The 144,179-nt window shown below is 43.1% G+C and overlaps 1 protein-coding gene across 2 annotated transcripts; it reads right to left on the bottom strand.

Moving 5' to 3' along the window:
* Window positions 1-28,897: 28,897 nt before the first annotated feature.
* Window positions 28,898-143,718, bottom strand: ZNF516 (zinc finger protein 516). 2 transcript variants are annotated; one of them, XM_068396326.1, is made up of 6 exons: window positions 143,668-143,718; window positions 96,339-98,369; window positions 45,848-47,326; window positions 38,516-38,620; window positions 37,541-37,608; window positions 28,898-30,964 (listed from the first exon to the last, which is right to left on the bottom strand). In XM_068396326.1, exons 2-6 carry the CDS (start codon window positions 98,242-98,244, stop codon window positions 30,905-30,907), a joined length of 3,618 nt encoding a protein of 1,205 aa, XP_068252427.1. In that variant the 5' UTR covers window positions 98,245-98,369; window positions 143,668-143,718; the 3' UTR covers window positions 28,898-30,904. The 2 variants fall into 2 exon arrangements, 1 of the variants encoding a protein (XP_068252427.1); XR_011047815.1 differs by lacking the exon at window positions 28,898-30,964 and adding an exon at window positions 37,895-38,132 and having other exon boundaries at window positions 37,540-37,608.
* Between the last annotated feature and the right edge of the window lie 461 nt (window positions 143,719-144,179).

The raw sequence follows: 144,179 nt of genomic DNA, 5'->3' as shown, positions 1-144,179 counted from the left end.
GGGTGCCAGTCCCAGGAGGGCACATCCGCACCCTGCGCCTCAAACAGCCTGCGCCTCGGTGCGCTGCCTCAGGGGTCTCAGACGTGACCCGAGTTTTTGTGGTTATGTCCCGCACAGCTGGTTTCCTCGGCCATGACGGTGTCCCCACACAACCCCTCTGCCAGCGTTGTGGTAAGGGGACCTGCACGGCTCAGCTCCCAGCTGCGCAGAGAAGCCAACGTGCTCCTGCCTGCCTGTCTCTCCGCATCCTGGTCTGCCCTTACCCACTGAAACTGGGAAGAGAAGGGGACAGGGAAAGAAAGGGAACCCTGCAAAGCAATAAAAGACACACTGCAAGTGATTTACATGAAGGGTGGGTAAGGCAAAGCAACATATGTGACTGGGAACAATCCTGAGCTGGTATGAGCACAGACAGGACAGTCCACTCATAACTGCTCTATTCCCCCTTCCAGGATCTCCAGCAAGATGTGAAAAGTTTCACTGATTGATTGATCATTCAAAGGAAATCAATTTCTTTTTTTTTAGCATTTAAGAAAAAAATCTCAGAGCTGTTTTCCTGCAAAAAGTCTGAGTGTAAATACCATGCAGTAGGAGAGACTCCCTGCCATTAAAAACATCCTTGTTTTGTTCATACCACCGAAGACACAGTGTTCTGCCTAACTAAAGGTCAGAAAACAGCAGAAATTTGAATGCTGCTATCAGCAATCCAAGAGATTTCATATAAAGCCTGTAACCCAGCCAGTAAACATATATACCCGCATACATACATACAGACATTTATATACACACACACATACATATAATGAAGGAAGAAATGTTTCCTTTAATAACATGACCTTGTTGTGTGGCAGCACTGTTTAAGAAAGTGGTTATTAATGAAGTCAGCAGAAGTGCAGCAGTGTTTGTTATGGCAGCGAAAACACCCTTTCCTCCTTTTTCAGCCGAACTGAAACCCTCACACACCATCCACACTCTTGCAGTGTTTAGGTGTAAATAACACCCGGTGTGTACAAAGCTCCCCCTTTCATATTCATTACTGTCATAGCTTTGAAAGGAAAAAAGCAGAGGTCATTTATTAGAGGTTACTTTTCATGCAAAACACCCCGTGGTTGCTGTCATTCAGAACTACTTAGTCTACGCCCTCAGTCATCTATTAGCAGGGCTTCAGGTCATAACCTTTAGTGGCATTTGGAATCCCAGAACCTCTGATTAGTGCAGGATTTACATATCCTTCAAAAAATGCTCCACTATAGAAATGCATGAAGTGTTGTAAATTTGTTTGGCCTTTTGTCTGGAATACATATGAACTCTGCATTCAAAGTAGGGTGCATTAGACTATATTTGTCTGGCATGTTATAGCTCCTCTATTAATGTGGCATCAGTTAACCCATTCAAGACGAACTGCCCTTTCAAAATGGACTCATAATTGAGCACAAAGAGGAGGTGGACGCTGGTGCAATTAATAGGTTCAGATTACATAAGCAACCGCTAGTGCTTCTTTAGGCTTGTTCTATTTTTCTCAGAGAAGTAGCCATGCCTGTACCAAGTTTGATTTAATGGTCTCTGCTGGGATCCGTATCATGAAATTTTACTGGAAGGTGCGAGAATACTACCAAGTCGTTGCCTCGGCAGATGTAGCAAGGTATAACCACTCATGCACTTTTTGAGTTTCAGTAGCGCAGAAACACTGTTCATTTGCAATACAGGATCAATACATGGGGTTTTTTTGTTGCTGGAATTTGGCAATAAAGCCAAATTACACTGTTCTTCTAACAGAAATGTCATTAACAAGCATTAGCATGACTAATTCGTTGACTCTGCTCACCAGGGAGGATTTGTCAAACAATACTAAACTGGTTTCCCAGATATTCAAGTACTTGAGGTGCTCTTCTACATTCTTATGAATTTCAAGGAAAACATTTTTAAAGGGTATAACATTCACGGTGCATGAGTAGAATCAGTCATATGTGCATTTGAGAGGACCTCAACTGCACTAAAGTCCTCTAAGTAAATCATACACAGTGAGAGACCATCTATGTTTTATTCATGTTGGTTATGACTCTCTTACTTGTATGTGAATTCTAATAGTGATAGCAAAAGTGGTAGTCTGGTGCAGTGGGTGCTCTTGTATACCATCACAGAGCTTCACCAGGATGTCCCAACCTTTGAGTCAAATGAAATTCCATCTGGAAGATGATTTAGCCTGTGGTCTTCCTGCTGAGGGAGTTAATTCAGATGTCAGTGAGTGTCAGTGAGTACACAGCAACCAGAATACTTGACAGGGGTATTTTCCACACACACATTTTGACTTTGGGTGGTTATATGTCCCCTCTAGCTAAAGCTTGAGACATTTTTGCCCTATATTTTCCAGAATAAATATTTAGGGTCTACCTCCTTACACTAAATTAATACATGAGCATGAACATCAGCTGGTGGACATCTTTGGCCCCCAGTTCCTTTCAATTTACAATCCAACTGAGAGGTGACATGCTGAGCTAATTAGAAACAGTGAAGGGAGATGAGAAGTGAAGAGACAGGCAAGCCAGACACGTAACAAACAGTGGTTAATGGTTCTAAGCATTTTTTGCACCTAAGAACTCAATCTCAAAATCCTTTGTTCAAAGAGCCACCTCCCTGACAAATCCAGCATTATTTCTGGATGTCTCAGTGTTTCATAAGCTCCAATGTGAGAAGAACTCCTTGATGTCCTGCAACTATCAATAATAGACACAGTCTGGAGTGATGCTCCCTGCATGGATGGAGCTTTGGCAGACTGATCTGTGGTCAACAAAGAGGACTTCACCTCTGCAGGTCTATGACATGTCTTAACGTACAAACGATTGTCCAGTTCTGTAGGTACTCTCTGACCTGCCTGCAACAAGTTGAGCATGTCTGAATGGCCTGGCCTTCTCTCAGTATAAAACTTGACTTCTGATGTCACGGCTGTGCATTGTTTCATCTGGAGCCTGCAATTGTGGAGGAAAGAGGTCAAGCATTTAAATATATCTATCTATCTCCTGGTTTAAATTAAACTCAGTCATAAAGGGCAGAGAGACTCCACATTTGGGTGATTTGCTGCAATGACTTAGAACCAACCCACCCTCCGGGGGAGTAGAAGGACACAATCTCACCTTTAAATTGGAAGTGATGGGGAAAGATCGCCAACACATGAACTGTATCTCAAGTGATAGTAAACTTAACTTTTTAAATTCAACAGAGTATTTCAAGGTATTAGGGGCTGAAATTGAGAGCACAGATCTAGTCACACTCCAAGAAGAAAACGTGACCCTTTGACTCTATCTTTCTTACCACAGAGGAGCAATACCTTTTCAATCATAAGAGACATCAAAAAGCCTATCTGTGGCAGTCAGAAGGCTGAAATACCTCATTAGGAAATGTCATTGTCCTGCAACATCAGGACTGGCATGGGTACCTTCATTGATCAGGCTTCATAAGCCCCCAGATTTACCAAACTCAGCTGGGTGGAAGTGCACGTGCTCCGTCTTATTTTATGTTTCACATACCCAAGTGCACAGCAGAACCAGAGGAAAGGCAGATAGCAATTTTCCATTCTGCAGGAACAGAAAAGGGTATGACACAGCGCCAACAATCACATGAGCTCAGGAGCAAAGCCGAGGACGTTTCCTATGGGAATGAGGTGGCGAATGATCAACCACAGGACATACTGAAAATAGCATCAAGGGTCTAGCCATGTCTCCCATTCATGTTTTGAAAGCCTGAAATGCTACCAATTCTCCAACATGGTACTCAGAAGTTGTAAGAGGCAGGACACTGCCAGATGAACATGATATCTGGTACACCTGACCCACACAGAGAGAGCCTCAAATGCACAAGGAAGGATCTCTGCCACTCTCATCCAGATGTGGCACTGCCCCAGTGCACATTAATACCTAGAGTAAACAATACATAAAAAGTGCATTGGTAGGTGTTAAGGTTGCTCTACAGGGACACAGATGAGAGCTGGTTTTCTGAGCTTTCATGGGATTTCAGAAAAAACTCATCAGTCATCCCGATGAGAAAAGAAGCTTCATGCATGGGACAGTACTCACCACCCGCAGAATAAGAGCCCTGGGGGACATATCAAGGGTAAGAAAGGATTAATAATGGGAAGCAATGAAAAGTAATAGAGAATAGAATGTAAGAAGCAGTAAAAGACATGGAGGAATGGGATCAAAGCAGTAAAACCACTTTGAAAGCAAACTTTCTCACATGGTTGATTGAAAAGAACAGATGGCATACGGACACCCCTTGACTTACATAGCTGTTTGTCAGCGCAAGAAGGCTAGCCTACGGCTACCTCTGAGCTTGATGACTTCTGGCAGCCTGTGGCATGCACATTTATTCAAAGTTCAAATGGACAAAGGCAGTAGCACTCCAAAACAGAGATTTTTTTTTTTTTTGGTAATATGAAGAAAGAGAACTGGACTGACACTACGAAGTTTGTTCTATATAGGCCAGTGATGGAAAAGATGACTAGCTCCAACAATTTGTAAGGAAGTTTGCTTTCTTCTACTAGTTCAGCAGTTATTGCTCATTCACTAAAGCTTTTACACCACTTTAGACCATTGGACAGCAACAGGTCTCTAGCCCACCTTTAGTTAATGTTTTACTAAAATGAGACCCAGGGAAACCACCTGTTCACACAGAAGTCAGGGAATGCTTTGTCACCATCTTCAGCAAGAGAAGACTGAATCCCATGTAGCACAGTTACAAATTGTATTAAAAAATTAATTTAATTTAGAAATCATTCTATTAAGATAAATACCATATTTGTTATCTCTTCCTCAAGTAAATCCTCTACCTTTTAACTATTTTCCTCAAAATCTAGTTATATAAAACTGCAATATTCAGGAGAATATTTTATATATTGTTCATTATTAAACTGAAGATGATAAATAAATTCAAGCGCTGATCGGTCCCTGCTACTGAATGGGAGGGGCCACTGTTGTGGTCATAGAATCATAGCATCGTTTTGGTTGGAAAAGACCTTTAAGATCACCAAGTCCAACCGTTAACCTGGCACTGCCAAGTCCACCACTAAACCATATCCCTAAGCACCACATCTACACATCTTTTAAATACCCCCAGGAATGGTGACCCCACCACTTCCCTGGGCAGCCTGTTGCAATGCTTGACAAACCTTCCGGTGAAGAAATTTTTCCTGATATCCAACATAAACCACCCCTGGCACAACTTGAGGCCATTTCCTCTTGTCCTATTTCTTGTTAGCTGGGAAAAGAGACCAACCCCGACGCTGCTACAACCTCCTTTCAGGTAGTTGTAGAGAGCAAAGGTCTCCCCTCAGCCTCCTTTTCTCCAGACTAAACAACCCCAGTTCCCTCAGCCGCTCCTCATAAGACTTGTTCTCCAGACCCTTCACCAGCTTCATTGCCCTTCTTTGGACTTGCTCCAGCACCCTAATGTCTTTCTCGTAGTGAGGGGCCCAAAACTGAACACAGGTCAGAACTGAGAAGAGTTGCCACCAGATCCCTACCATGTCCCAGCAGTTATTCACACAGTTTTGATGTACTAGATTTAGTGATTTAGTCAGGCGAGATGTTTTTAGCTTCTGTTAGAACTTGAATGGGAATCACATATTCTCAACTAAATAAGGAAATAAAATTTTGGTCAACTTTGTACCATAAGTGAAAATTTTGTGTTTGTATATACAGACTCATAGATCTCTATAGATGTATATAGTTTTTAGTGGATTATTCTGTTTGTCTGCCTTACAGCTGCAGCACATTCACTGTGTTTGAGAACACTGTGACCTTCCCCTGTATAGGAGACTGTGACTGCAAGAGCAGAAGACACATCCATATGTTCTCCCCTGTGCTTTCCCTCCTCTGCTTCAGTACTCCCCCACATCCTGACACTTGCTCAGACAAGAAGGTCTGATATTTTTCCCACTTCACAGGTTAACTCGGTTTATTACAGCACCATTCTTCAAAATTCACCACCCCTGTCCATGTTTGCAGTGCCTGTGCACTACAGTGCCTTCAAATAGAACTCTATTCTGTCTTAAGTGCTTGTGCATTGACCTTATCAACTTCCCTTGGAATGATAATTATAAACAGCAGTTTAAACACCAGATTTATTTAAAAATGAAGTGATCGAGTTAGCACAGCACAAACAGGGCTCAGGGAACATGTTTTTTATCCCTGACTCTCCCACTGCCTGGCTATTAAGACTTCAGGCAAGTTACTGAGTTTCTCTGGGCTTATGTTCAGCGCTCAGACATGTCTCCCTTTAAACTTCACAGTCTCAGAGACAAGGACTGTCTTTTACTCCAGATTTGCAAAATGAGTGGCACAGTAAGGCTTTGTTAGTAGCTGGGATCTGTAGCTATTACGGCAATACCACAAATGCTGTTAACATTTTATAATCCAATACTGTACTGCAAATGTATTTAGCGCCCGACAGTCAAATAACGTAATAGGTCCCTGCCACATAATCAAGGTTAGATTTCACTTAAAACAATAATGCTAAAGAAGGCATTCGAGTGTGGAAACCGGAGCAGACTTGAGATACAGCCTCCGTGATATTTTCCTGCCTTACACAAGGATTTTCTGCCTTCCATCTGAGTTGCCGCGGCTTGACTTGCTCGCCCTCCCAACAGACCAGCATGCATGTGGGTTTATCAGTGCCGCACAAAGCAGTGGCTAACCTGCCTGCGGGGACGATGAGCTCAGGCTCCTGGTAGCCACAGGACATTTGGTCAGCCCAGCGCGTGGGCAGTGTGGGTGCTTGTGTCTGAAAAAGATGTTGTGTAGAAATATCCTTACTGAGCAGATGGCTGAGAGTGAAGCTGCTCAACAGGGCAGGCTCTAGCATAGGTGAACAAATGGAGACAGGGGAGAGGAAATCACCATCTCCCAAACTGCCTGCAGTACTGCATCCAGCTAGGACTCTGCTGTCCCCTCCTGCAAAGAGGAGGTTGCAGTAGCTACACAAACATCTACTGACCTCCCTACAAGACAGAAATGTGTGGCAGTATGAAAGTAGGTGAAAAACACCAAAGGCATGATTCATCAGATAGATAGATGTATTTATAATTTGTAGGTATACACATATATTGTAGTGCAGAACTGGGACCTAAACAATTCGTGTGCATTGATTTTTGCACTTGACTCAAGCTGTTCAGCTCACCTCTGACATATCTTAGCAGAAATTTTTTAAAACTATCATGTGACATGAAGTGAAGAATCCCTGCTGAGCTGTCTCTATCAATCATGAGTGTCTCCACCTCTCTGAACCTTCCCAGTAAAGCATCCATGAGAAACACAATAATGCCACTTTTGGTCATTGTCTCATTTTCCAGCTGTTGGTAATGGACACACTGTGCCTTAGCGTGTAATGATAAAACTGAGACCATGCTCTCTGTGTTTATAGGTCTCTGCTCTTTCCAAGTGGTGACATCTATGCCAAAGTAGGTATTTTCGGCTACAGCTGGAAAAAATACACCAATAAGACACTTAGCTGAAATGTATTTTATCTCAAAGAGGTGAGAAGGATTATTTTAAAAATCCCCAAAACAGAATCAAGTCTTTTTATGATTTTTAAATACTAAGGAAGCATTTGATTTATAAAGAAAAGCAAAAAACCAATTCTATACTGTGTTTGATCTTCTGTATCATAGAGTGAAAATTCCTTAAATCTATTTTAGCTGTAGGTGCTGCTCCGTGAAATATCTTGAAAAGTGGTGGGTTTGGTTTTTTTTTTTTGGGGGGGGGGGGAAAGGGGGATGAACCCAGCAAATGAACCAGCCAGAACAATGTATTTACATACTGTGTATGAGAAAACCAGTGCTGCTGGGACTGAGACTGCCTGATGAAGACTAAGGAAAATGCCATATCCTGCAGCAGGGAGGGTCCCTCTCTCTGTTCCTGCAAGTCTCACACATTCCCATAAATGACCATCTGAAGGCTTTTCCAGAGGACAATCCTTGATTAATAGAGTTGAGAGAGCTAGTGGCATTTCAAAACCAAAAGACAGCATGGTCCCAGCTTGATGGACTCCAGCAACACATGGCTGGCTGATGGCAGAACCCCCCAGGTTACCGGGTTGCACGTGTGACTGCCCTAAATTATACCAGTAATGAACTCTCTCTCTCAGTGAGCCAAGATTTTCAAGAGCTCAAAAGATATAATAAAGTTGTTTCTGTTGTGTCCCTGCCCTGCCCCAGGCTGCATGTCGAATGGTCCTTGGCTGGAAGCCCCCTATCCACCAGAATAATTTTGAAGGTGTGTTACCCACCAGAGCTACCCCCCATAAACACTGTGCTATGTTTATGCCTCCTTGTTTCACTACCCACAAGATCAAGTGCAAAATACGCAAAGAAAAACTTCCAACTCCTATTCAAAAGCAAATAATGATAATACCCAGGAATTACCCCCTTTTGTTTTCCCATTACTATACCCATCACAATCTGGATGACTGGGAGGTGGCAAAGGGGGAAGAGAGAGCAGCAGATGTTTCCACAGCTCCCAGCCAAGCTGTCTGGAAGATGTTTCACATCTGGGAGGGAAACCGTTCATGTATGAACTGCAGTAGCTACTTAATCCCTGTACCCACAGAAAATTGGAGAAGAGCGTAAAGGCTGAGGCAGTTCTGTTTGTTCCTATTGAAAGCCCCCGTTTTGGCAACTGAGCAGTGAGCCTCGGCTGAGATGTACTGTTTCCTTCTTACCTTGCCCCTCTCTCCACTCCCTCACTCCCAATTTAAACTGGAAACCAGTCAAATGTTTTTCTTAGGCCTGCAAGTCTAATTCTTTGTAGGTTTGGGTTGTTGCATTTTTTTTCAAAGGAAAATGCCTCGTTATGTGTAACATATGGATTTTATAAAGATAGCTATGTATTAAAGGTAAAACAGAAAAAGAAAGAATGAAGTTTATTATTTTACACAGTGGAGTGGATGCCCTGTATGGCTAATTCTTGAGTTAAATGAGTTTTCCAAGAAAATGTTTAGTCTTCTGTTGAACAATTATTTTAAATACTTTGCCACCAAGAAAGTAAGGCGGTGTAAGTTTTATGAACATATATTTTTTTCCTTTCACAGAAACATTTGCTTGACTGATCCCTTATAGTTCCATAAACAAATGCGAGTGCATTTGCTTAAAATAACAAAACCACACACAATACTTAACTCATTAGGATGATTTAGCTGTGGTTCAGTATTTCTTTTGGCTGAGTGCTCTGGATGAAATCCCATGTCCACAGTCTTGTATTTTACACCAATACTTTTACTTCAGGTTATACAGTAATCTCTGTCAGATGCTGTGCCCCACGTATGGTATAAAAAGATATCCGCTTGTGGAATGTCTCTGTCAAAAGGGCACATGCAAAATAGATTTTAAAAATTAAACTTGTTTAATGCATTACACTTTGTGGGTGTTAGAGTGGAGAATTAACTGAGACAGTAAACCCATACTCCCCAATGCTTAAAAGATAAACACAGTCACTGAGCAAAGAATATATTCGCAACTATGAGGAAAAAATTGGCCTCAATTCTAGAAAAACTGTCTCAGACTGTCCTCCTTCCTCTTCATGCATAACACATGTAGAAATAAAATCTGTTAAACTGTAAATTTAATTATAAGAAACCTCATAAAATATATTAGCACAATCTCTGTGAGTACTCCTCTGCACCAAACTTTTATTGGCTTCCCTTTTTACGTGCCAGAATAATCCTTTGTGAAATTTATCCTTAAATATCTTTAATTTATATCTACCTGGCTGGTGACACTCACAGTTAACATCCCTGCAGTACGGAGGCAGTTAACTGTAGCCTAAGCCTTGTGTACTGAGTGTTGAGGCACAAGGTTTTCCAGCTGAAACTCACCAAATGCCATACTGTGACCCCACCCAACTGCCTGCTGCTCGTGACCATTTAGGTACCAAAATGTTGTTTGCCCAAGGAAGGGTGACAGAATCCTGCCCTAAAGAGAGGCAAGCATTTACAGGTCCCATTCTGCCATCCTTCTGCAGATATGTTTCCTACTGGCTTAATTAGAGCTGCAGGGGAGCTTCTAATTTTTCTGGTCACACTTTATTATCCTATGATTACTAGCCATTAGTCTTCATCTTTCTCTAGGTTTGGTGTTTGGTTGTGTGGGGTTTTTTGCTATTTTAAAAAATAAAATTTAAATAATGGCCAGGAATGAGATATATGTTGAAAATCAATTTATCCTTTTGTCAAAGTAATTGCTAGTTGAGAATGATAATTTCTTTGTTCGAAGCAGATACAGAACTATTTCCTTGGCCTTCTAAATTGGTACGCCATACCCCATGCTGTCTGCAAATATCAGTATGGAGCCATGCACACTAGATGCTGAATACACTATATAACGGAGGTGTCCCTGTCTAACAAAAACTAACTTCCTTTTTTTTTTTTAATGGAAGAGAAATAATGAGACAACCGCATAGCATTTTAGTCCACGTTTCTCTATTTCCTTCCCATAAAAGGTCTCAAAGAAATGCAAAGCACCATTGAAGGTTCAAAGACATACCTCAGAATGTGACTGCACGTTCAAGGCACACTGACATATTCAGTGGATAGCTCTATTGGAGGGGGAAAAAAAAAAAGAAAGAGAGAGAGAGAGAAAAGAAAGAAAAAGGCTCAGCATACAAAATACAATACACAATATCTAGTGCTACTGTGTGAAACTCACTGCATTCATTTTGCTCACTGAGCAAAGTAGGTCCCAGAGTACAACACATACAATAAATCTAGCCATTTTTTTCCATAGGAGCTGATTTCTAGAGAAGCTAAAAATTACTTGGTGTAAATGATGCAGAGCCTGATGCAGCTGAATTTATAAATTGGGTTGAAAAGTTTGACATGCTGAATTAGATTATACCGTATAATGCATCACTAAGTAATTGATATGTACATTACATGCAAAGAAAGCCCTGCTAACTCAAGTGTAACTTTTTTTTTTTTGCATTATTGTGCAACTTGGCCATCAGCTCATTGTCAGTTAAACAAATTTTCAAAAGGAGATTTAGTCCCTTATGGGCTGAATAAAAATACAATTTTGCTACATCCTTCTATTCTAAAAATAAAATTCAATATAAAGATATTTTACAAGGAGAGAAGAAGTAAAAATGCATCAGGGCATTTAAAGCCCTTTTGGGGGGCTTTTTTCATTTTTAGGGAAGTTTTCCCTACATTTGTTCAAGAAATGTAAAGTCCAGATGAAAGATGTACAACACCAGCACCAACTGGAGAGGTGATGGGGAGGAGAAATGGAAGGGAATGGGGAATATACCATTTCCTCAGTTAAAAGCACACAGTGTAATACAGAGTTCACAGGGAGGCTCTGGGAGGACAATAGAAATTTTTAAAAAACTACCAAAAAGAAATCTCAGTTTTATACTAGCTGTTCAGTGTATTTCCAGCCTTCCACTGATGATCTGCATTTATTTCAAGGAGATGAGAGCATTTCCCTCTGCAATTACTAGCATATCTGCCCTGATCCAATGCTGATTACAGCACAGGGTCTTAAATCTCTGTAATCTGTCTGAAATGTTATTAAATATTAGATTTCAGTGTGATTTGTTTTCTTATCACTTTACTTGTAACTTTACTGCCATTCACCGCCAAGAGACCTTGAACTGGAGGCTGCGGCTTTAATCTCAATTTGTTATACTAAAATGCAAAATTAAAGAAAAATGAAGAAAGTTGAATATTACCAAGGAATGTGATTGATAACATTGTGTCACTTCTGAGTTTTAATATTATAAACTGAATTTTATTATACTCTACCCTAATAGTGACATATTTAACATTTTAAGACTGGATATAACAATTTTATGGGACAAAATGGGTATTGTTAGAACATTATACAGTAGTACTTTGTCAAATCCTTGTATATTAAATACCAAAACACAATGATAAAATAATGGTTAGAGTCTCACTTCTCAGAGAAGAAAATCCGTCCTTACGTCTCATCTCTGGTTCAAGAGCTCCTGGAGGTCTCTGGTCAGTGAGAACGGCAGTTTGCCACACGTGCCACCTCATCTCTGTGCATGGAGGTAATGGACAGCTAGCATTTACAACGTACTGGCAGTTTTAGTTTGAAAATGTGAAATAGGGGCATTTTTATTTCCTGACAACTTCTTCTTTGATTCCAGGCAATTGCAGTTTGGTAGATGCCCAAAGAACATATATCAAAGGGAACAGGCACGAGCATGCTTTCAAACAACACCAGAGCAGCCAGGAACACATTACTTTTAGTTTTTCCTCCTGTGTTTGACCACCTCCCAAAAAAGAGATCCTCTCTTCCACATCACCAGCCAGGCTCAGACTTCCTTACATCCAAGGCTCTCTAAAGTGTTTCTGGCACCCTGCTGATGCTGATGCTTGTTGATTTGCATCACATTTTCCTTCCAGTGTTCTCTTTCCCTGGCTTCCATCTACCTCTCAGCCGATCCTTAAACTGTGGAGAACTTGGGATACAAAGGAACAAAAAACATGTAGAAATACAAATCCATGTTCAGAGCGAGCTACCTCGCTGGAGTGTGGTAGGACGTCACCAATGATTATAACGTTGGTACCCGTCTGTTGTGGGAAAAGATGGTGACCTTCTGGACTGAGAAGAGGGAATCATTCCCTGCTGTCAGGAGTCTGAAACTCAGACAATCATAGAGTCAGAATCATAGAATGGTTTGGGTTGGAAGGGACCTTAAAGATCATCTAGGTCCAACCCCCCTGCCACAGGCAGGGACACCTTTCCACTAGACCAGGTTGCTCAAAGCCTCATCCAACCTGGCCTTGAACACTTGCCCACAACTTCTCTGGGCAACCTGTTCCAGTGTCTCACCACCCTCACAGGAAACAATTTCTTCCTAATATCTAATCTAAATCCACCCTCTTTCAGTTTAAAACCGTTACCCCTCGTCCTATCACTACTTGCCCTTGTAAAAAGTCCCTCTCCCGCTTTCTTGTAGGCCTCCTTCAGGGACTGGAAGGCTGCTAGAAGATCTCCCCAGAGCCTTCTCTTCTCCAGGCTGAATAGCCCCAACTCTCTCAGCCTGTCTTCATAGGAGAGGTGCTCCAGCCCTCTGATCATCTTCGTGGCCTTCCTCTGGACTTGTTCCAACAGGTCCATGTCCTTATGTTGGGGGCCCCAGAGCTGGACACAGTACTTCAGGTGGGGTCTCATGAGAGCGGAGTAAAGGGGCAGAATTCCCTCCCTCGACCTGCTGGCCACGCTTCTTTTGATGCAGCCCAGGACACGATTGGCCTTCTGGGCTGCAAGCGCACATTGCCAGCTCATGTTGAGCTTCTTGTCAACCATCACCCCCAAGTCCTTCTCTCAGGGCTGCTGATGTCCAAACAATGTCAATGTACAATGTCCAAACCCAAATAAAACCAAAGAAAAAGAATGTACTGATAGCAATATTAGATGTTACGACTGCAGTATGCGATATACAAATGGCAGTAACTCTGGAGATGAGATAGAATCGCATGTGCAGGGTACAGATGTACAAAGAGGGAGGACAGCACAGGACTTGCAGCCATGGAAATCTGCAGATCGGGATACGAACTGCGCAATTCCGTTGTGCTTTGCCTGAATTATTCACCATCGTCCAAGCAATGTTCCTCCTTAACAGTCTGTCCTTAAAGTGCGTATAATAAAATGAGGCTACTGAGACTTGTACATGGCTGGCTCTCTCCACTGATTTTAATTCACTAAGTAGAAATGCTGCACAAGGTCAGTTTATGCGGAAAAATCCATATCAGCAGAAGCACATGTTGACCCTCCTTTCAGGAGGAAATTATATGATTTCAAATTGAGTTTTCTCTATAGATCAGTAGGGTCCCACAACGAGAAAGGTATCTATAGAAAAGAATGGCGACTGAGATTTTTATACATACATATATAATGGCTTTGAATAGCGATGCCATGTTTTTATTATTTATATAGGTCTCTTTGGGGATCTATAAAGATTGTGGATTCACAAAAATTAAACATTTCAGAGCTGTCAAATGAGAGGTGTCAAATAAATGAGGTCTGGTGAAGTTTTCAAGTCCATTCTAACTTGGGAGAAAAGAAAGGAAAAAAAAAAGAAAAAAAAAGGCTTATACTTTGGATATCCCTAAATACGAAAAGACAATCTAACTACATTTGATGTTGATGACAGGGTTAATGTAACAGCTGACTGCTCTAGAAAGTTCTGTCCAACAAGCTCTGGTGCCCCTGATGCAGCGCCCCAAGCATGATACTTTATTGCTTATATTTGTCATCTCTTATGGTGACATTTAGGGACAGAGTTCTTTCCCTAAATCCTCCCCCCCAATGCAGGTTAACAAAGGTCTTACTAGCTGGTGTATTTTCCTGGCTTGCTTTCAGATTCACATCCCAGATGAATATCCTAACACCTCTACTGTCTTTCTCCTGTTCCCTGCCTGGGTTTTGTGCACTTACACATGAAGTAAAACACTCTTCATTTTAGTCTGTTAGAGATAGGGATTTTTTTTAATTGTATTTTTTAATTCTGGAGTTTCCCAGGACAGGAAAACTTCAGAGTAAAATTCAGGGAAACTCAGGGATGCCTATCTATAGCAAGAGAAATAAACTAGAGATTAGTTCCTCTGTTGTATTCAGTTTAAGCCTACTAGAAACCTTAGCAAATGGTAAGGACAAACTTCATCCAAAACAGAATCCAAATAGATTCTCCCTCCATCCATGGCCAGTCCTGGAAAGAAAGGCCATGATTGTCTTCCAAGGAAAAGATGATCACAAAATAATTGCTGAGACGTTCATTTCAAAGAAACATCAATTACCCTGCCTGCAACATTATCCCAGGGCTCAGTACTGAATAGAAACATTTATTTACACATGCCAGCTTTGTGAAAGAGAATTCCCTTAAAAATACTTTCAAAACAGAAATGAACAGCAATTCCCCTCAAAAAAAATAAATCAGCCCACATGTATTGAACGAGAAGAGAAATAAAACCTGTCTGATCACACTGAAAAAGCGTGTGCACATTTTGCAGTACAAAGCAAGGAAGTGAAGATAGCTAATTTTCTCTGAGTTTTGCCTTTTTTCTTCCTGGAAAACAGAGACCAAAAAAAAAAAAAAAGAAAGAAAAACTGGGGATGGAAACGTGAAGGGAAAAGGCAACACTAGCTTGCGAGAAGTCTCTCTCTAATTCCACCTTTGAAGATGTCAGCAAACATAAAAAGCTGCGCTGGCAGTGGGACAAATCTTTGCCAATATGAGGAGCCACCTATTCTGCAGCAGACTGAAGTCCCAGGGAGCTGAAATGCCTGATGAGGAGCAGACGGCAGCACCGCCAAGGTTTTGCTGCCCTGGCCCAGGAGGGCAGAGCGGGTGCTGGAAGGGGCCGGGGTGGCCTGGTGTAAGGGCGCTGTGGCAAAGGAAGAGGACTCCGTGTACTCGCACGCTGTGGGGTGCTGTTCTAAAAATGACTCTTCCTGACACATGATTGCTGTGACTTGGCTCGCTGCTCAATCAGAATAAAAAAAACCCCAACCGTCCAAAATCAGTCTTCTAGAAAAATTACGTTTCAACTTGGAGACATAAAAGCCCCAACACCTAAGAGGTCCATCCCAGAGCCGTAGCATCCCGGCAATAATTAAAGGGAATATTTTTATATTATGGCACAATACAGTCCTGGTGTTTGGACTTGTCAAAACAAACACACCATATTCAGCAAAATCTGTGGCACAAAAGAGCTAAACAAATTATGGGGTAGAGGCAAACGTGGCCACACCATCAGCATTCAAGTCCTGAAGAAAAGAGTGGAAACTTTCAGGGTCTGAATGCAGGAGTGGGAAAGCTAATTGAGCACAAATGAAAGGATCTATTATGGCTGAAAGAATAAGTGAGAGTACAGGCAGGACAATACTCTCATTTATGATTCAAATATCCACGGATAGTGGAGTACGGCTTTAAATACAATTTAAAGCCTTGATTACAAATGACTATGTGCATCAACTTGGAAGGAATGAGAAGACTGTGAGCGAGAGAAAGAGCCTGCCTTGTCAGAAAGGAAGGAGAAGGGGATAAGTGAAGGCAGAGCTGGGCTGGACACTCAGAAGCAATTGGAATGTGCAGAAATATGAAACAGAGCTTTTAAAAACCTGACGATGAACTGATTAGTGGGCAAGAGGCTCACATTTAAAATAACCAAATTGCCCAGTGATAAGATTATAAAGGGGAGATTTATGCTAGGTAATCACAGCGAGATCAGGGGGAAGGGAGTATCATTCTGTGCCTGTGTCTTCCAAAAGCAAAATAGAAAAATATGAATGTGGTAAAAATAATAAGTACTGGAAATGAAGAGCAAGGACAGGCTCCTACTTTTATGGAAAGCAGCATCAGCTTTTTTCCTCAGCCTACAAGAGACCCAAAACTGATCTGAAACCACCTAACTTATGAATTACTTTCTACCCAGAAACTGACTATATCGTCACTGCTCTTTTTTTTTAAGCTGTGTTATGTTTTATGGACCAAATATTAACTCTGTTAAATTGACAAATTTTCCAAGAGTTTGAAAATTCTAAAAATCTTATGAAAATTGTAACATGATTCGGGCTGTATAGCATGAAAATTAGCACCAGCCTCTCATGGATGGACACTGGCACCAGAGATAGCTCACACCTAGGTTGCACAGGCTGTATGTATGCTTTCTAAACCGCATCCATTCTGAGCTCCAGAGGACGTTCCGTACCACAGCAGCTAGCAATAGTCAGGAAAAAGCCATCAACCCGCCACAGGTCACACTTTCACAGTTCTCCCAGAGCCTGCCTGAAACCAGAAGCTCACCAAAAAGCAACTGATGGGAGCTACACCTCAGCAACAAGGAGACGGGCACAAGCAGAAGCCAACAGCTGGATGAAGCTGTGACCTTCATACCTGCAGGACATCAGTACTTGAGAATTCAGTGCTGCTATGCTCTTTATTGGTATTGGTTATACAATAAGGGTAAGGATGCACTTAACTCCTTCCCTAGGTGGCCCTGAGATGTTGTTTCTTCCAAGTGGAAATCGCTTACTCAAAGTGATCTGTGCATCCATGGCTGTCAGGCTTAACTACTGGCAGTGCACCACATGCTCAGGAGTGAACCCCAAATTTAAAAAGCCTCTATGCCTAGTGCAATATGGAGCAGTCCCTTGACGAAATAAAATTAAGGAACTGTACGTATATCCCTGCAACATCCCAACCAGCTCCCACCGAACGCTCTTCAGAATCGGTTTCCAAAATTTGCAGGTAGCGAGAACGATCAAACGTCAGGAATTGCCTCTCCTCTCGTAACCAAGAGCCGCAATCTTCATGATTATGTGCATGGGGGTCTATAACTGTGTAACAAGGAGGAAGAAAACAAGGGGCTTCTTGATGACTAATTCAAGATGATGGAGACTTCATCTATTAGCCTGAAAAGTAACCACACAAAGGACAAAACCAAAGTCTCCTGTTTTCCTCATCATGACCATCCATTGCAGAGCACAATAATGCTGGGGCAGGTGTGTGGATTTTTACTTCTTTTGTAAGGGTTCAGCTGGCACCTTTCTTAAGCAAGGCAGTTAGCATGAGTAACCAGACACAGTACCATTTCCCCACAATTATTCATTTTTTAAGGACATTCTTCTTGAAACGAAAAGAGAATGAAAATATACGGCATGTGCTCCCAGTCTCAGATTGGGTGTGGAAGAAAATAAAGGCCACACACTGCTATACAATTAGGTCTGTCTTGGAAAGGAATTATACTGATGTTTTTCTAAGCAATGCCAGGTGGTTTATTCACTAAATAATGAGACACTAAATGGATCTAAAGATTCTTGGCAACTGGTAAATGCTTACCTTGGACTCCCTATTCCTCTCTTCAAGAAATGGTTTGCATTTCCCAAGAGTCTTCTTAAGCAGCTCCTCAGCTGTGATTAAAAGCAAATAACAGTGGACTGAAGGTTGGTTAACTTACACTTGTTTAATGATACAGCTCAGGGAACTGCGAGTGCACATCAGGTGTCTCTCATTGATTTAGTAAACAGCTCCAGCCATCGGAAGACCTTGTTTTCAAAGACAGTAATTCTCTTTAAAAAAAAAACAAAGCAAAACTGGTGTAGTTAACTTTTCTCTACTTGATCTCTGCCTAAAATCCTATTTTAAAAAAAGTAAAATTTTAACTACATTATTAGCAAGAGCAACAAAAACATGCAATAATTTTTCCCTATGCTGCAGGAGGAGGGCAGACAACCACAGCAGCGGAGCACTTCTGGGAGCAGGAGGTGGCCGTGCCTTCGCCTGCGGGCAGTGGGCACAGTGAGGGCTGGCGGTGGCCATAGCCCAGCATGGAGGACCAAGGGAGCCAGGCTCCTACCTGTCTCCAAGGCTGAACAAGAAAGGGAAAGGCCGTATCTTAACAGGCTTATGGCAGCCTCCCTGCTCCACATTGACTACAAAGCGAATCTGCTCCATGTGGGTAAGAAGAAGGACTTGAGTGGACTCAGCTCCACTGTCTGCCCAAGCCCAAGCGGCACTTGTGGTGGGGCAGCCAAGGACCTCGAAGCTGATGTCGCAGAAACTCTCAGGGTCATCTTTTGTCTGGGGTCCCAGAGAAGCACCAGCTGAGTCATCCCTCTGACCACTGGGAAACATGATGTTTCGATGACAGCACTCTGTTCCCCCTTATGTCCCCCCACCCCATGCTGCTCTATCTTCAGGAACTGGAAAGAAAGCGCTCTAGCTCCAAACAAAACTGACCTGGGAACAATGCACCTCCTGTATATATACAAAGCAACATAATGAATAAACCTGGGACTGCTGAGGTCAAGCTTAAGTGCAGGCTTCTCTGTTTCCTCTGTTTCTGCAGAGAAGTACCTTACACAGGCTAGGGTGGATGAGGCCTCGCAGGCTGAGGTGGACACCAAGGTCAGGAGAAGCACCAGCACCCAGCGGATAACAGTGGCTGGACATCACTCAGGGGAAAGGATTTGCAGAGATGTACCATTTCATAACCACCAGCAGATAGCAAATCGATTAGCCGATGAATCTTGCTTCCCTTTCTCTTTGCCAATTTAGGGAGCAAAGCACATTATAAAAAAATTAATGATGTAAAAAAAATGCTGTGAATAATTCTTCGCTTATGGTTTCTCCTCCAAATATTTGGTATTTAGGATTAGTATTGCTTTGGCCATCTCTGTCCAAAGATTGCTCCCGTTTCAAGAGATGACTATTCACAGCCAGCGATTCAAAATTTCATTTATGTGAATACAAATTGATATCTATGTAAAATCCTACATCTCAAGTACATCTACTTAAGAGTAATTTTCTAGAATATTCCACAAAACTCTAAACATACTGAACATTGCAAGGCTTCCCAAGAAGAACTAATTACAATGCCCAAATTAATATTTGAAGAAAATCTTGAAGCAATGGCTCTGTTCTCATTTAAATATGTGACTACTCTCTTTATAATGTGCAAAGCATTATAACCATTTATATATGTTCCAAGTGATGTATTACCGAGTTGAACCTAGTTTCCCCTTCTTTTGTTCTGGGTTCATAACCTTGCTGTATTATCTTCCATAACTCTATAGCTTGCTAATGCATAATTCAAGCCTCTCTTATTGACAAAAGGCGGCAGAAAGAAAGAATATTTCAATGCCACTTTCCCACGTAGATAGTATTGCTTTCACTTCAACTGGTATCATTTCCATACTAAAGCCAAATCTTTTAAAGTATATTAAGTATCATTTTCATTGCTTCTTCATAATTGATTCAGTGGGACAACGACACCTGTTTATCTCAATCTTCTGAGACTACTTTATTGCAAGTTTTTTGCTGTTTTCTTTTTTTTTTTAAAAAAAAAAAGATGGGTTTCTTGCCAAAGGAAGAAACTTCACTTAAAACCTTATGAGCTAATGCATGACATCAGCTTCACACTAATCTCTTGATTTAACTAGAGCTTGGCTTCAGGACTGGTGTCACAGTTTCCCCAGATGCATAGGGAGCAGGACCATTTTGCAGTCATCCTGCAGTCCCTGTTTTAACCCCTCTTCTTCACAAAATAACTATGCAAATTGGCATATATCGAGTTTCCACGCATCATTGACTAGAGGTCAAATTTGTCCTCACAGTCAGCCATGCAAGTATGCAAAAATCCCACTGACGTTAATGCAGTTGCTTCAAATACACGCAGGTGGGAAGGAGAATAGAGTTTGCCCTTTTTCCATGCTGGCGAAGGTTGGAGAGAACTCCAAAGGCTTTCAGTCTCTTCTCAGAAACAGCTTGCATCCTTTCAATGGTACAAAAGTGGCATGGACACACAGATAGACAGAATAATTAAAAAAAACAATTAAAGGCTCTATAAAAACAGGGAAGTATCAAACTTTCCACATCATTACCTGGGCAGGTTAAGACTGCCAAGTTCTTGTGCCTCCACAGACCCTCAGCTCCATGTCCTCCTGTTCGAGCATCTTTTGGAAGCATAAAAAGGACATGACATCTTTCTTTATCAATGGCTGTAAGGTAATGAGCAGATACTCTTCCTTTGTACTGGCCCAGTGGAGAGATTGTCACCACGTCCTTTACGCACTCCCTGCTGTCTGTGGCTCAGCATGCCGTACTATGCAAAGAGCTGCGGGGTGAGGCTCTTCCATAGCCTTCCTACACACCTATGCATTTACCTGAGCTGTGTAACCCTGCTCTCTCACATCTAACTCGCCCTGGTAGGCAGCCTAGGCTCTGTCTGAAGCCAGAGTGCCTACAGATCCCACCTGCCCTTGGGGCAAGCAATGTCCACCACCCAGACAGCATTATTTGTTTCACATCTTGGTTGCAGTAAGAGCAGAAGTTCAGGGCATACTGACTGAAACTGAGAGTGCCAGAGCCCATCCCCATGGCAGGTAACACCTTTAGAGCACTGCGTGTGTCCCCTGTGCATGGCACTTTGCCTCTCAAAGTAGCAACTAGTTTGCCTCCCAGGCAGCTTAAAGGCATTCAAGCAGGTAAGGGAGGTGGGCAGAGGGTGAATTTGCCCTCAAGCTCAGAGTCACTTCTGCATGGCAACCTACATGGCAGCTTTCACATCAGAAAACGTCTCTTACTATACAGTGCCCAGCACAGACAGACACCAACCTAAAAGGCCCTTTATAAAATAAAGGAAACTGTAATCTTACAAAGAAAATTATTCTGCCAAAAGTAGTATGAAAAATGAGCAGAGGAGGCCCTACAAGGCGCTTGTACTCCCTGGAGTCACAATTTACCAAACCAACCTCAGTAATAACGTGGCCAAGTCAACATCTAGCTAGGTTTACAGCCTTGGTCCTTCTTCCCATGCCACCTCAGCACTCACCTGTTCCTTGCAAGTTCAAATTCCTGAAGCACTGTAATTCTGGCTACAGTCAAAATAATTTCTCTAAACTTAGGAGCTTGTTTTTCTTCTTCTAAAAACTCTCAAAAGTCTTAATAAAGACTCATTTTCTGCTAAATACTCAGAAAATAGTGATGGAACAACTTGTCCTTGGTGCTGTCTCTAGGCACATCAAGGATAGGGGGATCATTAGGGGCACTCAACATGGCTTCACCAAGGGGAAGTCATGCTTAACCAACTTGATAGCCTTTTATGAGGACATAACCGGGTGGACAGATGATGGTAAAGCTGTGGATGTGGTCTATCTTGATTTCAGTAAAGCATTTGACACGGTCTCCCACAGCATCCTCGCAGCTAAACTGAGGAAGTGTGGTCTGGATGATCGGGTAGTGAGGTGGATTGTGAACTGGCTGAAGGAAAGAAGCCAGAGAGTGGTGGTCAATGGGACAGAGTCCAGTTGGAGGTCTGTGTCTAGCGGAGTCCCTCAAGGGTCGGTACTGGGATCAGTTCTATTCAATATATTCATTAATGACTTGGATGAGGGAATAGAGTGCACTGTCAGCAAGTTCGCTGCTGACACAAAACTGGGAGGAGTGGCTGATACACCGGAAGGCTGCACAGCCATTCAGAGGAACCTAGACAGGCTGGAGAATTGGGCGGGGAGAAACTTAATGAAATATAACAAGGGCAAGTGTAGAGTCCTGCATCTGGGCAAGAACAACGCCATGTATGAGTACAAGTTGGGGACAGACCTGTTGGAGAGCAGCGTAGGGGAAAGGGACCTGGGGGTCCTAGTGGACAGCAGGATGACCATGAGCCAGCAGTGTGCCCTTGTGGCCAAGAAGGCCAATGGCATCCTGGGGTGTATTAGAAGGGGTGTGGTTAGCAGGTTGAGAGGGAGGTTCTCCTCCCCCTCTGCTCGGCCCTGGTGAGGCTGCATCTGGAATATTGTGTCCAGTTCTGGGCCCCTCAGTTCAAGAAGGACAGGGAACTGCTAGAGAGAGTCCAGCGCAGAGCCACGAAGATGATTAAGGGAGTGGAACATCTCCCTTATGAGGAGAGGCTGAGGGAGCTGGGTCTCTTTAGCTTAGAGAAGAGGAGACTGAGGGGTGACCTCATTAATGTTGATAAATATGTAAAGGGCAAGTGTGATGAGGATGGAGCCAGGCTCTTCTCAGTGACATCCCTTGACAGGACAAGGGGCAATGGGTGCAAGCTGGAACACAGGAGGTTCCACATAAATATGAGGAAAAACTTCTTTACGGTGAGGGTGACCGAACACTGGAACAGGCTGCCCAGAGAGGTTGTGGAGTCTCCTTCTCTGGAGACATTCAAAACCCGCCTGGACGCGTTCCTGTGTGATATGGTCTAGGCAATCCTGCTCCGGCAGGGGGATTGGACTAGATGATCTTTCGAGGTCCCTTCCAATCCCTAACATTCTGTGATTCTGTGAAAATAAAACTTGAGAAGCAAAATTCAGGTGGGTTTACTGGTGCCTCCACCTGTGCCTCATTTTAAAGTCACTGTTTATTTAACAGAACCAATGCAAAGGAGAATGAACTCAGTTACCAAATAATTTAATGTCATGCTCTGAAAAAGTGGCAGTTCATGACAGCAACACTGCTGCTGCTTGGACTATTCCTCTTCTACTTGCCTCCCCTTAAAAGACATGTAATTTCTCACATCGTGTGCTGTCAGAGGAGACAAAAACTTAAGTAACTTTGTAGGGAATCCCTTAGATGTTTCTAACCCAGAAAGCACTAAAACTTCCAGGGGTAGTGTGGGAAATGGAGTAGCCCATAAACAGTGTGCTGTGAAGTAAACCATCAGCCTCTCCATCAGCAAGTGAAAAGCCTATGTCATTTCTGACACTTGCTCACTACCTGTCCTTCCCCCCTACCCTCAGCACTGTAACTGGCAAATTGCTTTGTCAAACATCATGTGCAACACTGAGCAAAGAACCAGATCTATAAAATCACACATGAGATTATCTTCAGCAATAACAAATGGTGATTTCACTGGAATTTCCCTTGGGTCTGTTTGGATTTAACCCTAGCGCTGCGGTCAGCCTAGCTCAGGAAGTTCCTACAGGCTTCTTGCAGGGCCCTTCTGCCCATAAATGACCTCTGGCCAAATCCTAGGCAGCCCTTACTTGCAAAGGGCGAACACAGACTTGCAGTGAGCCTTTCCAGAAGTCACTGCCCAGAGTCTCAGTCACTCATCACATGCAGGGTCCTCCAGGGAGGCCTGGAACATCTCCCCCGTTAAAGGGAGTTCAGAGCTGCTGACTCCTGAGCTGCTCTCATTGCATAGTTGGTGCAAAACAAAGAACCCCAAAATACAGATGTGCCAAAGCAGAGATGCCCTCTTCGATGGCAGGGCTTAGACCAGTCCCAATTCCTTTCATGGCTCTGTCCTGGTGGATGTGGCTTATGGGATGTGAGCAAGCAGAGCTTGCCCCTACTTGCTGGCTGTGAGCTGGGTAAGCGAATTGGTCGGGGAAGGGAGCCCAAGGAAGAGCCATGCACACGTCACTGCTGGGGAAGCAGCAAGTGCATGTCCCCCTCACCACCCCAGGGCCAGCCCAGGGCCAGTGGCAGCATGCAGCCTTGCTCTCTCACGGCAGGGATGGTGAGCAACCAGAGACGGAGCACTTGAGCAAACTTCCACGTAATCCCACCTTCCAGTTAGCAAATTTCCACAGATTCGCCACCACAAAGAGCCCCTAGAGCCTGCTGGTAGACCTACCGTTCCTACAGATATAAAATGCGCTTAATACCACATCTGCACCAGGTTTCCTCCAGACTGGCTCTCTATTAATGCAGTCCAGGGATGCACTCTGTCAATATTTGAAAAGAAAAAAAAACTCAGGGAAAAAACAATCATTCCCATATCCACAGCAGGCTTTTGCGTGTTATTGGGAGCACGGCCACACAACTGATTTGCCATTTGACAAGAGAGGCAGGGAGGAAACCTCTGGCAGAGGTGACAGGACTCTCAGCAAGCCCCTAGCGTTGATTTCTTCATGACAGAAACTTTTCCCAGCTGCCTGTTCCCACCACTGCTCTGGAGACGCCACCTCCTCTATGGCACAAGCAACCACCTGCATCTGTGCTCTCTGAGGGAGAAGGAGAAGATGTTCCTCTCGTGTTCCTCATGAAGAAGTTTGGGAAAGCAGTAGCCAGCAAATTAGTTACCATTTAAGTCCATGGTCCTCTGTGGGTGAGCTGGCTGCAGTGACCTCCCACCACTGGGTCCCATCTGGAAGAAGAGACCCAGCGTCCCTGCAGCATCAGCACAACTCTTGTGAAAACTTGCAGTAAAAGCCAGAAATGGTTCAGTTCGCGACCTACCTTTGCCAAGGGAGATCCCTAGCAGAAGCAGGTCTATTGGAGCACCGCTCCAGGACTCTGTGGTCTCAGAAACCACTAGTAGCTCGTCAATAGTCCCAGGCAAGGCCCAACACTGCCCTGTCCCAGAAAAGGAAGTTGAATTCTGGGAGTGAGATGAACTGGAGGGCCAGTGTCCCTTTTATTTTATGACATACCGGAATAAAGAATATTAAGAGAAGTAAATCATTTTTCTCTGCTTAGAAAAAATGTTCTAAGATTGCTGTGGTACTTGGGTTGATGATGATGAAATATGACATGCAGAGGTTTTCACTTACAGAAAGGGAACACGGTACCTCACATTTTCTGAACTCTTGACAAGTAACTCACCTTTGTAGCTAACACTGATGACACAGAAACAAACAAATCAAGCCATCTGTACACATCTTACGTGAACCACAACTTACATTTGAGATACAAAGTATTTCACAAAAGAGATAGCCAAGAATCTGAAGCCATTTTAATAACGGGTATTTTTTCTTAACAGCTTTGAGCATCCCCAGCTCTTCTATCCAACATACTATGAGGCATCTTAAAATATCCTGTGTTAGAGAACGCTATCTGAATGTACCCTCTAGCATCCTCAAAGGATTACTCCAGTTCAGCATCTGCTTAAAACACTATGTCTTCTTGCCTGCCTTGTTTTTTTTATTCCTCTCCTGCTTGGGGCTAATCAGAGTCTGTTTGTTTCTCAAAAAGAGCAATATGCTTTTCAAAACCCCTTGGGTATTGGAAAGATCCTTCAGTCCAGGCTCAACTGCTCATAATTATAGTCCTAACTCTGGTTCATGCATCAGTCAAGAGAATAAAGATCCAAAAAGGCATTCCCCTTATTTTGTGTCAGAACATCATACAGGCTCATGCCACAAAAAAACATTTTTGCAGAATAAGATGATTCACCAAGTTTAAATTATGCCATTATTTTCTATGTTTCCAATCTGTCTCCCCAGAAGTTGCCTTCACATCCCTCCTCCATTTCATCCAAGCCGAAGCCCCTTGCAGTGGGCACAGACCTCTTCTGGTTAGGTTTCAGAGCTTCTGCTCCATCTCCACATCCTTTTGATATCTCTGTTGACTTTGCCCTTTTTGGCAACTTTTCCACTCTTTGGTGATTCTCCTACAAACCTCTTGCTCCACTCCTGGCTTCTCCTTGGTCCTGTCCTCAGCTTTAGCCTTTCTCATACATTCTCTTCTGTCTACTTGAATTTCAGAGGGTCACAACTTAGCACCTTACTGATCTTTCACATTTTCTCAATCTCTTTTTCTTGTGGCCCTGTAGGCAACATCCACCTCAGTACTGAAACCCAGAGAGCTGGGTCACACTCATGCTCTCGATCCCTTTATTCAACCACAACCAATCCCCTGTTCTGTCCCTGCTTCCTACTTGCAACACAACATCCTCTTCTCTCTCTCTCAAGCAAGTGTCCTTCATTTTCACTACTAACAGGAGATCAATTTGGAAATAACACTTGTTTACATCCAGCACATAAGGATTTTTTTCCATCTGTGGTTTGTCCTTTGTCCGCCAGCTTTGGATGACAGGAAATTTTTTCTGGGGTTTAGGGTTGGGTTGTCTTTTTTTTTTTCTCCCAAAAGCAGCACTAATGAACCTGAAGAAAAAAATATAGGTATCACTATAAATAAATTTCTAACAGCTACGGTCTACCTTGAGACAACTAAGGATGTTGACGCATGGTTATAGTGCTTCTCAAGCATGTCAGCATACACACACCTCACAGAAAGCAGTTAATAGGGGAGTACATCTGTGCTGCCACTGATCTGCAAATGTGTTATACCCCTAGCTGCTCCAGAAACAATTGTTTCATGATTTATAATTAATAAAAAACTACAATGGAAGGAATTTATATATATATTAATATACTCGGTTTCATTTTAGTTCCTCTCTAAATATTGGGATCAACCAGGCATTTCTTGCACTATAAGCTCACAGTGAATCCACACGAGTTTGCCTCCAACCATTGGACTGCCCTGAAGTATGGGGTCATGAACCACAGCAAAAGAGAAGGGAGCGAGACAAAGGAAGAGGACTGAGCAATTCAGTCCTGTGCGCATCACTGCTGGCTTAAAAAACACTGGCTTGCAGGGGGAGCGGGAAATTTGATCTGACAGAAAACACAACCTTTCGTACTTTTAACCCAACACATTTTATGTAGCAGGAACCTAATGAAGAACTTACCTCTTGCTTTGTTCCAGGTCTTCTCACAACAGGTTGGTTTTTCAAGAAAACCTTAAATGTGTCCATGAATCCTAGCAATCCTGTTGGGGCTGCTGAGATCTGCTTTAAGTAACTCAGCACAGGAATACAGCAAGGAAGGAGAACAAAATCACACACAGACCTGGTCATGGACCCTTTGAGCATGAAAACCAGTAAATGGGAGAATGCACTCCCACTAGAAGGATGTGATTTCGTAAAATGACTTAAAACATCACACACGCTCTGACACGCTGAGTGTGACAAACACACACATGTGCTCCACGACACTGCACGGTACTGGAAGGTGCCAACATGTTTACAGGGATTACCATGAAACGTGCATGATGTCAACGCCTGGAAATCCCTTCAGTGACAGATTCTTAACTGACAGTCAGTCAACAGCTGAACACTTTTTTTGCACCAACAGAAGATGCTATTTTCCAAAGAATAATTTTCTTAACTAGTTGTTTTCATGTAAGCAGAGTCTTCCATAGGATGGGGGCGGCAATTTACACTAAGGCTTTTCACTAAGGACTTTAAGTGGTTTTGAAATACAAAACTGAAAACTGTTCTGGCTTTCTAATTTGCTTTCCATTTTGCAGTATGTACTGATTTATTCATAGCATTTCTGACAGAAGGAATTAAAAGAATGCAAACAGCACGATGGCAATGTAGTAGCTGATAAGCTCCGTGGAAAAAGTTTCTCCAAGTTCGGCTTTCGGTCAGTGCACAACATTCAGGATACAAAAATACTCTGGCACAGAAGGTCTTTCTTTCACTTCAGGTATAGTAAAAAGGATCTTCTACACTTTAGCTATAACAAACCGCACAAAAAACAGAGAGAGGGAGAGAAAAAAGAGAGAGAGAGAGAGAGAGATGGCAGATACACCGAGAATCTGCAGCATAGATAATCAAACCCTTTATTGTCTAAGTTACATTAGACTTGCAACACCATAAAAACCTGTTAAGAGGAAGAAACAGTAGATTGGTAGAGGTAGTAGAAAGTCCCTGTAACAGTCATAAAAGGGCTTTACAGGAGTGTGTCATGCCAAAAACGTTATCACGTTGCTTAAAAGAGCTGATCAAAACCCACTGACTAAATAAATAACGAACACAACGCATTTTAAATACTATGGCCTAACTAAAGTAACAAATCAATACAATACAACGATGAAGGAAGTAGAAAACATGGGATTCGCTTCTGAAAACAGATGGTCTTTTAAGGTTGGCTTTCCCCCACCCACTCTTATTTCTTGTTTAATTAAGTGAAAATCTCATTTCTGTGCTATACACAGCATATAATTATTTAAACTGATTTCCCCTACTGTTGTTCTTCATGAAGCTAAATTATGATTGTAAACTTTGCTGATTAGTACCCTGGTAATAGCAGTGACAGCACTAGCTTCTCTGTCAAGAGATTCTGGAAGAAAAGCTCCAGAAAGAAGCTTTTGGCTCTAAATATTAACTCAGATTTTCTAGATCAGCTTGCCAAAAAAAAATCAATAAAGAAAAGAAATTACAAATGTGCACTACACTTTCGTGCCATTTTGGGTACAGAAGAGTTTTTAATAACTAAAACACAAACAAACAGGCTAAGCAACTAGCTTTTGTGCATTCCTGAACTGTCACCATTACTTTCACTCATGGAAAACGAGACTCAGAAAAGCAACAAACCAAAGGCAAAACAAACAAACCCCCCCCCCCCCAAAAAAAACCCAAAACAAACAAACAAACAAAACAAAAAAACAAAAAAAACAAAACAAAAAAACCCAAAACAAACAAAAAAAAAAACAAGAAAGCTAGTGCAAACCCAAAATGATAATCATTAAGCAACATGGCAAAATATTTCATTTTTTCTTTTTTCTCTTTTTCTTTTTTTTTTTTTTTTTTTTTTGGTGTACAATGGAATGTGTCTATGCAACCTCCCTCAAAATAACTTCACAGAACAGTCAATTACAGTCACTTATAAGTATTTGCACAGACATTCCTAACTACACCGGGACTTACAGAGAATTCTGGTATACATCTGGTGTAATAACGTAAGAAAAACTAGTTTAAAAAAAATACATAAGAAAGTTAATTTGCATTGTTGCAAGTGTTGTGAAGTAACAAAAACTGTCAAGTAATTTAAAACAAGTAACAAGTAGTATCCAGAGCCAATTACTGACTAGATTTTTTTTAAAAAAGCAACCCCCCTCCCACCACAACTCTTAGAACAGAAAGATCACGCTTTAAGGTTTTTTCTGCTTTTTCTTTTTTTTTTTTTTAAGCAAATCTTTGTGTCAGAAGCCCATTTCTACAAAAACAGCATTATTCCATTATTGTATTAAGTAAACTGTTGCTTTCACTTGTATTAAAGGTTAGCATCATTTCTGTACATGTAAAATTATTGCTTTTTTGAAAAATATATTTAGCATGCTAGGTTTTTTCTTTAATCCATTTCCTGCCTTTACAAAATGTTACAATTTAAAAAAAAACTAGTAAAGCTTTTGCAAAAATTTTCACAGAACATTTTCTTTCAAGGCAGCAGTAACTTTTGATAATGCATAAAATTATATGTGCAAAATCTGAAATTCTCAGAAATATTACCATCACACATAGTGTCACAGCAATAAGAAAAGAAAATATTTATATCTGTGGAATACATTTTTAATTGCTTACACTGCATGGTTTAACAACCTGTTATGTGCCACAACCCCACCTTGAAAACTTGCAGTTAAAGAGTTACTGTAGAAGAGGTATATAAAGCTTTTTTTTTTTTAAATCTTTTTTTCCTAACACCACCAGTGATCACCAAGTACAAGACATGACACATTTATATGAACATTAACCTGCCACCACAAAAGAAGTTCCTCGTCTTTCCAGTGGGCCCAAGGAGGAGCGGTAGCTGGCCTGCTGAACCAAACACAGGAGCGAAGAGTACCTTATGGGCCCAGGGCTGCCTGAACTTGTTCAGTGACACCTTTTCTCTTCTAAACACACAGATCAGCAGCATTAGACAGCTGAGCGTTTTATTATTTCTTTTTTTTTTTTTTTTAAACGCGAAGACTTCCTTTGTGATCAGGTCGAAGAAAGTAGCCCTGTTACAAAAAAAAGGTCCTGAGAGTAAAACACAGAAGCCTGTTTTTTTCTTAGTGTTCGACTAGCTTTTCTTTTCCGAAGCAGAATAGAAGCTTTTCTCTGGAAGTGTTTCAATTTCCATATTCACATACTATTAATGGTGCGCAGTCAAGAGCAAGAGCACTAGAAATGCAAGTGGTCCCCGAACTGTAATGAAATAAACCATTGCAGAATGACGGTCTTTCTCTTTAGTCCCTTTAATCCTTCATCAAGCATTGCTTTCTCAGCACCGAGTACCACCTTTTCCCCACACCCCCCATTCTTCCTCTCTGTTTTGTTTTTTTTTTTTTTAATTTGCTTTTCAGCATGACAGGCAGTGGCAGTTCCATTAATTAATACTTCTCCAGCCCTCAAATCCACTGCTGTTTTTCAAATGTATCAAATAGTCATTGTGAGCATCAGGGAGGTTTTCGTTACAGTGCTTAACTTCTTCATGCTGTCCAAATCACATAAAGTTTAATTTTTCCAGTGTCTCAAACTTCTCTTGATTAATATAGATGCCTTGTGCTGCCACAGTGCTTGCCAACTCCACTGTTTATTATAAAGGAAATAAGGAACCATGGGACTGATTAGTACGTCAGTTTATATATATCTTGTGTAGCATCTTCATTTATTTTAAAATGATTAACAGCGCAGAGGCACCCCCCTCCTCGCAGAGCGCTGGTTTGTGTCTCGCGCAGCGGCCCCGGGCGAGGCGATGGCTGGCAGGGAGGCTGCACTGCAGCCGCCGGGGCACGGGGCAGCTGCGCGGGGGACTGCCGGCGCTGCCCGTCGGGCAGGTGGCCGCTGGCATGGGGGCTCCTCCGCCGGGGCTCTAGGTTCCCTTCCGGAGGGGCAGCGTGTGGGCGACCTCCGCACTGCCGTGGTCTCTCCCCTGCAAGAAGGACAACACAGGGAAAAGCTCATTCTCGCCTCTGCTCCCGCGCACAACCCTCCAGCAAGCCCCGCTGCTGTCCGTTACCCTTTATTAGCATCACATACGTTCATTTCGGCCCACCACATCGGAAGTTTTGGGGGTTTTTTTTAATCACCTCCAGCAGCACAAAGTATGTCAGGCCCATATAAAGTCCCTGATGGACTAGAAGAGCAAGTAATAGAGTCTGATGAAGCAGTGCAGAGAAGGCTGAGAACAAGGAGGGGGAGAAGAGGCCTCCAAAAAGCAGAATTTTGAGCCAGCCGAATGCTAGATCAGCGTTTGAAAAAGGCTGAAGTTTGAGGACACAGAGGCAGCTAAAAGAAGAAAAACAATTCTTGTGCAGGTCTGTCAAATGCTAAGGCAGCTTCCCCCCACCCCTCCTTGTCATCTTCCTTTTATTTTTTAGCCAATTTTCATGAATAATTACCATATTGAAAAAAATAGCAGGGATATTCTAAAATCAAGTCAAATTAAAGATAACATCATGAATAAGTGGGATCCTGCAGCTTCCAAGAAAAGCTTTAAAATGACATTTAGAACATCACTGTCGGAACAATGCAGTTTACAATCCTGATCCTAAAACAACATGGCAAGATTAATCTTACATAAATGCATTATCCTTAAGCTAAAGTCTTGATGAAGTGAAACAGACCATTTTAAATTAATGCAACATAAAATACAGCACCCGTGTAAAATCCAAGCAAGTTCAAGCTGTGCCTATGGCAGCCCTCGAAATAGCTGAAGAAAGCCCAGCTCTGGTTGACATAATGTATTAAGTACATCTCTTTTGTTAATAGATTTAGAAAATTCCTAATTAAACCTGGCCAGAGATTCACGACATTTACCAGTCAAAAGTTTGGTTTAAGTCAGAAAGATTTGCAACAAAATTAAAGAAAAAAAAAGCTGCTGTACAGACAGCAGTATATTTGAAATGTAGGAAACAGTAACTGCATGAAAGATGTGATAAAACTTCCTTAGTTGGATGCTGAATTTCCTGCAGTAAACCAAGAAAGATGCTTTACATTTTTGCGCAGCTGCATCATGCCTGAGAGACAGAGCCACAATTCCAGGAGGAGGCATTCATCATTAAAACATCTCCTATCAAACGGGCTCTACGTACACGGGGGAGCGCGGCAGGGTTTCACTGAGCCGGGGAAGGAGGGAAGGGGATGGCAGGCGTCTCGCCCCAGTTTCCCTGGGTAAAAACTGAAAAAAGGGGTGTAATGAGGGGTGCTTTTTTGGGATGGATAGCCTGCAGGGTGCTGGGTGGCAGAGGCATGCCCTATGGGTCCGGGTACCACCCACCCATGGACCGTGAAAGGGGTAATCCATCCATCCGTCGATCCTCCCACCAGGCAGGGAGGCGCAGAGGGGCCCTGGGCAGTGGGTGGGTGGGTGTGCCGGACCCCTCTGATGCACAGCTGTGCTCCCAGTTTCACTGGGAAATGGCACCTGAGCTTCACGCGTGCCAAAACCCACTCAGTGCCTCAACCCCTTGTACTCGTGCCGGCCAGAATCGGGCAAGCCCGATTCTGAACCAGCTGATACATGGCTGGATTGAATCCTTCCTGAAGTGAAATGTTTACAGTTTTAAAAAGGAGGCTTTCTTTGCTTTCAGCATTTTAACGGAGAAAAACAGCAGATCTTTTTTTAAGTGAAACCTATAGCTTCCATGCCAAAAAGCTGCTTTCATACCAACTTCTAGGGCTTTTAACCAGTTACCAGGAAAAAATCAGTTTATGTGCATGTTCATATATTGGAGACAGATTATCGCATGACATTGAAATAAATTGCAATGATCAGTTTGGAGCGCAGATACCGCTCCAGTTTGCTGGCAAGGGAGAGTGTTGGGAGAAGAAGTACAGCTGCTAATCCTGTCTATAACGCTCATAAACTAATGGACATACAGTACGTGCATATTACTCAGATGCCGGTACAGCAGCCTCCACGATTCCTTGATTGTTTGCATTATAATCTCCATATGTATGAACGAGACAAATTACGTTGCCATTTATTTGTTCATTATCTATTATTTTGATTAATGGAATTCTTGTTCTCAGAATAACTATTTAAAAATAACATTTGCAATAATGAGGACTGAACTATTAATCATGATCTTCAGCAGAAACTCTGCAAGGAACTGGGGCAAGACATTTCATACGAACAAGTGTCATAAATAGGACTGCTAACAGACAGTGCTAAAATTTCAAATGCAAAAACACCCCACCCAAACTCAGAACTCAGAAATCAATGGTTTAAATAACTTTTTGATCTTTTTTTTTTCTGCTCCTCCACTTCTCTCCAAAGTTGCTTTAGGACAAGCAGGGCTGTGGTATTACTGGACTATAAAAACATTAGAGGTAACAGATGCCCCCAGCCTTTCCCCCAAGCTCCCTTACAATATATACCCATATCTATACACACACACACATATGTAGTGTTTTCTTGATGGTTCTTTCCAATCTATCCCCCAAATTATGACTATTCACATCTATGCTCTCTCAAATATTGAACACGGCAAGAAATACTTCAAAATACTTATGGCAGAGAAAATTAAGGCTTATGGACTCCTTAATGAAGGTAGTTTACCCCTGTCACACAGGACCTACTGTGCACCTCTCTTCTCAGTGAATGAGGCCCACAAACTGTGGTGTCCACAGCTCTTTCACAGAAAAGGACCATCACTGCCTTCTGGCACAGGGAAAGCTTCAGCCACAGATATCCATGATACCAACAGTTCATTTTTTTTTTTTCTGGGCTGTAGCTTTTAATTATTTTTCTGTGAGTAAAAGGATATTTTTCTAAAGAAGGCAAAGGTTGGAGTTTTAGGGGTTTTGCTTGTTTCATTCACACAAAAGGCAGAGAACTTTGTGTCTCTGGCTTCAGCACTGCAAGTATACATACTCTCAATTAGACAGAACTCTTCCTCGTTGCTAACTAGTAAATCACGCGTTTTGAAAACCCAGTTACTTGTCCCTTAAAATTTTTAGAGCATACTGTTTGACACACCACTGATTGATAGAAGATAAACTGTATTCCTACAGCAAGCCAAGTTTTTATATGTTTTTAAAAATGCAGCAGCACAAGTTAAATGCAAGGCATGTGTATTAGAAATTGCTACTACTGCTGTCACCATTTTGCAAAAGCAGGCTAGAGACTGGCTCCTGTGCCACTGAATGCACTTGAGAATTTGGCTTCTGGCTGCAATGCTGCAGCATCAGGCAGTGCTTCTGAAATGACCCCATGCTTTAGGAGAGCCTTGCTTTGAGAGCTGCAGCGGCTTCGAGATACGTGCGGTTGCAGGGACCCTTCCGAAGGGGAGCCAGCTTTTGTCTTGCCATGTATAAGCAACTGGAGCGCGCTCCCCGTATTCATGCCTACGAAATCAGGTCTTTGGATGCTGCTTAGTGTATTCCAAATTAAGATACATATACATTGTGGACAAGCAAGCTTAATTATGGATATATTGGGATATTTAGCATTTAGAAAAATATTCAGAATATTCAGTATGTTTAATATGGCAGCATTTCAAGAGAATCTACAAGACTTTGCACAGATTGTATTGACTCAGGGTATGTAATGAGCAGTTTTTGTCCTTTAGACAAAGAAGAGTAGGAAATATTCCAGAGTTCACGGGAAATTCATTTGATGTAACAATGTCCTTCTTAGTTTTTTTAAAGCATTCAGGTAGAAGTAAGAAACCACAGTACATAATGTTATGAAGGAAATTAACATCTTATTTCCTACGTTTTGTTTTTATTTCATTAGCGCTGATAACAAAGCATGAAACACAGCCCAGTGCTAATATTACCAGAACTGGGTGTGTATGGTCTTCTTTACATGCCCTTATAGGCGGCCTGCTTTTCAGTGATGCTGAACACCTGCATCTCCTGTTGGTAGTACACTACTCTAAGGTAGGTTTCCTATTTAGACACCTAAATATAGATTTCGCTGGCTCATTTTTGAAAAAGCCTGGCTGTAGACCCTATTTTTAACATGCGGAATTAGAATTATTCTCTGAGAAAACCGCTATATAATGTAGCACTGTTGTAAGCTACTACGCTGGGGGATTTTAAAAAGCCCTACCTAACATTCTTTCATGAAGGAAACCTTTAGAGATGATCTTCTGGTTGACTACTGAAGGGACTGAGGGAACTGTGAAATACTAATGTTAATATTTTTACTCTTTAGCAGACTACTCAGGGGAAGATATTTTACCTGTGAGGAGAAAACATTACATAAAGTGAATCATTTCCACTTAACATTAAAAAAACCTCTTTCATTCTCAGCTACTGTATGTGGTAACTATTGTTTCTTGCTCGGAGCATGTGCATGGCACTTCTGTACCTTGAACTGACTTCACACTGTAAACTCTCATGAATAGATCTGTCCCCAATTAAGAAAAGAAATGAAGACATTAAGTGACAATGTTTACGTGGGAAATCATAATGCTACCAGAATGCTGCAGGCATTGTTCTCAGTGCAAGCTCGCTTCTGCGCTTCTAAAGGCCCTACAGCTGCAGGTAGAAATGAGTGTATTCCCTCTCTAATGCCCAGGGACTGTGCAGGTGGAGTCTTCTAGGGGAGCACAAAGTTTGCTCACAACGAGAACAAGCAAAACAGCAGACAACTGAATAATCCTAACCCACACAGATGCTGACAAACTGAGACAAAGGCTGATACTGAGAAGCAAACAAGACAAAAGAAAGGGAACTATCTCCTGGAGAAGTGATCATACCGCAGCTTCTGCGGAAGAAATACTGACTGGTAATAGACAAAGTGATTCATGACACTAACCCCTACTCACTATTCTGCTGTATTGAGAAATGCTGTAATTTAATCAAATACTTTGAAGACAGATTGACACAGACTGAGACTGCAAGAACAAACTACATTTGCCGTGGAAGAAGTTAGTCAATAAATTCTGGCATGGCAGTAGTTTACAAAGACAAGATAATGAGTAAATTTATTGTGTGGTAATATAACCCGAATTGCAAAAAGAGTCCAGATGTGGACTGAGCTGCCACATCTCTTTTGGGATAGTTAAGGTCATTTCAGAATTTTTTTGGAAATGCATTTCCACCTTTGACCTTACATTGTCTTTTAGAGGAAAAAAGCCCAGATGCCTTTAGAATCCGATCTCAACTACACATGAGATAAAACCATGAGCATGGAAAGATGAAAGAGCATTTTAAAGATGTTTAGGTTTACTAAATCTACATTACTAAACTGATGAGAGCCAAAGACTAGTTGCGCTACTTTGCAGAGCTGCAGTGTTTCACTCTGTCACATACTTCTACTGAGAGGTATATCCTGCACAATTTTATTAGATAAGCATCACAAGGAGACCACTCCATCTAGTTCTCCAACTATAGCATAACTTTGCTGCTACTGTCCCACAAAAGCAAAGCAAACATTGCCCACAACAACAACTACTGAAGTGCCATGCCATCTTGAAGACTTTATGAGGAGAGTTGTTGGCCACTCCTACAGCCTGATGGCAACTCAGATACTCCCATGGCAGTGGCTGGGTTCCCCACAGAGCCTTTGGGACAGAAAGATGCAAGTGCAACAGAGAAGGTGCAGAGATTCTCCATGAAGGGTGCAGCATATGAACTACGTGATGTGGTGGTGCCCAGTGAGGATGCTTACTGAGCAAGTAGAAACCAACTCCTAAACTTCACGAAGGCAGGACTGCCATGGAGATGCGTTGTCTAAGCATGGCTGAAACCATCTGCAACTGTTTAGTAAGAGACAGGAGGACAGGAAAAGTGCTGTAGTCAAAATTAAACTAAAAACGTGGATGAAAGGAAAAGTGAGTGTTGCTGGACGCAGTTCACAATGAAAGAAAACTGCCCATGAGAAGGTGTGCCCTGAAGCCCACCTGCCAAGCTGGAAGATGGAGGGCGAAGGTCCAGGTTATGACATTGGTCTCCAAAGACGTAAGATACACGAAAAAAATTCAGTTTAATGGTTTTCTATGTAACAGCTTTGTCATGTATAATTCAGAGTGCTGAGAAGTGTTTGTTAAGACAGGAAACTCTGTATACTAGAAACAGCAAAGCACACCGCCACACAGAGTCCACAGAAACTGGAGGATGAGTGCCTTTCAGAGGCCAGATACTGGATATCAGGGTACGAATACTCCAGAAAAATACAGACTAACTGTTAATTGTATTGTTGCAGCAGAAAACATGTTAGTTGTAAATGCAAATTATTTCTAGGAATTCTTTACGTAATATCTCACTATTACATATCACTGCACATTACAGAGTTACCTATCCCACCCAGTCCCCTGTAAGCCAGTAACATGTTTATTTAAACACTACCTACCTGCTATACAATTAACTGACTCTCTATATAACAGACTTTGATAAAACGCTTAAAAAATTTAAGAGCTAAAAATCAAGCAACACCGTTATTATTTATACATGTTATAAAACAGTCAGCGCTTTAGTGATGAGTATCAATGAGTGCAACTTTTTCCCAGCTACCACATTAAAAACCAAACATCCAATTAATTGTAAAACATACTTGTTTTGGGGCATCTGCGGAGGTGGTGTGAACTTCAGTACCTCGGAGTCCATTAGACTTAAATACCACTGTGGGAACAAGGGGGCTTGTTAACAGATGAACACTCAAGCTTCGTTAGTGTGTATACATTATTTGAGACCATTACAGATTAACCACGTTCAAAAAAAGACACCAGCTACTAGCCTGTGGCCGGAAAATACCAATTTACCGTAACACTTACTGTAAGAGAGTGTGCTAATGGCAGCCTAGGGCCACTGCCCTTTTTAATTCAGACTTTGGCGCTGAAGAAAGCAATCACTGACAACATTAATTATCAGTGTATGTGTAAAGGGACCCTCTTCTTGCATTACTTACCATTTGGCCTCTGTCACTTTGCATCAGACTGGCTTATGTATGCATCATTCACACTTTTCAGGAGGAACCTGCTAGTCTCACTGCGTCGTGCAATGCTCAGGAGGTCTCTCGACACCGGTGGCTTTAGCCTCCTCCAGCCTCAACCACATATCGTGCCAGGTTAAAAACGGATGGTAGGGATTTCCCATTTTAGGGCTGACTGGTCTGCGGAAAAATCTCGTTTCCCACAAAAATGTTCCTGTCAACAGCAACGATGAGGCAAAACAAAGCCTTATGTTGTGCTGAAAGGGGTACTTTGATTTCAATTTGTGCTGGTGGCAACAGAATTCATTAGCATATTCATTTCCGAGTACCCTACTCTCTAATTAAAATAAAACATTTGCAAACAGACTTATCTTAAATGCATTGCAATTTTATGGTGTTCAGCCGGGGATCAGGTAAGCAATATCGGGAGGACAAGAGCAATAGTCATAAAAATAAAAAACCTGTCTATTAGATTTAGGTACCGGAATTACTTTGGTTAGCATGGTATGTGAAATGTAATTCTTGGCATTTTGTTAGCCAGATCCGAAAGCAGGCAAGCGGGAAAGGGAGAAAGCAAGAGCGAGCGTGAAAAGGTACCTGCGTGGGACCTCTGATGAGTCCTGAGGTGACTGGGCTGGGTAAAGCATTTTCCACATTCTCTGCAGACACAGTCTCCTTGGCGTGTTTGTGTCCTGAGCATCCCTGTGGGAGGGAGGGAGGGAGGACAGAGGGAGGAGGGTGTTGGGGGGGAGAGGAGAAAGGAAAGTTGAGAAGAAAACATTATGCCAGAAGAAAACATCATGCCAGAAGAAAACATCATTAGTATGTCTAATGTGTCATTATGTGAGGCTACCTTCAGGCCCTGGATGACAACTGTCAGCCTTCATCTAGGCACTGGCTGACAAGCCAGGCACACACAGGACTGCAAGAATGCATAAATTACATTGAATTAAAAAATGCTCCCCATGATGTGCCCGCACCAGGACTGGCATGTCAGGTGTATGCTTTTCAGAGCAGCTGGATCCACTTCTCAGCCATCACCCAGCTTTGTCAAGCAGTACATCAGGCAAATCAAAGTGACTCCAGCGTGGCTGAGACAAGTCACATGGATAATAGGAAGTGAGTAGGACCAGAGCCTGACTGTCCCCCCCGGGCGGCAATACCTCAGAGACAAATGCAGAGTGAGCAGAGCCATCACAGACTGATCAAACCTTTCGCCCCTGCCTACCTGCCTGCCGGTGCTGCTTTGACCCCGGACCTCTGAGGCACAGACGAAAGACATCTGTGAATGAAAGTGTCATTCCGGACATTTTGAGCTGGTAGCAGCACAGCAGCCTTCCCCCAGCCCTGGGTAAACATGTTTTCTAGGCCATTAGCATTTGCAGAAAACCGCTCAAACCTCTCCTTTTTCTCCAAAGGTCAGTTTACAGCATCTGACTTAAAGGGCTGGTCTTCGTCTTTTTGTTGCTGATCAAAAAAGACACATTTGACTTTTATTGGGCTTTTTTATTATTTAAAAAAAAAATGTTTGAACATTATCTTTTCTATTTTGGTAAAATGCCCTCCTTGGAAGGAAAGAGTTGACGTTTCCGTTTGCCACTGGAATACTTTGGCTTTTAAAGAAATTCTCAGGGGGTTGTCAGCGGAAGTGAAGTTTCAGCTTTTCTTTCATTCCACCTCCCCCCCATTACAGCATTTAAAAAGAATAAAATTGTGAACAAGAAAGTGGCAATAAACTCCCCCCCACCACCAACTGAAAAATCAACTGCAGGATGCCAGCAGGCTCATCCGAAATACAGATGCTGTACCTGAAAATGAATGGAAAAGAAGACAGGCTGCCATTTACTCTGCTGGTACAGCACCAAGTGTCTTACGATGGTTTTTACCACAGCACATACTAAAAAGAAATGTCTGGCTGCAAAAAAAAAACCAACCCGCTCGCAAATTGTTTTCTTTTTTTATAACAGCACCTCCTGCAGATGGCAGCAGTGTCTGTGTAATGTAGCTGAACACACTCGCTCCCAACAATTAAGTTCCTCACAATCAAATACAAAATCATGATTTAGGGGCAAATCCAGACCATGTATACCCCCACAATACACACTTTTTTTTAAAAAAAAAAAGCAAATAAAAGCACATAAACTTCAATGAGAGCTTCACCGTACTAGAATGAGACAGATTTGCCTTGTAAGGCAGTCAAGATTAAAGCAGATTTTCTGGTCTGTTACTAACCTTTTCCTCTCACTGGCCAGAACTACAGCTGCAAGCTCGAAAGCAAAGCTGAGCAAAGCGTGTTGAGAGACCAGACACGGCCTTTGCTGGACCACTGTGCTGGCCACCAGGCAGGCAGGGACAGCCAGAGCAGGGCTCTGCTACCAGTAGAGTGGCTCCTGTGGAGCCCAGGAGACCTGGGTTCCTCAGGTGGTTTTCTGCCATCTCTGGAAAGACATCTAATCTCTCTGTCCCCAAATCTCCCTCTGTAAAAGGTGAATACGCTTGTCTCAGCAGCCATTACAGGCCCGATCCGACAGCCTTCACAGAAGCACTGCTCCCACTTGAGTCGTGCATGAGGGAAGGCTGAGGATGCTGTTGTAAGACAGGGTATCCCATACAAACGCCGAAGGTGACTGGGTTAGGGCTTTCATCTAACCCCTCCCTGGCACTCACTTTATGGGAGTTATTTAAAAAGCAGGTGGGAAAAATGGATTGCTTCCAGGTATATTTGCCATTGTTGCATTTCCTAAGGAGCACCATAAGGCTTTTGATAGCTCAGAGCTTTGAGCGATGGGCATCATTGCTTCAAGACAATACCCCTGTGAGTCATCACTCAGGTTATCCTATAGGTGAACAAAAGAGGGTGGATGACTACAGGTGTTAGCCAATTAAGGCAAATGAATGTGACTATCTGAATGGGAGCTCCTGTGAAACCGATGCTCAAAGCTGGTCTCAAAGGAGGCCCAGGGAAAGAGTGCATCTGCTGCCATAACCCATCCTTTCCTAATATGGCGATTCATGTAAATATCATGAATAAAATAAATAACCACTACTAAATATAACAATAAGATTCTCTCTACGAGCTTTTGGGAAGATTGGGCAGGGTGAAACAAATCTAGCCTAAGCGCATCAAGCTTTGCGTTTGCAGCTGTATCACAACAGTACGTACAACTCTCTTTTCCAAGGACATACAGGAATAAACACAAATGTGAAAGAAAGAATCCCAGAAATAAACCCAGCCACTCTGAAGGAAGCTGAACACTGCACTATCACACACGAAAATATTCTATTTTCTAAGTGTGATCCAAGATGAGTTCATACACCAAACACCCAAGTAAAGTCTATTGGGAACATTCAATTGGGGAAAAACCTGTGACGACCAGTATACCGAAGTAGGATTTTTGGTTGTCCTTTATGTCATGATTGCCATATGCATGCACACTGCCATATTGAGACTAAATCGTACAATGCATACAGACTTAGAGGGCTCAGTCTAGGGCCATGTGTTATTCCAGACAAGGTTCATTTACCCTCCTCTATTCGCAGTTGGTAGGATCTCATTCCTTTTGCCTGCAGCACCTTTTTATTTTCGTGCTACGAAAAACAGCCATCATGCCAGTTGGTCTGGAGAACCATCAACAACCTGCAAGTTGTATGTAAAATGAAGACAAGCTACATAAAAAAAAAAAAAGGTTTCAAATTCTGAAAACTTGATCGCTGTAAAATACTTGGAATGAAGGAAGAGATTTCAAAGCAGAGATGGACACTAAATAACCTCCAGCTAGAAGTGTCTCTGGAAATCACTGCCCAGCAAAAATATTTGAGCAATAAAATCCCTCTTTTAAAAAGCAGATAAAGAGAGACCTCCTTGGAAATCCTGCCCCTATTTTACTTTGCCCCAACGGTCCTCGTGGGTGTTCTGGTGCCAGCTTCTAGTTCCTAGTTTTTACTGTTTCTCTCCATCCCTCTTAACATGGCTGGGAGCTCAGTGGATCAGTAAGATTTCTTTGAGCAGGTTGACACAATGTAGTATTAAATAACATAAGGAGGGCACCCATGTGAAGGTACCCCAAGTTGATGGTGGAACAATTAACTCATACTTAGAGCAGGAAGCAGGCAGGGAGAAACTTTAGACAACTTTCCTACGCACTGGGATGGCAAAACCAAAGTTGACCAGACAGAAGCAGGAACACTGACCCTGCAGTTTTAGAAACCAAGCATGTCCTCCTCTGCTTCCTTAACAAAAATCAGGAGCCTGATGTTAGTTACAGTCACCACACAGCCTCTAACCACCTGCAAAATGATCTACTCAATAGTAATAAGTAACAGGTGGATCCCACACAGCATTACTTTTTAAATGATTGAGCAAAACTGACAATGGAGTGGCTGAAAGGTGCACCTCATGGACTATTTCAGATAGATTTTGCCTTCCTGTCTTTTCCAAAAGGCCTTTCACCAAGAACTGCCAAACACTGTGGCTCCTTCCTTGACTCACAGATGCCAGACCACTCAACTTGCACACACCTTCTGAGCACTAGACCGTAGCTGTCCTTAGGCTACCAGCTTCCAAATGTCCTGGGTTTTGTCAAAATGGGGTCACAAGCTGCATTTCACATATGCTTTTGACAAAACAGAGGGCATTATGTCAGGTGAGGACACTAGAACACTGGTCTGGAACTTGTGCTTTTTCCATGGGAAGTTCAGTTCTTGCACAACTTCTACAAACAGAAGCAGTGTATAAAAAAAATGGGATGGTTTACAAATGGTGAGAGCTTGGACTATGGCTCCCATTCTCCCCCCCTTACACACACACACCTATCTCAAGAGTAATAAAAGAGCATGACAAAGAAGGACTGGTTGGGGATGTGAAGGCTGGGGGCAGGCTTGGCTGTAGTGACCAAGAGATGGTGAAGTTCTGGATCCCGCACGGAGGAAGCAGGGCAAGAAGTACGATCACAACCCTGGACTGAAGAGCTAACTTTGGCCTCCTCAAGGACCTCCTTGGGGGCATCCCATGGGTTAGGGGTCCAGAAGGTAGGGGGGTCCATGAGAGCTGGTTAATATTCAAGCATCACTTCCTCCAAGCTCAAGATCGACGCATCCCTATAAGTAAGAAATCAAGCAAAGGGAGCAGGAGACCTGCATGGATGAGCAAGGAGCTTCTGGAAAAACTCAAATGGAATACGGAAGTTTACAGAACATGGAAAAAGGGACAGGCCACTTGGGAGGAATATAGGACTGTTGTCAAAGTATACAGGGATGCGACGAGGAAGGCTAAGGTCCACTTGGAACTAAATCCGACATCAACGACAACAAGAGCTTCTTCCAGAACATCAGCAGCAAAAGGAAGACTAGGGAAAATGTGGGCTCACTGCTCAATGAGGAGGGTCCTCTGGTGACTGAGTATACAGAGAAGGCGGAGTTACTTAATGCCTTCTTTGCCTCAGTCTTTACTGCTAAGGCCAGCCCTCAGGAATCCCGGGCCCTGAAGGTAAGAGAGAAAGTCTGGAGAGAGGAAGACTTTCTCTTGGTTGAGGAGGATCAAGTTAGAGATCATTTAGGCAAACTAGACACCCACAAATCCATGGGACCTGATGGGATACACCCACAAGTGCTGAGGGAGCTAGCAGGTGTTATTTCCAAGCTACTCTCCGTCATCTTTGAAAGGTCATGGAGAACAGGAGAGGTGCCTGAGGACTGGAGGAAGACAAATGTCACTCCAGTCTTCAAAAAGGGCAAGAAGGAGGACCCAGGACCCAGGACTGGTCAACCTCACCCCCATCCCTGGAAAAGTGATGGAACAGCTCATTTCGGATGTCATCTCTAAGCACATGGAGGAAAAGAAAGTTATCAGGAGCAGTCAACATGGATTCACCAAGGGGGTATCATGCTTGACCAATCTGATGGCCTCTTATGACATGACTGGCTGGGTAGATGAAGGGAGAGCAGTGGAGGTTGTCTACCTTGACTTCAGCAAGGCTTGTGATACTGTCTGTCACAACATCCCCATAGGAAAGCTCAGGAAGTGTGGGTTAGATGAGTGGACAGTGAGGTGGATTAAGAACTGGCTGAATGGCAGAGCTCAGAGGGTTGTGGTCATCAGTGCTGAGACTAGTTGGAGGCCTGTAGCTAGTGGTGTTCCCCAGGCTCAGTACTGGGTCCGGTCCTGTTTAACTTATTCATCAATGACCTGGATGAAGGGACTGAGTGTACCCTCAGCAAGTTTACTGATGACACAAAACTGGGAGGTGTGGCTGATAGACCAGAAGGCTGTGCTGCCATTCAGCAAGACCTGGAGACAGGCTAGAGAGTTGGGCGGAGAGGAACCTCATGAAGTTCAACAAAGGGAAGTGTAGGGTCCTCCACCTAGGGAGGAATAACCCCATGCACCAGCACAGGCTAGGGGTTGACCTGCTGGAAAGCAGCTCTGCGGAGAAGGACCTGGGAGTCCTGGTGGACAAGCTCACCATGAGCCAACAATGTGCACTTGTGGCCAGGAAGGCCAATGGTATCCTGGGGTGCATTAGGAAAAGTGTGGCCAGCAGGTCGAGGGAGGTGATCCTCCCCCTCTACACTGCCCTGGTGAGACCACATCTCGAGTACTGTGTCCAGTTCTGGGCTCCCCAGTTCACAAAACACAAGGAACTACTGGAGAGAGTCCAGCGGAGGGCTACAAAGATGATCAGAGGACTGGAACATCTCTCCTATGAGGAAAGGCTGAGAGATCTGGGTCTGTTTAGCGTGGAGAAGAGAAGACTGAGGCGGGATCTTATCCATACTTACAAATACCTCAAGGGCGGGTGTCAAGAGGATGGGGACAGACTCTTCTCAGTGGTGCCCAGTGACAGGACAAGGGGCAACGGGCACAAGCTGAAACACAGGAAGTTCCATCTCAATATGAGGAAACATTTCTTTACTTTGAGGGTGGCAGAGCACTGGAACAGGCTGCCCAGGGAGGCTGTGGAGTCTCCTTCTCTGGAGATACTCAAAACCCGCCTGGATGCGACATGTGTGCAACCTGCTCCAGGTGAACCTCCTTTGGCAGGGGGTTGGACTAGATGATCTCCAGAGGTCCCTTCCAACCCCAACCCTTCTGTGATTCTGTGACTTTCAGTTTCCACTGAGACAAACTAATTCTGGCAGATCATCAGAAGAGTATAGTCTCAAATGCAAATGCATAGGTTTCTTTTTTAATTTTTTCTTCTTTTTGGGCGGCAATTGACTGGCAAGAGACAGAAGGAGAGCTCTGATACCTTTTCAGTCCCTGAACTTTTGAACTGACTATTTGCACAACTGCCTTTCCTGCTTACGTGAATTAGCAGGCACATATTCGGCCCTACCTCTTTTTAATTATAAACATACATACAGATCAAAAGAATCATTTGAAAAATACGATAGCAGTCTTGATATGGACAAGGAAGATCTTAAGACTTCTGTCAAGAAAGACAAAGGACACTGACAAGTGATTATCTCTCTCTGTTGTTGCAAGACTTGTTTGCAGGTGAAATTGAACAAAACCTCCAAAATAACATCACAGGTAAGCCCCAGAGGATGTTTATTTTGCCCGAAGCAAAAAGATGATGATGTGTGCCAGCACCAGAACATCAGGGGGATCTTCGCATGACAGCACATCTGTGTAACTTTAGCCTGATTGAAGCGAGGGGAGAAAGGAACAGTAATACTCCAGGTGGAACCGGATACATTTAACCTGCGACAGAAATGTCACACAGTGCATGAGGGGGGATGCTGCAATGTTAGAGATCAGTAAACAAACCTATTGAAGCCTATCCAGAAATGATAAAAACAATGAACTTGTAATCCCAACCGTTAAAGGGAGACAAGGAACAAACTGTGAAACAGTGTGTCGTGGATCTGAAGAAAGCAGAAACCAGCAAGCTGCGTCCTCAGCTATGGAAGGGCTTGTGAAAATCTTACCTGCATGATCCAGGACAGGGCTGTTGGCACCGCAGGTTTGGTACAACGAAGCAAGGTCCTTTGGAATGTATGTTTTAAAGATATTTAAAACGTCCAAACGTTTCTCATGCCCATCTGATCCCAGATCCTGTTTGCTGGAGTGTAAAGCTGGAGAAACTCCCGCAGTGCTAGGCTGGGGCTGCAGCAGTGGACTCGCTCGTGCTACTGCTGTGCAGTTTGCCGAAGTCCTCATCTCATTCCCGGCCTTCACGTGAGACTCCCTCTGAGGCACCAATGGCTCTTCATGTTTAGTGTACTGCTCGCTTTTACACAGAGGATGATACTGCAGCGGTGGGTTGAATTTGGCCTTCATGGAGTCAGATGCACAGTGCTTACCTGGAGGGGCAAAACTAGTACTTCCCTGGGGAACCATGTACTTTTCTGCTTGCTTGCTGTTGGTGGGCTGTGTGCTAGGCCTGGACATGACCGTCTGAGTAGGTGTTACGCTTCTGCTATAGGCTCCCGTTTGCGTAAGTTTGGAATTTGCTTCATATTTACTTTTTTGTTGTGCTGCTATGCTGTATTGCTCCTGGGAATGGTTTAACTTGGGCTGTCTGTACCCATCCAAACCTGATAAGCGCGGACCACACTGGCTGAAGGCATAACCATCCTTTGACTGATGCATACTCCCAGACTTCGCAGTCATCCCAACAGAAAGAGAACTGCTTTTGGTCCCTGGCAATGCACTTGGCACTTGAGTGCGCGTAAATCTGGCAACGGGCAAAGGCTGGCATTCCTTACCACCAAGAACAGGAGGGGGGCCAGTACGCCCACTCCTTGCCAAAAAGACCAGGTTGCTTTTAATACTCTTGAATCCGTTCTGTTGGACCCAAGGGGGGACCATTGAGTTACAGCTGATTTTGTGCAAAATTCTTTTGTGCATCCACAGGACTTCAGGGTAGTAGGTCTTGTGACTGCAGAAAGGACACAGGTAGACGATTAAAGCAGCCTGCAAGGATGTATTCAGGTTTTTATTGCATGAATTATCCCTTGTTGACTTTTCACTCAAATCGAGAGGAGCTACCTCTTGAACTTCAGCACCTTTTTCTATCAGAGGATGCTCCCTGTTTAAGTCTAGCAAATTTTCTCTAGCGCGACTAGCCTGTACTTCAAGTGGCGTTTTCAAGTCCATGACCATGTTTGAAGACGTCTGGCCCACACCCGAAGCAAAGCTAGCAATACGACTGGAGCAAGATTGCCCTTGGCTGTGGTGAAATGCTGGCGTCTTTATGTCTGCAGAACGTTTTACATCTTGGTATTTCGAAAAGGGCTCCTTGATGACACTGTCCAGTACTGATACCAGGGCAGGAATCTCTGGTTTAGATTCCCTGACCTCGTTTTCTCTGGCGTTGTGGCTTCCCATCTTCGGGAGTTCATCCAAATGAGATGTTACCATCGGGGTTTCCCCTTCAGAAAAGCTGCAGTGGTACGGCTTTTCATCTGAATGGGACAAACAAAAAAATGCCATTGTCATTTTATGCAGAAAGGAGCCCAAAAGACAGAGCAAAATTCAAGATTACACTAAGATAGTAGGAGAAAAAGCAAACTTTGGTATTAGTATCGTAATGACATGCTACAGACTAAATGTGCTGTATAAGCAAGAAAATCTTGAAGTAGTTCACTTTTAAAGATGACTGCGAAGTCTGGATAAACTCTCTAATGCTGCATGTTCATGACATTTTGAAGAAAGAACAATTCAATAATATACCCATGTTAAAATTCTGGAACTGCGAGAAAAATAAACAAATATGCAACCATTTAATGCTTTAACAAAAGCAAAGATAATGAAGTCAGATAAGACTGACCTAGTTAAAGGTCTGTCAGCACTTCCATTACAAGCTCCTATTTTCAAAGGGTTTATAACACAGCAATAAAAATTGGCTCCACACGGAAACCAAGCATATAAGCAGATATAGCATACGGAACAAACTGCTCACTTAAGAAGGACTTTCGCAGTGGCCGAGTATAAAAGATGAGTTATGGAGGATGTAAATTTTGACTTTTCCATCCGTTAATTTAAAGCAGATACTTTTTTTTTTTAACATACTTTTACATTTGAGTCAAACTTTAGGAAAATTTTATGACCACTCAATCCACTGAGAGATAAGGAATTCAACATTTTCAGCCATTTAGATTACAGAATTCAAAACAGACTTTCGATTCTTCCCATTTTCTTCTTCGCTTCTCAGCTCTCCAGGGTAAATTTATCTACCTAACACATGTCGCGGAAAGGGAACATACTGGGCAGTAATTAAAGCCGTCTAGGAGGAAAGAGAAGAGTAGGAATTGTTTTGCTGGGAGCACAGCTACCTCTGCCCACTTTCCCGATGCTGATCTCTCAGAGCTGTTGAATCCCTCTGAATCAGTTCACAAATCAATTCCATAGAGATTTTCATCACAGCAGTAATGCTTATTGCACTGAATCCATTTAACATCTAACTGAATTGAATCATCTGACAAACTTTCAGTTTCAATTAACATGCAGTTAATGAGCCACTGCCAGGCAAATGTAAGGAGACCATGCTCTATCTAAAATGTCACCAGTCCAAAGCTATCACCGCATCCGTAGGAAGGGTGAGAATGGGAAAGGAGTGAACTGCTCTAGAGCCGCATATCCTCTCACATCAACTCGTAAAAGCCAGCACTTCAGAAAATCAAGCGCTGCTCATTAGTGCAGCCCAACGCCACGGGCATTACTCTGCGTGGCGCAATGGAAGAAGCATGTCTTTGGCTGGAGTTTCAATGCAAATAAAGTCTCCTTAGCCTCGCCTTCAATACAAGCAAAAAATTTTTAAGCTTTTGTTTAATTCAAGGTAATTAAGTTAAATACAACCTATAGATGCGCAGCCTTGCAGGGCTGAGTGCTCACTCCGCCAAGATCATTTTCCTTTCAAACTATCTAAGCAGGTAAATTCAGGTGGAAAAAAACCCCCACAACCCAGAAACTTGTTTCTTCCTGTGCTGCAGGGTGCAAGGCTTTGGGAAAGCACATGCCCAGCACTAGTAGCCAATTTACAGTTTGAAACAAAGACACTGCATGCAGTGGTGAAATATGACACTGCACATCTGTGTTACTTTCAAAGCACATCTGTCAAAGCCCAAAATATTTGTGCTCTTTAATAAGATTTTAAGGCTTCTCTTTACAATCGCAAGGAGTGGCTCCCTTTGATCATCGTGGTAGTATTTTTTTTTTTTTTATAAAAGCAAAGCAAAAACAAATCATTTGGTCGTAGCAGTATTCGGCAGAGACTGAACTGATCTACTGGCTATGCTGAGCAGAGTGGGCAGAGAAGGGAGGTGGGGGACCACCACCAGCCCTGCTCTTGGGGCCTGAGGAGCCAGGAGGCTTCAGCCGCTCCTTGGTCCGCCTGTGCAGCCCCAATGAAGGGGCACATTGGCAGATGTCCACGAGTCCCAGGTTGCTCTGCACACCTCAGACGTACCTTGATGGTTTCTGACTTGGTCTAAATCTACATACTGTGCTCTTTCAGCAAAGAGGACAAAGTCGAAGAGACTGTGAGGTGGTGTGGGTTAGGTCTGAGCTTGGTCTTTAGGTCTGGACTGTTCAGTTCAGGTCTGTATTTGGGCAGGAAGGGAGGAGAAGGAAGCAGACAGACCACAGTCCCGTGTGCCCCAGTAACCACAGGTATAAAGCCTGGGACTGCAAACCTAGAGGTGGCTACAGTCCTTTTAGTCCTGTTGCTCTAGTGCAGCCATCAAAGAAAAAGGGATGTTCCAGGTGGAAAATGTGACACAGAGCAGGAAAACAATGAAGACATTTCTGAGGTGTATCTAGGCCTGCAGTTGCCACAATGCTGAAGGCATCTGCTGTCAGTACAATATATGAAAATTTGTAAGGTTATTACAAAACATAGCTTCTAACTTCTCTTTGTAGCATCTTGCTAGATTCAATTCCTCTGATGTCTCACAAGAACAGTACTGAACATACTAGGAATAATTCTAAAAGCTTAGATCAGGAGCCTCAGTAGCAATATTTGTGTTAATTGCCCAAGCTGCACTTCTGGCAAAAAAAAAAGCACCAAAACAAAACCACATCCCTACCCCCTTCCCCAAGATTTTGACAGACACGCTTTTCACCTGCAGGTCACCTCGTTCTTCTTCACCAGCACAAAGCACAGCCTAAGCTTTTCCCCAGGCCCACCCTGCTCTCCACCAGGGACCCAACACTGCAGACATCAACACCCAAGGCTCAAATGCTGTCACGTGCCATCCTCCCCATCATGGGTGGTGGTCCAGGCTGGGCTGCAAGCAGGTTGCAAGAGCCAGGGGAGAAAAGGGGATGCAGGCAAAAGTAAGAGGAGACGGTATGCGACCCAGTAATATAGGCAGAGCCTTTTTCGAAAAATAGATTAAATTTATTTCTGCCTGCTCCCAGCCGCTTGCCCCAGCTGAAAAGGGGTACTAACAATCCTTTTAAATCACTGGTATAAAATATTGCTCTAACCAGCACAGTATAGGCATTACTGTCACCAGAAACTTTCGAGATTTTATTATGCCCAGGTCAAAGCAAAAAGCCATGAAGGGGATGCCTTTTGCGTGATCACTAGGGACTACAACTCACATTCCCCATTGAAAAGAGTTCTTGGCTAAGCATGCTCTCACCTTTTATCCCTACAGTCCCTGTCATCTCCTCAGGTTTGTCTCAATTCCTTTGTTTATTACCCAGAACAGCCGTTTACCTGTTGCACTTAAGAGTGAGAAAGGTCCTTTTACCACATCCCTGAAGTGTTACAGTTTTTCTGTCTCATGGGTACCCAGCCAACAGCTGAAGCGGATGAATTTTACAAGGTGCCCAGCTAGGAGGTGGCTGCTGATGCCATCTCATGCCTTCAGTTTGGCCATAGCTTCAAATATCAATGGCATCGCAGACGATGGAAGAGCAAAGCAGGACAGCATGGAACACTTAGCTATGTGGGAAGCCATGGTCTAGAAACACAGGAACATTCAGGGATTCGACCAGTTCTTTAGAAATACATCTAATTGCCATCACTTAGTTATGTATCTTACACAGACAGATAAAACCACGCACACCTCCCCCTCTCTTCTATCTTTGTCCCCTTCTCATGCATAAACTCTGCTTGTTTCCTCCCTAGCTCTGTTTCTCCACAAAACCGAATTTCAGCACAGGCCGCACAGCTGTTTTAGTTCATGAGGCTTCCTATAAAGTAAACCAGGCTACAAGCCTGAGGACAATGAAACTGTGATTTCTATTCAGAAGAGCAGAACTGGCTAGAAATTGGCCCCTTTTCTGGCTAGCACTACAGCACTAGGAGTCAAAGGGAACAGAGCAGATGTGATGTGTTTGATTTTCAGTAAACATTTGATAGTGATTTGCACTTTGAGATGAATGCTGCGGCTCAATTTGAAAACTGGCTGCAAATAAATCATGATCAAAGCAAAGGATAACACTGGAAGAAGGTGCAACATCGCAAAGACCTGTATTAGGTCCTATTTCACTTGGTGTTTTTCTTTAACGATCCAGAAGAGACTCTAGACAGCATGCTAACTTAAATCTCCAGGAAATACCGCATTTGGAAGAGCTGCAAAAATAACAGGGACAAGGAAATAATGCACAGGGACTTAGAGAGAATAGAAATGCAGTCTGAAAATAATCAAATGAGATTCATTCTGGAAAAAAAGCAGGCTAAGACAAGTGAAGGGAAACGATCCAAAAAACCCCATGCAGTGGGAGGGCGAAATCTGGAAAGCAGCAATGTTGAAAATAACAGATGGCACAAAAGACAAGTTAAATACGAGTGTACTAGGTGAGGTTCTTCAGCTTAGCTTTCACAAATAAAAGTAGGCATTACAAAAATAAAAATAAAATTACCCCTCTGAAGAAGACACATAACATAATGGCCACGCTGGTCACATTATTTTTTTTATATATATAAAAAAATTATATAAAAATATAAATATATAAAATAATAATATATATAGAATCATAGAATCATTTTGGTTGGAAAGGACCTTTAAGATCATGAAGTCCAACCATTAACCTGGCACTGCCAAGTCCACCACTAAACCACGTCCCTAAGCACGACATCTACATGTCTTTTAAATACCTCCAGGGATATATACTATAGTAATGATACTACATAAAAGCCCACAGTAAGCACAATACAATGAGACACGGCAGAGGAAAAAGGCAAAAAGGAGGTTTGCAGCAGAAAATCGAGGTCTTTTATCCTGTGAAAGGAAGGTCCAACAGAAGTACTCCAGACCCCCAGAATATCTGTGCCTATCTGCAAATACAGACAAGTCAGAAGGAGTTCTGAGAACTACAACAAAACAGTAACTGACTAGAAAATAAAGATGAAGAGTTAAGTGTCCCTCACATCATTGAAGGAAAATGGGAGGGTGACAGGCAAATGCCTGCAGCCTCCCCAGGAGCGCCAAGCTCCAAAAGAGAGAATTATGCCATCCTGAGCACTGGAGTCTGTCACAACAATCAGATAAAACTACCGCAGGAAAACTCAAAATGAACAGGAAAAAAAAAAAACATTATATGTATTTGCAGGTTGCGGAATAAACGTCAAGTGAAGAGGTGGAACACCGCTTGGACTGTAAAACCTACAAGGACAAAACACAGATTATGAACACACGATGAAAACCCATCACTTCACAGGCAGGCAGAAAGCATGACTTACTCCTTCCCTTCGCTCTACTAGCACGGCAAACCAAAACCCCTTGTAAGATAATATCCACACATTACAACTACATTATAGATATATGCCAAAACCAGCCTTCCTTTCATACTAATTCCCTATGTGGTTAGCTAAGGAAAGGAATCCTGAAGCATTCAACGGTGAGCCCATGACCCTCCTGAGCAGCAGGTTGATCATCTGAGCATAGGTCAGGCTGTGCAAAGAGACAAGGTATCTGTTTTGCAGAGGATGATTTGTCTTACACCAGCCATGCCCACTGTTCTAGCTGCCTGCATGTCCAGTTTTTATACTCCACACGCTATCTGCCACCTCCCCTGCTTTCTGCTCCGGCTGCGTCACTCGGCAGATCCCCAACGTGGTGGCAAAGCATGCACGAGGTGAGGGACAACTCCTGCAAACCCTCTTCCGTTTTCTTAGAGCACAAGGCCATGTGCCACACTGAGATACTGGGAAGAAAAAGTTACGCTGTTGTCACAGTTTAAAGCTGGGCCGGCTATTAAACCTGTGGCAGACGCTCTCTGTTAACCCTCCCCCCCACACCCAAAGGGAAAGGGAAAAGGGAGAGAGACTTATGGGTTGGAAAGTTAAAACAGTTTTAATAAACTATAATAATAATAGAAATAATCAAATATATACAAATATATACAAAACCAAGATCGAAAGCTTAGAAATCCTCCTCAGGCAGAGTTGCTCCCCCCTGGCACGGGCAGAGGGGAAAATGCAGTAGCTCCCCCCAGCACGGGCAGAGGGGAAAATGCAATAGCTCCCCTGCCATCACACCTGCAGGCTTTTAACTGGAGAATTGGCAAAGCTGGTACCAATCAGTGGGAGACAGGAGGGCCCCTCCCTCCTGGGCCCCACCTCCAGGACGCAGTGGGTTAGTGATAAATAGGAAAGTGAGAATGACGTGTATGGGATGGAATACCTCGTTGGTCAATCTTGGGTCACCTGCCCTGTCTGCTCCTCCCTGCAGGTGCAACCTCCCTTCGGCTCTTCACTCATAAGCAGTGAGGAATTTAGCAGTGACCTTGGTTTCTCTAAGACTAATTGGCCTGGTTTGGGCCAAACCAGGACATTCCACCCCTTATTCCATACCATTCATGTCATACTCAGATCACCACTACCTTTTCATTTTCAAATATATATACACATATCACTAGTTTATGATTCATCTTTATGCAAAAAGTTCATCAAGTTCATTTAGTTCAGGATTGTGGGTTTCCATCTGGCTAGCAGTCTCTCAGGGCAGGAGACATGGTATGAGTTTTGTCACGGTTCGTGCCCACGGGTTGCAGGTTCAAAATGTCAGTCTCGAGGAGGTTACTGGATGCCACTTGCAGCTAGCTCCGGTCTCATCACCACTGTCTTAACCTGAAAGACACTTATACAGCAACAACATACAGTTCAGACTTAAGTAGTCTCACCCAGAATCAGATCACCTTCAGGGACACATCAGACTTCACCATCTTGCAACATCACCCACCAAGTACATCCAGGTCCCTGAGCAAAAGCAATCCCACGAATGGGTTTACCTTTGCCCGTTGCAGGAAGAACCCAGACAGTTTTTCCCAATAGATTCCTTTCATGCACCACAGGGACTTTATCTCCTTCTACTGTATGTAGAAGGTCTGACTGAGCAGGGCCACCTCGATTGATAGATGCCCTGGTGTTAACTAACCAGGTAGCTTGTGCCAGATGCTTATCCCAGATTTTAAAGGTTCCACCCCCCATTGCTTTCAGGGTAGTTTTTAACAGCCCATTATACCGTTCAATTTTCCCAGAGGCTGGTGCATGATAGGGGATGTGATATACCCATTCGATACCATGCTCTTTGGCCCAGTTGTCTATGAGACTGTTTTTGAAATGAGTCCCATTGTCCGACTCAATTCTCTCTGGCGTGCCGTGTCGCCACAAGATTTGCTTTTCAAGGCCCAGAATAGTGTTCCGGGCAGTGGCATGGGGCACAAGTATGTTTCCAACCATCCGGTGGTCGCCTCCACTATGGTAAGCACATAGCGTTTACCCTGGCGGGTTTGAGGGAGTGTGATGTAGTCAATTTGCCAGGCCTCCCCATATTTATATTTCAACCACCACCCCCCATACCACAAAGGTTTTAACCGTTTGGCTTGCTTAATTGCGGTGCATGTTTCACAATCGTGGATAACCTGTGCAATAGAGTCCATGGTTAAGTCCACCCCTCGGTCACGAGCCCATCTGTATGTTGCATCTCTCCCTTGATGACCTGAAGTGTCATGAGCCCACCGAGCTAAAAATAGTTCACCTTTATGTTCCCAGTCCAAATCTATTTGGAACACTTTAGCAGCTTGATCCGCTTGTTGGTTGTTTCGATGTTCCTCAGTTGCCCGACTTTTAGGTACGTGAGCATCTACATGACGTACTTTCACGACTAGTTTCTCCAGCTGAGCAGCAATATCTTGCCACAATTCAGCAGCCCAAATAGGTTTACCTTTGCGCTGCCAGTTGCTTCGCTTCCACTGCTTTAACCACCCCCACAAGGCATTTGCTACCATCCATGAGTCAGTATAAAGATACAGCCTTGGCCACTTTTCTCGTTCAGCAATGTCTAAAGCCAGCTGGATGGCTTTTACCTCTGCAAATTGACTTGATTCACCTTGTCCTTCTGTGGCTTCTGTGACTCGTCGTATGGGACTCCATACAGCAGCTTTCCACTTCCGATGCTTTCCTACAAGACGACAGGATCCATCGGTGAACAGGGCATACTGCTTCTCATCCTCTGGTAGTTCATTATATGGTGGGGCTTCTTCAGCACGTGTCACCTCAATTAAGAAATGGAGTCATGCTGCTCACAGGGACTGGACCTTTATTTCTCCTATTCACACTTGGGAAAAAGGGATTTGAGGCCCATCTACCCTAACTGGGGTCCTGCTCACTGGTAACTGGAGCAGCCATCCTTCTAGAAAAATTCTCTCTGGTATTTCTTTTAGCTTGCAACTCACGTACTCGTGCCTGTAGGGTACTGGTAGGTTGTCCATGCCATCCGCTCATGTCCTCCCCATAACCACGCAGGGCAAACCACAGGATACCTCGTGATGTGTTCTGTTTCCTTTGAGCTGGTCCTGTAGGAGAGCGTTTTCTCCTAACAGCTGCAACGCGCGCCTCTGTAGGTAGAGAGTCAAGTTTATTCTCGATCATGGACAGTTTGTCTGACAGTTGTTTAAATGAGTCCTTGTTTTCCTTAGTCAGTTTTTCCACAGCCGAGATGCGGGTCTGCAGTGGGGAAGAAATACTATCTTCATACTGTCGCATACAGTTAGCCATTTCGCCCACAGTAGAATGTGCCATAGCATCTTCTCCCCATACTAATATTGACAATGTATGGGTATATGTCGGTGGAGCATTCTTCACAACCTTCCGGAACATGGATCGGTTGCATTCCACTTCATCAGGATCTACAGGATCTACAATGTCCCGTGGGTGTCTGTAAATGATCTCTTGCACAGCCAGTTCTCTAAGGTAGTTAACACCTTTTTCTATAGTGGTCCATTTGCTTAGGTGACTCATAACATCATCTTTATAGGGATACCTGCTCTTTACAGCTGACAAGAGTCGCCTCCAGAGACTGATAGTGTTTGACTTTCTTGCGAGCGCCTTATCAATACCACCATCTCTAGACAGGGATCCCAACTGTCTGGCTTCTCTGCCATCTAATTGCATGCTGTCTGCCCCATTATCCCAGCATCGGAGCAACCAGGTAATAATAGGTTCACCGTCATAACGGCTGAAGTCTTTCCTTATATTTCTCAGGTCCTTCAGGGATAAGGAGTGGTAGGTTATCTCTACGTCCGAGTCCTCCTCTTGTGATAGTTCTGCTTTAGAAGGACCTTTCTTCTGTGATGGGTCTGCTTTAAAAGGGCGATCAAGGGAACCCCCATCTGTGTCAGGCCCTAACTCTGCCTGAGAAGGGCCCTCACCTGGGTCATATGATGACTCTGCCTTAGAAGGCTCTGAGTCATCATCCTCCTCTTCATGAGCTGATTTCTTTCGGTATTTCTTCCTGGTTACAGGAGCAATTGGTACAGATTCGATAGATGCTGGAGTCTGAGTAGATGCAGTGGCTGTCGTGGGAGTGCTGAGAGTCTGAGTAGCTGCAGTGGCCATCTTGGGGGGTGTAGCAGCTGTGGTACAGGCTGCCGAGGTTTCAGTGGGTTTAGTGGCTGTAGCGGCAGTACACACTGTAGGATCTGACATGGCTGCATAACACCTACAACTGTCCCTGCACCGATATTTAATCTTATCCCACATCAGAAACACATTCAGGACAACCAAAAATAAAAACATGCCACCTAGACAGCACCATCCTAATTTCGCAAAATCTAGTGGAATCAGCTTGGCAGAAAAGGAGAAGGTACTATTTCCCAAAGTAAAACTGGAAGTGTAATCATTAACAGAATCAGCTAAAGGACACCTGGAGCGTGCAGATGAAGTCGCTGCTACTGATTCGCGATTAAAGCTGCCCATCATTGTGTCATAGAGATAAGAAATCGGAATAGTAACTGCCCAGTTTATCACAGCATAAATCAGTATCAAACCCCATACCAAAACAATACATTTTGACCAGCGCCCACTGCTAAACTGCATGTAAACATTCATAAGAAGCAAGCAATAACACAGTGCCCACGGCAGGTAAGGCATCATTGCAATACTCAACTGTGAAAGAAACTCTATAAAAAGACAAGATAACACAGCATTCAAAAATGACATGACCATCTTCACTATCTGTTTTAATTTCCAACCCCTCATAAATCTCAAAGGAAGAAATCTGTTACTCTCTCAGCTGAGCTCTCTGGGTCTCCTCCCACCAGAGCCAGGATTCAACTTATCAAAGCAACCTGTTGGAGCTTCTCTCAAGCCCCACGTTGGGCACCAATAAATCTGTCACGGTTTAAAGCTGGGCCAGCTATTAAACCTGTGGCAGACGCTCTCTGTTAACCCTCCCCCCCACACCCAAAGGGAAAGGGAAAAGGGAGAGAGACTTATGGGTTGGAAAGTTAAAACAGTTTTAATAAACTATAATAATAATAGAAATAATCAAATATATACAAATATATACAAAACTAAGATCGAGAGCTTAGAAATCCTCCTCAGGCAGAGTTGCTCCCCCCAGCACAGGCAGAGGGGAAAATGCAGTAGCTCCCCTGCCATCACACCTGCAGGCTTTTAACTGGAGAATTGGCAAAGCTGGTACCAATCAGTGGGAGACAGGAGAGCCCCTCCCTCCTGGGCCCCACCTCCAGGAGGCAGTGGGTTAGTGATAAATAGGAAAGTGAGAATGACGTGTATGGGATGGAATACCTCGTTGGTCAATCTTGGGTCACCTGCCCTGTCTGCTCCCCCCCTGCAGGTGCGACCCCCCTTCGGCTCTTCACTCATAAGCAGTGAGGAATTTAGCAGTGACCTTGGTTTCTCTAAGACTAATTGGCCTGGTTTGGGCCAAACCAGGACAGCTGTTTTGACACAAGATCCAGCTTCTCATCTGCAAAGCTCATCTTGCTTTACACATTGTTAGATGTTTTCACACACAGCTACACCTGCTCCCCAATAATTCAGAAAAAGAGATGACCAAAGGTTAGACTGGAGTACTCAGTGCTGCAGGATGGGGCAGGCTAGCAGGTAGGAGGGTGGTACTGAAGGGTAGAAAGCGCACCATCAACTATATATCCCCGCTTCCTCTCAGACTAATTTTAGAACCGAGGGCGAGTGGTTTTGGCTGAGGCTTGAGGTTTTTCACAGGGCAGAAACCCAACACAGCTCTTGAGATTGAGACACTGGCTGATACAGATGGTTTATCAGTCAGCCACCTCACCCCACCCCGCAGAGGTTTCACTCCAGCTGTGTGAAGGGGACAGGGGAGTAACACTGTCCTGCACCACAGCCCAGGAACAGATCGAAAACAAGTCCCAGGTGCCCCAAGAAGTCCTGCCCTCGTCTGCTCATGAGCAAGGTGTTTCTGGTTTATACAGCACTGCTTTTCTTTATTACATTTCAGCATTTTTTTCTTATTTTTGTTGTGGCTAAGTGTTGGGGAGTTACTGTTTCACTTCCACGTGATCAGCTATACGTTTCTAATATCACTATACTTCCATCCTTAGCAAATAAATCCAGATCATGGGTTTACCAATCAGAACTAGCAGCCCTTTGGTATAGTCTGCATTCATGGTCTCCATTCTTCTTTTCTGCATCTAAACGTTACAGTTCCTAAAATGACTTCTCATTGACTTTAATCTCACAGCCGACAATTTCAGGACAAGGATGCATGATGGCAACTGTCAGCTTTCAGCCAAGTATTTCTGGGGCAAGGATGCCAACAACAAAGAAGTATCATCTCACAAGCAGAGAGAGAAGAACTGCAGTTTTGTATCCCTGTTTTTTGGGAGTAGGCCCAGGAAGGGGAAATTATTATCTGACCAAAGCAAATTTAAGGCTTTTAGGAACCTTAGAATAACGAAATTTAGCTTTTTTTCCTTCCATTCTTTTCTTCCCAAACAGTACAAACGGGTAACTATAGACCACTCAGCCTCACCTCCATCCCTGGAAAGGTGATGGAGCAACTTGTTCTTGGTGCTGTCTCTAGGCACATCAAGGATAGGAGGATCATTAGGGGCACGCAGCATGGCTTCACCAACGGGAAGTCTTGCTCAACCAACTTGATAGCCTTTTATGAGGATGTTACCCGGTGGATAGATGATGGTAAAGCTGTGGATGTGGTCTATCTCGATTTCAGTAAAGCGTCTGACACGGTCTCCCACAGCATCCTCGCAGCTAAACTGGGGAAGTGTGGTCTGGATGATCGGGTAGTGAGGTGGATTGTGAACTGGCTGAAGGAAAGAAGCCAGAGAGTAGTGGTCAGCGGGACAGAGTCCAGTTGGAGGTCTGTGTCTAGCGGAGTTCCGCAAGGGTCGGTTCTGGGACCAGTACTATTCAATATATTCATTAATGACTTGGATGAGGGATTAGAGTGCGCTGTCAGCAAGTTCGCTGATGACACAAAACTGGGAGGAGTGGCTGACACAACGGAAGGCTGCGCAGCCATTCAGAGAGACCTGGACAGGCTGGAGAGCTGGGTGGGGAGTAATTTAATGAAATATAACAAGGGCAAGTGTAGAGTCCTGCATCTGGGCAAGAACAACCCCATGTACCAGTACAAGTTGGGGACAGAGCTGTTGGAGACCAGCGTAGGGGAAAGGGACCTGGCGGTCCTAGTGGACAACAGGATGACCATGAGGCAGCAGTGCGCCCTTGTGGCCAAGAAGGCCAATGGCATCCTGGGGTGTATTAGAAGGGGTGTGGTTAGCAGGTCGAGAGAGGTTCTCCTCCCCACCTACTCTGCCCTGGTGAGGCCGCATCTGGAGTATTGTGTCCAGTTCTGGGCCCCTCAGTTCAAGAAGGACAGGGAACTGCTAGAGAGAGTCCAGCGCAGAGCCACGAAGATGATTAAGGGAGTGGAACATCTCCCTTATGAGGAGAGGCTGAGGGAGCTGGGTCTCTTTAGCTTAGAGAAGAGGAGACTGAGGGGTGACCTCATTAATGTTTATAAATATGTAAAGGGCAAGTGTCAAGAGGATGGAGCCAGGCTCTTCTCAGTGACATCCATTGACAGGACAAGAGGCAATGGGTGCAAGCTGGAGCACAGGAGGTTCCACTTAAATATGAGGAAAAACTTCTTTACTGTAAGGGTGACTGAACACTGGAACAGGCTGCCCAGAGAGGTTGTGGAGTCTCCTTCTCTGGAGACATTCAAAACCCGCCTGGACGCGTTCCTGTGTGATATGGTCTAGGCAATCCTGCCCCGGCAGGGGGATTGGACTAGATGATCTTTCGAGGTCCCTTCCAATCCCTAACATTCTGTGATTCTGTGATTCTGTGAGTACTACTGCTGTTGCCATGATGATTAAATGACTAATGCTTGGAGCCCTAAATTCAACTTTTTTAATGACCATACCATTTTCCAGCTGTTTTTCTTGCATACTTGTTTTCAAGCTTCCCTCTATTCCTGGAACGACAATGTACAGATTTATTCCAAAGTCCCATTTGCTTCACTAACTTTACCCTCTGCAATTTCCAGCCTTACCCACAAGCGACTTTTTACCCTCACTGTCAAACGCTTAAAACATTGTATGGCCATGCCCCAAGCGTGCAAACAGCTGAAGGGCCCCATTATATTGTTTGCCTCCTTCCCTCTGCAGAACTGGGGGACACTGCAGGGGATGCAAGAAGGACAGGCCAGCCAAGCCCACTGCTCCTCACACTCCCTGGTCTCCATTTGACTAATCTCTCTGGCATTGTCCAGGAGGACACCTGCTGCTTGTGAAAACAAAACCCACTGAGCTCTTAACAATGCGGGTAGCAAAAACCATGAATAGGCAACCATCACACTAATTCAATAAAGTTTGTTCAGTTCTGGACTGCACATGTTGAGGGTTTTGAATTATTTTAGATTATTGTTATTATCATCAGAGATACTGATTGCATTCATTTTGCATTTTGGGAAGAATCTGAAAGGTCACCGAAGTGACTGGAAAAAAAACACAAAAATTTTAGTTGATTAAATTTGAAACTTAATCTTTTAAGATGAGTGAAATCAGAGTCTGAGAACAGTTATGGTATAGCACACAAAAGACCCCTTTCTACAAGGTATTCCCTAGCTCAGTAAAATTACAAATTCCTTTGCACAGCACAAATGCTTTAGTTATGTCACACTTAAAGGATCACTTTTTTTTCTTTTTTTTTCTTTTTAAAGAAAAGGGAGGCCTGAAACCATCCCCCATCCACACAGCCACAGATGCAAAAAAGCCAGCAAGGTTACTGGAATTTCAAGCACAATCAGAGAACAGGCACCGAGAAAGTAATGGAATAACCAGGTGGGAAAGGGTATCAGGTCCAAAATCTGTCAGGCTGAAGTGCACGTTGTTAGGTACCAGAGGCACCATGAAAAACAAGCCTGAGAGTTCACAGTGAACCTTCTCTTTCCAGCTACTTGTATGTAATTTTTCCTTAAAGAGTATTTGGCTTTGTTGTTATCTAGGGTACCGATACTACAACCCTTCCAAAGGCCAACTGGCTGCAAGAGCAGCTCCATGTGCAAATTACTCCACTCTCCCCTCACACAGTATCTTTTCATCACCCTCAGCTTCATACAGGTGCACAATGAGTGTCACAAACTTCACGCTGAAGCCCAGGCGCAAACTCTCTTCTAGCATCAGGTGCTTTGGGATCTCCCTCCCAGGTATCAGCCCTTCAAGAGTCAACACAGACTTTATTTGGGGCTGAAGGAAGGAAGGCATCCACAGCACAGCACGTAATGAAGTGAAAGTAGATGTGTGGGCGAAATGGCTGCTGCTGGCAGCATGCCACAGACATGACATTTCCAGTGTTCATCGTGTCTCTCCATACGTCCTCAGTGGGATTTTTTTTGTAAGTCATTATATACACGAAGCATAGGAATTTTGGGCAGCAGCAGAGCTAGCAGTGACTTACCAATCCTTTCACCTCTGTATTTGTCACAAAGGTACATGACGGTAACCTCTTCCCAGCACCAGGGGAAAAGCCCCATGACATAACATGTACTTATCCACAGGCGAAGCTGTAGCTCCCATTATCAAAGTATTTTCAAGTGCCTTTTTCACCCATCATCCACACTAACTTGACCCAAGGGTAGTTAATACTTCAGTGGGGCTTTTGCCAGTTGAGAAGAAAGCTTGTCCTTTAAACAAAGAGCTGCGGGGAGGCGACACTGGTCTGTCCAGCCTCACACAGCAAGGCTGCAACTAACGCATCCAATCCCCATGCAGCTGCCGCATCCCGCTCACATCCCCAGCATGGCCTCTTCTGGGACCGGGAACTGGATTTCCCAGTCACGTCCCACAGTCCCTCTCTGCCCTTCAAGCAAGCATCCCCATGGGGAGCTTCAAGAGCATTCCCATGTCTTCCCATCTCACAGAGGGCTGCTCCAGCTACGGCCAAGCAAAGCACAGCGTCAAGAAACCAAAATGAATTGTCCAAGTTACACATGGCTTTTGCACCTCTGTCCCCACCTCACAACACTTCAAACCTGCTTTTCTTCCTTTAGGAAATGTAACACCGAAGTGCACGAGTAGATGCAGAAGAAAGGGTCCATCACTCCCGCCCACAGACTGAACCAGAGCAAAGGCACTAACATACAGGCACGTTCACAGTCTCACATCACCGTCCAGATCCTGAAAGGTTGTGAGGGAATGGTAAGTACTTATCTATAAATTACAGATAAAATAGAGGGAGAGATGAATATGTACACATGACTAATACAAAAACACTTGCAGGAACTGCTTGCCAAAATGAAAACTGTACAATTTGGCATTGCCTTAAATGTTGCTGCTCATAATATACTTAAAGAAAATTATGGGATATAAAACCCCTGGAATGCTCTGCAAAATTAGGAAGTGATTAGGCCAGACGATACCAATTTGACTCTAACACAGCTTTGTCATAATTCCAGAGTTAACAGTAATACTGTATGAACTGGTCCAAAACCTAAGCAGAGTACTTCCAGTACGCTCTGTAGCTGCTAGGCATTTCTCCATGTGTGGCCCTGCCTGTTAGAAGTTTGGTGCAGGTAGAAGGAAGAAAAATAAAGGGCATACGATCATTAACACAGCAGGATACATATTTAAATTTGAGAGGGTTGGTTTTGAGTAAGGGGTGTTGTATTTTTTGGTTTTGGGTTGTGGGGTTTTTTTTTTAGTTTAAGGCACAGAAAGAGAAGTGCAATTGGTTTTGATGCATCAAAACTACTTGCAAAGGAGATGGAAAACTATGACTCAGACTTTTTTTTAAGCAAGTGGCAGCCTGCCTGTACAGCCACTCCAAACATAGACCCAAACAGCTGTAAATCTTCCTGGAGATTTTCCCTTTTGTTCCAACAGTCAGACTTGCCACAATGTCTGCTCCAGAGCGTCATCTTGACCACCACCTGTTCCTCTTCCTTCAAGTACATTACGGAGAAAGGCTTTCCAGGCCAGGACTGTGGACTGGCAGCCACCCCATACAGCTTAACATTCCTCATCCAATATTTCATTACTCGTATCGCTTGTTAAGCGTGGGTAGCATATTACTATACATCACAAAGCCCTTTACTAGAGCTCGCTCTGTCTAAAAACAGAGGGTGCAGCTGTGCTGTAGGCTAGCATTCTGCAGAAATACCTAAGCTACAGCCAGCAAGCCCAGTGTGATAACAGAGGTAGCACAGCTATGGAAATAAGGAGCTCTGCATGACCCGATTTACCTTGTTTCTCCTGCCTAAGGCCACGCTACCGTGGCCAGTGGCTCTGTTCACATACTTAAGGCAGTCAAGGATCTCTAATGTGCATGTCAGTCACATCAAATACAGTGGCATGTCACGGGAAGGTGAACTTAGAATCTAAGTATTTAAAGATTCACTAGTTATACAGTACTTGGGCAGACAATCTGCTTCCTTGTGTTAATATTTTTTTTTCAGGCTTTCAGAGGAAAGATGACTTTGGAAAGAGAATGGAAGAAAATAGGGCTGGAATAGGAAAAGAAGCAAGTCAGATCAAATGCAAGACACAGGCTGGACAGACTGAACTATCGTCACTGGAAACTGTATGCCCTTGGTGATGGGCGAGATTGCTGGATCGTAATTACCACTGTCACGCCATGCCGCAAAGACACAGCGGGACACACAATGGACTGAGCCTAGCAAGCTGTGGGGTGTGCAGAGCTCCCTCAAGGTACAGGAAGGCTCTAAACTACTGATAGATCAAAAGTTGGTTTGCACAGCTCTGCTCTGGATGGACCAAAGGGAACCAGAGCTACCATGGAGGGTGTGGCCGCAGCCATGAGGGCAACCTCTAGCTACCTGGCCAAGGCCACCAACTCAGTATCAACTGCAGCTGAACTGCACCAAAACCACTGTGCACGTGCCACACAACCTGCAGCTCTGAGCCAAAGGCCTCAAAGAGAGGAGGTCGAGGTCCTGCCTGCCAGACCCAGCTCCCCTCCACCCAGCCTCCGGTTCACCATTGGTGGCATTTGCTCCTATTGACCGTGCAGGGCAGCGGCATTTGCAGGCTGGCTAACTGCTAGGTAAGTAGCCTTGCCTTTCCCCTTCTATTTATTTCCAGTGTCCTACCTTGCTCCTTTGTGTAGGAACAGAGGAAATGGTAACAGTGACTATGGGAGGCACTTCCAGCAAAGTAAATGGCCTTTCAGACCCAGCTTGAAACAACCCTGTGACAGCCTTACGCAGATCACTAAAGACATCAGCCATTTACTAGCAACTTCCATAATCCCCTTGAAGAGCTAATAGACAATGCAGGCTGGAACCTACCACCACCAGCACGGCAGCAGAAAGGGCAGCTGCCTGCAGGCGAAACGTGCTCTAAAAGGGATTTGGAGTTTTAGCATTTTTCCTGACACTTTTCCTTTTATACCGAGAGGTAGATTTGAGACCTCACGAGAGCACCAAAGTTTTGGGCTCACTTAAATTCTCACTTTTTAAAGTCTTACTAATCTGGAAAATGAGTAAGGAAAAAAATAATTTTTAAGATTTAATTTAAAAGATGTAAGAAATTACAGCATCTGTGCTACACATCTCTGGTGTGTAGGCTTCCCATTTCAAAAAAGAGGAAGCCTTCTGTTTGGGAAGGAAGTCAGATGAGAATCATCCCACGGTGCATGATGTAGCTCAGAAAGGTCAGAAGAGGATGTCTCAAAGATGTACTGAAAAAAAAGAAGAATCAGCTGTAAATGTGTTTTCTCAAATCTTTGAAATAATAGAAACCTTGTTATGCTACAGGAGAACAGGGTGGGAGAAATCAAATCCATCTGAAAAACAGCAACACATCACACTTAAAATAAGCTTCACAGCCAACAAAATAGTAATTCCACACCTGTGAGTCACGATTATTTACATCATATATGCATTTTAGTAAGTAAAGAGCTGTGTTAACATACTAAAACGTTACGAAATTAAGTATTGCATATAGCGCACAGGAAGCTTCCCAACTTTTCCAATTAGCACCAAGGCTTAAGTTTTAAATGCAGAAGCAAAAGAAATGCTGAAAAACAGTGCCACAGGCTGGCTTAATTTGGAATTTCTCCTTTTCAAAAGGATTAAAAAAAACCCAAAAAACACAACACATACACACATTCAGAAACACTGGAAAGTACTTCAGATTTTTTTCCTTTCCCCAGACCTTGTTCTGTTACGTACCTTATGAGAAAGTAGGAAAGTATGTTTAAGGGCAACTTACAAACTTAGCTTGATAGAAAAGAGCTTCTACATGTGTACCTGCAGCAGCCTGCACATGCCATTTTGGGCAAGAGGCTCAGCTAACCTCATTGTCGTCTTTTACCTCCATATTGAGAGCAAGGCCATAAAAAGCAGCACAAAAAATCCCTGCACCTGCCGTGGGATTAACAAAGGAAGATTTTAAAATGTCAGTGATTGACTACCTATATGAGGTGTCCTTAAACAGAAAGATGCCTGCCACTTCAGTGCAAAGCTCTTCTCAGGCATGCAAACCCGATGGGATGGAGGAGCACCCACTGGCAACAAGGAACAAGCTTAATCAGTTCTTGGGCAAGGGCTGCGGCCTGGTGTATTTCTGCAAGAAGCAGTACTGACACCTCTCCTCCTGAGCAGCTTAAGTGTTAATTACTCCCCAGCGTTCAGGTCTTACAGGAACCCGATTTTTTTGGAAACTCGGAAAGGCCATCTGCTTTCCCAGCAGCGCACCACGGGTCTGGTCAGAACAACTCCAGCAGGGTTAAACAATGTACTGGGGAGGGACGAGGGGAACAGAGGTAATCAAACCACCTCCCCACCCCACCACCTAAGCCGTGTATCAGTGGCAGGCTCTGTTGTTACGCACATAAAACTCCACAGAAAATTAAAAATATGAAGGATGAAGTTACCAACAAAAACAGAGCTCCTCAAATCCCCTACATCACTTACTTGCCATTCATCCACATCCTCCTGTTATAAAAGACAGGACACCCCTCATCCCAACTACAGTTGGTTCCTTAAGATTGCTTCCAGACAGAAATAAAACTTACCTGAAGAAGAACGGGCTTAGGAAATTAATCTCGTTAACTCAGGTGCTCAAATAGCAGAAAATCATACAGAAAAACAGATGTTCGCCCAGATATTTCAAAAAAGAGAGAGATAAACAATTGCATAGCGCTTGTGTGTCCAATAGCATTACACAAAGAAGTACTTACTATCACAACTACCCTGGCAAAGATACAGATTAGGTCAATGTCAGGAAAAGAAAGCATTTTGAAAATCCTCCTCAAACTCTGAATCATTTTAAATCTATTCACTAAGACATATTTAATCCATGACTCAATCCACCTGCACACCTGACTACACACAAAGTCCAGGAGATAACTACCCTTCCCTTTATGGCACAGACATTGCATCAAGCCAATTGCAGTTTTCTTTCATCAAAAGAAACATGTAGCTTCCAAAGTGACTCAAAGCGGTTACGAAAGAGGTTACACAGCAAACGGAGTTACTTATCCCCGTAATGGACTCAGCACTACCAAGGTGTGCTTCACTTCGGCACCTTCAGCTGCATACAGGTAATGAATCATAGAATCAGAATGGCTTGGGTTGGAAGGGACCTTTAAAGATCATCTAGGTCCAAGCCCCCTGCCCTGGGCAGGGACACCTTTCCACTAGACCAGGTTGCTCAAAGCCCCATCCAACCTGGCCTTAAACACTGCCAGGGAGGGGGCAGACACAACTTCTCTGGGCAACCTGTTCCAGTGTCTCACCACCCTCACAGGAAACAATTTCTTCCTAAGATCTAATCTAAATCTCCCCTCTTTCAGTTTAAAACCATTCCCCCTCCTCCTATCACTACACGCCCTTGTAAAAAGTCCCTCTCCAGCTTTCCTGTAGGCCCCCTTCAGGTACTGGAAGGCTGCTAGAAGGTCTCCCCAGAGCCTTCTCTTCTCCAGGCTGAACAGCCCCAACTCTCTCAGCCTGTCTTCATAGGAGAGGTGCTCCAGCCCCCTGATCACCTTCGTGGCCCTCCTCTGGACTCGCTCCAACAGCTCCATGTCCTTAGGTTGGGGGCCCCAGAGCTGGATGCAGTACTCCGGGTGGGGTCTCAAAAGAGCAGAATAGAGGGGCAGAATCACCTCCCTCGACCTGCTCTCAGTTAAAATCCCACCCGATGAATTTATCACCAGGTGCAGCACATTTGACCCTTTCCTGCCACAAGCACACCGTCGTAGCTCCTGTCTCCCAAAGAGCACAGTTAAAGCAGATTTTTACAGTACGCTACGACAAAACTCTGGTATATTCGCTGTCGTTGAAGGCGCTGTTATCTTCCCTGCGTGCCGATGTCAGTCCCTTGCACATATGGCTCAGCAGCAAGCAGGCACCGGGCTGCTGCGGGTTGCAGAGCTGGCCATCAAGCCGGCGGCAGGACGAGGAGGAGGAGGAGCAGGAGGAAGGGGAGGGGGAAGGACAGTGGCGACCGCGGCCGCCAGGTGGCGACGCCTCCCAGCGGATGAGCCCCCTGCGCTGCCGGGGCCTGGAGCCGCCTTCGAACCCACCCCCCCGCCGCCATCCTCCGCAAAGGCCCGCTGTTGTCTTCGCGTTGCGTCAGTCCTTGCGCCGCCGGGGCCTCCTGCTCCAAAACCCTACCCACAGCGCGAAAACACCCCCAAACAAACAAAAAAAAAAAGAACACAAATCCCCACCAAAACACCCGCACAGGTGACAGTGCTCCCACAGCCACTGCTCGGGACCACCAGCCCTAAGCACGGCTCACCCAGCGCAGGTGGAAACCTCCCCTCCATGTCTATGCACTCCTCCAGTTGTCATCAGCAGCCACAACCTCAGCTGGGTCGTCTGCACTGGGGAACGCTGCCAAGTTGGGGTGAAAAAAAATAAATTATAATAATAAAAATATATTTAAAAATAAAAACCAAAACGGGACAAAAAGCCACCGAACAAACAAACAAAACAACAACAAAAAAAGGGCCTAGCCAGCAGAAGCGTCCCCAGGCGACAGCAGTGCCAGGGGGGACGCGACTCCCAGGAGAGGCAGTCCTCAGTGGGATTCCTCCCTTCTTCCCCACCCACTTGGGGCAGCCCCATTCCTGCACTGAATTTGAGCCGATTACACGGACTGTGCCAGCTGAGTCACTGGCATACGCGTGAGCACCTACCACCACGCTTCTGAAGGACAGACACAGAAGCACCTTCCAGTGCCGAAGGAGGAGAACTAGCCGCAGGACGGGGAAGGGGCAGCCAGCATCCCACAGACCTTCCCATTACACCTTACACCAGCTGTGAATTTGGGAAACCTGGTCCCCGCTCCAAGGAAGTCTCCGAGCTATGCTCCCCTGCCATCCATAACGAAAACCATACACGCCGCTATGCCGCTGTGTGACAGGGACACAAGTCATTCAGCGACCAAGTGCAGGGTGCTTGCCAGCGCTGCGGGGCAGATGGGGGCTCCATCCCCTCAAACCACAAAACGCTTCCCACAGGGCTGAGGTGTGCCGACGTGTTTAACAAGACGAGCAACTCACCCTAGGTCAAAGTGTTTGCAACCACCAAGAAAACATGGGAATAAAAACCTTCTCGCAGCTGAAGTTGTGTCTGGTCCAGTGATTTGGGGTGTCATTAGAGAAACACCAGAAATGGAAAGCACAGTATTCTGATGAGGTTTTCTACATAATGTGCTACATTGTACCTTTTTTCTTTTTTTTTTTAAAACCAAAACTCCCTTGAAAGAAATAGCCCCCAACAGGCTAATATAAGTTACTTTGCAGGAAAAGCATCCATTTCAGGTGAAACAAAACCTCTGCCACAGAGGTTCTGACTTTTGTTCACTGCTCCTGCTACGTAGAAAGATCCCTGTCAAAACAGGCCAGACTTTGGGCAGTCAACAGTAGGATGAGGTAATGCCAGTCTCTTTCTTTTCAGAGAGCCATTCTGGATGCATGGTAATCAGCCCACATGCATCTCTGCAGGAAAGGATCACTTCAACCTTCCTAGCGCAGTCACTGGGGAAAACACAGAAACGTGGGAGAAGAAAATATAAAGACCTCACAAATGCAAAAACCTTTGTCTGCCGAGTGCTAACGGAGAGAATATTCTTGCAGATTAAAAACGTGCTGTAGGAGTGGAAGAAGTTTCACTTACGTACCACTAACAGGACAGTAAGCCAATGAGCAGTAATGTGCACAAGAAAACAGGTTATCTATGGAGATGGTATCCAACATTTGCAACCAGGTCAGTTTTAAACTACTCCGGACTGCTGGTTTATGGTCAGAGGAGGACAAGCTAAGATGCTGCAGCAACACATTATTAAATTTAAAACATCTGGAGAGACCATGTGAATAAAAAACTTCAGATTTTGCCAAATGTAGTGAGGAAAAGAAAAAAGTACGGGTTTATGTTCTGAATTCAACTTCAAGCCTAAGACAACGACCAGGAGTAGGTTAAATGAAGCCAAGTCTTTATTCTCAGTAAAAAAAAAAAATAAAGGATTTAGGGGGAGGAGTCTCTGATACAAAGGCCTAGGTTTGTTAAAGCAATAAAGGTTTTTGGGTACTCACATTTTTTAGCATTAAAACATACTTCATATGCTTTCATTCACAGGGCATAGCTTTCACAAGACAAGTATATTTCATCACATTCTGCAAAACACGGAAACGCTGTCCCTAGGCTCCCAAGTGCCCTTCGTACACTGACTGGCATCTATTTTCCATTTCAGCCTATCGAGGAATGAGAGCAAACCACCGACTCTTCCCTGATGCTGCACTTTTCCATTTGATTATTTGGGAATGGAGAGCAACAGTAGCAAAGTCAGAACATGCAGTTTAAGGATGTTTTATGAAAGTTAATGAAAAGCAGCACTTTCAAAGTAAATTCTCAAAAAATTGCCTGGTGTAAGGATTTAGGTTTAATTCACATAATTCTTTCATTATTTCAGAATGAAAGTTCCCTGCAATATATCAGACATAAATGAGTGCAGAGCTTACCAGGCACCTTCCAAGGCTCTGTCTCAATTTTGTGTATATGTTGACGAAATACTGGCTTTCCCGGGCTCATTGTTGACAATTCCCTCCCCCCCTCCTTTTTTTTAAACAAGAGCCTTTAAAATTTTCTTTCTTCTATAATTAAGAAATGCTACGCTATGAGGTACCTCTTTTCATCTTGTTTGTGGTTTGCAAGCAGGCTTCCCATGAGAAGTGAATCCTTAGCACCGTTTCTCGATGGCAGTGGTCTGTGTTTAAGGTCACAGGTGTGAAAGCCACCCTCCACAGCAGCATGCAGAATTCAGCAGCAAGTGCCTTCCACCACCTACAAAGCTGAGCCAACCTTTCAATCTCCACTGAGCTCCCACAAAAGGACTTTACCCTAATGCTTTTCTCCTTTGCCCTTCCTGTTTGCATCTTCCTATCTTTTTGTATTATCCAGACCGTGGAAAAGCTCATTACACCTAGTTTTGCCCCAGTCAAAACCATAAAGTTGCTTTCTGGAGCTCCTTCTCCTGCACCTTTCCAGTATCTCAAGAACACATCCTTCTTGCTACTCACCAGTACACTCTCTGTCCTTTTGTCTTGCTCTGTTCTCTGCTTCACAAGAAAAAAGTGTGTCTCAGAGGGTGGGCGGTTTTGTAGTTCAAGACATCCAAAGCCATCCCAGTTTTCAGTTTTACCACATACTTCAGTCCCATAAACGACCATGAGAATGTTCAATCCCTCTGAGATTAAAGTTGTCTATCCTCTGGAAGAGTAGCACTGTTACTCAGGAGCGAGTGTCTCTTAGCTCCAACTAACTGAGAAGATTTGTCCCCTACTCAACTCAACTCTCCATGTTAGAGTCTCTGCCTTAGGTTCAGTCGTGGTTCCTTGACCACCTGCCCTGGCCAGGACAGGGAACTTAATAAGCTGGTGCACCGCTGATTTTGAGGATGTAACGCAGCGAGGACAGCCATACTGATTGTAACTCCTCGTCATTACTACAACTGTGTATTTCGAACAGAGTTTGTAGACTGGTTATTTCTTCTTTCCACTCAAGGTAACTAGCTGCAGTGAAGCTCTAAGTAATTATGTAAGGCTAAAAAAAGTCCCAGTCATTATGAAAAGGTAAATTTAAAATAAACAGGTAAAACAAAAGGTAAGTTTAAAATAAACAAACAGCACTTTACATTCTCTTTGCCTTTGTCCTTCCCCCAACATCTCTGAACCCCACTCTTCAGTTTTTATCAACTTTCTTTATACTTTCAGTGAATTACATTCGTGCTTATGGAAAGGCAAAAAGCTTCCTTTAGGCAGCAACTCTTGCCCAAGAAATTCATGCTCCCTCAAGCTAAACATAAAATTCAGACTTCAATTAAACTACCAGGAATTTCATACGGCTGAATATTACTGGCACTTGCATTGTGCTAAATGTCTTCTTGCTGCTTAGTGCTGGACTTCAAAGTGAAGTAGAGTTTTAGCCCAGAAATCTTCTCAACAGAAACAACTTAAAACATTTAAGACCATGGAGTACTTTTAATATTGTGGTAAAACACAATCCTTGTTTTCAAACAAATCAAAAGTGCAAGTACCATAGCAGCTCTTCTAAAATACTCTTCATTCTTTTCACCTAAAAAATGCATTGTTACTGCAGTGTTGTACTCCTGTATTTACAATGAGAAGCACCTTTAAAATGGGGCTGAATTTTTTATGCATACCCTATTTTGGTTCAAAATTGATCCACTACTATTGGTAGCAAATTTAAGCTGTAATGTTAAGAACAATAAATTTTTAATAGAAATTGTTTCTATGTAACCTAATTATCCATGTTACTATCTGAGTAACCTTGTTACTAGGCTGGAAAAAACCCACAAATAAACAAAGCAATACTTTGTCTAACAACATTACTGCATCACAAGAAATGAATTATGTTCTGTGGAAGGCAGTGATTTAAACATCATAATATCACACTGCTACAAACAGTACTTTCAAAATATGCATATTTGGATCTTAGACTCATTTTAAGTAGCTTTCATTAAATTTTTCTAGCCTTCTTTTAAAATTAAGTATGAGAAATTTAATGTTTCAGCATAAGCTCAGTAAAGTTGCTTCCAAATTCTAGGCTGACAAGTTCTATAATCCAAGTTGAAAGGCACTAGGAAGGGTTGTGAAGAGTTTCTCTACCCCTCTGCCAGTCTCCTCAAACCCAAATCCTTGCCGATTTAGTTTTCTCCGTCCTCCAGACTTTCTCTGCAAGAGATGGCTGCACCCTCAAAATGGAAATCCATCACTGAACAAGTCTCACTTCTCTTTGAAACACCAGCTGAGGCGGTTTTCCATTCCCCCAAAGCCAGAAACAAACCATCAACAGCCCCTTTTATTGCAATTGTCTTGTCAAGGGTGGGTGCCAAACTACCTTTTCTACCAAGCTCTTTCCTGCATCTAAGAGGATCTAAGAAATCCCTTATTTGGTGTGGCCTGTCCTCTAAGACAGAAAGACTCCGGGTGATAATGGGTCAATACAGTCTAAAGATAGATCAGCCTGCCCTAACAGCTTAATAGCTTGTTACAGGGAGCTGTAGTGCTTAATAAGGCAAAGAACAACAACTCAGCTGGTGCCAGGTGCTGCTCCCAACTGTTGGGAGTGTCACTCCCCAGCTTGGCCAAAAAAATAAATTTAAAAAAAAAACAGAGACACACAACGTGGGTTCACCATCATTTTACTACTCATCACTAAGTCAATCTCGGAGCTGATGACAATATCTGCACATCCCAGATGTAAAGCCCGTGTTTACCAGGTGATGCTGGCCAGAGATGGAAAAGATAAATCACCTCTGCCTCCTCACTCCCTCAACTGGTATCAGGACAGGATCTCCAGCAAATTGCTGGAAATGGATGCCATCTCCACCGATCATCAGTTTAAAGGGCAAACAGGAAAGCTGTTGGACTGGCAGCTCTTCCCTTTTCCCTTGCTGAACTCCAGCACCAGATCACCAGCTTGGCAGACAGTTACAGGTCTTCACACAGTCTTAACCTACGTGTCTATCAAGCACTGCCAAGGAAGAGCCCCGACACCACACTGCAGCCTCGTGATACTTGGTTTGGAAGAACGCAGAAGCTTGACCTTCTTAATTAGATAATTCCCCAGAAGGAGTTCATTCCACGAACATCTGCTCTTCCAGGGAATATCAAGTTTTGTTGGAAGAACCAAAACCAGTAACAAATCCACAGTAACCACAGGACTGTCATTTTCAAATAAAACTTGCATGACAGCTACAATAAGGGCCTTTTTCTTTAAGCAACCTTGTCACAGCTCATCAGCTTAAGACCCCAGAGGAGGCCCACCTCTCCTATCCAAGGTTGCTAAATCAGCACTCTTGATGCATGCCATTTTCAGATTTGAAAAATCTGTGGGTTTATACTTTGCAGGGAAAAAGTTATAAAGGACAGGCTACTGCAAGCATATCTAAAAAAAAAAACTGAAAGGAAAAATGCTAGTACCGCTAGATCACTGCAGAGGTTTGGTTCCAACTTCTTTCCGTATTAAAAAATATGATGATATTTTGGACCTGATAGGAAATAACCAAAATTGCTACAGTGCTTTCCCCTGTGAGGAAAACAAGTCAAGAACAGAAATGTATGAGCCACTGCCCCAAGTCCTCCAATGGTACTTTGAGGCGCATCAGGCTGTGCTGAGCAGCGAAGCATCCCTGAAGCGCTATAACTTCAGTTAGAACTTGTAATTCAGAAATCTCCCAGTAACCCCATTATCAGCATAGCATAGAGACAACAGAGCTGGTCTCGGTATATGAGGGCAATGACTATTCAGGGAGCTTTAATCAGAAGGAATTTAACTGAACAAACAGCCGTGGCTCCCAGAGAAGGGCTGAGTACTTTTAAAAATTGAAAGTAGCTGACCGTATGCTTTAGAACAATAAGATAAAATTATTACACTAAAACCCTTTAATTAATGCATGCGACAGAAGCTGTGAGTTTAAACCCTAATCTCCTTGTCATTTCAGTTTTTAAGAAATAGTAAGAAGCACCCATCTGCTCAAGCTGCCACACGAGGCCCAAAGTTCTGTTCTCACACCAGTTTTGCACCGATGTCTCAATAAATTTACTGCTTATTTGCATCAGCCAAAATGGAAAAGAAAGCTGCTGATCTCCTGAGTTTGCCCTCCTGCAAAAACAGACAAAATACATTTTGCTGTTACTCACCCCATTTTTCCCCCATAAAAGCAGGGGCTTGTGTCCCCCCCACACCCGCAAAAAAGAAAACCCGCGGGGCATTTTGAAACCCCTGACAGATGTTTAATTACAGAGACACTAGCAGGCATTATTTTGAGAAGGTCAAACACAGAATGACTGTAGGTGACGACCAAACGGCTGAAGTGTCTGCTGTACCATTAGTAAAGCAAAAACTTTGCTAATCCACATTTTGTTAATTCAAACACCTAATAATTCACATGCAAGCAAAAAGCTGCCGGTAGCGCAACACGTCTGAATAACCATTTAATAGCAGGAATCTGTGGTGCAATCTCGTGTTACTAGGGGTGTATTACGAAATACAGCAAACAGCAGTCAGCACTACCTTATGAAATACCAAACCAAACTCTTACTCTCAATATCTAAGAACAAAGCACCTTTTGTAATGCAGGTTTCTCCCCTCACCCCCCGCACTTATTAATTCATGAAGTTCATTCATTTAAATAGGTCCTTTAGTCACTGATGTAAATGAACAGGGATCTACAGTACATCTGTGGGCTGCGTGGCAGGAAGAGAATAGAGATGGCACTGCCTTCTCCGCTGTTATTTCCAGCTGTTTCTTACAAATTTCTCACAGATTCCCTGGAAGTTCTCACACCAGGTTCCAATTAAAAAACTTTCTTTTATTCAGAAAGTTAGAAAATCCTATTTTGACCTATTAAAAAAAACCTAACCAAACCTAAAAATACAGACACCAGGACCTGTGACTAAAATTTCTTGGACGTGCCTGTGAATGGGGTGAGTGGGCTCTGACCCTTCTTTGCTGAGTCAAATTCCGTAGCGATTAGTCTTCATCCCTTAACCACCCTCAGAGCCAAAAGCAAGGCAGAAGCGCTTTGCCGTGTTGTTGAATTGTGTACTGAGCATGCACCAGCACGAAACACTGTCCTAACAGATTTAAGCATGCCTCAAAGCACATTGTTCTGACAGCGCCTGGGTCTCCATCATCACTCTCGTAACTATCAATGATTCTGGTTAATTTTACAATCGCAAGAGGTACAAGCCTCCATCTGGTTAGTCTGCATATTATTGCAGAATTGGAATCACACTGATCAACAAAATATGTTGGCCACTAACGCTCTGTTAAGGTGGACTGGTGAGTGGAGAACAGCCCTGCTTTCAGCTACACTAAAAACCTGCCGCGAATACAAGGGAGCAGAGCACGAGGACCCGTGTTCCTTGGGGAGAGGTGCCTGGCGCTGCCAGGGGAGGCACGGCAGCCGGATCAGGATTCAGGTGTGCAAGCAGGACTGCCCGGTAACCTAACACATTGGGTTCGGTCTCCTGAACGCCTCCAGCATGGACAGTAAAAGCCTGCCATGGCTCTTTCCATGGAATGAAGCTGAAGGGAAGAGATCTCCTCACTTAACGCCTGTGACTGAAGCGACCTTGTGAGCACAGGTGGCAGTGTTTCCAAATGTTTTTTGTTCCCTGCTTGCACAAACGCCAAGTACAAAAGCACCCTCGCCCGCAATGGAGAGGTGGCATAGCTGTTACTGCAACGCAAGCCACCGCCATCCCCGTCATCCCTCGGCAAGAAGCTCTGCTTCACAGGTCTGATGTGGGAAGTAGCTGTGGTGTTACTGCGAGGATCCTCACGCCAAGAGTCCCAAAGCTACATCCGTGCCAGGAGCCAAAACCACACACCCACAGGACTGGCAGCACGGATGCAGATATCCCAGCAAGGCTGCTATTTGTGTTGTTACAGTCAAAATCCCCTTCCTCTACACAAAACCCAGCTAAAAGTGCCACCTGGCTGACATCGTTGCATCTGCACTAGGGGTCCCTTCCACCAGACCTATACTGGTCAGAGGGTGACACCGCTATAAAGCCTAACACAGACAATCCTGCTGGCAGAGCCTGCACCACAGAGTGCATCCAGGTCTCCTGCGAAAGAGATGTTTCTTGCTCATCTTCCAACTGTGGGTTACTTTTGGCTATTGTCACAGACTAGGACTCCCCCCACCCCGTTCTCCTTCTGTCTTCCAGTACAGGAGCCAGGGCTGATTTCTCCCAAGACTGGCTGAACTTTATTCTTGTCTTCTAAATATGCCCTTCATGTGAACTCCTGGTAAGCAGCATGTTCAAAAGCAGAACTAAGTCTCTGTAGATCTGTACCAACAGCACGTTCTCAAACAAATTACCAAAAACCCAAATTACTGTGCTTATAAGCGATGCACTCCATAACCAAAACAAATACAAAATTCAAGAGCCTTTTCTCATTTTGGACTTGAGAAAACACTTCTCCAGTAGGACACTGAATAAACCAATATAAATGCTCTTAAAACTTCAGCTTATTCTGTAATGCTAAATTTGCATCTGAGGCTCTTCACAGCACAGTATACGTAATATATGATTATACAAAGGAACTCCCTTATGCACACAGTTAGGAAGCAAAACACCTCAACCCTTTTATCAATCTAGGGTTTTTTTTGTATTAACCTACCAGGCAAACAGAAACAGGCCATGAGCAAAGGGCAAGCATCCCCTCTTTTCTCCGCTTTTGTCGAGAACTCCCCACAGCTCTACTCACATCTACTCCTCATCAGCCACAGTACAGAATCCTCCAACCACATTTTATTTCCTTCACCTAATATTATTCTAAATATGTACAAGAAGCCTGTTACGATCCCGCTGAAGTCATTGATGATACACTTATTAACCTCAAAGGAAGGAGAACGGGTCCAAAGAATGTAAATAGATAATAAGCAGTAAATTCAGAGCCTCTCCCAGCTCCAGACAGATGGAGTTTTTAAAAACCCAGTGGCTCCATGGCATAAGCAATGAAAAACAGGTTACAGAACTCAGCAACAGGAATTAATAAAAATGACTAAAGGTCATCTGTAGTCTATCAATCACTGTATCGTTTACAGTTCATATTACAGTAGAAAGGTATGAATGTTGTCAGTGTTGTACACTGGCTACTCCGAGATCTATCATGAATAATTGATAGAGGTTATCCATTTGAGTCCCAGCCTATTACTCAAAACTCTAAACCTGCCGTTCACCAACAGCAAAGAGCACTGCAGATGAAGGATGGAGGGGCACTATAGGGAACTGTTTTCAATGATGCAAGCAGTGATGAGGGAACACAGATTATCTGAGAACAAAAGCTGAATTTTTCTGAGACCCAAAGCACTACCCTTTGTGAAGTAGCAAAACATCATTTCATGTCTACCAATTTTGCACAATTTACTGTCAAGAATAAAATACAACAGCTAAATTTGAACTTGAGGTTTCAGTCTTAAATCTCTTAAAAGCTTGGTTGTTTGAGTTCAAGGCTGGGAAGTGCATTTGCCTCACATTCCCTTACATATTTTGCATTGAGCAGATAGTATTCATCTTCCTGATGAAGTGACTTTGACCTACAATCGAAGAATAAAGAGCCTTAACGTTATGGACCAAGGTTTTGATGTTACTTTTAAAATAAGTAAGTAATAAACCAGGAATAGCTATATTTACAAACTACACCGAACACCTGAGGAATTCAGACTTGCAACACAACCTACACTGTATTAATTCCGACACAGCCGTTACCCAAGTAACTTACTCCACGATGGCATTAATTCCAACAGTACCAAATGGCAGCATACCTTTGAAATTTGGAACAAGCCTAATACACCAAATAAGAATCTATTAACTACCAACAGTCCTACTAACTACTGCCTTGTAAGATATGGCAATTTATTTACAGTTCACCATAACTGAACTGAAGAATCACCATCTCAGACTCTCTAACTCCCATACTGCAGGGTGCAAAACACATCATCGTTTCGTCTTAGATTTAAGAAGGTCAAGCTCACTGAGCTGCCTTTGTATGGTTTATAATGTCAGAATAATCCTTTACTACAATGACAGCCTGAGACATTGAATGGGATTGCCTAAGAACAGCAGCCCCACTGTTTACTCCCTACAGCAGCACCTCATCAGCGGCATTTGAACAAGCCCCAATATAGTTACATCTTTTGATAAGCAACACATGAAACACCTTCCTTATCTTCACACATCCTAGGACCCAACAGAAACGTAACATTTTTTCCATTAAATATGAGAGGCAGGTAGTCAGAAGAAAGATTCCTCTGTAAATTTAGAGACATCAGAGCCTGCGTTTAATTCCCTTTGCCGAAACACACAAGGCCCCGTCTAGACACCAGCCTTGAGGCGCTCTCTTTGCATGTAAGGCAGGCCAGGGTATACTGGAAGCGTAAGAATTGTCAAAAAACCTGTTTGGGCTTTGGCAAATTAGCAGTATATATTCTGTAGACAGCACAGTTCTCAGGCTTATGTCTGACAGAAGCAAAAAAATGCAACAGTTTTTTTGACAAACTCAAACTTTCCTTGCCAAAAGCCATCCTCTCTCCAACTCAGCCTGTTAGGAAACCGGTCTGTAGAAGGCTTTGTTCAAATCTCCTCTTTTTCCTACCCGGAGATAAATTTTGTTTATTTTGACTGAGTTTTGGAGCCTGCATACTTTGGTCTTGGAGACTCCAAGATCAGTAATACTGGTTTTGTACTTGACTTCTTACAACCTCCCACTCACCATTTCCACCAACTCCGTGGTGCCACTTTTTGGCCAGAAACTAACATCCTGCCTGAACAAAACGGCAGCACCCCTTCTCTCACACTTCCTGTAAATAGCAAAACCCAATCGCGCTCCCATCTTCACTTTACAATATTTTTCTCACACCAAGCTCTTGTCTACAGCCTGACTGCTACACACAAGCCGTTGTACACCTTACACATGTACAGTCGGTGGTTGCTTTTGATGGGGTCGATTCCCAGCTATTCCACTCCTGAGGCTTATGGATACAGACTTCCCAGAAAGTGGATGAATCCAGTTTGAAACACCATTTTGGCGACAGGACAGCTGAAGAGACTGAACAGTTTTCAGTACAAAATTCACAGCTGAATTGGCTAAGCCCTTGGTATGGTGGCAGGGTGGGGAAAAAGGGAAGACAGGGAAAGAGATTTGATCGCACACAAATAATTTAGCACTAACTTAACTCTGTGGCTTCCACATAAGCTAGTTACAAAGTCAAAAAGCCCGTACAATATTTGACGTGGATAGGCAAATACACACAGCAATATTTAGTAAATCCATTATGAAGATTAGCTTTGCCTTACAACATCTGAGAAAAACACAAGATCTAAAGCTCAAACTAACTTCATAATGTAGGAAAAAACTAACTGTACTTTAAAGAAAGCCTAGTAAAATTACTGCGCAATCAGAAGACAGTCATTTATTAATATGTGATGATCGTATATTTCTGTTCTTTTTAGTTAGGCTTAGATCTGAAATATGAGCCTTATATGGAAAGAAGCTTTGATGACAGCCATTTATTTGTGAAAGCTTTTCCAGCCTTTTTGTTTCGCACAAATGATTTGAATGTTTAAAGCATTCAAAGAATTTCATATCTAGGTATTAATAAAGAGATGTTGTCTTTTCCATCTTTTATATTTTCGTTAAGCTTTTAGTGAAAATGCAGCTGCTGACTTAGAAGTGGTTCAAAAATAATATATATACAAGCAGGCAGCCATTTTCACAATCTGGCAAATAACACATTTCCATAAATAACAAAGAATACAGGGTCATGGTATCAGCTGTTCAGAACTTTTAAAAAGTCACAGTGCCTCTAATTTTGCAGTAACTATTTGCCAGATTGTTTTTATTTATGGCTTGAAATTGAATTTAGAAATGCTTTCCCTGAACTTTAAACACCATGCTCCCAACTGACTGGCTGTCTCTCTGCTGTCTTCTCACTTGACTCCACATATCTGTGTCCACACTGGCCCACAAGCTGGGCTTGCAAAGGTTTGCAAACATCTGAATCTGCTCCTCATGCATTTGTACACACACATTGCATTAGGTTATTTGTTCATATACACAGTCAGCTGCCCTGTTACCTGGATCTTCAGGCACATCACATTAATTGCATTGTACAGCAGCTTTAGATAATTAGACACAGTTGTATGTTTGAAAATAGTAACACGCAGTGGGAAATCCTGCTGGAAGATTTTGGTCATAAACACTTTCATAGTTCTCAGATATACCATTATCTACTCCTTAACTCTCTGTTTTGATCCCTGGTTAAGGTTTTCTTTTACTTTTCCCTTGGCGGCTTTGCCAAGCATTCCACTTGAAAATGATTCTGTGACATTATTACTCAGCTTCTTTCTAAATGAAAAATCATATATATATAGATCTGTGAAAATGAAAGCTGTTTCCTTAAAAGAATCAAAGAAAAAATAAAAACAAATAGTATTTTTAATCAACAAGAGCTGATGGCCAAGAAGGGGTTGTTAATTTTTTCTTTTAAATGGCATGTGAAATAATGCATTTCATATATTTCTCCCCCGCAAAAAAAGCAGACAATTTTTCCAGAAAGAGACAGGAAGCTCCACTTCTGGGAAAAAAAAACAACCAAACACACACCAAAATTGTCTCAGATCTGCTCAATTAATCTTCTTCCACAGACATAAGTTACAAGCCATGTTAGCTTAGAAACTGATTTTGACGATCTCATTACCTCATGATTCAGGTGACTAAAAAAAATATTCCATGTTATACTTGTTCATAAAAATGATGAGACTATTCTTGTTATTTCTCATCTGAAAATATAAACAAGTTAGGTCTCAGACATCTTGAAAGAATGGCTTGTTTAATTTTGTTGTATTGGAGGGGGTGTTTAAAAATAAAGTGGGAAAAGATCATACTAGCAATTGTGAAAGCATGAAAAGTCAATGTGCACAAAGGCGTATACAGAAATAAAAACAGCAAAATAAACATGTTTATCCAATCTGACTGCATATCTGGCATCCCAGAAACAGAGTACAGATTTAGTTTTAAGAGCATAATCAAGCAATTTCTTCATTGGTTTCAGTAGTCCAGATACAGAAGACTATGAGAAGAGCTGTGATAGCACTTGTTAACCCCAGCAACTAGAGCAGAGAATATCCCTTTAATTTTGATTCATGAGCTAAGATTTTTTTTTCTTCCTTTTTTCTAACTGCCGCTAACCATATTTCTCATCTTCTGCTTCAAGTGAGCATCAAGCTACTAGGGGATTTCCTAAGTGGGATTACCCATGTTTCTTCAGTTCCTGCTAGCTGCTTACAGTTGCACCTGTGACAATTTAACCAAGCTGGCTGTCAATGACCAGCAACCAAATGTGAAGAAATAGCAGAGAGATTTAAGCTCTCTCAGAAACAAAGCACATGGATGAAACGTAACCTCAGGGTGGGATTTCTTCTTTTGGCTGAAATTGGTTAGGACTTCTAATTCCTAAAAAAGAACAGAAAATCTAAGCTAGCCTAAAAACTTCCGCCTTTTTGTCAGAAGAGCCTTGTTTTTCCATTCAGCTTTTGCTGAAGTACAGTCACAGTGCAGAATATAATTAACCCCTGAGTAAGGGAAGAATGGGAAAATGGTTTCCCTTCTCTTCCCAGGAAAAGCCTTTTGAGGTGGGGGTGGGGGTCAAAACAGAACAGCACCGCAGCTCTAAGTAAAGAGACACATAATTAAGCTTTCATACGACATCTGTATGACATTTGCACATGCACTCACTTCCAGGGAAGAGACAGACATCAAAACTAATAGAGAACATCCCGACTCTCTGAAAGCAGGAAGAATGCTGTAGCCTTCCCAGTTGCACTCTCGGGAGTGTAGAACAAGAGATCGATCGGCAAAGGAGCCTATTTTCTCTGGGACTGCTTTTACTGTTCTTTTTGGCCAGGTACTGTTAGAAAGTTCTTAAACAGATTTATCCTGCTGCTCCATGTGCTACAAGAGACTTACATACACAGAGACTACTGGAAAACAACGGCTACAGAATAAGCCTCATCATCTTCTGGTTGTTATGCACAGTAATTGGTTGCAGGGTCAACACTGCGATGCCGCAACAAAGGGCTATAGCTTAAGGGTAAAGAATAAACAGCAGGAGTTAATGGAAGTTCTGTTACTATATAAAAGCCCCCAAAATGAAAAGAAGGCAGAAAATAAAATATTCCCTATAAGCAAAACTGATTATGAATCCAACGTGCAACCTTAACTCTCAACAAGCTGTTAATTTCATTAAAGGAAAGAAACGTAACAACTACTTTCAAGTATCTGCAACAAGAAAACAACACATGAAGATTTTGAAGCTGTGCTGGCAAACAGAGTGCTGGCTGCTGGTGCCGATTTATTTGTGTGAAAATATAGGCCAAGAAAGGTGTCTGGAATTACAGTATTATTCATAAAATATCCATTACTAGGGTACAGGCAACTTTGTTCAAAACACCATGTGTGATTGCTCCACTGAATATAAACATCCGGGGCAAGTTATATATCTGGCTTTAGTGCCTTTGAAATCACATGCTACGTTTAAGCCAAGAGGTCCAGCCGTACCAGTTTTAACAGTCATGTTATCAAAGTCCAACACTTTATCATTTTAAATCTTCCCATTCAATGACACTTTTGATAAAAATATATTTATTCCTTTTCCCCACACACCAGGAAAGTGAAACAGATGTAGAAGAATTGCAGATGTCTTCTTTCAAAGTATTTCTCCAAATGTAATGATTATCTCCCGACACTCAAGCACTCAGATGAAAAGGTAACAAAGGAATATAATCATCCTTGTGATTTACCAGGTGAAACACTAAGACACACAACATATCCAAACGGAATCCCTCGTTTGTATGCTTCACTGTTATCACTTCTCCTTCCCTTTTCAGTTCCCGCTGTTCTCAGGACCTGAAAGAAGCTTTTACCTGCTTTTCTTTCACCTGCTCTGCTCCCGTGCACAGCTTCGAGCGCTGGGATGGTTCCACGCAGGGTTGTGGCAGAGGCACCGTGTAACCTCCTGCCCTGATGCACTCCCACACCCTACCGTGACCAGGATGACACTCAGCCACAGCCCCTCCATGACACTCAGCCACAGCCCCTCCATGACACTCAGCCACAGCCCCTCCTTCCTCGGTGCTCCACTTTCTCTCCATGTGCGCTCTGCGGTCACTCATTTCCTTCCTTTAAACAATACTGCCTTTTCGAGTGACAACTGTGCCTGCCCAGGCTGACTCCCCGCAGCGTGCCAACCACCCTGGCATGTGCTGCTCCAGGCCTCAGCTGTCCCCGTGGCCCTTTTCCTGTCACAGTAAGCTAATGCCATGATACCACTTACGCAAACACAACACATTTACTTCCAGCTTACTTCCTTATGCCACTGATTCAGCTTTTTTCCAGGGCTGCTCCTAAGGCTTCCATTTGCCACCATTCCTACATAAAGCACCTATGGTTTGCAGCTGACAAGAGCCTGAATCCAGACCAACCCCTTAGACAAACTCTTCTACCACCTCCTTCCGTTCACAACCACGTGATTGTCACAACGAGCTGGATCAAAGGGAAGTGCCCCCAGCCAGGTCCCATCCACTGCCCCACAGCACCCAGCTCTTGGCAGTGCCAGCCCACAGCACCGTTGAGATACATCGGCAAATGGCACTTTGTCTCACTCTAAATTCAGACCCTCAACAAAAGAAACGTAATTGGTCATCTTACAATGTATATGCTGTGTGATACTTACAATATGGTGCATCAGACCAAAAGTATTCACCGTAGAAAGCAAGTTCACAGATAGGGCTGTTATTGCAGAAGACCACGTTTCTGGCTTCCGCTTTTGCCTGCCTTCCGTTCCCCACTACGACAGAGATCTCTGGAGGGCTGCCAGCATCAGAGGGCTTCTTGAAGTATCAATGAGCTTCCAGAAGAAGTTGTTTACATCACTTGGATGCATCTCTAACAGTAATACATCAGCTCTTTCCCATTTTTATATATATATATATATCTCTATCTATATCTCTCTCTCTATATATATATATCTATATATCTATCTCTATATATATCTCTCAATCTATACTTGTTACATATACTCACACACTTCCTGAATTTTTGCCTTGCCTTTCTCAAACCTTTTTCAGCTTGACGGAGGTTTTAATTACATTACATTTTTGACCCACTCCATCCTTCACCTCTCTAGGTATCATGTTTCTTTCCTTTTGGCTTCTGAAGGCCTCAAAGAAAGTTGCAAAACTGGAATTTGAGTAAATACTGTATGAAGAGTACTTTCCATGATGCCTTGGTTGAGTGAACTCAGTATCCTCAGATTTTTTAAAAAAAAAAAAAATTCTTGCTCTTATATAACTGACCAAGAAAGGTCAGTCTAGCAGAAAATTTTACCAGCACATAAAAATTTCATTATGCATTAATAACACCTCATTTCCACTATGAACCTTAATATTAGTCACTTGCATGCTGATAACATCAGAGATAAAAAAACCCTAAGAACTTCACTTGCAAAATAAAGTGATTATGTTTGAATTACAACTAACACGTCATGTCTCCGTGTATAAACTAATGAAAAGAACAACGCTCTGTATTTCCACACAAGTAACAGCACCGAGGCTTCCTTGTCAAACATATTCAGCACTACAGTAGCAAGTAAGTGATCCTCACTTACATGCACCCATTTTGTTGTCCCAGGACAATCCAAGTAAAGATTAATTTTTTCCTGTTACAACTTTGCTTGCCATTCTGTGTTTGACTATTTTTTTTAAGGTTTCTCCAGGCTTCAACAGTACTTAAGGTTAAGATGTTTCTGGGAAATTGCTGTGTGTGTGGATACAGGCACGTGTAAGGACAAGAAACTTCTGCAAAGTATTATAAGGAGGTTTAGGATTAATGTGTTCCATGTGCAGTGTAAGCTGTACTTCCTGAATTCTCTTTTAAAGGAAGAGATGGATGTATTTGCTTCATTATCTAGTAAAAAAGGCTTTACTATCTACTGAATAAAGGCTAAATCACAGAAAACGGAACATACCTTTGGTTCAATGGTGCTACACACCTGGCAAAACATGCAAAAGGCAGAGACCAAATGCAGCATCTGCTCCACTGCTTTGGGGTACAGCAGGGACGGGAAGAGATGAAGTCTTTTACATCCTGTTATCATCCCAATTCATTGCACTTAGGTTTTCACCACCATGATACCAGCGTGCAACCTCTATTGTTAAAATATTTCCCTTCTAGTTGTGCTTTTTTTGTCCCCCAAATATTTAGGTTTTGCTGACAGCAGCTTGCCTCAAATGCTGTTTAAGCAGTAAGACATCACAAGACATATGCTATCCTGAGATAACACACACCTCTGAAGTGCTCTTAGGTGTAGCTGATGCCTTCAACTGCCTGATGAATTTGTTATCTCCAAGAAACACAAGGTTTGGGAGTGTCTTATATTACAAACTAAACCCAAATTTAGTCTTAAAAAATAAATAAATCAGTGATTTTGTATCCTTTCAGGAAAAAAAAAAAAAAAAAAAGAAAAAGAGATCTGACTTGGAGTAACTACTCCTAACTTATGGCTCCCAAATAAGACTCAAATTCAGCTATCATATGACCAAAAAAAATCATTTTAATGGCTATTTATTTTTCTATTATTTGAAGTAACAGAGATAATGAAGCAATATCTGAGGTTTTAGATTACCAACCTGGAAAACAGTTCTAAAAAGCAGGCGGGCAAATCTTCCCCCATGGGTCCTGTACGATGAGTATCTCATGCTCTAAATCCATGTTAAGTAAGTACCTGTATCCAAGTTACAATAAGCATCAATTGAGAGAGTACTTTTGTCTTTCACATGGACACTTTCTCAACGAGATTCTGCAGTTTAAAAGGACGAAATATTGGAATTTTGCCCTTAGCATCACTAAAGTGTAACTGAATCCATTAACAGAGTATCCACAAAAGACAATTCTGAGACTTTCTCCTCCCCTATGTCTTATCCCGTGTAAAGTTTGTATGCTACAGTACATTTCAGGATATGCAATTTGTACTGGCATTGATTACAGAAAAGAAAGAATTCTCTATTCTTCTCTAACCTGAAGCAATTAGGTGCCAAGTGGTTCAACAAAGCAGTTAACAATGATTCCAACCTGACTGCTCATAGCTTAAAATCAAGCCAGCAGTTATGAGTTTTGCTGGATCAGGGCCAAAGCATTCAGCAATTTGCCAGTTCAAACCCATGCTGTCTATAAACAAGGAAAACAAATTCACCATGAAATAAGTTCCCTACACATTTACAAATCCATTCCAGGCATTGAAAAGAATGTCTAGATATTGGTCACAAAATATGGCACAGCAGCAGTCACACACACCAGACTCTTCTCAGTGGTGCCCACTGACAGGACGAGGGGCAATGGGCGCAAGCTGAAACATGGGAAGTTCCATCTGAATATGAGGAGGAACTTCTTTACTTTGAGGGTGGCAGAGCACTGGAACAGGCTGCCCAGGGAGGCTGTGGAGTCTCCTTCTCTGGAGATATTCAAAACCCACCTGGATGCAACCCTGTGCAACATGCTCTAGGTGAACCTGCTTTGGCAGAGGGTTGGACTAGATGATCTCCAGAGGTCCCTTCCAACCCTTAACCATTCTGTGATCCAAAAGTCTCATTCAAGGACTAGGATGTTGAAAATTATAGTGAAAAACCTCAAAGTTTTCCTCCATACTTTTCACAAAATTCACTATATGGTTTTCTTCTTCCCAAAAATCCAGGTTTGCTGCTGATAAATCTTGTAGGCAATCAAGAGAAAACTGAGAATAAAAAAAAAAGTTATTGATGCTCTCAATGTCAAGTGTTTCCTTGACTGCAGCTAAGTTGCTCTTTACTTCTACTGGTATGACTGGTACCACAGTCAGGCCCATTCAAGTTAAAACAATCCAGTGCTTGAACGACACTACTGGGTTAAAAAGTAATAAAATGAAGTCAAGTGACCTAGTAAAACTTGTATTTGTAAAATGCACCTCCAGAAAACAAATGATCTACCAACACAATGCCAAACTGCGCATTACTTTCATACCCTGTGCAGCCCTGGGACTCCCACCAGGTTTCAGCTCACACAGAATTTAGCCCACCATATCCCACTGAGAGCATCTACTCCCAAACCTAATGCATTAACAAAGAAAACCTGACTCTCGGTTTAAGATGGATGAAGGGCAAACTGTGAAGCATACTGTTAAGAGCAGCAAAAAGATTTAACATCAGAAATCTACACAAGTCCCTCGCTAGCAGTCATTTACAGATCAGTAGAATTCTGCTAAACACAGCCACAGCACTACTGAAACATTTGGAAATCAGATTAAAAACACTACCATTGTAATTTTCTTTGCCTGAATCTTGTCTTATTAGCTGGGGGGGAGGGAGTCCTCACTCAGTAATCAGAAACTGATAGAAAACAAAAGCACTACACCAAGTGATCTTATGACTATAGATGTCACAAAGCAGTATTTCACATGCTATAGCTTGATGTAATAGAAACATCCAGTACTAAGAAATACCAGAATTGCTAAACCGGCTTTTATAAGGCAGCAAGGCCAGGGTAGGTGGTCCAGAAGTGAGGGTTTTGGGAAAGCTGAGTTACTGAGCAGCTGGATTCCCAAATGCACATCCCTACGTGCAGACGTTTATAATACTTGCTGAAGAAGAGCTACAAGCCTACGATGAAAACTGGAACCCCTGTGCAACTGACTTAAACAAAGGGGTATTTTTGAATGCACAAACTGAAAACAAGATGGCTAAGCTTTCCACACCCTTGGAAATTTATTTTTTTTTTAAATGCTAGTGTTTGGTAAGCATGGAATGGAGATTGGCAATTCAGGGAGGACTAAACATAGACACAAGCAACCCTTAGAAGCAGCTCTTGTGACAACATTTCCAAAATCTGCAGATGAAGCATGAACTAATCTTGCTCTGGGCATCTTGCGTAAGCTTCAGGGCAAAGTTTATCCTACTATCACCTACCTTTAAGAAACCACACTCACTTGCTTGCTTTCTAACAGATAAAATAAAGGCTGGGTAAGCCTATCTCTCCCTTAGCATCTTGGTACAAAATTTCTTTCAGAGCTATGCTTTGGTCGCTCGTATCACAGACCTACAGCTACAATAAATTGTCTAAACAATATTTCTGTCTAATTGTGTTTCTTATTATTGTATCTGGTAACCTGCAAAAAAGGAATGCTAACAATTAAAGCTAAATACAGTAGAGTATCTTTGACATGCTGTATCAAAACGCCCTGCACAACATTCTTCGCTACTTAAACAAGACACCCATTGAAATATTTGCAAGGAATAAAAGCAGTGCAACAGTTGGATTAATAACTTCAAAATGCTGCAAAGTAAGTTCTCTCTGAGCAACAACAAAGCCAATGTCTGTCATGAGAAGTCATTCTCCTACTGAAGTATCTCAAGCTCAGCCAGCAAGCCTTAGTTCTGACTTGAGCTGACTGTCTGTTATCTCTTCCTCATCACCCTGCCCCGTTGTGAGAGGAACTTGAATTACTGTTTAACACTCCTGCTGGCCACCCACACTACATGCAACTGAGTAAAACACGACCTACTAACACAGAGCATGGTAATGAGGAACGTAGTGGAAATTACCCAAGATGCCTATAGGGCAATCGTTAAATGTTCCTTCGTTGGTATGATGTCAGGATAATGTATAGCATTAAAGGGTACAGACTGCATTACCCCAAAGCACTACTGCCTTGTTCCAGTCAAATACTTTTTGCATGAGCTTCTTGAAGCACAGCTCCCACCATAAGCTTAAGATAAAGAAGGGCCAAGCAACTTCACATGTGTGAGGTACACATGCCTAGGGAGGTCTTAACCATACCTGTAGATGTCTTACGGCTCTTCTCTCTTCCTCGCCCCTCGATACATGCTTCAGTGATTCTGGCTGCCAGAATTTTTGTTATCCATTTCCTTGGGATGATCAACATAATATCTATTTTGTTCTGTCCCCTCAGTTCTTCTTCCCATTCATATCAACCCACAGTTAAAGATAAACGAAAACAAAAAGCTATTGCTGATGCCAGTACCAGAGGAATATAGTCACACATACGAGATACCCTCTGCAGTCCTGAGGAGTGTACAAGAGCCCAAAGGGGAGGGAAGAAGTAACAAAGTGCTGCTGTGGAGATACACACAGGCCTGTACTGGCCAAAAATGATGGTCCAGCCTGCAGTGTTTTGCAGAGAAACTTCAGATCATGAGAAAATACCACACCACATGTGGCTTTGCTAGGCACATCAAGATTGGACTATGTGCATTACAGCAAGGTAGATGTAAAAGAGACATTTCTGACTAGTATTATTAGGCATGTTCAAACTAGGTAACTGATCAAGTCCTGATCCATCAAATTTGCTTTAAGGAACAGCTTGAACTTTGCAAAGTCCCAGACGACGCCTAATAGATCTTACTTCTGCAAGCACAGGGTCCTTGTCCCTGCCCAGCTTCCCTATGATTTTAACTTGCTTGCATTTGAAAGCCCTGGCATTAATCCCACTGGCGTTAACAACCAAAACAATTAGTTGGGGTTGAAAAGTTGAGGGGGTTTTATATTCCAACAACCACTCCTCGGCAATGCCAAAATTAACTGGTGAAGTGTGTAATCACTGTGTAACATTTTTATCTTTGTGGTAGGGATCTAACAGAAGCCACCGAGACACTGTTCTTCCTTGAAACTACCTCACTTCTTGGAAGCCTGGCGCAGTAGTTACCAATTATCCAGCACTGAGACATTCTCCAATTTGTTGTATGCTTATTCTGCAAAATTGATATGCTAAATAACTTCAACATACTTAAGATAGTACACACAGAACATGATCTTCATTTGGTGTACAATGTCCCAACAGCACTGCCTTCAGTGGCATTATACTGTGGGATTTACAGTAAGTGAGAGTCTGGCATGAGAAGTACCTAAAATGTAATTATTTGATTAAGATATGTAGTAAAAATGTTTGATTTTTAAATAGTGGAGAGGAACTCCCTTGCACACAGAGAAACATTTTTTCATATAAGCAGAACAATGAAGTCCTAGTACTGGATACTGGCAGCTGTGTTTCATGCATTAACTTTGGCAACAGAAAACATTTACTAGGACTATCTTTCTCTCTTCTTTGGAGTTACTATACATTTTTATTTTTCTGTTTTCACCTGCTTAGTTGTTTTATTCTTACTGTTCCTCTCCTCCCCCAAATTACACCCTCGCTGTTTTACTTTACTTTTGGTTTATTTTAAATTAAAAGCCTGAAGAAATCAGGTACTTTTCATTAAAGTTCCAGCTCTTGGATTTGTTATAATTTATATCTGAAAAAAACAAAGTCCAAGTTTATGCTTCATAAATCTCTTCTACTCTTCTTCTTTCACAAAACTTACTGGTGGTGTTACGTTTCTATTAAAGCATTCCAATTTACATACAGGACTTTCTTATAACATGCCTGGGATAAATGGTATGTGTTACATCTCCCAGTTCGTATAACCTGTAAGCAATTCACAGGCAGCCATTTCTTCTCCTTCAATTTACTAATAAAGATACTAAAACAGTGTCTGGCCATAGATTTCTAGGAGTTTTTAAAATGTAACAAACACAAAGAGCGAGCTCCAAAACCAGGCACTGCACCTTTTTTTTCAGACTTTTTAGCAGATCCGTAATAACAAGCCGGTGGGTCCACTGGCAGGTGCGGACAAGGCTGCTCCAGACCTTCTGGTTTTCACATGGAAATCCTCTTGGGGTTACTCACCTTCGAGCACAGGGTGTCACGAGCCCTCACAGCTTCAGTGAGAGACACCCAGCACTCTGCCTTGGAGGGTTTGAACCCCAGCACCATCCCACACCTCTTATCAGGCTCCCCCCCTCTTCGAAACCTCACTGCACAGCACAGCTCCCTTCACCAAGGTCCTGCTCCTCTCTGCCTTCCCCCATTCCCCTTTCTCTCCTCCCTGCATCCTACTCCCACCTTATCTCACCCCTTCGTGGAGCTCTTCTTCTCCTGAGCAAGTCCCACCATACCACAGCTAATTCCCGACACAAACCAAATGCAGCCATGCCACCACTGTTTTGTATTCATTGTTTGAGGTTTTTTTGTTACAGTCTCTGCAGTCTAGCAACTTGTGTCCACCTCATCTCTTCAGACTACGAGCTCCTTGGGCCCAAAGCTGTGTTCGTACAGGGCCCAGGGCAACAGCTCTCACTCACAATCAGCCCCTTCCTGCATTAGCCAGCGTAATAAAAACAGCATGTGTTGAGTAAGAGTGAATCAGTCTCTCCTTAAAACACTTCAAAAATCCGGAGGAGTCTGACAGAGGAAAAAAAGAAAAAGAAAAGGGAGAGAAGAGGCAGGAGAGAAAGGAAACAAAATGGAGGAGATGGTTTTCACCAGAAGCAGCATTCCCTCTGAGGTGCAAGATGCTCTCCTGTCACTGCCATCCTTCCTTGACAAGGTCAGGCTAGAAGCAGCATTCCTCTCCTTTATTCCTATGTAACACTCCTTTTCTTTTTCTTCCCGCCCCCGCTCCCACCTAACATTTGCTTCCTGCCCAGTCTGGCACTTACATGAAAAAAGAAGTACCTTTATGGCACTCCCTTACCGACCAGAGTATCACAGGCCTGCGCTCTTACTACATGCTTGCCGAGTGCCAAGTGGTATTTAAACTGCTTTCACTTCTTTTCTTCATCTTCCCACCTGCCAGCAGCAGTCACAGCCTCAAAAATTATACTTCCTTCTTCATTTCAGGACTGCAATAGTTCATAATGCCTAATGCAACAAACTGTAACGCCCTCACTGCTAAATACACCATGACAATGAGGGGGCCCACATTGAGCCTTAAAAATACTAACCAGCAAATGTACACGGGCTGAATTATTTCTTTGGCATACCTAAAACTGTATTTCAGTTGAGAAGCTGAAAGATTTAAAAAAATAAGAGTATTTTCCCTTCCACTTTTATCAATGCTTGCATAACCCCCATCTAGTGTCTCAGTCATAGCTCTGGGTTTTTTTTTAGTTAAAAATGAAAATCACACAAAAAAAGAAAAGCCTCAAGTTGGGGAAGTGCTGAGCAACTACTGTGATTCAAACAGCTTTGGACGCAACTCAGTGGAAATTCAGGTAGTTTGCTAGTGGTCTGAATGCCAAATAAAACCAAAGACTGATCCGGGGCAGGAAGACCTTGAAAATATTTAGAAGCTGCTCTTAAAAGAGTGAACGTGCTCTGAGCCACCTTTTCCCACATGGCTGTCACGCAAAGCATATATACGTCATGCATATATATTTGTACGACAGGTATCATGCTGTACACCGTCTACGTGACTCTAGAAAACTAATTTTTACCCTCCTTCCAACAAGATGGAAAGCATTTTGTAACTAGCTAGCTTACCCCCCGGCAGCTCATAAGCTGGGTTTGCAAACACTACCCTCGTGCCTGAGAAATCATTATGTTACTCTACATACACAGCGGGGACAAATTACCAATGTGTTAAGAGCAAAGAAGTGCCTACCGTGGAAGCTCTCAACCCCATTTCACATGCAAGGTGCAATTCTTGCCCTTCTCCCAACAAGGCCCATCACTACTTCCCAGCTCCAGTCACCCTCAGCCCCAACATCTGTTGGCCCTAAGTGACCAGGGAAGTGCATTGCCAGCTTCCCTGCTGCAAGACACTGTATGTCAACAGGACTACTCGGATCATTAAGAGTTAAACGCACAAAGAAGTATTTTCAGCTGAGTCAAGGCCACAACATTCAATTCTTGGCAGTCTCAAGGCCCTTTTCTGACCCAGGACAACACAGTAATGTGTCAAAGCAGAGAAAAAAAGATATGAAAGTAAAAAAAAAAATGCAGATATTATATAACAACCTTATGAGTAGCACAAGATTTTCCTGACCACAGCCTGAGTAAAAATAATACCGTAGAAGGCATGTCAGGGAACAGGAACTGAGAGTGCTGCTTGCCCGCCTCCCCTGGGGAGGGATGCTGTCCGTGGGGCTGGAGCGCGGAAAAGCTTCACTGGCAAGAGCGACTACAAAAAGCCACAGCAGAGGATCACAGAATCACAGAATAGTAAATATAGTTACAGGATAGTAAACCACAGCACTTCTAGGACAAAATGGGGTTCAAGGCCATACCAGAACACCTGATTTTAGCAGAAGCATACACAAGGGCGGAATCTGGTCTATATTCTGTACACCTTAAGTTTCTGTTTGTAGGCGAGGGAAAGAAAGCCTTTCAAGTTAAATCAGCAATCTGCAGAAGAGTAAAACTCATCCTATTGCCTGCTGGACAGAAGGACCCCAGTCCCTTAGAAAACAACGTAAGTGCAGTGTCAGTAAATCTGCATATCAAAAAGAGAAAATCGAGAAACCTAAGACTTGAAAACTCCTTAAAAAAACACAAAAAACAACTTTTTGTTGAATCTAAAAAATCTTTGTCACTTGTAAAAAATGTTCACTTCATTGACAGCAAGTGTAACATTTCTCTTGGTCATAAGATTAAAGTGTTTCTTATTAGCCAATTAACTAATTTATTAACTCTTTGGTTGTGGTGTTAGCAAATATAAAATGCAGCAGCCACCCTCCCAGCCCATCAACGTAAACACATCCTTTTTCCAAGATGCACCTTTAATTCAGGCCCATCAGTTTGCTGCTTCTTTACAGTTAAAGAAGATAAAGACCAATTTGGCACCCAAAAAAGGAGTTTCCAGGTGTTGGCTAGTGACACTGGTTAAGCAAGTCACCTTAATTCCTATGAGAGAAACTGCTGTGTGACTTTAACTCTCACCTTTCCCTCCTGCAACAAGGGCTCAGAGCTTGAGGTAAGAAGCAGGACAAGCAAAGATACGAGATGGCTCCTCTTGTTAAAAATAAAGTGCTTAATACAGAGAGTGCATAAGAACGGCTTTCCTATTTGAACATCATGTGAAAAAGTGTTTCGGTGTTTTCAGCCCATCTCCAAAGAGATGATTTTCCATCACAGCAGTTTCCATAAGGGCACTGTACATTACACCAGTAAAACATGGCAGCCCCATTTAACTCCAGACAAAGCTGCAGTTTTATCACTATATCTTATATCAACTGTACCAAGGTGTTTCAGGTGGCAGCTGATGCATTTTCACACAAAGTAAGTATGTACGCTCCCACAAGGAACTTAATGTTTAAATGTCCAAAATCCAACAGCAGACAGGAAAGTCAAATTTTGAGTCTTTTAAATGGGCAAATAATCACAGTGAAAATATTTAAGTCAGATTGTTACTAGGACTTTTTGGAGTTGTGGTTTATGGCAAGGGCAAGAAAGCATAAAAAAAAAAAATGGAGTTCTTGGTTTAATATACATTTCTGTTCCAGCGTGCACCCCATTTGTCCATCGGTGACTTGATCCATGTTGTAGCAAAATCAAGTTTAGGACCGTTCTTGTAAGTTTAAGGACAGATGGGTTTAATTTTTTACAATTTCAATCCTTTGGAGCTCTCTTCCCTCTACGCCTTACATTTTGAAAGTTATATTGCCAAGCAGTGTCAGCCCCAACTTCAGTTGTCCTAAAACCATGGGACTTGCATGAAAGCAGCTTAATGACAAAAAAAATATATCCAACATTGCTTCAAACCTTTATGAAAAACATTTAACTATTAATACACAATTCTGGAAAATGTTGCTTTGCTGCTGCAGGGTCTGTAGCCAGGAGAAAGCACAACATTATATAAAATCCTGAAAGAAAACAGCTAATTGAATAAACACACCCTCTTCCACAATGGTGCAGATTACTTCATCCTCAATGGTCTTGCAAATGAGTTTAACTCTAGAGATAACTATGTTCTTCACAAAAAAAAACGAATGAAAAGGAGAGGAAAATGTTATCGTTTGCCAAATTGAAAACAAACAAAAAACAGCACAAGGCTAGTAAGGAAAGAACGGTTAATCTCACATTTCTAAAAGGGTATCATAAACTAAGAATGGTGAACAACAAAAATAAAATATTTTTTAAAAAAGATACAAAAGTGCTTAATAGTGTGCTTTTAAATATTTACTTTGCTGCTATTTGGAGAATAATTTGTTCCATTTAGTAGTGTTGGGCTCGAAGGACCGCTTTAATCCAGGGAGATTAATTATAGCCTTTGGAGTTATAAACATAATTTGGGAAGTGAAGCAGAGAAAAGCAGAGAAACGCCTCTCGCGCTGGCGATGAACAAGTTCACGCACTTCGGGGCTCCACCACACAGGCTGTGCCCTTGCTACACCTGCACCCTACGGGCAGAACTGTGCACAGGACGCTTATAAATCAGGGGAAAACAGCCTGAAAAACATCCAGTGAAGACACTACCCTACAGTGTTGCTATAGGCAACTAAGATACTTCTCAGGTGTTCTTCACCAAAATACAAGTTCACCTGCACCTTATGAAGACATCCTCTGATCTCACTTTTATTACCTGCGCTGGAAATGAGTCACCACGCCAAGACAACCAGCAGCACTCAGCAGGCACGGGACCCCATCCACACTGCCTTTGAACCTCTCGCGTGCTTTCACACATCTCTCCTTCTGCTCATCACCACATCCTGCACCAGGAGACACACTGACCATCGACAGCGAGCAGGGCAAAGCTGGGAGCGATCTTACCTAGCAAGGGGTCGGCTGCTCCCTCCTCCGAGCTCTCCTCAGCCCCCTCCTCCCCCAGGCCGGAGGTGGCCGAGTCCTCCGGGGCTGACGCAGACCCGGGGGTGCTGGGCCCGCTGACGGACCCCGAGTCACCTTCCTCACTGCTGGAGCCGTAGCGGTCAGGCTGGACGGCTGTCCCACCCTCGCCGCAGCTCCTCCGCTCCTTGCGGTGCACCCGGGAGTGCAGCACCATTTGGTGGTAGGTGCGGAAGATCTTCCCACACTCGAAGCACTCAGTGGACTTGTTCTGGGCAGCCCTCCGGCTCTGCCGTGAGGCAGGGCGGTAGTCCAGGTCCCCCTGGGCAAGCGGACAGCTCTCTCCTGGCGGGGCACCACTGGTTTTCTCCGGGCGCCCACTGGTACAGCTCTTCTTCTTGGGGTTGCTGGAAGAGCTGGGCGAGTCCTGGTCTCTCTTGCGCTTCTCCTGGTTGACAAGGATATACTCTCTCTTATCCTTGTCATAAGTCACGTCCGCATCTGCCAGGGCCTCATCCCATCCCACATACTTCACATACTCAGAAGGCTCTACTACTTTTCCTTTGGTGGCCAGCTGCCAAGCTTGATAGCTACTGACCGGATCCAGCTCGGCTACTCTTTTCCCAGGCTGTCCTCTTGTAACTCTATCCAGCCCTACAGATGGTCTTAGATTGAGACACTGCAAGAAAAACTGTTGCGTTACCGAGGAGCTTAGGCTCCCGTCATTTAAGCCCTCAGCTTTATCCCCAGCACTGCCCCGCTGTGCTTGGTAGTGAACAGCATTATGCGCTTTCAGGCTTTCCATATTCGTAAACAGATTTCCACACTTGGTGCAAACTTCGTACAGAGAGAGGCCCGTCACAATCGTCTCTTCTTGTATCACGTCATTGATAGTGGCTATGAGCTCCAAATCATTTTTTGGTTTGTTTTTGCTCCCGGTCTTGGGGCCGTGCGACTTCATGTGATTTTTGAGAAACCAGGGCTCTTTGAATCTCCTGCCACAAATGTGGCACCCATGATCAAATGACCCCCTGTGCTTTTTCATGTGAGCTTTCAGGAACCAGGTTTGACTAAAGGCCTGACCGCAGACTTCGCACGGAAACTCGCCCGCACTCAGCTCACTCTTGCAGTTCTCAGCGTAGGTCTCCCCGTTTGGGACCTGAGCCGTTATATGGTCCTTCTCTATGTGGTTTAACAGCGTCTCCTCCCTCAGGGTCATGTAGCTACACAACCTGCACTTGAACGGTTTGTGGACCTGGTGCAGGTGCTGCTCCAGGTCCTTCTTCCTTTCAAATTTGTTTTTGCAGAAGGTGCACTGGTAGGAGGTCAGCTTGCCATCCTCTTCAGCTGGCGCAGACTCCGTGACCTCCTTCTTGCTGCTTCTCAACAAGATCTTGCTGCTATCTACCTGAGCGGTACCGTTCAAGATCTTGTTGCAGGCAGACGTGCTTTTAGTGGGGCTGGTGCACCCACCCAGGCCCTCCGAAACGCCCATCTCCCCCAGCTGCGTCTCTCCCATCTCCGCCTCATGCACCTGACTTAAAGTGCCTGTTCTGTGACTACGGATGTGGATCTTCAGGTTACCCTTTTGGGAAGCTCTGTGATCACAGTAAGGGCATTTGTAGGGCTTCTCGCCCGTGTGCTTTCTCATGTGCTGCGACAAGGAGCTCTGAAAAGGGAAACTTTTACCGCAGATGCAGCAGCTGTGGCACATTGTCTTGTCAGCATCCATGTCGTTCTTGCTTAGCTTGCCTGGGCTGGAGGATCTCCGTAACTCCATTTCTGCCTCTCTACTACGATCCATCTGTATTACTGCAACATCAGGTGAGCGGGGCAGAAGGACAAAAGCATGTCCGGCAGCAGAGGAGGGCTGGAGTGCGTTTTCAATCATACGGCTCTGCAGAGAGACGTTTTATTGCTTCATTCTCGGAGTAACATTTCTCCTTTCAGCTGCTCGAGAGAGTCTGAAGTGCCAATTTACTTCCGTGTGCTCTGTAAGCGGATGGCATAGATCATCTGAAACAAGAACAAAAATCACACAAATGTACAGAAATTGTTTAAGCGAATTCTTAAATATATTTAAACTTATTCATATTTTTAATTCAACAGCTTCCATCACTCGCCCCACATTCAGAAGTATACTATACCACGATTTATTGCACCAAAAAGCAGCAGCTTCTCTTTCTGCTGATATTCTACACTTCAATGGCAAGTATTCAAAGCATCATTAATAAACAAGTAAAATCCAAACAAGAGCAAACATTAATTTCCATACACTGACATCACAGTGTCTTTTAAAAAGTGTAAATTTTAAAAATATTTTGTGTTTTAAACCCAGGCAGAAGTGGCTAAAAATACACCTTAAATGAGGAAAACATTTCTTGAGGGGGTTATTACACTTTAAATCTGTGGCTTTACCATCATGTGTAATTTCATGTAAAATACTTACTTGCCAAAGATAAAAGGCTTTACTAGAGACTTTAGCAAGTATCATATTCCTGCTGGCAACTGCATTACTTTGCGTCTCAGACAGCTCAGCTGTGCTTGATGTGGCATGCACAGAGCAGGCGCAGAGGCTGAGGACACTCAGTACTTTAATTAGAGAGAAAACAAGAATCCAGAGCCTGACAAAGCATTCAGGAAAACTAAGTTATTTCCTGATGGACAACGAAGGAAAAAAAAAACCAAAAAAACAAAACACCTTTAAGTGTAATATTTAGTCTCAATCTAACAAAGTAAACTATTAATGTGTGTAGGTATCAAATGATCTTAAAAGTCAGTGATTTATGTTAACAAGACATACAGGAAACCACAGCACCACCCACCCCAATGAAACAGAATCTTAACTATAAACAAACAAACAAACAAAAAAAACCCCAAGAAATAACTTTGATTAACAAAACAAACTAATAAAAGTTTAAAAGCCTTTGTATCTTGTCACAATTAAATGTAAGGGTCAAAATCTGCCTCAGCAATGCAAGATGCAACACATCAGCAATTCTCCACCTTATATATGGCAAAAATCAATGGTTAAGATTTCCATAGATGGTTTCTTTTCCAATTACCACAACTGTAGAAGAAAAATCCTTCCCACTTTCTATCCTCATTAAGTACTACAACCACCACATGACTGAAATCAAATACTGTATTCTCTAATACATAAAACCAATCTATTACTACATTAAGAAAACACCAGCTTCTTAAAATGTAGCTAAAAATATGCAGAACAAGACTATATATTCACATATCCATCACTTGACATCTATGACTCAATAAATAAAGAGCTACAGATCTAGAGTTGCAAATTTTAAGGTTTCTCATTGTATTCATCTCTTAGTCTCTTCAATATGTAAATAAATAGTCTAACCACATCACCAGCATGAGCATAACAAAAAGCAAGGTAAAACTGATGCAAAGCTCATCTCAGTTACACACTATAGAATAACTTTGTTATGTTTAAGTTAATCTAGCCCTTTTATTTGCTACAAGACCATTCATTTCTGGGTTTGATTTTCTGCATATCTGGTATCCGTTCAGCATGTTAAGAGTTATCAACAGCATCTACCCAGACTACCTTTTCCTTGGAGAGCTGATAATAATATCTAAGGGATGTGTTATAAACGCAATTGCATTTCCTGAATGAAGCATTTTTATATTATGACCAAAAAACCAAATCACATCAGATCACAAATTGAGAAATCCATATGAACAGGAAGTTTATGAACAAGAGTATCTAAATTAATCTCTGAAATTAGCCATCTAAAACCAAACTGAGGGGCAGCCTCAGAAGAAACTCCCTGGGTATATAAAGGATGGCAGCCAGTGCACGTTGAGGCTGTACCAGAAGGTACAAACATGACAAAGAGCAAATACAAATGCAGTTTACACTGCATATTGATGGATTAAACAATTCAGAGTAACATCATTTATTTTACCTGCAATCTGAGTCTGCCAAGTAACAACCCATACTATCTTATAATCAAAGACTTAACCTAAAACTCATTAGATGATAAACGACAGAGTAATTTCTTGCATTTAACGTGATGGTATACTTGAACAAGCAACAGCTGCTTCTGAAATGTTCTGCACCACTGTAGAAAAAACAGCTAGCAAGCTTTGGGGACAGATTTCTCCTGGTATTTTAGATAATGTTTTCTACATTCTGCATTTTCTACAGTTTATACTGGTGAGAACACTGCTTATTGGCAGGCTGACTTCTACACTGGTGACTTTTTTTTTTTTTTTTTTCCAAAGGTAGGTCCCATTTTAACTCAGCTTTCTACAGTGTTTCCTGTCTGAAAGTTCAAAAGAGCTTTAAGAGCCAAACTTCGTCAGACAAGAATACTGTGTGCAGCAGTTCAGGCACATATAAATCCAAAGCGTCAGAGATCCTTTTGTTTACTTGGCCACAGCTTCCCTGCGCATAGTCTTGACATATTTCACTTTAATTATTTATAGCATTTTCATTAATGAAGCTTAGTTATGGAAATGAGGATATGAAAAAAGCATTATTTATAACAGGGATATCAGCCACTCACAAGAGACCCCTCTAGCCCTACATTCAATTAGGCCTGAGGGGAGGAAAAAGTCTGAGTTTAAAAATTACTGAATTATTTTATTAGTCAAAAAGTTGAAATAAAGTATTCCTAGATTTGAATTATTTGAACTCATAATACACACTTAAGACACAGAATTTCAAGTTGCATCTTCCACAGACAGAAATTCCAGAAGGAGGAAGTGTGTTCACCCAATTTGAGTTTGCTCTACAGAGTGTGCAGATGTCTGCCTTCGGCTCTGGTAAATCAAACACGTATCAACAGCTTACGACTCCTTCCTCACATCACTTGAGTGCTACTTAAAAGTAATTCTCTTAGAGGGGCTCTTTGCAGAGCAGCAAAGCTAGTGTTCATCAGAAAGGAAAGAAGCAGCAAATACGAAATAAAAGTGGCAACTTTGAAAACTGCTTCAATTCAGGAGACTGAAAGTACAAAATGACAAAAACAATACCTGTAAAGAATCCTACCAATAGAAAATAACATTTTGGCTTAATAATTTCCACCTTAGTATTAATTATTAAACTATTATTTCAACATCAAAGGTGGCACAAGGGATGGAAGACATCAACTGGTAAATCAAACCACACTGATTACTCTGCCACTGTGAGTAAAATTTTGCCACAGCTCTTTCTGTTTCTTTCTGGCAGACTGCAATGATAAAAATATCTGTATTTTGAAATAATTATGCATTTGAAAGTATTCTGAAATCATTCTCTTTCAGCACACATTGAATGTGGCCACCTCCAGCCACCCTAAGGCTATTAAAAAATGTTTCAACTCTAACTAATTTCAGGTGGTAACCAGTAACCTTTCATCACCTTGGTCCACGTTCAGCCTGCAGTTCCTTAGCACCAGCTTGTCACACAGAATTTATAGCAGAGTCGCATCTAGCCTGCAGATTTCTCCCAGACTGTCATGGCATGGAAATCCCTGCTAGCACAGAGGCAAGCCATAAGGAAATGCAAGTGAATGTAAAGTGTAAAGGACTATGCAGACTTTAAAAATATTTTGTGTGTTTTAATGGCATTGCAGCCTATGCTAAATGACGCACAATTTTTTTTGGAGGCGAGTTCGATATTCTGTTGTAAGGGGCATATGAACTAGTTTAGCTTCCTTTTGTGGAACTAGGGATCAGTGGTTCACGTAACAAGCCACGGGCCAGTGTCACAGAGGCACTTTCATCCCCTTTAAACTACACCAAGGCACTTATCACTGTTTACGTGCAGGTTTGGTATATGAAGCAAAGTGGAAAAGAAACATGAACGAAGACCCAAGAACAGGAGGGGTGGCGCACTGGGAAATGCCTTTGCTCAGCCAAGTGTTTTAGTTACAAGACTTATTCCTGCACCCATTGCCTCATGGAGAGTCTTTGCCTTGACCTGCATGGGAACAAATATAAATAACTATTTTATTCATCCCCAAAAGGGAAAACAAGCTTTCCTCCAAGCTTAAGCCAAGCATTTGTCAGAATCATAGAATATCTCAAGTTGGAAGCGACCCATAAGGATCAAGTCTAACTCCCTGCTCCTCGCAGAACTACCTAAAACTAAACCATGTAACTAATAGCACCGTCCAGATGCTCCTTGACCTCTGACAGGTTTGGTGCCATGACCACTTCCCTGGGGAGCGTGTTCCAGTGACTGACCACCCTCTCAGTGGAGAACCAATCCATCTCAAACATTTAGGCATCAAAATTTCTCTGGTTTTCAAAACAAACTCTGACAGAGTTCCTGGCTTGAGAGAAAACGCACTTGTCCAAAGTGACCTGCTCTCACCATGGAGCCCCAGCGCCTTTCCCAGCATCAGCCACAGCTTCCCCACCGAGGCCATGGCAGTCCGTCCCTGCCAGAGCCGCCACAGGTAAGGCAGTGCGCAGTTGCATCATCCTCACAGCTTCTGCAAGACCCTCACATAGACTTGAAGTGAAGCAATGGGTAAAAGTACAGGAGAACAGCATTTTAAATAAAACAGGATCACTTTGAAATACCTGTTACTCTTCTCTTCATGCCACCTGCATGTTCTGGAAGAGGACCAGGTATGCTGTGAGGACTCCCTGCAGGGCCAGAGAGACCCTCTTAAGACCTTTTTGTGCCTCTTGGAAAACAAATAATGAAAAAAAGAAATTGAAAATAAGTAACGCAAGAAAACTGAAAAATAAAATGCAAGGGCTACCACACTGAAAAAGTAATTGCGAATTCATTTCTTACCTACAAATACCCTGTGCAGTGCAGGAAGAGACAAAAACAGAAGAAAATTGTTCTTGTTCCAACATACAGAAAACTATACATTCTTTTTGAAATTTCTCTTCAATTAAACCTGACTTTAAAAATCATATTGCATGGTCAGTAGCGGCAAGAAGGGTAAACTCTTTAATAGGTAAAAAACAAGCATGTACAATTTGGGAAGCTACACAGATATATTCAAATAGCACAGTTAAAACAAACTGCTTTCAGACTGGGTATATTTCAAGTCCCACCTGAAAGATAAATGCACTGGAGAAATATCGCTTTTCTAATCTCCAAGAGGTTTGAATATATACTGCAATCACTCTACCGTGTTCCTCTGCCAAAAGCAACGACTTTAGAAAAAAAAAAAAAAAAACAAACAAAAACCACAAACCAAAACCACTGTGAGGCATGATCTTGAGGAAAAAAGATCTTACTGAAGTTCCTTCTAGATGATGAAACTATGGGACATACACGTAAATATCTAGGTGAATTTAAGAAAGTTGCAGCAACCTGGAGAGCTGATCTCTCCTGATTTGAGAAGGCTCAGGTTGCCCCAGAGCCAAACAGACTGTGCTGTTCACAGTAAAGAGGCCAGAAGAGAGCGAAGTGCAGGAAAAGAGTGGACAAAAGACAGTGAATGCTTTACAACTGCTTTGCCAGCCTTTGTGCTCACTGAACCACAGAGACGCTTCTCCCCAAGCTGCAGACACCATCCTCCGCACACAGCAGCCTCGCTCTACCTGCACACCCTCCTCCTCACTTTGTGAGGGGACACGGCTGCTTCTGAGCACCCGCATCCCACAGGGGTCGTCAGCCCCCCGCCTTGATTAAAGGTTCAGTCCTGCCGTCCTCATTTAGGCACCAGTCCTACCAAAATGCCTCTTACGGACCATGCCACTAGCCTATAGACCCTTTACTGCCTTGAGCTGACATCCTTTAGACTACACCAGAGGGTAGAAGAGCGAGCGTATCTTTAAATAGTAAGCTCATACTTGAATTTCCAGGAAATCCTGGCATTCTGCAACCTATAGGCTAAACTTGCCATTAGGTAAAGGCAGCATAGCTCTGAACTGATTTTCTGAGAGTAATCTAAAGTAACCCAGTAAGAATCTATCCAAAATCCTTAGCCAGTTGTAGCAGACTGTCAAATTTTCAAATGTATTCAGTTATTAAAAGCAGCGATCTTGACAACAGACCTCCTGAAGTTTGTTTAAGCCTGTCAAAACTGACACAGGACTGGAAAGGAAAAATAAAAAGCTCCTGGAAAAACAAACAAGGAATTTCTATTAGTCTGTTTCCGCTTAGGCTTTATAAAATCCTTCAGCAGCATTTTGCAATACTTTTTTGTTTAATTATTTTGAACCAGACTTCCCTTGCAGCTGAGGAAGCTCTTCCCATTTGAAAAGTTTGCTGTCTGAACCCTGAGGTATTATTTTGAGCTTCTCCAAATACATTGTGTGTTTTTGTGTCTTTCTCCCTCCACGAGATAGTGACATTGTGCAGCAGGCAGACAGGGCTGTGAAAGCAGAGTCAGGCCTTTCTCAAGCCATGCCGCACCCTTCGCAGGGGGAAAGAATACACTGAAATGAAGACAAAAACACGAATGCTGAAAAAGCTGGAGGTAGGCATCTGCAGCGAGGTAATCTCTCTCAAAACAAAGTCAGCAAAACAGCCATAACCCAATTTTTTTTTGTGGCTCCTTAAGAAGCAGTTCGTGAATGGGGGGTGGGAGTTTGGTTTTGCGCTGCTACAGGGTATGTTGAGAAATACAAGAGCTGTCACCCACTCAGTACATATTTTGTGTTTTAGCATACTGTGCGTGTTTGTCTTCTGGGAGACAAAGAAATGCACTTTATTGGTTACACTGTAGTATTCTAAGCAATGAATTGAAATATATCATTAACATCCAGGACAAGCTTTATCTTGCTACCAAAACAAAGGGACTATTATTTGAACAAATTGAGGGGGAAAATCCCATAATGACAATGAAGAGTTCCTCTCCCTAAAAACTGCGCTGCACAAGAGTAACAATTACGGGCTTATATTCTACAGACTGGGGTTGCAAATAGCTGCATGAAGCGATGCATTCACTATTGGGAGAGTAAGTACCATTGATGACAAGGCCTTGGGGCTTCTGCTGTTCGCAGACCAATCAATAATCCATTATGAACAAACTACATTTCCCCTCTAATATGAAGAAAGGAATAAAAGGGAACCAGTATCACTAGTACTTTCATGGAAAAAAGCAACAATGCAGAAATCACAAAATGCCACCATCACAAGACTTAAACTAGTGGTGATGTCTAACACTGACAGAACTACCCACAATAACCCTTTATTTTACAGCAGTTGCTGGAGACCACTACATTGTAGTCCAAAATTAAAAAAAAAAAAAATTTTAAAAAAAGTTATTTTAAAGGCAAGTTTCTTTCAAGACTACTTATTCTGGCTGCAGGACAAAACAAAAAAACATTAATCTTTGAAGGCAAGGAGGAGAAAATGAAGTAACTTCATGCAAACATCCACCAGTTTGCTTCAAACTATTTTCTAACGCAACATAAATAAGAACTTCTAATAAGAAACAACTGTCCAAATGTGACTGGTCAACCATAACAACACTTTATTGCAGCAGCTGTGTTACCATCCAGACACTAGGCCCTGAAATTGTTGTTCCCGCATTGTCACTGTCACATGCTACAATACAATCAATCAAGAGAGGATCCATTTAAATAGCAAAGCCATAGCAAACCTCAGCATCCTCAGTCCAGTTCCTACCTAGACCTCTGAACACAGCACCAGAAGGCAGGAGAAAAGCTCTCCTGAAAAATGACAGATAACATACTTAAATTTAAAAAAAAAAAAGTTACTGATCATTTTATAGGTAACAGTAAATTAGATCCAAAAGAAACACTGAGACCGATATTATTAATGCATAAAGCAGTCTACATCCTTTTTTTCTGAAATATAAAGACTAGTAGTTAAAGTTGACCTCGCAGGGTGGGGGACTAGGGGGAATGAATACACAATGTGATTATTGATCAGCCCTAGAAAAGCCAAGAACTGCACTAGTGCAGATGTGATTTTTTTTTTTTTTCCTAGGGTTATTAACGATATATGTTGGAAAGTCAAAAGCTTTTATTTTGACATGCTGTACTAGTATCACTAATTCTGTATATAAGCACCATCTTAGGTTCAAAAAAATCTTTAAAAAGCAAACAAATAAAGCCCTCCATTTTAATTCAATGTAACAATGTTTTCCTATCTGGCCACACCCACCAAATGAGTTACTTCAGTGTCTTAGTATTCTCAAGTACTAAAAATTAAAAGAAAAGTTGAAGAAACATCCACAATTTCGATAGTATCAAACACAAAAATAAGTCAGTTACAAACACAAGCAAAGTCACCTCAATACTGTATATTACCTCCTTATTCAAATCGATGGCATTGATGCTGTCTATTCATGCACATCTATGGAGATGCATATATACATGGGCAGCACAGTATTTTCCCAGCAGCCAACCGTGCTTTTATATTTAACGATCTTGTTAGGGTTTCCACTGCAAACCAATTTACGTGGAGTTGAAACGTGGCCATTTTAAATCTGCAGCATGGGGGCTGATTTCAAACTGCATGGGCAGGGTATTCTCCTGCTAATATGCTCTGTTATATTCTGGTCAGTTTGCATCTTAAAATGGGAGGGGAAAAAAAAGGTCTATGTTTTTATTTGCAGTGTCATAACAAGGAAATACTTAGTTTTATTATTTTTACATTATCTGCAGGGACTGAATCTTCAGCTGGTATAAAATACTGGAGTGCAGTACATCGCACACCCTTACACTCACCCTTCTTTCTGCCTGGTTCATCTGCCCCATCAATGCAAGCTACACACAAACCACATCCTCAGCTGCCCTAAGTGCACACGGTGCCATGAGATCAATTTGTAGCAAATGAGAACCTATATCGCTAGCTAAAAACAGTAAATGCCTTTGTGCTGTGTAAATCAAGACCTGAATGCAACAAAAACACGAGCATAATTAAAAGTAAACATTTTGAACTGTTGATCTCCTACACCAGCAAAAGTTACATGAAGCAATGTTGTCCTAAGTGCCCAAATTCCTCCTTGTCACAACTAACAATTACAGCACTGCTTTAGTGCTTTACTTCAGTGCTTTAGTACGTACATACAGCACTATAGTGACTTGCCCACAGCAGACCTCAAATGCAAAAAGCTGTATGTTTAATACCAAGCAAATTTACCAGCTACAGTTATGTGTTTGGCAGGTCAACGGAAGGTAAAGATTATTTCTATGGTACGTTACTATGAAATAAGCTGTGTGAAGAATTAAGAAATTCAAGGTAATAAATTCGTTCCTCTTATACCTAATATATCCTACTGCTCAAATTGCTACAGTAAAATAATTACCTTATAAGTGTTGCCAAGCGTTAACCTGTTAACAGATTGAGAATTACAGCACTGTTGTTTGATTAACCATTAAAGCCTTACCATAATAAAAAATTATTTCTAAAGTAACACCAGCAAGTTGTTTGCTTACTTCTTCCCCCGGACAGTATTATAAAGGAACTGTAAAGCACTGAAACAAGCTTTTGGGCTATACTTCCTCATCTCTTTTCAAAATCCCATTTTAAGAGAGTAAAAAGATTGCATTAAAATAAAAGACGGAGGGCGGGGGGGAGACAGGACAGGGACAGAGGGAGAGAGAAAGGGCAGAGGGGAAAGGGAGAACTGTGCCCTGAAATACAAGGAGGGATAATCATATGCAATAAGCCATAAAAGCATTCTGTTAAACATTACCTTCTGAGGTAGCAGTGTTTAGCACTGAGGAGCAACACAACACTCACAAAACACACACCAGCAAAACCTCATTTTCAGTTGTTGGGTTACTTATATATATAAAGTATTTCACTGTAAGCTCTTGCAAAGCACAAAACAACATGGACAAGCTCTATTTTAGGAAGCTTTCTTAAACGTTTAAGAACTTAAGCAAGTAATTAAGACTTTCAATCACAGTTTTTCCATTCTCTGCAACATTTCTGAATGTCAAGCATGCAGACTATGCCCAGGGCCAAGCGCAGACACTCTGGACTTGGGAGATCCCAAACCAGCCAAACTGAAACTCGCTTTGCACCACCTGAGACTCAGAACCCGCTGCGCTGCTTAAACTGCACACAGCTTTGGCACAGTGACACCAGCCCCAAACCGGCAGAGGACAGTGCTGAAGGCCAAGCTGCGGATAGCCAGTGCCTCAGAAATACCTTCATTTCACCTTCTTTTCACTAAAGTACGCAGAACCCTTGAAGATCACTTCATCCACAAGAATAATTTGTGATGATGAGCTTATCTTACACTTGGTAATAACAGAGGTGATTGCTAGTAGTTTAAAAGAGGGGTTCACAAGTTTCTAAGTTCACCAGTAGTGTTATAGACGAGATGTCTGCTGTTGCTTCATTACTCCACTGATTAACTTCAGAGTTTTCTGTAGTTCTCGTCATTAAAAGCTACTTCCACTACGTATGTGGTAAGTCCAGATGTGAAATACACTCAATCTTGCACTGGCCCATCACTGTCAGCATAGAAAAGCAAACAGGTATAGCCAGTACAACAAAAAGTGACATTACCATAAAGTGTGAGTTGACTTACACAGTAGGGTAACTATTTTTCTCCTCTTTTTATTTATTTACTTTTTTAAACACAAAGGGAAGAAAGCAATAGTCTTGTATATCGAATTAATACAAAGCACAGGATAACTTTTTCTGGATTTCAAAGCTTCCAGCCAAGAGAAAAGAAACTAAACCCAAAATTAAATCTTTCAGCTGTCAGTTCGTCCAGCTTATTTTGGTATGAAGTCCTGAACTATCTCTGTGGAACATCACTGCAATGTATCAGACAAAGAGACAGATTCCATCCGCTGCTTATAAATACGATTTCAAGGCACATTTACTTTGCTCTCATTACAGCACAACGTAAGGCATGCTTCAGATTTTGGCAGGTCAGGACACTGAGGATATCACAAGATAAACCCTGACAACTCTGTTCAGAACTACTCCACCGTCCTTACATCAACAGGTACATATACTTCCCCTCCCTTTGCCATTTAATCAAAGACCTTGAAGCTTTGGGCCAATCCCTCACCTACAGCATACAAGTCGTTTTCCCAGAAATTCAAAGACAGACAGAAATTTACCCAAGTGCAGAAAATTATTCTGGGCTACATCCTCCATGAAAGAGAAGGGCCTGGATGGTCCATCCCCAAAACCATTCCTGAGCTCATTGCTGGCCTTGGGAATAGGAAGGTAGAGCTAAGAGCAGAAAAATAGCAAAGGAACAAAACACACCCCCTACTTAGAAACTTCTACAGCCTCAGCACACAAATGGTGAGCAACTACAGAAAAATAAAACAAAAAAAACCCTCCACTGAAATTATCACTCATAGGACAGCAAGCAAACAAGCCTGCAAGGAAGAAAAGTCTGCTTCCATCATTTTTCCATACGCTACAACTACAACTTGCAAGACAGTTCTATCAACTGGCAAGACAAACATGAATTACACACACCAAGAACATGAATCTGTTTGCATCGCCAAACACTATAGTTAAGACTTTATTTCTCCTTTCAAAAATATGTGCCTAGGTACCACATATACACAGCAATACCCTCCCCTCTCACACGCTCTCCGAGACAGAGAACGCAACACGCCATCAGTACTATATACGCGTCAGTTCATCTTCCACCACGGCGCACATCCCTGTCCACCCTGCTGGTGCCCACACCACTTCTGCAGCACTGACCTCCTTACTTCCACTCTCCTACCCGGCTCCACCCCACCTCCACCACCCACCATGCCTCCCAGCCCCAGCTACCCACACACACCGCCCACCTGTCACATCCCTTCTGGATCACCTGCAGGCAGCTGCCAGGCGCTCGGTCCCTGTCCCTGGCCATCGCCTTCCCGTGGACACACTTTAAAGGCCACTTCTTTTCCCCACTCCTCCCTTTCTATCTGCTCACTCTTCGGCTTCTGCTTCCTCAGTTCTTCCCCAACACTTCTGCTTCTTCCAGAAGCACCTTCGCCTCCTTCTCCCTCTCAAACCTGTTTGGGCCCTTCATGACTAATTCTTCCATTTGGGCTCTCCCTTGCTTGCACGGCTTCGGTCTCTGCTCACTGGCTCCGTTTGCCAGAACATTTCAGCAAGAGCTTAAGTGCCACCTCCTTGCCCCTTCTGTCCTCTTCCCTAGAAGATGCCCACTCTTCAGGGTTTTCTATCTTCAGTTACTACAGAGTCATCTCCAGCCACCAAGCTCATAACTTGTTCCCCTCTGGTCTATTCAAGTAACTGTGCTGCTAACAGAATCACAGAATCAACCAGGTTGGAAGAGACCTCAGGGATCATCGAGTCCAACCGTTGCCCTTACACCACCCTGTCAACTAGACTATGGCACTAAGTGCCATGTCCAGTCTTTTCTTAAACACATCCAGAGATGGTGACTCCACCACCTCCCTGGGCAGCCCATTCCAATGTCTAATAACCCTTTCTGAAAAGAAATTCTTCCTAATGTCCAACCTGAACCTCCCCTGGCAAAGCTTGAGGCCATGTCCTCTTGTCCTATCGCTAGTTGCCCGGGAGAAGAGGCCGACTCCCACTTCACTACAACCTCCCTTCAGGTAGTTGTAGACTGCAACAATGTCTACAGAGTTGTAGACTGTAACAGCACAGAGCTCTCCCAAAAATCAAAGGATGTCAACACCCAGGTCAAATGTCTCGTGTTAGGTTCAAGCGCCGTTCTTCTCCTTCAAGGACCTCCACAGTTCCACCCTACTCTCTTTTTTGTGGGCAATGATTCACTCTCCCTAATGCATCTTTTGTATCGTTTTCCCACTTACGACCTTGTGTTTTGACACTGCATTTAAAACTGTTTTTTCATTTTTTAGAATTCATTCTTAAAAGCATATTTTCCATAAACGACTCAAAATTATTTTCCAAAATGAAACCTATCACTTGGTTTTGTTGTTTTGTTTTTTTTTTCCCCCAAATGCATAATATGTATAATACGTATTGCTATGTTCTAACCGGTGTGTATATTCCTCAAGGCAGGGACTTGACATCTTTTACATACGCTCTTTTATATACTTTTACACAGCGCCAAATGTTCTGACTTCATATAATTTCTAAGAGCAAATTACCATTATAAAGTCAAGCTTCACCTTTTCAAAGAGTCAAAGTCCCTCTTTTCATCAGAGGCACAGTCAGAAGTTGAGAAACAGAGATTCTTTCCTGCGAGCCCCAAAAGTAAACTAATCCTCTCTTCTGCCTGCCCAGAGTTCAACTCTTAGTGAAACAAAAGGACCACCAGATAGTAAAGAAAAGAACAAAGCATAAATCACGTCACTAACCTCTCGTCTCTTTGCCTTTCTAAAACATAGGTTTCCAGCCAATTTTATCCATTTACAGGATATTAATAACAGCAAGCAAGAAGCATAACGACAAATAAGTTTCAAGTGCCACATACCACCAAAGGAAACACTTCTCTCTCCATTTCTTCAATTCACAGCAACTGGAAAAACGTGGGCTATGCAGAACATCAAATGAAAGTATAAGATCCCTAGCAGTGAGTCTCACTTAAGCGAGGTATTCTTCTTACAGGGGTCACTCTCTTTCTACATCTGGGACTACAGGTCTGATTTAAAAGCTTTCCAAACTCACTTTCCTCCACCACGTGCATGCTGCTTTGTATCACACATTTTACCGTTCTGCAAATACAAATACTATTCCGGGCGATGCTGAAGCGAGTAGATTTTCCACCAGAGAAGCATAATGTAAACTGTGACTCTTTAACTTCGAGAGCAGAATTTGAGCCACGCTGCTAAGTCCTTAAATCTGTTACACAACAAATAAGCACGGATTACGGGGTGGCTGGTTCATCATGGGATGTTTTGTGATGCTGTTCCTAACACACAAACGCTGTTTGTCTTAGCCACATACATAAATATCATTCTCCTATTTTTCATTACGCATTTTTTATCACCTTCACTTTTCTGCATCTCACTCATTTATTACTCACCTACTCCCTATTTAATATACTTTTACACCGTAGAAAGTACTAAATAATCATGATCTAACAGCACAGTATTATACTTGCTCTGTATAAACGACTGCTCACACTACAGTTACTTGACACTTCTTACTATCGAAACAAATCATTTATAACTCTATATAATCTTTAGTACTCCATGGCTACTCTACTTGCAGGCTAAACCCAGAGTGCACAAATAAAAAGAAGCAATCTATGCAGAGGACACTTTTATTTCAGTAGAAATATCAAGCAAAACTAATCAAAAATGCCCAACTGAAAGCATATTTTTAGGCAGGTGTACTCTAATTTTGGCAGATTTACAATAGTCAGCTACAACGTTTGCTAATACTTCAGACAATTTTGTATTTTTTTTTTTTCCAAAGAGGTTTAGATAAGCACACCCGTATTTACTTCCTTAGGTAATGGGTACATTTATCAAAGTCACTGCTTATAATCGGAAGAGAAGATTTCCTTGCAAGAAAAAACTTCCCACAGAGAAATGAAAAAGAAGAATCCCAGACTCACAACTTGACTAATGGTAAAAAACACATTCCTGAAAGAAAAATATACATCGCATTATTACTACTGTGTATAGGGTCACAATTACAGCATCTTATCTCTAATCATATATTTTCCAAATATAAGGCAACTTTTTCATAAACCCCATGTATCAGGCTTGTAATTAAGTAAGTCAACTCCTTTCAACATCACAACTCTTAAAATACAGCTTTACTATTAAATGCTAAATATCATCCCTCATTCTATCGCACTTCTCTACTGATAGGCTTTCAAGTACCTCCTGAACTTCCCAAGTGTGATTAATTCAATCAACAAGTAAAGTCAAGGTGTTTCTTAAAAATACTATCCAAAACCAGGTATGCTTAAAACTTGTGCAGAAAGCACATTAAAATGATTATTATAGTACTGCCAACTCAGAGCACTAAACCTCACGGGTCAAGCACTCACAGATCATTAGACACCCAAAGACTTAGGAGAGGTTTTTGAACATAACCTAGCTGTGGATTCTTTTATTTGCCTTCTGACCTTTTACAGTACACTCAGTCATGTCTCAAGCTTCTTCCAACAACCGTGAAGCCGAGGAACTTTCTGTTTTCAGAGGATTAAATCTTTTGTTTTGCAACCACCAGACTGCAGAAAAGGGGGCTTCCAAGAAATGATCCCTATCTTCTCCACTGACAAAGAAGTGGGAACACCATAACTGAAGCAAACAGATGTGGTATTCCTTTGCTTCTCCGCCTCACCTGTAAAACACTCCTCAGGCAGCTACTGCAGCTTACCTATAAACACCTAATGCACGGGGACAGAATAATCCCTCCACATACTCAATTTGGTGGGTGGTCAGTTGTACAGAGCATGCACAGCCCTCATTTACTCCATGGGATTTACATGTAATCAAAAAAAGGCAAAAGAAATCAAACTATTTTATTTGGTTTGGAAAAAAATATTTGATTTAGGTATATAACATTTGAGATCTAGGTTCATAAATATTTTCCTTAATGCTTTTGACTAGACTTAAAATTAAGAACACTAAAGAAAAAATACAGTGTTAAAAACCATCTTAATTTGATGAGCCTGTATAACCATGAAAAATCAAGCTACCCCCCGACAGATATCCAGCGCCATATTCTCCTTGGCCTCAGCTACATCTCCTGCACGACACAAGTCCTTTGTTATACCTGTCAGGTCCCTTGTCGTGCAAATGTGGCACAACATTGCAAAACCTTGAATGGTACTAAAAATACCTTGACCTTCTGCCAGAATGTTTCTAGTAAACCGTAACCCAGAATATAAGTAAAATAGGTGGTGATTATGCTACTGTAAGACAACACAGCTCTGAGGGAGCAAAAAAACACCAGTGTGTCTCACTGGGTCTGTCATTTGCAAAACTGGTTTGTCTTGGGTACAGCTAAAGGCAGCTGCAGCACTTGCTTATACCGAAACCATGAAGAGGAAAGGATTGGGTTGTTTCAATCCAAATTATTAAGGATCCTGTAAAAGAGATACTTTTTTGTATCTGTGAGATACAAAATCTCTGTGAGACAGAGCTCTGTGAGACACACCAATAATGCTGGAAAATAAAGGTCCGGATTAGCATCTATTTCACCATCCTATTCTCTAGCATATTACCACCTTCAAATTTATGAAGATGACACTCCTCCATATGCGGCAGACTACAAACCAAAGGTACAGAGGGTGGTCCCATGTTGCTACCTAGTAGATGCCTCCTCACGCTGCCTTCTAGATAACTAGACCAACCGAGGCTGGTCCAGCCTCTGAAGCAGTGTTTGGCCACCATGGGGCCCCATCATGGGGCAACACGGTACCTCTTGCACAAGGCAACTGCTCTTTGGGAACTCCATTAAAGCAGTTTTATACAGCTCTTTTATTCCATGAGGATCTCTCATCTTAGGGCTAGCGGAGACAATCGCCAGCTCTTGCGAGGATTTAGACATACTCAAGGCTTTTTTGGTTACAAACCGTGAGTCAAATTCTAATTCGAGTGAGACGAGTGTCCATCCCAACTTACTGCACTGACTTCAGCAGAGTCACTGAACACTTACACTTGCATGAGAAGGGAGACACCAGCTCTTCAGTTTTTGTTTTTAAGTGCAAAGCTGTCATTTATCTTCCTTATACATTTGGAATTATTTCCTTTTGCACCAGACTTCTTTTTAAACCCTGCTTGAGCCTACAAGGTGCAGATCAGCTGGAAACCAAGGCACCCAAAATTTCTCAATTCGCTTAGCACTTCACCACCAGCTGACTGATTCAAATGAGGCTCAAACTTTGCAAATGGACAAGCTCATTAAAGAAAAACCCCATCCAGGGCTAAGAAACCAAAAAGATGTAGACATGACCTCTAGCTTAGGAAGTCACTGAGATGCAAACTGGTCAAACTGGGAGAGTACCCCAGGAAGAGTTACCACCAAAGGCTTGTCCCACTTCTCAAGCTCCTTCCCCAACCACCTGCCAACCTGAGTGCTGTCAGAGGGAGGATACTGGAGCACACAAACTTTCAGCTTGACCCAATTCAAACCCTCTTATGCTCCCCTGACTATTAATAACAAATCTCAAAGCCATTTGCTGCCATACAAGAAAAGGCTGAAGGCCTCCCCATGTTCAGATCTAACAGCCCAGCCACCTTTAGTTGAAGGGCGGGGAGTCACTTTTATGTGACCGCAGAATTTCAGGGCAAGCCTTATCTTTACAGCGAGTTGCCAAACGGCTGGCGCCGCAGCCGCCCAGCGCGCAGGCAGCGTCTCCGGCAGAGCGGTGGGAACACACCTTGCCCAGGTAAAGCTGACTCCCTTCCCTGCCTCTTTATGAACATATGCAAGAGGTCAACAGTCTTCAGAAAAGCTGACAACACAACTTTCAGGCTAGGAAGGCAAACAGTGCTGGTTCCCTGGGACATTAGGGGAAAAAAAAAAAAAGCTCTAAAAATACACACATCTCCTCCCACTCTACTACCTGCTCTGTTTCTGTGTCACGGCTTCCCACCGTGTCATGAACACGTGTAAGGAACTTTCCTTACTGCAAACCAGGCACCGCCGCAGCTGCCAGCTGCCTACAAGGAGCTTCAGAGACATCGTCGTTGTGCCTCCATCAAACAGACTCAAGTGAAAAACTCAAGCCAAGTGTCTCGCACCCGAAGGGCAAGAATAGAAATGAAGGAAAACACATATGTAATTAATCACAGGGATTTTGTTTCCTTAAGAAATGACATTTTAAAAGATGTTGTAAGCTTTAAAGGGCTTCAGTACCTGAACACCATTAGACTACCTGAGTGAACAGTATCTACTATGAAGAAAGAGAGGACATAATCAGTGTATGTGCACACGCACGCCAGCCTTCACAGCTTTCACTGTATGACCAGTAGTTTCTCTGTTTGAAACAGTGAAACTCATCTGTTGAGATTTTGTGGGTAACAAGCATTTAATTTCACTTTCCAGCAACAATATAGCCACCGTATTACAAATAATATCAAATGAAATGTCAATTATTTTTTAAGAGTCGCTTGGTAGCTGTTAATGAAGGCAAACTGTTAGGGAAATCATGCCGAAAGAAAGTAATGACCAGATATGTATCAGTGCAGCAAGGTCTAATTTAGCTGAATAACAACTTTAAATCATTTAAAAAAAAGTCAGACCCATCTATTGTTAACATTCATCCCAACAGTCACTTTAAAGTATTCCTCCTAACCAAGATTCTATATAAGCGCTCAAAAAGTAGTTTAGAAACCATGAAATATATGTAAATATCTGAATAAGAAAAAGCACAATAATTTTATAAGCTTTCCCATTTAAATCTCAAATTGTTTTCAGTAACTTCTATTAACCTCTCTTTACAGCTTTTTCAGAGTTCACAATGCTTCCTGCAACCTAAAATAAAACAAACTGCAGAGATGTCAGAAAAGTTATAGATGCACACTTTTAATTACCCTACATTATTACTGTCTGTCACCTACATTAACATTGTAAATTAAAAGAACCCATGCAAATTCGGGCACTTGCTTGCAATGGTTTGTACCCTTTGCTGTCGCCACGCCTGTGCGGCAGCAAGTAATTAAGGCGGTGAGCGATGCCGATACAGAGCTGCTGCCAGGCTGAGATACTACATTATAACTCCTCGGATTGCAAAAACCGCGGTTTACAGTCCAGCTTAGTTTCAAATGCACAGTGTGGGGCTTTGAAGAAAAGACTCACGTGTTGTACTGATATTATTAGATTCATATTTTTCACAAAGCTCAGGTGAACTATGTTTCCGTATACATTAAATAACTGTAAAGCACAACTGAACGAACAGCTTGTATCACCTCACATTTCCTTATAAGGGATCTGCAACCCAAAAATAGTTCAACTACTACGATAGCCCTTTGACATAAACATATTAAACTCCAAGGTATAAAACCACAACATATCTTCAGCACAGTGCAGAAATACCAAATTCAAAAGCTATTTCGTTTGTAAACGCTTCTTTATTAGAAGAATGCTTATTGCTTCACTGGTTCATATTCCCATGTCTCCGGCCTATTGAGCAAATAAGTGAAACAACATCTATGCATTTTATAATTAAGTTATCTCCATGTTATTGTTCTTGTTCCACCAGTGAAAGCCCTAAAGGAAGAAATGCAGCTGCCGGGCACTGAAGGCGCTCCTCATTTAAAGTACCTTACAGAACAAAGGCTGAAGCCAAAACTTGGTCTCATTCATTCAGCACAATAAAATCTTGCCAGGGAGAGCCTCCACAGTGATCAAATATCAATCATCAGATGTGCACAAAAATCACAGTTCTTCATCCATCAATTCTAGCCCCCACAGGAAGATTTCCTGGGAGCGTTAAATTTATAATTATTTGAATCACTTATCTAAAGAAATGCAACCAACAACTGAAAAACTACACGCAAGGTTTTAATTAGTCTCTTAGTGCCTGGCCATGAAGTTTCTTCTAACATTTTTTCAGCTGGCCAAGAAAAGCAAACACGTGTCAAGGTCAGAGAGAAATAGTTGGTTCTTGCTTCATCTGAATTCCAGTTCTGGGCAACAAAAAACCCAGCAATTTAAACAGGAAACCGGCTTGATAGTTCTGAATTCAGCCTTTCCATGAATGGAGAAGCAACATGCAGCAAGTCTGCCTGCTTCTGCTTGTTTCATCATTGAGGGGAAAAAAAAAAAAAAAAAAAAAAATTAAGAAAAGGCTCAGATTTGGTCTTGCTGGAGATCTGCAAGCAGTGGCTGGTTTAATAAAGCTATACTTCAATGAAGCATGAGAGGTAAACTGCAGAGCAAAGTAGTGTGTTGCCCTCCTAATACGACAGTGTTTGTTTCTAATATTACCTGAAGTCTCTTGTACAAAAAAATTCTGAAGATAATCAAGTGCAAGTGCTGCCAGGTCACCACTCATTGTCATACAAGCTAGTGTAGTTTCGGTGACACCGCAAGGACTCTGTGGCTTTACTTTGGCTGGCCTAGAGCTTAACTGCTGCACTATTTTTTTTAAAAAACAATTTTATTGGAATAAAAAGCCATTTTATGGTGGACACTGTCCATATTTGGTACCAAGATAATAGAGCACGCACAATCATGAGGACACTTCCTTGAAATCTGAGCCACTATAGCAGGGATTCATGGAGGTGGAAATGCTTTTTCTAAAATCGGTGCCATCACTTCATCATAAGAACAGCCATAAGAAATGATACCAATGCCCCAGCTTCACAAGGTACAAAGTCATTCAGAAGTAGGCAACAGCATTCTTGTCCAAAAAGGTGTCTTCTTGACTTCATGCTTTGAGTAGCCCTCTTATGCCATAAGCCGTATGTCATAACCTTTCCATTAGTTAGCCTAAGCTGTAATGTTTTACTCTGATAGGATCTTGGTATACTGAGTTCCACAGATGAAATGTCTTTGAGAGGTCAGCTCATTCTTGCACCCAGCCACCTGAAGACATCTCTTTTCACTCAGGCATTGCTCCAACTCCACAAACTGCTACAGGCAATATTGGTTTTGAATATAAGTTCAATGTAAAAATATTGGTAAAATAACCTAAGCCTAAAGCAACCTTTCCTCAATGCCTACATTTAACTTGAAAGAGACGTTAAGCCAGTTTTACAATATAGTAAATTTTATATACTTGCATGTGCACAGATGTACAATATAAAAAGACAGAGAGGCGTAAACTGAAATTTTCAAAGTAGCCAAAGAGACTTAGGCATGTTATTTTGGAGGTTCCTTTGAAAACTTCAGCTGTGCTTTCTGCAAGTCTCCTCATTCGCTTTTTTTTTTTTGTAAGGGTTAATCAGATGATTTAGTGGTAAGTACTCAAGAACGTATACCCAGCAAGGAAAAAAAAAAAATCTCTCTTGCACTGAGGAGGAAAGGGGGAGGGGGGAAGAAAAAAGAAAGAGGGAGAGAGGTTACAGAGTGAGTTTTGAGGGAAGCACTTTCTGGTCTACCCTTTCGTGCATGGAGGTTCAGTATGCTTTAATTGCTGCTTTGAAAATGCCCTATTTTGCCTGCAGAGCAAGCCAAAAAGTGTCTGAAACCATTAAACTTCCAGGTATTACCCAGAACAGCTATTTGAAAGGACACATAGTGAATCTTGTTTAAAATTTAATAACAAGAAGTATTTCATATTGTCTGAGGAAATCTATGATGTTCTGAGCCTCACAGCTTGTCCATAATGTATGGCACTATTACAGGATGTATTTAAAACTGCTAGTTTATGAATATACTTTCCTAAAAGATGAAGTCTTAGCATTTCCACGTTTTGTTGCATATTGCCTGAATAAAAATACCAGATGCACATAATTTAGATTCTCCTGAAGTGGCCCACATTAGAGAAAGCCTCATCCATCTCCTCGTTCCACATAAAACCATTAAACTGCTCTAAATGGTAAAGTCAGCATTTCATAATTATAACTCTAAACTAAGGCTTTTGCGCTGTTATTATCCAGGAAAATTTGCACCTACATTTTACAATGAGAGAAAAAATATCAAAATACATCTTATTAAAGTTTTACGAATGAATACATTGTATCACTGATGAAACACACAAAGCCAAAATCCATTCTATTTCCACTCTACTTTTTTTCCTTCTGCAGAAACAAAAGTTGACCTAAAGTGATTTTCCTTTCTGAAACCAAATGCAGAGGGTGGGCTGTGCTGTAAATACAGGCCTTTCAGACATCTTTAAGGAAAAAAAAAAAAGTAGTTATTAAGAATAGAACAAAAAGAAACTTAAGTCATTAACTGAAATTTTACACAAGCCCCAATTCTGCAAACACTTATGGAACTGAGTAACTTCACACACATAAATAATCTGATTAAGTCCACTGGGGCTACTCATATTTTCAAAGCTACTCATAAGTGTGAGTAGAATCACACCCCAGTAGATTTAACAAAAAGTAAAATCAGAGATTTCAGTGTGAAACTTCAAAATTTCTTCCAAAAAGGCAGTACTTAAAGCACTTGATCAAATTCTACTCATCTGCTTTAAGTAAAAAACCCACAATATTTAAAATTATTTAAAATTAAACCTGAAATTTCCCAAATGATGTGCAAATTTTTTTCAAACAGTTAACTGGCTTTGGAGATATTAACTAGGTTACTAATTTAGGCAAATACTTTTCAAGTCTCGGGTATCCCTATAAACCATCATGTTCAAGTGCTTAAGGAGAGCTTGCTTTTCAAAGTGCTTATTACTGCAATTCCCATTGACTGCAATGTGATTTCTAAGACCTCAGCTCTTTTGAGTAAGGGAATACTTAATACCAGGACACAGGAATGCAAATTTAGAAATCTACAGTTAGGTAATCCAGATTTTACAGTTTTTGTCTGAATAACCAATTTGTGCATTGCTCTAGAGATGATAAACTATCACACACACACACAAAAAACCCAAACCCAAAACTCTAGAAATTATGACACAGTAAAATAAAAAGCACGTTCCCTTTCAAAGAATTGTATGAGAGGATGCCAATAGAAGACTGGAGCTTTGCTCTTCTTTTTAACAATCACTCATACAGTGGCAGAAACATCCTTAACCCTCCAAAATATATTCAGCCAATACTACAAGATGCCAGCGCTTTCTCAAAAAGCATTAAATAGAGGATGACTTCACCTGAGAAGTCCTTTAATCCTTCCTGTATTACTTTGTTGTCTAAGCACATAGCAAAAACCTCCATGTCGCACCTCTCCCCGTATCTGCGGATGGCATTGTCTACAACTTGGATGCAATAAGCTGTAGTTCATTTTTCAAATGTAGAATCGATACTGTTATGTGGGAATCTGGGGCCTTTTTTTTCGCCTTGTATGAATGCTTGTAACCATTACTAAATCATTTCTCATCTGCTATCTTGCATAATGTCGGCGTTTGCTCTTTCAACTTTTGCCTTTGTTTCTGCTGCATCTCCACTTTCAGAACCTGCTCCCAGACTCATTTTGGAGGCATTTAGTCATAGCAGGGTGGTAAAATAACTTCCTTGGGATGCTCACTTTGTGCTATGTTAAACGAACAAACAAACAAGGCACATCAAACATTTTAAAAAAAAAAAAGTCACTTCCTCATACTTTCTTTGTTTTCTTCTCCTCAATTTTAGGGTGTTAGTGAGTCAGCTCCCAAATGAAACTGGTGCTAGAAAGCTGTCAGGAAACTATTTATATCTTGCAAGTTATTAAGTGTTGTGAGTGTCTATGTTTTAATTTAGAAAAATTATCTGTTACCAATACTTCAACCCTCTCAATCACTGATTTCCTAACATAACACACCCATAACCGAAAGACAAATCAATAACACATTTGATAATCACCAAACATAAATTGCCCATTTATAGTATTGATCAGCAGCTTTTTTTACACATGCAATAGTTTGAGGTATTAACAGGCACTTGGCAGTATCAACACTGCGCTGACAGAAAGAGAAACTGGCTGGCGCTCGTGCAACATCGTGTCAGTAGATACCACGTCCATCAAATGCTGACAGTTTGGCAGATCAGGCGCTCTCTGCCATAATGTCATAATAACTTCAGTTTACTTCTCCGTAGCACCCAAGGCCTGCGATTTCATCAGCCATACAACTCTCTTCTCTTCAAGAACAAGACTCTTTTGCTTTTACATCCTTGACAGCACCATGTATTTCCTTAAAGCTTCCTAGCAGGCATAACCAGAACAGTAAGAAACACGAAGCTGTTACTGCTTCCCTCATAATTCATATGAATAACTGAAGTTTTATTTAGCAACTAAAATTTCACGCTCAAAATTCAAACAGCAGCAAGTTTCAAGTGCTGAAGAATGAACAGAAATAGCATAAGGAAACCCGATAAAACCTGTCGGGGTAGCGTACAAGCCTGAGGTACGTAGGGCTGCCTACGCTTTTAACTGAAGACTAGGACGCTAGCATTCAACATCCAGAGATGTACTTCCATCCACCAAGAGGAGGCAATAACAGTTTTAATTGAGGATGGGCAGCAGCACAGAGATGAAGCCCAGTGCTCGCTCCTCTCCACCTGCGGATGGAGGAAAGCACTGGCAGCTGCATGCGTTCGGGCCCCAATGGGAGAAAACAGGTCATACATCACTTCATCAGGTCACCAAGACGTCGTGAGTAATCAGGAGATACTCAGGTATTTCCTCACAGTTAGTCAGATGCTGCAACAGGGGCAATGACTGTGTCAATCAACAGTTGAAATGAAAATGGTGTCTGAGTTTTGGCATAAAAATGCAGAAGAGTCCTTAACTTCACCACTATTTTTAACTAGACAGGTATCTTTGTCTCCTCTTCCTTTCCACCTCCCAACTCCCTCAGGTCTTCTCTGCTGGCTAAGATGATTAAATATTTTACCTGGTCTTCAATAGTACAATTTGAATCTTTTCATTTAAAACTTAACAAGTGGAACAAGAAGAAGTGCATCAAACCTCTTCTTCTGAAAGAACAGAGAGACTCAGAATTGAGAAATCAAGCACAGGTTTCTGTATGCAATTTCTGTTTGCCACAGGAAATAGTTTCTTCTTGTAAAGCACTGCAGCTAAACCTACATTTCTGGTAAAGTGCAGGTAGAAAAACCAACCCACCTGAAAGCGAAGACAGGGGGTGAGGTGGCAGTCTTTCCAGCAGAGAACTTCAAAGCACTCCGCAACTCAAACAAAAACATCTACACACTTCCAGCAGAGGGGAGCCACCACCTCCACACCATGTCCCTGCCCTCCCCACAGCTGCGGCATAAAGGCCCCTATGTCTCCACCTCTTCCTCCTCTGCCCCTCCACTGGGGCTCTGCCCTTCACTGCACGACTGCTGTGACAAACGAAGACACCATGCCACAAGGGACAGAGGCTCTTTTTTATGGGATCTGGCTGCTCAATAAGCCTGGCCTGTTGGGCTTGAAAGGATGGATAAGGGACTGTCCTGGTTTGGCCCAAACCACGCCAATTAGTCTTAGAGAAACCAAGGTCACTGCTAAATTCCTCACTGCTTATGAGTGAAGAGCCGAAGGGGGGTCGCACCTGCAGGGAGCAGTGGACGGGGCAGGTGGCCCAGGATCAACCAACGAGGTATTCCATCCCATACACGTCATTCTCACTTTCCTATTTATCACTAACCCACTGCCTCCTGGAGGTGGGGCCCAGGAGGGAGGGGCCCTCCTGTCTCCCACTGATTGGTACCAGCTTTGCCAATTTTCCAGTTAAAAGCCTGCAGGTGTGATGGCAGGGGGAGCTACTGCATTTTCCCCTCTGCCTGTGCTGGGGGGAGCTACTCTGCCTGAGGAGGATTTCCAAGCTCTCAAGTCTTGGTTTTGTATATATTTGTATATATTTGTATATATTTGATTATTTCTATTATTATTGTTATTATACTCTTTTTTCATTATTATAGTTTATTAAAACTGTTTTAACTTTCCAACCCATAAGTCTCTCTCCCTTTTCCTTTTCCCTTTCCCTTGCGGGGGGGAGAGGGTTAACAGAGAGCATCTGCCACCTGGTTAATAGCCAGCCCAGCTTTAAACCGTGACAGGGACCCACACAGCACAAGGCACTCCAGCAACTGACACAACCTCCATGTTGGTGGATCAGCATAAAGCAAACGATGCTTTCATTTGTTTGCACCACTGCGATGGTCACATCCTATGCGCAGAGAGTTTGATCTTCAAATTTTATTTAAAAAAAAATAAAATCAACTTCTCAGCCACCTAATAGCTTTCAAAAACTAAGTAACAAGAAACAATGCTAAAGAAAAGTTTATATAAGCTACCTAGCACACACCACTACAAGTGATTGTTATATAAATACAGAATAATTACATTTCAATCCCCTGCTTTAAGAGACAGATCTTGGTAATCTGAAGAAGTATGCAAACTCTTTCTGTTATGCTGTAAAACCTCTCCAGATTATTAAATCAGTAAGATCGGGTACTGTATGACCTAGCTCAAACATGCAGGCGTCTGTTGCACTACAGGATGCCTCACCTGTCAGTAACCACAGGAAGAGTAACTAAGCGCAGGACAACCAAACCTGACTGCATCCTGGCGATTGCATCGACTTGGCCTTATCACATTTTAGCATACTTGCCAATTGCCACATCCCAACCAAATCCCTTCCTCCTCACCCTTGTGAAGCTGCATAGGACATCTAGCGTGTTAATGATGTCTCTCAACAGACCTGGTCTTCACAGGTATCAGTGTCACAACCACAAAAGAAACAATGCGCACGGATTAAAAAAAACAAAAACACAAACCACACCTCTCTTAATATCGACTCAGCCATTTCACAGCAACCCTTTCCTGAAAGAAGGGGTACAGTAGGCTGAGGAACCGACCTGGCCCAGGACCTCTGTTAAGGGCACCTCTCCACCAACAGTCACATTGAAGTGCCATCTCCATGCCCAAGTGCATAGACCGTTGTGCTCAAAAAAAAAACAACAAAAAAAGCTCCACACCTCTACTTTTGGCTGGGCAAGAGGGTGTAGCTTTTGCTCTCTGAAGATGACTCTGGAGTTTGAACTTTGCTTTCAAAGCCCGGAAGTTTTTCTCCTTTCCGTGTCCATACGTGCCTCCAGATGCTGACAACAGGATCTAGTGAACACATCAGTCTTGCTTATGAGCTTTATATTTGCACATTCCTACTGAAATCACACAACTAAATAAAACTTCTCGTCTATGAAAAAGCAGCAAGTCTGGGGGTAAAATGGGTGTACCTGACACTGCAGTGAGCACTTTCCAGAAAATGTTAAAACACAATTTTGGATTAGCCTAAACTTTTTAAACTTGCTAATGAGCTCCTTCAACTGGAACTTTATAAAACAACATGTCATATTAAAACAAATCGCCTCTCCCCAGATAAACCTAATGTTGATACATCATTTCCTAACTTTTATGCTGTTTTCAGGAGGATAAGTTAGTTACTTTTTTAAAAACAACACGTAATTCTCACTGACTACTTTGCCTTGGAGTCTTCCATCCACGCACCAGAGAAGAGTCATCTTTGCAGTGACACCTGCAGTGACTCCCTCTAAGCGCATACGCAAGCAGGCAGCGTCAAAACATGTTTCCTAAAGTGATGTCTGAGAGAAGTTTTTGGCCAGAAGACATCCGTACAGGGGTTGCAGCACAAAAAACTCGGGGAGGGAAGCAGCGACGTGCTTTCCTGCTCCACCGCTCCTGCTGTCATGACAGGGCACATGGAGCAACAGGGCAAGAAGACCTCACCTATGCTACATCAGCAGTGCATTTATTAAATTGTTTGATTTACCTAAGTCAGCATTTTAGCATTCCTAAACCTTCTTTCACCTTCTCCTCACTGCTTTTAGAAAAATCCACAGCAACAAACACTCCCGCCTGCTACCTCAGTTCCCGGCTCTGCCCCTGCAGCAGATGCGCTCTGCCATCCTGCAGGTATCGGGGTGGAAGCGTCAGCCGGGACCCGAGCCCCCAACTTGCAGCAGTGCCAGGGCTATCCTGCACACTGATACTGCGTTATGTACCTAACTACACTTTTAAGTCATCTTGAAGATAACAGCGTCCCTTAGGATAAATGCAATGCTATCATTTGGGGTGCCTGACACCCCTCTGATTGAGCATAAATTACAATTAATGTAATAAATGTAATAAATTACGGTACCCAATTCCCTGATCTGGGAAAGGTACCGAGCACCTGAACGTCTTGAACAACATAGCCAGTGGGGAGCTGTAAGGATCCAGACACTTTCAAGAGCTGAAAAGTACATCTGGGCATCAAGTGCTAAATCTAGCGCTTGGGAGCACTGCGGATTTGTGACACTTCCAGGAGAACTCTGAATCCATAAACTAATGGATGAATTACACTGATACATAAATATAGGGGTTTCATGCAGTAGACAAACTGTTTCTCCTGCCATTTAACATAAATTACCCCGTTTCACACTGTAGTTAGAAATGTTTCAAAGAGAAGCGCTTTTTCCTCTCTCGAATAAGCAAAGCAATTATTTGAGCTCTAAAGTCAGGCAATAGTGAATCGTTAATTGCCTCTGAAACTAAACCCCCGGCTGTACAGACTGACCCACACGAGCAAATCTTTGCAGTCAGTTCAATAGGTTTCCAAGTGGCCACTAGCATCTGCCTACATGGATCAGCTTGCCAGACCAAGGACAAGTGTTAAATTACAAGCTTTGTACTCATGGCAAGTATGTTGATTAAATAAATAAATAAACACAGATCCATTTTATTACTAGCAGCATGGCAACCCCATGCACAAACTTCAAAACCTACTTAATTTTGAGCTCATTCTAATGTTAGTTTAAAAATATCAAATTAATAACATCCTTTAATGTTTAACTAAACAGCTACACTCATCCCTGGCTAAACTCTGCCAACACTGGAAATAAACCAGAAATTAATTTGGTTCAATGAATTTGGCTTTTAACCTAGACAATAAAATTTTCTTTTATAAAAGCTCAAATCCCAACTGGCAATGTAAGGATGCCTTAGGGTACACTCTGGTTCTTGCCAACATCACATATCTACCTTTATAGCTTTAAAATAAATCTGTGACTTTTGTTTCCACATGTATAGGCATATACTATGCTTACATTACAAAAAAAACAACACTGACTTGCAAGGGTTAATAATATGATGCTTGCTAATGTATAACCTTCAAACTATAGAGAACTATCACCAACCTACTTCTGCAAAACTGGAAGTAGGAGAACGAAAAAAAAAAAAAGAAAAAAGAAAAGGAAAGCTTTTGCTTTTTACCAAGGTAAGAGAAGCAGAAATACTGAATGACTACAGGATTCTAAAATCACTATATTAAATTGCATTCTAACCTTTGGCATTAACTTTACCACTATTCTAGCGAGCAAGTACGTTTTTTAACAATACTTAGCTAGGAGTCTTCTGTCATATTTGAGGAGCTACAGAAAACAATCTCTGTTTCTAAAGTCGTCATCATGACAATATTGCCTTCGTTTCCCCATTCCCTAACAAGTCATGTACCATTTTCTCTTAACGACTGACCTGTATGTTAAACAAATATATTCATAGAACTTGCAGGTGTGTGTCCTGTATACACAGAGGACCAACTTGGCCTGACCTGCACCCCTGAAATCTCCACATCAGCAGATAGTGATGCCAAAGAGTCAAGGAGAATCCAGCCCATAATGCCAAGGAGGAGGCAAGGGGACAGAAGTGCATCACAGCGCGTTGACATAAACACAACGTGTTCTACGTCATCACGTGCCGCCAAGGAGGCACTGGCATCTACAAGACTGCAGGTATTCTGTTTGCCTGGTTTTAAACAGATGGCCAGCATCAATCACAGAAGTGAAACCAACAATTTGCCATTTTTCAAGTCCTGGTCTGGTAATATCAACACTTTTTTAGTGTGTGTGCGCACCCAGGCAGTGCCAAGCTTAGGATGTCATAACAGCACCCTGTGGGGCCAGGCTGGGTAACCATTGCTAACACCGGTAAACTCTTACGAGAAAGTGCCTCTGAAGTCAGCGAGACCCCTCAGACGAGTAAGAAGTGCTCACTGATGATAGTAAAGATTATTCAGTGAGGGCTTTGAAGGTTTTATTTTGTAGCAGTGCATGTGTGTGTGTGTGTGTGTGCACATGCACAGGAGCTGACATGACTACCTAAAAGCCATGAATTCATCATCGACCTACAAGGCAGCATGGGCTACAGAGAAAAGCAGTCAGAAAGCAAGATAAACAACCCTATGCCATGACCTCGAGGTAGGAATAACCTCAGGATAGGCTGTACCTACCTATACCAGGACTAAACACAGCTCTGGGAGTACAGGGCTGCAGTAAGGTATGCAGAGGCACAAGATATATGCCATTAGCATCTCTCCTTCTGCTGGCTCAGTCACCTGCCATCCTGCTACACTTTCTACGCCACAGTGCATATTTAGCACACCGAATGCTAACCTCCAGTCTCACATATCCTGATGTAAGTTTAAATTAACATGACCGAAGTCAGTGAAGAAACATCAAGGAAATGCAGAGTAACTGCGCAAGGCTTAGTCTCTGGGGTCAAGTTCATACAAGGTCCTAAAGCGACAGAATTTGTATCACTTTCTGACCAGTGTCCAGAAGAAATTACAAAGCCATTTACATCTCCATGGGATATGGCACCACTTTACTCCCAGCTGCACTGCTCAGAAAACACATAAAAGTGAGCTTTGTATTTGTGCATATTTACTATGCCACATAGCTCTTACTAATAAGTTGAACTACCAACACCAAAAAATTGCTACTTCTGTTTGCAGAAGTGGAGTATCTTTGCAGTGAAGGAAAATTGCATAAACAACACTTTACCCCATGGGCGAGCGCTGTACGTATATGAATACACCCATGCTGCATGGGATGCCAAACTTCTTTCCTCCTTGGTTGCTCTCATCTCTTGTGGGACTTTTCACTGTCATCTTTTCACTACTACCCCTCTGTAAAAGATACAAAGAGGGCTAACATACAGATGAACCACCCTCATTTTTCCAGGCAGCTGGCAGGTTAATTTCTGGGATGACCCAGGTACGTTGGCATTGACCACAATTCTAGGCACCCACGGAGGGATGCGGAACCAGAGTCCCACGGTGCTGTGTTCCCGCAAGCCAGAGGCAAGACCGGTCTCCACACAGAAACCACCCGAGTTTGAAGGAGAGCAGAAAGCACTTCCACAGCATCAACACACAGGCAGCCTTCAGTACCAGGAAGACTGTTGCCAAATTTTTGCCTCGCATTGTGCATACACATTCAAGAGTCAGCTGAGGATCCAACGTTGAAGTTGGCTTACCCCTTACTCTAGTAAAACACACAGTAAATTCAATTCTAATAACTTATTATTGTGAAGAGGGCTGTGATAATTAACAGACATTTATTAGTGTTTAATTTGAGAGCAGATATGCTTTGAAGAATTTTAATGACCCATTCATGGACCCACACAACCAGGAGTACACAGAGAAGATACAATCAAGTCCTTGGGAGTGATTCTTACCATGTGTTTGTACACATCCCGGAACAACAGCAACAGATCACCATTGCTACTGGGTGCTACCGTATGACAACAGCTATAATTATACTGTCCTGATAAATCATAATCTTCTGTAAGCCTAAACCGCTGACTTTGTGTCAGATAAAAACAGATGCCTGCTGTGTTCCCACACACCTTTACCTGATCATCATGTTGTGGTTTGATTTAGAGGATGGCTGTTAGCAAAAGGAACTGATCAAAACTACGGAAGCTTGGAAAAAGGAACTGCTGCACGTCCTCATTTTATCTCCTTTATAACGCTCGAAACATTAAGTTACGACTTCTTTTTAAGAGACCAGAAAGATTATACCCAGCACATTCTTTGTAAAAGTAATCAGAGTTAAGGTCGTAGCACTAAAAGTCACGCCTAGAAAATGTGCTTTCAGGACAGATTCATGAGTATTCACAGAAGAGACAGGGGATGAACAACAGACTTCCCAAGTGCCTTTTTCTTTAATGGCAGGTTTTGCTGACACACATCTTTCACAAACCTAGCTAGTCCTAACAAATTCTGTTCATTCACAGCAATGTCTTTGTTTCATTTTTTAAGGAAGTTTACTGCCAGTGCTAAAAATCAATCAGCCTTAGGCGGCTGTCAGCATCCCACCCGCCATTCTTCCAGCTCTCCTGTGCCAACCGCCCGGTTTCTCGGCACAGCCCCGTCCTTCTAAAGGGCCCCTTGCAACACTCAGATTGCTCCTGTTTTCATCCCGAAGGCAAACCTGCTCCGCTTCATATTGCTCCTCCAAAAACTCTCATGCTCCACATGCCACGTCCGCCCACTCAGCTCAAGTCTCCGCCATCTTCAGATTTTGAATGTTGACACCAGCTCCAGTTCAGAAGCGCGAAGCAGCCGGGAAAGGGGGACTGAAGAGCAAAACAGATCTGGGGGACAAGAGGCAGGAAAAGGGTCTACGATAAACAGTGATTTTGCAGCAGTACAGGCTGGGGGTTGACCTGCTGGAAAGCAGCTCTGTGGAGAAAGACCTGGGAGTTCTGGTGGACAACAAGTTCACCATGAGCCAAAGATGTGCCCTTGTGGCCAAGGTGGCCAATGGTATCCTGGAGTGCATTAGAAAGAGTGTGGCCAGCAGGTCGAGGGAGGTTATCCTCCCCCTCTACACTGCCCTGGTGAGACCACATCTCGAGTACTGTGTCCAGTTCTGGGCTCCCCAGTTCACAAAACACAAGGAACTACTGGAGAGAGTCCAGCAGAGGGCTACAAAGATGATTAGAGGACTGGAGCATCTCTCCCATGAGGAAAGGCTGAGAGACCTGGGTCTGTTTAGCGTGGAGAAGAGAAGAGTGAGAGGGGATCTTATCAACACTTACAAATACTTCAAGGGCAGGTGTCAAGAGGATGGGGCCAGGCTCTTCTCAGTGGTGCCCAGTGACAGGACAAGGGGCAACGGGCACAAACTGAAACACAAGAAGTTCCATCTCAATACGAGGAAACACTTCTTTACTTTGAGGGTGGCAGAGCACTGGAACAGGCTGCCCAGCGAGGCTGTGGAGTCTCCTTCTCTGGAGATATTCAAAACCCGCTTGGACACAACTCTGTGCAACCTGCTCTAGGGGAACCTGCTTTGGCAGGGGGTTGGACTAGATGATCTCCAGAGGTCCCTTCCAACCCCAACCATTCTGTCATTCTGTGCAGTGGGAACCAAGTGTTAAGTCCCTTAAAGTAACTACACAAAAGAAAAATTCAGTTAACTTCATGCACATGCAAACACACATGCTCAGCCAAATGCCTCTTCTCCTTCTGCTTAACAACTCCTCTCCATAACCCTCCCCCCCCACCATTATTTTCACTGTAATTTTTCCCAGGACACCTGGTGATGGAGCAGGACCACACATGCTAGGCACCAGACAAACACCAGGTATCTCCACATCCTGCTCCTACACAGCTCTGCACGCTCCCTGTCTCCTTCTCCTGCTGCTGTGGGATAGCAGAGACCACCCGTCAGGCCAGTGCCATGGGAAAAAAAACAAGATCTCAGTTAGGTCATGTTAACCCATCTCAGACAACGACATGCAGCAGCTCTGTACAGGGACACAACGACTCAGGGAGCTCCAGCCGCCACCTCAGCCTCACCGTTCATGAAGGAAAGCATTACCAAGGGGCAAGGATCCTTTTACTACCTTAACACAGGTAACACTAGATTCCTGCCATGGTGATTTCAGATGAAACAAAGACACACACCTACAGAAACCCAGTGTCCCTAGGTACAGGGAAAACTTGTTCTCCACCTTCAACAGTCTTCCTGGACATCCACAGCTCCTCCAAACACCCATTTTCTCCCCCCTTATTTCTGTATGGTCTTGTTACAGCCTCCTTTCCTTTAAGGCTGCGTTCAGCTCCTCACACCCTGCATTTTCCTCTCCTCCAGCCTTTGCTGTGGCTGCTGCTCACACCAGCTCTTCATTGCCTCTGCAGAGATCGACGCTGATACCAGCCATGAAACAGCTGAGAGATCTTTGCAAGTCAACCAGTTCATCTTGGCACAGCTCCGCTATCCTGAATGCGAGGTGTAACCTTGGGGGTGGAATTACACGAAGAGTAATCCTATGTACCTGGTCTTCAATAAACTTCGCAGATCTGCTGTAAGACTCCACAAGAAAACTCTTTTGAGTTAAGCTAGTCAAAAACCACTAGACCCTAAAAGCATGGAAGTAAAGTAGGGATGACTGTGTGAAGAGCATTTTTATGAAAAATATTTTTGTGAAAGAGCAATATTTTCCACATTCACATACACCTATACCTACACAGATATTTTCTCTTTAAAAGATTAATGAGAAAATTCAAACTGAAAACTTAATTTTGCATATTAGAATGAGAAACTAGGATTTCAGCCCTTCAAATGCTGTTCTCTTCTCCAAAATGTAAAATACACTAAACAAAGCAGAATAAACCGGGTTTGTAAGAACAAAAATCTGTTTCATGTCTAGCATCTTCTTAGCTGTCAGACTCACACTTCTGATCATCTTGTCCTTTTTCTTAACTGTTGAAGAGAGTTTCATTTAAGAGAGAGTGCCCTCTCTTCCATGGGGACAACAGAGGACAGAGACTCTCCCGAGTGATAGGGTTTTTTTCCTGTGCAGGGGAAGCACCAACTCAGAGGGCAACTTCCCCTACCCTACTGAGCCAGAAGGACCACCAAAGGGTCCCTACACACTGCCGAATAACCTCTGCTGGTCTGCACAATGACGTAGAAGAGAGAGGACTCAAACCAAACTTCAGACAAACTTCTTGATCCTGCCATTGCCCTGGGCTGCTCATCCTTTACCACATCCATTACACTGTCTCTCCAATATCCCATCCTCTAGAAGCAAAAAACTCATGCACAGAAGAGCCACGTGAAGAGGACAACCATCTGTCTTCCTCTCCAGTGTGGTGATGCAAGCCTTGACCCCTGGACACCAGTCCCAGAGCCTCCAGGAGGCCTGGGCAAGCTTTTTGCAAGGGGAAAGGAGGACCTAAACTTTAGAAGGATAAGGAATTAGCCTGATTTCTTACATCTCAAGGACCCCATTTCCTTCCCTTTTCTCAGCCTGCCAGACTGGCCAGGACCCAGTGGATTCCTCTTTAGCTAATATCTTCCATTCTTCTTTCAAACCAGTTCAGCATTTCTCTTCTTAAACTTCTTGTTCTCCCCCTTATTTTCTGTCAGAGCCAAGGAAGCGAAGAGTTACGAGTCTCTTCACTAATCTTCTCCAGTGCTCTAAATCTAGCTAAAAAGTTGTAGAAATCTTCATCTGCCATTTCATTGCATTTCACTTGTCAAGTACTGAAAAGTCAATAGGTTACCTCAAGCTGCACGCCAGGACAAGGTAGCAAAGGGTGTAAAAGCCACAGCGTCTCCTGAGCTAGACAGCAGAAGATAAGAGTAGCATGTAAGGGACTCCATCATGGCTTTCTTCTTTTTATGAAGACTCAGAGGGGACACCCTGGTTTGCGATTCTATGCCTAGCTCAGAGATGAATGCATGTCTTGCAATATACAGGTGGGAGTTAAAAGACTTTGTTATGCGGGGGTAAATACGAAGACCATTTGTTTGCAGGTTAGAACACGACACACAGAAGTCATCAATCGGTTGCATAGACTGCACATCATATATGTTATCATGACTAAAAAATGACCTAGGTTCTGCATTGAAAACAGTAGGAGACGTAACAGCAGACAATTCAGCAACAGGCATTTAAAATGTCGTGCTCAGTGGACTCCAAGAATTTCACACATTACCTTACTGCTTTCACTCTGTTTTTCAGACTTTTAACAAGCCAAGCCACCCCTTTACAATACCCAGGCTCCTTAGACATCCACTTCAGAGCATCAAAATCTGGGGGAAAAGGCTGCCCACAGTCCAGAAGACATTCTTGAGCTCTAGACACCCTCCTTTTTAAGTGCATGAAACTTCGAAGTGAAATATGAGCAATCCTAGCCTTTTGTATCACAAAAGTAAGCAGTGCAAATACATGGCAACCTATAATCCCTAATCAACCTAGAAAATAAATGACTGATAAACCTATCTGCTTGTAACCCCATTAACAGATTCTGGCTTCAGTATCACCAGGGTAATTTGCTGAGACTATTTTTAATCCCAACTGCTAAACCACTAATCCCACAATTTCCACATTGTATTTCCCCTCCTCCCCTAAATTTACCCAAGGTTACCAACAATTCTGCAACTCATTAAAGAGCAGATAAATAAATAACATTTGCAAATATACACCTCCTGGCACTGGAGAACTGAGAGACTCGGATTACTCGGTTGATCCCGTTAAAGCCATTACTTTCTAATTGGAAAGAGTCATTCAGAAGAAAAGCTGTGTGTCTGGCATGTCACTTGACACCTGGTATGTACCATTCATGATAAGATGAACTCTCCAATATGCTTGCCACAAGGAGAAGAAGTGGGTTAGATTCATCATACCACCGACAGTCACGGCTCCCTCTACTAAAATCCGTTCAAATTTAATGGGTCCAGGGTTATTAACATCAGTTTTCATGTCTTCTCAAACTGGCATTAAAACATTCTCCAAGTATCATTATTAATGTCAATATAAATAATGCATTGAAAATCACAGCATTCATTACAGAGGTAAAATTTATCGGGGGGGAAAGGAAAAAAAAGAGACAAACAGAGCAAATCTAATTAAAGTACGTATTTATAGATTTCGTACTGCTTTTCTCAGTAGGGATGAACACACTTCTCTAAAACGGTCTTAAAATAAGCATTCACAGAGTCATTAAAAAGAGTACCAAGAAAGTACTGTGTTAATCAGCTAAAGCTACAGTTATACACAGGATGTTGCAAAGGGGCTGACCTGAAAATACACGAGACTGGTAGTTTATCCAAGGATGTTTCAACGTGCTAGCACAACAATCTGGAAGACAGACCCTTGATTTCACGTAAGCAGCTACACACAAGAGGAAAAGCTGTATTTAGTGTTGGAAGGGTGGTGTTTAATGCTGCTTTCAACTTCTATAAATTACAATGTCAGCCATTCCTAATTGGTATATATTAGTATTCAAACACCACGTTGAAATTAGAAGCTTAGCAGTTTTTTGGTACGCTTACAGACACTTCACACAAACACGTGAATAACCTCGTTGAGATATTTTTGTATTCCAAGGTTAAAAGAAACGACTTTAAGAGACAGATGGTGAGCAACTGGTACCTCACTGAGGAGCGCCACTGACTTTTGGAAGTTCTCATGCGACGCACCGTATGGGACTAACTCCTATTTACTGTGCACCTTGGGATTTCCAAGCAGAGCCCCGTCTCCTGAAACCCTGCAGATACGCACAGCTAGGATGGCACGGGGGAAAGCAAGCCTAAAAATACAACTCCCAGGGGCTCTGAATCCAAAGGGAAAATAAGAGACCTTATTTCTCTAATTGCATAGTTTAAGTCAATCCTCAAACTGCCTGATTCATGGTTTTATCACACTTGTGGCTGCCAATACTGGTACCAGCTCCCCAATACAGGTGCCTCACAGTCTACTGCAAGGGAAGCCCAAATGCATCCATTAGAATAGAAAACTAAGCAACCTCTGCACAAAAAACGGAGCAGGAGGGGAGGGAGAAAAGTCTTTCCAAGCACATCCTCAACCATCAAAGGAGCAGCTCTAGTTTCAGCCCACAGAGACCGTGACACCTCTCCCCGCGATCCTTTTACAACACACTGTGTCACTGGCTATTGTTCATAACTCTTCCCGTAAATCATTTCAACATTCAGACCCCGACTATTTCTTAAGGAAATTATTTCAGAAGGAAAAAAAAAAAACTGCTTGCTCATGAACCTGGTATCATTACAACAATGAGGCAAAACAGCTAAAGACAGTTACGTTGCACAATCCTAAATGCATCATTTATTGTACTAGATTTCAGAAAAAGAACGTTCTGAAACACTAAAATAAATCAGAGCATAAAAGTGACTTGTTGTCAGCTCATACAATATGGGTTAAATGCTACCATATGGTGAGTGCACACACATTACCCTTTTAAAAACAAAGAATATGGCTAATTTCTTTCCCAAATCTATTTTTAAATAGATAAATGTGACCATTTTAAAATGAGGCTACAGTTGTGACTAAAACACCTCAATTTTCACCAGTCTCTTTCTCTCTTTACTGAGAACGAATGCCACCTCACTGCTCACCATCTTTTTAAAAAGGACAAGGAAAAATTACTATTAAGTCAGCTATATCCCTGTAACAAGCCAACACAAGCATTTCCATGCAGTGTAAAAATAATGACAAGCCAACTCACAGTTCTTCCTTTATTTTACCTGCCGGAAAAGCAAAGCATGCGTGCGTGTGTGTGTGCAGTATGTTAAAACTCATTGACATACGATCCAATTTTCAGCAAACACTCCCAACAGGACCTGCCTGATAGACAGAGCTCTCGTTTACTCTGCACCCTCACAGTCATGTACTGAAACATACAGTTTCCCAACCAAAAAGAAAAACCGAAAAAAAAGGACCAAAGCAAACATGTATGAAATACACCCAGGGTAGCTGGAGCGGATGCTGTTGGTTTGAAAATTGTCTCTCTAGCCTCTGTGCTGAGTATTTCTTTTTATCATTATACTATAAATGAAACATGTCAGGAGCCTAAAAATAGCTACAAATTGTAATTACATATGCTTTGTAGTTTCTGTTTTACTTTGAAAAGAAGATTAAAAGCTAGATCGTTTTAGAAACTGGCCTTAAAGATTTGGGGAGCCACAAAATTATTCTACTTTGCAATTTGGAGTACGCTGCTGGAAAACATTTCCTTTGGGACGTAAATACGATGGCCCCAACACAGAGAAGCAAGCTCCCAACGCTACACAGCATGATGGCAAGAAAGAAAACAGAGAAGAGCAGACAAAGAAAAAAGTAATTTCTTAGAGATTCTAAGAGTGCCCTGATTACAGATGTAATACTATAAGCTTTAATTAGGAGCTAAGTGCTGCGTGCTAAATTCATCCCCACACACAGCCCTGTAAATTCAGTGTCACTCTACTGAAGTTACCGTGGGTTTACAACGACTGTACAAGAGCAACGCCTGGCCTCTGGCTTCTGTCACAGCCCCTAATGAAACGTGGATTTCGTTGAACAAGCGTTAGGCTATGCAATATCCTGCTGATACAAATTAAATTCTTTTCCATAAGCAATCACTTTAATGAAAGGTTAGCAAAAATGGATTTTAAGTAGTCATCAGAACGTAAGTGGTTTTGAATCCAGAGTAAAAACCCTCTGTTCTTCCACAACATAAGACTCAAAAGAGTTTAGACCAGTGTCTTCATTAACTTTGTCACCACGTAAACAGCCACTAGTGTCCCCGCAACAGGCACTATTTACAATGTTAGCTCACAACCCGGGAGTGGTAAACAAATGAATTATCTTACAGCAGCCCACTGCAACTGCTATAAAATACCTGCTAGAACTTATTAGGCAATAAATAGTTTGGCAGCAACTTAAGAGATGCAAGTATTGTCCATCCACACACTAATTTAATCTCAGAACATATGCTTAATGCCCTGAGTCCGTTTGCATAAGAGCTGTTGCCGTAATACAGTTTCAGGAACGCAAGGAGAAACTGCTAACGTGAAGTGTGTAACAATGCCGATGTGCCTCTACAGATAACCAAGAAGTAAACAACATCAAAAAACGAATAACCGACGTTGAGTAATCATCACATCAAAAAAACAGAGCTCATTGGCTTCAAATAGCAAAGCAGGTTCAGCAGATCAAGAGACCGAACATTTGCTGACTAACAGTTAGGTAATGAAAGTAAACATTCGCAATGAAGTCATCCCCCTAATGAAAGCCATGGCAATGTTAACTACCTGGACCATAATCCACCAGCATGTTTTAATGCGGGCTCACTAACATAGTACTTATTAGACTCGCTCCTGCTGGAAAAGGAAAGGAAGTCTCACTTACTTCTAACGTAGAAGTGACAATCAAGAAATGTTGCTGTCTCTTAAGTCCTTCTAACTCCCAAGTAACTGTATTGGTGACACCCAGAGTTACTACACAGTTAAAGTGGGTAACTGAAAAAACAGAATTTTGCCTTCAGTGACTGAGTCAGAACAGCTTTATCCTAGCACTGAAGTGTATAAACATTTGCAGCATGTAAGATGTCTGCTTTGAAAAAGCAATGTTGCTCCAAGGTTCAAAAATTTATATTGCAGATATCTAATCAAATAAATGTGACTTTTTTTTTTTTTTTGCTGTTTTTTTGCCATGCCATGATTAATTATCTGTATTAAGTTTACAATTACAGGAAAAAAAAAAAAAAACAACACTGTAGTAAGTATTTGCTGATGAACTGCTGATACTCTTAAGGATTTCAGGCTCTGCTGTTCACATACAGGAACTGTAATTCCACCCAGAAACACCCTCATGCAACTCCCAGTAGTCAATGGGAGTGGCAAGGGTGCTCATTAGGGGACAGCACTAGGCTCTCAAGCAACAAGTTAATTCATAGGATGGTTGTATATGCTCTTACCCAATTGAGGAACACCACATAGCAGTAAGACTGTAGCAGTCCATTTCCCCTTTCTGCGCAGAAATCTAATGCCCATTCAGGCTGAAAAAGGTAGGTATCTGCAAATTCATACTTGTGTCTCAAAAACTTAAATGGGCACATTTTACTCGTAAAATTTGCAAGCTCAGACAAGTTACTTCCTGCAAAATGCAATCACTTTGTAATGCAGCTTTCTATTTTGATGACTTTAAGAAACCCAGCTTTCCAGTTTGAGTACACATACACAGACTTTGTCACTGGTCTCACAAAAGCTTATGCATTGGCTCATTTTGCACACTATATGTAATCCCAAAGAAGTCCTGGAAGAACTTGGCTAAGCATGAATTTAAGTCTTCACAGAAGTGAGGTCTTTCAAAGTTTACAGGTTTTGGATCGTACTAAATACGGATCCTCCCATTAGATGGGACCTCAGTGTAAAACCCACCAGTTAAGATCACAGATACCTATAGATAACTCTGTTCAAGTCACCTGCACATTAAGGCCTTAAAAATAAATCCAAATAAACAGACTGCCCAAAGTTTGCAGGAGTTCATGACTACATCATTCATCAGATGATGCTCTCCCAGGCTGCCCTCTCTGGTACCAGCTACACAAGTACCCACAGCAATGTGCATTTTAAAGGCTACTCATTTTTCAGTCAACTGAAGTCCTTCCAAAGCAGATCTGTAAAGTGCTAGGACACAAACATCTTTCTTTGCTAAAATGAGGGATGGCTGCACTTACAGGCAGTTGAATAGGCAGAGATTCAGAACAACGGCACAACCATTTTCACTCCTTCAATGAGTACTTCTGTACTGATAAACACTATTATTAAATCTTGGTGACAGTGCAACACTATGACCATCTATAAAAACATAGGATGAACCTAATTTTTAAAGCAAAGACATTAGTCACTGTCACAGGAAAACTTTATTCTACAAAAGTTGAATGTCACTGCTGTTGCTCCATTCCAGACAGCTGTACTGTTACCGAGCTCACCTACAAATAACAGTAGGTAGCTTTCACCTTAGTGATGTAAACTGTTTTCTTTTCTATGATGCACAGAGAAGTAGTCATTCACGAAGGAACTGTATGCAGCTCTTGATGCATATTGTTTTAGTCGCTTACAGCAATTTAGAAGGTCATGCTGAGCTTAGATAGGAGCCGTGCTAACAAATACCACTCCTCTCTTTAAGTGTGTTTTATATCATTCCTTAAGCTAATGTTATTCTCACTGGTGTTTAATTTTTCTCTTTTTTTCTTTTGTAAGCATTATTTTTGCATATTAAACTAACAGTTTAGAGGGGGGTTATAATGCCCTGTTGTCCACACAGACCACATAGTACTTATAACTTCACTTCAACATTACTCAGTTTTATAGGAACTGAAGGCTGAAAACAAATCCCAGGCAATAGTTTTTAGAGATACCTAAAAAATATTTTACATCAGGAGCTAGTAAAGGTGCGCACCATGCCAGTAACACAAAGCTCCACACAAACCACTTTATTGTGCAGAGCCAATTCAAAACGGCTACGGCAGCTACTCTAGTGAAACTAAAGATGTCTCCTGGAATAACTGCACTGTGATACTCATTACACTACAGGTGCTCCTACACAAATTCACCTTCCAGTTTTACCAGGGGGAAAGCTCCAAGAATCACCACAGCCCGCTCCTTCTCACTGCCTGACAGGACAAGATGGGGGGTGCTCAGAGCAGCACACGACCAGGCTGGCCGGCCGTGTGTTTGCTGTGACAGAGCTAAAGGACATGCTGGTGAAAAACAAAGCGGAAGCGCTCACAGAGAGATGACCTGCCCCAGCCAGCCGCCACGGACAAAACTACAGTTGCAGAACTCCCAAAATACTCCCCACCTCAATGAAAACCTTTGCTCCCATCACCATCACCGCTCTCCCCTCGAAACACCCAACACCTCATGCAATACAGTTATTTTTGGCCCACTAGCAGCAGCCAGCCTGGGGGACAAGAGCGAGGCGCCTCGCTACAGAAGCACGGGTGCCACTGTCCCCTGTACCCACTACTGCCCACACCCATCCATGGGACACAGCCCCAGCACCACACACACACATGCACGAGTACACACGTGCACTTGCCTCAACACAGCACCCCCTCACCCCCGCAATGCGTCCACATGCACCCCTGCCCCCATGCGATGCCCAAACCGGCGTGCACATGCATACCCAGCCCCCCCATACCCAGCAGAACCTGCAGGCACACACATGTGGCCCACGTGCAGCAATGCAACATACCCCATCCCTGGCCCTGCATGCACACGCACATCCCCCCCATCCCACATGCAACACCCCTCCCAGCCCCACACACACCTGCCCTGCACGCAACAGTGAGCCCCCCCGCACGTACACACACACCCCCGCAGGGTTGAGGGGTAGATAAAGGGGGGGCAGCTGCACGCCACTGCCCTCCCTCAGGGTCAGCATCCTCCTGCCTGGTCCCCTCCAGGACACACATGGCCTTAACGCACCATGGGGAAAAAAGCAATGGTCAAAAATCAGGACATGCACACCCTGCCAAATAAAACTCTTGGCTATCAACCCACCTGCATGTCATGCACAGGGAAGGGGGCACCAAGAAAATCTGACAGAAGTGCTTGAAAAACAGACCTCCCCCCAAAATCAACCCACATTTTGCCTTTCAGCTTCTGCTTAAAATTATGCATTTCCCATTTTTTTTTTGGGGGGGGGGGGGGGGGGGGGGAGGGGGGAGGAAGCCAACCAAATACACGGTTGCCAAGTCGAGTTAATGAAAAACCCTTTGGCTGTTAACTCATTTAGTGCAGCAAGCATGAAATAAAGTCCGTGGCACAGGGCCAAAGCACAGCGGCCCTTTGCCGGGCAGGCTGCTGGGACCTCTCCGTGCCCGACTGCCGAGAAGCCAGCCCACGGGCCTGAAGAGCTGCGATCGTCCTCTAGAAATCGGTGAATCTGCCTCAAAAAAAAAAAGTTAAAAATAAAAATAATAACTATCGATGGCACCGCCGGGCCCCAGGAGATTGTCTGTAAGGGCACTTTTGGATCCACTTCCGAAAAAAAAAAATCCAACCCACCCAACCCCACCACTGCGGGTGGATATAAACAACGAGGCCCCGCGGAGGACGCGCCCCGCGCCGGGTGAAGGCAGGACCCCGGCTCGCCTCGCCCCGGCGGCTCCTCCCGGCTTCGCGTCCCACCTCGCCGCGCCCCGACACCCCGGGGCCGAGCGGGGCCGAGACAGGCCGGGCCGGGCGGTGGCGGGGGGCGTGCCCGCGGGCTGGGGCCGCCCCGGCGGGGCGGGGACCGCCGGCGGGCGGGGGCTCGGCGGCGGCGCGTCCCTCTGTCCATCCGTCCCCGGCCCCCCCCCGCCCCGCTGTCGCAGCACCCCCCGTGCCCCTCCCCGCCCAGGAAACTTCTCCGCTCGCAGGGAAAGAGTTCGGCTCCCCGGGTGCGAGCGGGGGGGAGCGCCTGGCGATGGGGAGCGGGGCGGGGGGAGGAGGAGGAAGAGGCGAGAGAGTTGCGCCTCTCCCCAAAAAGGGACTTTGACCTCGCACCGCTTCTCCGGCGGCCCCCGAATTACATATTTTTTCTCACAGGTCGGATCCTAACGCAAGTCGGTACAGCGTCTAATTTATGAACTCATCAGCCTAATTTCATTATTTAATCATGCGCCCAGCAATCGTGTTTCCTTAAGAAAGGTCTGACCTATTTTTGGCTGGAGATAAACGATCATGTTAACAGATGTTAATCTTGTAATCTGTTTTTCCTGTAAGCACTTCGCATACCCGCGTTTCAAACATTAAAAAAAAAAAACAAAAACTCTTTCCCAAACGACTTGACGTCACGATTCAGTTATTAAAAAAAAAAAAAAAATCTCGCAATGGTTTCAAAGACATTAAATCTTTTTCACTTTATAAATGCTGATTTGTTCTGCCTCAACTCCCACAGGCTTTTATTTGCATTTCAAATTCCACAGGTTACACCAGTCGCCTTTTCAGAAAATGTAAACCAACAATAAGGCAGCAAATGGGGGGGTGGGGGGGGAGGGGAACCCTGCATCTGGATTAAATAAAGACCAGAATTAATGTTTAGAAAGTAGTCCGAGCAAAACTCATATTTGCACGCCCAGTGCCCGAGCGCCTCCGTATCTATAGGGGTAATGTAAAGGATAAGCTGTGGGCACACACAATGCACATTCCCCAGAAAATTCTTGTCTGCTGCTGGGAGCTTATTAACGCTCCTAATAAATGGTGCTGACGCCAAACCGACACTTTTCGGCTTAAAACACAGGGTTTGTCTCCAGCAGTTGATTGCAGAGGTTAGCTGGTTTGAGGGTGAAAAACAACGGCCGGCTGTCATGCTCCACACGCGTCCCCACACGTACTGCCTATTTTAACACCCCACCTTCTTCCCCTTACAGCAAAGTTTACCCATCCGAACTTTCCTCAACTTGCCCCAAGTACTTAATTCGCATTAGGGTCGCGACTAGGCGCTACGCTAATTATCACCAAAGATAGTAGCGGGGGGAGGGAGGGAGGGACGAGGAGAAGGAAAGCTTTTATAGCACAAAATGTCTGGAACTGCATTATTTCTATTCTTTTCTCTCTCTCTCCTTCCCTCCCTCCTCTCGATCCCCCCCCCCCTTTCCTTTTTTTAACATATGCATTAAAGTCCCTGCCTCTCTCCCCACCCGCATCAAATGGGCTATTTTCCTCTTCTGGAAATAATCGCTACGGAGACATTGTCCTTCTCGCTGTCTATATGTGAATAATTGTTTTCTCTGCCCGCCCACCCCCAACTTCCTTTGATAAACTGTGCACTTCTGTAACGGGGATCACGCAGCTATCGACTCGCAGCGGAGAGTAGCTGAAAACCAAGGGGGGGTCGGGGGGGACACATACAACCACACAGCGGGCATTACACGCACACGCCGAATCAATACTATCAGAGGGGAAAAAAACAACAAAAAAAAAACCCACTTAATAATTTAGGTGGCTACTCGGGGCTCGCAGACCCATCACCCACCTTCATTAGCCGAGGCATTTTACTTTAAAGTGAGGCAATTTGTTCTTTGTTTCTTCATGGATTAATATCGCAGTCCGCCCCCCCCCGCCCCTGACGGAGCGTACAAAGCCAAAAGGCTCCCGGAGCCCGCAAGGCCCCCCCCGCCCCGGCACCACCACTGCAGCAAAACCGACCTCCTCCTCCTCCTCCTCGCGAAACAGCGCAAAGTTACCATTTTGGAGCCGCTCCGATGACCGGGTGGGACAGTCCCCGCTCCCGGGGGGAGGAGCGGAGGGTGGGGGCCGCGAAGTTTGGTTCCCCCCCCCCGCCCAGGGGCGCAGCCCGAGGACCCCCGAGCCAGCCCGCCGCCCCGCCGCCCCTCACCTCCTCCGCTACCGGCGGCAACGTTCGGGGACGGGCGCGCCAAGCCACCCGCCGCCCTGAAGGTGAAACCACGCTCCGCATGCGAGCAGCCGCCAGCTGCACATCATCCGCCCAGCCGCTCCACTGGCGCGGGCGGGGGCGGCCCGCCGTTCCCCGCCGCGCCCCGCGCCCGCGCACCGCCCCCGCCCGCCGCGCCCGCGCACCGCGTCCGCCGCGCCCCGCCCGCGCTGCCGCCGCGCGTACCCCCCGCCGGCGGCGGCAATGGCGTAGCCGGTGCGGAGCCCGCACGCCGCCGACTATTGTCTCTGCGGCGCAAAGTTGGGGTGCGGGGTGCTGCGGAATCGGGGGGTGGGGGGGCAGCGGGGCGCCGCGTTGTGCGGGCACGGAGTCGCGCTTCTGCCCGCCGCCGCCCCGGTTCTGACGTACCTCCGCCGCGAAAGGTGCGAGCTGGAGTTGCCCCAGATGCATTTCTATTAGAAACTTTTTTTTTGGGGGGGGGGGGGGGGGGTGGC

This window comes from Nyctibius grandis, chromosome 3 (genome assembly GCF_013368605.1).
Source record: "Nyctibius grandis isolate bNycGra1 chromosome 3, bNycGra1.pri, whole genome shotgun sequence".
In the NCBI taxonomy this organism is placed as follows: domain Eukaryota; kingdom Metazoa; phylum Chordata; class Aves; order Nyctibiiformes; family Nyctibiidae; genus Nyctibius; species Nyctibius grandis.
This window is presented reverse-complemented; position numbering and strand designations above follow the sequence as displayed.

What these genes read in the sequence shown, in the direction of transcription:
- ZNF516 (XM_068396326.1), bottom strand. Translation starts at nt 98,244, where the DNA reads ATGATTGAAAACGCACTCCAGCCCTCCTCTGCTGCCGGACATGCTTTT. An exon ending in TCATCAGAGGTCCCACGCAG is followed by an intron (nt 37,609 to 38,515) that starts GTACCTTTTCAC and finishes TTGTTCCCACAG; the next exon opens with TGGTATTTAAGTCTAATGGA. An exon ending in CCGCAGATGCCCCAAAACAA is followed by an intron (nt 30,965 to 37,540) that starts GTATGTTTTACA and finishes TCCTTCTTGCAG; the next exon opens with GGGAGAGACCACGGCAGTGC.